General features: G+C 46.4%; 3 protein-coding genes across 6 annotated transcripts; 1 reads left to right on the top strand and 2 right to left on the bottom strand.

Annotated features, from left to right (window-relative positions):
• Positions 1-38,827: 38,827 nt before the first annotated feature.
• Pex5 (peroxisomal biogenesis factor 5) lies at positions 38,828-60,506 on the bottom strand. 4 transcript variants are annotated; one of them, XM_085839941.1, is made up of 17 exons: positions 60,418-60,506; positions 59,011-59,244; positions 57,489-57,651; positions 57,193-57,228; positions 56,756-56,888; positions 56,477-56,608; positions 48,101-48,206; positions 47,567-47,657; positions 47,069-47,179; positions 46,748-46,843; positions 46,040-46,159; positions 42,064-42,207; positions 41,833-41,903; positions 41,225-41,431; positions 40,766-40,931; positions 40,310-40,467; positions 38,828-40,168 (listed from the first exon to the last, which is right to left on the bottom strand). In XM_085839941.1, exons 3-17 carry the CDS (start codon positions 57,633-57,635, stop codon positions 39,967-39,969), a joined length of 1,920 nt encoding a protein of 639 aa, XP_085696067.1. In that variant the 5' UTR covers positions 57,636-57,651; positions 59,011-59,244; positions 60,418-60,506; the 3' UTR covers positions 38,828-39,966. The 4 variants fall into 4 exon arrangements, with proteins under 4 accessions (XP_085696067.1, XP_085696066.1, XP_085696068.1 ...); XM_085839940.1 differs by lacking the exons at positions 59,011-59,244; positions 60,418-60,506 and adding an exon at positions 58,195-58,262; XM_085839942.1 differs by lacking the exons at positions 59,011-59,244; positions 60,418-60,506 and adding an exon at positions 58,158-58,178.
• A 13,009-nt stretch (positions 60,507-73,515) lies between these two features.
• On the bottom strand, positions 73,516-107,131 carry Clstn3 (calsyntenin 3). The gene is made up of 18 exons (XM_085839939.1): positions 106,810-107,131; positions 104,447-104,569; positions 103,869-104,064; positions 102,123-102,331; positions 101,491-101,640; positions 100,877-101,062; positions 100,188-100,469; positions 99,248-99,360; positions 93,718-93,880; positions 93,103-93,159; positions 92,171-92,328; positions 91,870-92,018; positions 82,408-82,634; positions 81,919-82,089; positions 81,019-81,164; positions 80,462-80,597; positions 74,702-74,904; positions 73,516-74,473 (listed from the first exon to the last, which is right to left on the bottom strand). Exons 1-18 carry the CDS (start codon positions 106,871-106,873, stop codon positions 74,333-74,335), a joined length of 2,874 nt encoding a protein of 957 aa, XP_085696065.1. The 5' UTR covers positions 106,874-107,131; the 3' UTR covers positions 73,516-74,332.
• A 28-nt stretch (positions 107,132-107,159) lies between these two features.
• On the top strand, positions 107,160-112,342 carry Rbp5 (retinol binding protein 5). The gene is given in 3 exon segments (XM_085840861.1): positions 107,160-107,164; positions 108,946-109,105; positions 112,208-112,342. Coding segments are annotated over 3 exon segments (300 nt in total).
• The last annotated feature ends 12,004 nt before the right edge of the window (positions 112,343-124,346 follow it).

The raw sequence follows: 124,346 nt of genomic DNA, 5'->3' as shown, positions 1-124,346 counted from the left end.
AGAAGTTGACACTGGGCATCTTCCTTGATCATGTTCCACATTATTTGTTAACATAAGGCCTTTTGCTGAACCCAGAACTTGCCAAAGATAGGTAGTCTAGCTAGCCAGCTTGCCCTGGGTTCACAGTCGCTGGGATTGCAAGTGGCAGCTACGCTTGCCTAGCTTTTATGTGGGTTCCAGAGACGTGAGCTTATATCCTCACATTTGCACAGCAAGCACTTAACCCACTGAGCCACCCCACCCCACCCCAGTCCCCATAGCTTTAGTGCACACATTGGAATCTTTATTCTCATATCCAGGAAGCTTCTTTAATCTACTTACTATAGACTTCAATGTATAAGAGGCTTGAAGTTTTCTTTGAGAATGATGGTATAATCTCAGTGTATAATACTTATAAACTTGAGAAGTGAAGGCAGGAAGGTCAGAAATTCAAGGTCATGCTCGACTAGAAAGCAAGTTAGAGTGCCAGAGATGTGGGAGATATAGTTTTCTGCCTGTAGAGGCAAAAGGAGAAGGCCATTCTGGGCAATTTGGTTGGTGTGGGTTCCTTCAGAAGGCAGGGAGGAGTTGGGTAGCTGAGCAAGCCAGAGGGGATTGTCCTACCTGGAAACACAGTCAGGTGGGGTCCTGAAGAAAGATGGGCGGGGTTGGATTTCCCAGATAGTCGTTGTCTTGGTCAGGATTTCTACTCCTGAACAAACATCATAACCAAGAAGCAAGTTTGTGGGGGAAAGGGTTTATTTTTATTTAGCTTACACTTGCACATTGCTGTTCATCACCAAAGGAAGTCAGGACTGGAACTCAAGCAGGTCAGGAAGCAGGAGCTGATGTGGAGGCCATGGAGGGATGTTACTTACTGCCTTGCTTCCCCTGGCTTGCTCAGCTTGCTTTCTTATAGAACCCAGGACTACCAACCCAGGGATGGCACCACCCACAGTGGGCCCTCCCACCCTTGATCACTAATTGAGAAAATGCCTCACAGCTGGATTCTCATGGAGGCATTGCCTCAAGAGAGGCCCCTTTCTCTGTGATAACTTTCTCGTGTCAGGTTGACACTCAAAGCCAGCCAGTATAGTCATAATTCTCTGGGCTTTACTTTGACAGCTCTCTAAGCACACTGTAAGGAACGAACTATCCTGCTGGGAAAGATCTGGTTCTCTTCATGAGGCTAAAACTGAAAAGAAATGAACCCTGCCTTGTACCTGGGCTCACCCTCTTAACAGCAGCAGCACCCATCAGACAGACAATGGCAAATCATGCTGGGACAGAAAGCTAGAAACCCAATGTACAAATCCAGAATCATCATTAGAGCAGAGAAAATGACAGGGAGACTGGAGACTTACACTCTGTGGACGTTAGCCCATTCTAAAGCATCAGTCAAGAACATACAAAAAGACATGCCTCAAGCTTGTGCAAGAGACGATGGCTGCTACATGATAGGTCAGGTCTAAGAGGGGAGAGCTACCAAAAGGACCTGAGTGACGTCAGAGGGAGAGTTAATTTTGGCTTTTTATGATGACAAGATTATTTGTAAGTTCCTGAAAGTTAAAAATCTCATCAAACAGAATCCCATATTAAACAATTTCTTTCAAAGTTTGTGCAGCCTGCTTCAGATCTCCATGGTTCCCAATGAGTTTTTCTAATTCACTTAAAAGAATATTCTTCGTCATCTTCCATCTTCAGAAATTAGTTACATGGTCAGCCCACATCCTTTCTCCTCTCCTTCTGTAACTACCTAATGACCCTCATTTTGATACTAAATGTCTTAACTCCTGCAGCCTGAGAAATGCCCATGGTGGCCAGGGTTTCAGAATCTGAGTCACCCCACCAGGTGGGGTTAACCAGCAGGGGCACTCACACAGTATGAGGCAGTGCAAAATATGATGGAGCAGGCAAGGGATGAACAAAGGTTGTGAAGCCAAGAGCCAAACCAGGCTTGTGCTTGAAGCTTGTCCAGTTATAATGGGACTTTCTCAGACCTGCCAATGGTATAAATAATACAGAGGCTTTTTAATATTTTAAAGCTTATGTTTTTTAGCTAGGGCAGTCTTCCAGCTTAACCTGATTAATGATAGCACAACATCCCACCATGTGACTAGATCTAACTCTCTGCTCCACTCTGTCTATCCATGTTCACCTCTGTGCCCTCTGTTAAATCTTCCAGGTCTCATTTCTTCTCCCAGCATCCCTCTGTCTCTTGGAAGTTCTGTCCTCTACTTCCTGCCCAGCTATTGGCCAGGCAGTTCTAGCTATTGGCCCAGCTATTGGCCAGGCAATTCTAGATTCTAGGCTGGTAAGGAAGGATGGTTACAAAGCATCAGACTAGTGATGGGCCATAGAAATAAGAATACCAAGATCCTGCCAGCACAGAATTCATAGAATTAACAGTTGAATATACAGAGACACACCTTTACACAGTGTACCCCAACAGCTTCTTAACACTTCTATTGGACGTTTTTTTTTCTCTATAAGGAGCATGAAAACATCCAATAAGAATAAGTTCCCAGAGCTTAGTAGGCAATGTATACTTAAGTCACAAAACAAGCAAATCAGAGGAGACTGAAGTGAAACGGATACCCAAATGTTATAGGTAATAGTGGGTGTGTGTGCTGGGGACTATCCTTGACTGTCTTTGTAACATAGAGATAAAGGACCATTGCCTCTATAAGCACAGCCATGAAGTGCTACTCCCACTCTGGAGCTGCCTGAGGGATCAGAGGAGCCCTTGCTGTCACTGCACTTGGGTCCCTCTCATCCTCTGTCCAATCTGTCTCCCTGAGAGAGGATTCTCCTGCTCCCAAGTCCCCACCTGAAGCCTGCTCCCTGGGGAACAGCTGTCTCTGCTAGAGTAAAACATACCCAGTGACTCTACTACTTGTGACTTGAGACATTGGTTCTCACCCAGTGTTCAGTTTGTGCAGCATTGTGTGGGTGTTAGTTTCTTTCTCATCCCAGCCACCAAACACCTGACAAAGGAGCTGCTTTAGAGCAGTTTAGTGTGGCTCGCGGTTTAGAGGAACACAGTCTATCACAGTGAGGAAGGTGTCACAGAAGAAACAGCTTGGTCTATAGTGCCAACCAGAAGCCAAGATGGGAAATGGTCATACTAAGTCAGCCTTCTACCTTTTCACTTTATATTAAGTCTCATGAAATAGCACTGCCTATGTTCAGAATGACTCCATAAACCTCAATTATAGCTTTCTGAAAACACTCTCACCCTAACTATGAGCTGCTGCAGATCCAAGGCTCCTGGTACCAACTCTACGGGGAATAAAAAAAGAAAGAATTGAACACAATTCACTTAGATTATATAATTTAAGATGCTTCTAAGATTTATGTATTCATGAAAATTTATGAATGACTAAATGTGTGCCTTGTTTTTTGAACTTTCTGCCACTGTGTGTATATTTCTACTCCAGCTAGATGAGGAGGCTGAGTCTGTCTTAGGGATGAGAGCATTGGCCTGGGAGGTTTCAGTCCTGCACTACCTTCGTGGTGAGACAAACCATTAGGGAGAAGAGGGTACCAGAGTGAGGTGATCTGGTTGGTGGAGACTTTGGGGCTAAAGATTGAAGCTCTGTACGTGAGAATTACTCATTGACAGCTCAAAGATGAAACTGAATTAGGCTTAATAGCGTGCCCCAGAAAATCCTTGTCATATGGAACTACAGATTGTGGCCTCATTTGGAAATAGCATCTGAATAGATATAAAAGGTAAGGTCATAATGGGTATGGGTGGACCATACAAAGGGAGATTTAGACACAGACAGATAGAGGAACACCGTGAAAACAAATTGGGCACAAGGAAGACACCGTGTAAAGATGCAGGCAGAAACAAGATAATGTTTCCACAAGCCAAAACTAGCTCATAATTTCTGGACTGCACCAGAAGCTAGAACAGTCAGGCAGTATCCTTCTCTAGACATCAAGAGGTAATGTAGCCTAATGACGCCTCGATTCTGGACTCTGGACACTCTGTGTGTGGGGGGGGGGGGGTGGGGGGTGTGTGGGGGGGTGTGTGTGTCTGTGGGTGTGTGTGTGGTGTGGTGTCTGTATGTGTGTGTGTGGTGTGTGGGTGTGTGAGTGTGTGGTGTGTGTGTGTGTGTGGTGTGTGTGTGGTGTGTGTGGTGTGTGTGGTGTGTGTGTGTGTGTGTGTGTGTGTATGGTGTGTGTGTGTGTGTGGTGTGTGTGTGTGTGGTGTGTGTGTGTGTGTGGTGTGTGTGTGTGTGTGGTGTGTGTGTGTGTGGTGTGTGTGTGGTGTGTGTGGTGTGTGTGGTGTGTGTGTGGTGTGTGTGGTGTGTGTGTGTGTGTATGGTGTGTGTGTGTGGTGTGTGTGTGTGTGGTGTGTGTGTGTGTGTGTGTGTGGTGTGTGTGTGTGTGTGTGTGTGTGTGTGTGTGTGGTGTGTGGTGTGTGTGTGTGTGTGTGTGTGTGTGTGTGTGTTGTATGCATGGTACACATTTGTAAGTTTATAACTGCAGCTCCTTTGTGCATACGTGTGAAAGCCAGAGCAAGATGCCAGGAGTTTACCATCCTCTATCTTCTTGCCTCGAGACAGTTTCTATCACTTAACCAGAAGCCCACTATTTCAGCCAGGCTGCCTGGCCAGCAAACTTTCAGAATCTATCTGTCCTTGCCTCCCAGTGCTAGGGTCACAGGCATGAGCAGTTATGTTTATGTGGGTCCTAGGAATTAGGAATTGGGTCTTCTTCGCATTTGCGATGCAAACACGCTTACCCACTGAGCCTTCTCCTCAGCCCTTTGAGCCATTTGAACTGTGAGAGAAAACACTTCTCTGGTAGCTTTTCTGTGATTTGTTTTGGCAAACCTAATGTATGAGAGAAGTGCAAAGATGTCCCCTCAAAAATGCTTAAGTGAAGCAAACATAGTTTGACACTGGGTGAAATGGGAGCCTGACCTGCTGGGCGTGACTAAATACCTGGGATGAACAACTGAAGAGAAAAAAGTTTGCCTGGGCTCATGGACTGATTGGCTTCTGCTCATGGCCAGATGATCTCACTGTGTTTAAGCTGTGACAAGGCATAAAGAGGCATGGTGGCGGGGCGGGGCTCAAAAAGCTGCTTGTCTCATGGTTACCAAGGAAACACAGAGAGGGAGAGGGTCAGGGACCACTTCAGTCTTCCAAGGTCCAGTGACCTATTCCCTTCTGAGGAGGCTAGCAGCCTCTCACAATCTCCCATTGTGCCTGCAGCTGTGACTTCATCATCCTGAATACCCACAGGTCTCATTCGTGAAGACAAGGATTTTCCTAGTCATTCCCAGGTTCAAGATATGTTCCTTTCAGCAGTCCACTCAAACCCTGGGCCTGGGATCTTCTTTGTGGCAAGTATCCTTGGTTTCAGCCTGGGACCTTGCTTCCTCCTTTTTCTCCTTCTCCTGATGATGCATCAATGCAGAAAGAAATCAAAATGCCAAGGTAGCTTTAGAAAAACACCAGGAGCCTGGATTGCCAAAAGCTGTGGGCAGTGGGTGGGAGGTGCCACTTGTTTGGGATACAACGTCACTTGTTCCCCCAAACTCTAAGACTCTGTGACTTTGGGAAAGAAATATCAAGGAAACACGGTGTCATTTATAAGAGCAGTAAGGTCAGTGGGGACACAGAGTCAAGATCTAAAGTATATGAAGATTGAACTGAAAATAAGGCTGAGCCGAGAATCTAGGGATACCCATGGACCATTAAAGTGGGGGGGGGGGTTGATGATCTGAGAGATTCAGGGGAGGATCTATATAAAGATGTCAGAACAGTCTTCACTCAACCTTTCTCAGTCATGAGTACACGTGAATGTCACCCATGGTGGCCAGGGGAGAAGCATGAGAAAGAGCAGGCAACAGATGGAGGCCCTGCCCTCCTTGGCATGTTGGTTAAGTGTAATCATCACCTTACATGACTCTTACATACCTCTCATGACTCCTGAGTCCCACTTCAGAACCTTGGCTATTTCCACAGTCTGAACATGCCAGCTCTTTATGAGGCCCGGAGATGCTGCGTCTTTATAAGAGGAAAAATGTCAAGGCTGAGATTCTGTTCTAGCTCTCATCTCTTCTTCACTGTTCATGTCAGTGAACATTCCTTCCCTGGCAGATGGCCAAGCAGTGTAATGGCAATGTGGAGTGGGAGTCCTCCTGTGCAGCTCAGAGAGTGATTTGCCCTTGGGGACCCATGTGAGGAAAGGGCATAGCTTTGTATGGAAGATAAATTGAGAAAATGGGGCTTTGAGAAACCGTGGTCTTAGTCGTCTGAGAGAGTTCTGGCCTTGGGGGACCGAACATTCTGAAAGAAACAGAATGCTAGGTTGACTATTGTAAACTCTATGTTTTCACTCTGACACTTGCGTGACACCCTTGTGACCCCTGTCCACAACTGTTCTAACAGTTTCAGATCCATGTTAAGGTTTAGCTATTGTGACAGTATTTCTCAAACTTAAAAAAAAAATGTCAAAAAGCTGAAAGGTGGTGAACAATGTAAAACTATGATTTCTCTGAAACATTGGCATGTGCGGAGTGTTTTGTTTGGAGTAGGTAATGTAATACAATTTTGAATCTGGTACATTTAACAATTAACCTAGGATGCTTTCAAGTATAGACTCTGGGGGTGTGTTTGAAGGGACCACAGAGTTTGCACAGCCCCATAAAGTAAATAATACAGAGTTTTCTCAAGGCTTTTGGAATCCTAGGAACAACTCTAGCCCATCTCCTTGCTTCACACCTTGGACCCTTGTCTCCTCTTAGTGGATGGAAGACCAATGGCCCAGAATACATTTACAAAAATGAAGGATATTTTGTACATTTACAAATGAGGAACTGAGCCTACAGTTCTTCCATAGCTTCATGCCTGTGGAGTGGATGATCTGGGTACGCTCAAGGTTGCTGTCAAGGGAATGGAACTTCGTGGCTAAGTAGCACCCTGCTCCTGGCTCACTGCTCTGCAGTGACTGTATTGAAAATATGAATTGTGTTTGAACAAGAGGCTCTCTTTAATTTTTCCTTGGGCTTCCATATCCCAAAGGGGGGAGGGGGAAACAGGTAAATGGGAGGTCAGTCTCCAGCAGTAGCTTATTATTATTACTAATTCTTATTACTGGGAAGATAGCATTTGAGCTATCCAGTGCCAGTGCTTCCTTTGAAGACAAAATTTGAAGAGGTTCATCACTCCCTGTTTTAAGCACAATGGCCTTACCCTGTCATCTGTTATTTCTAGATTATTTGGGAGAGGATGTGAAAACATTGGAGTTTGAGGTTCCCAGTTATAACAGTCACGTGGATTATGAAAAAAAAAATATTTGGGCCTAATTCAGGATGAAAGAAAAACAAAATGAGAAATGCAGCTTAAAACCATCATTGATTTCGATCTGCTCAGAGTCTGGAACTCTACAAAGTCTTAAGAGTGCTCTGAGAAGCGTGAGGTCTCGTGAAGCAGGCCTTGGAGTGGAGGGTGCACTCCATAGCTCTTCACAGCCAAAGCAGGCCTGATTATATACTTTACAGGCCCCCAGCCAAAGGGATCCCTTGCTGCTCATTTATTGCCATTCTCAAGGGAGATCTGGAATATTCCCTGTAACGTGGGGTCCCTTTAAGCATAGTTTGTGTTTCTTGTTTCAATGTATGTTTAAAGGATAGTTTGTGTTTCTTGTTTAAATGTATGTTTAATGTTATATAGACACTGGCCTAGTTGCTTCTTTTTACCTTGCCCACATTTCTCATGGTTCCCTGAGACTATCTGGCAGCTTGGTCTTATTAAATAGAATGAGGCTCTAAAATTCCTATTTCTGGTTATTTTTTACACTGCTCAGAAGAAGAAGAAGAAGAAGATCTGGGAAATGAGAAACTTCTGCAGGTGGAAGAGAAGCCCTCTGTTCAGGTTGCTGAGTTCAGAGAGTCTAGGATCTCACTGGAGGAGAAATCCGTGTGCCTGTACTGACAAGCTCTACTACAGTCCAGGCTAGAAGTTCAGAGACTGCCATAGTGGTACTAGGATAGGACCATGACACATTGTGTTCCCCTTTTACATAAGTTCTCCAATAATAAACACTTTGGTTGGTCCTACTCACCAGGTGTCTGTCATTGAACCGCTTCGTAAGCAGCTAGAGATATGATCTCCCAGCACTGATAATACAGCCACCTTTATCCTCGATTCTCACGGGTGAAACCCTGGTGAGTGGCTTGTGCTCAGACAGAGAGAAATGTTGGGTCCAGATTAGCTCAAAGTTAAGTCAGTCAAGCATGCCCAAAACGGGCTGGGTTCTTATATGTAACTTACTGGATACTTTCCAATAACTTGTTTTGTCCTGTGGGAAAAGATGAAGATGTGATAGAACCTTGTTGATAAAAATCAAATTAATCTAAAAAGTTGGAAAAAAAAAAACCAACATCTGAGAGACATAATAGGAATAGGAAGATGGAGAAACCCTCTGGAAAGTATATGATGTATGGTTCAGAGATCTGAACATGAGACCTCACGTTTACACCGCCAGCTCCTTGCTGACAACCTCTACCCCCACCCCGGCATTCTCTACACTGTTTGTAACCGCTTTGGGGCGTGTCCAAAGTAGTGATTGGCAGTATGTTCTCAGGAACCATTTTTTAAGCCTCCCTGCCCTCCGTCTTCACTTCACTCACTTTGTCTAACACGTAGGCAGTTCACTGCTTCCTCCTTCTCCAGGGTATTTAACATTACAGCTCTCCTCTGTGGTCCTTGCTTACTAATGTTGGCCTGCGGAAGAATGTAAATAATAGCAAACCTTACGACCCCCACTGTCCCCGCCCTTCCCTCATCAGACAAGTGCTTTGTGCCCCTTCTCGTGTCACCCTGCAGCCACCACTTGGAGCACAGTCTCTATATAACAGCCTTTCCTCCTCTTTTTGCCTTTTACACCGTTTGAAAGAATGACTTTCCTGTCAGGGATACACAGAGGTGACGGGAAGTAAGCCAGTGAAGCCCTTCCTCCCCCACAGAGGCAAAGCAGAAATTTGTCCTACTCCCGATCTTATGCTTTGTCCACAGGTTAAAAAGTCAGATAAAAAAAAGATTATCCCTTCTCCAGTCACTGATTAGCCAATATTTCTCCTTGATTCTCATATCTGAGGTATCTCATGCTCCAAGCTGACCACATTCAAAACCCAGTCTGTGCATTCAGCCTGTTGGAGTCAGAGCCTGGACTTTGCTCCAGCACGCACAGCAGAGCCTTCAGCAGAACAACCCGCAGAGCTTCCGCATATAAACAGAAGGGTTTGCAGTTCAGAACAAGAACCTGTCCACAGCCAGTTTACTAATAGAATATAAGTCAAACTCTAGTAGTTAGACATTGCCTGGCCTGCTATAACACAGTAGAATCAGGGCTAACCGCCTTTTCCTGAACGCAAAGGCAGCTGCTGTAGTCTCTTTGGGTGTAGCCAGTGTTTCCTTCCTCTCACAAACCACAGCAGTTAAAGCGAACACTGGCTGTACCAAGGAGCAGGAAAGCTCACCACATCCTTGCTAGTGTCTGATAAACACATTGGAGAGGAGGCCTTGTGATCTCCACTTGTCGGGGAGAGTTTTCTGTGCAATCTTAGATTTCTCTCAAAAATGTAGTATCTACAGAATTTACTAAACTAGCCAGCTCACCACTGGCCTGTCCAGAGGTGAAAGGGCACGGGAAATAGGAAATTTCAACTGCCTGTATCAATAATGGTATTTCATGTAACAACTCAGAAATGACCACATCTGGTCGTGGTGGGGTACACCTCTGATCCTAGTGAAGGGAGGCAGAGGCAGCAAGATTTCTATGAGTTCCAAACCAACCTGGTCGACAGAATAAATTTCAGGCCAGCCAACGCTACTTAATGAGACCCTGTCTCAGAAAAGAAACACACACACACACAAATGGCTTTGTGTATTCTCAAAATATGCCTTTCTTCTAACTGGGGTAGTTTGCTTTTGAACCACGGTTCCCTATTCCCACCAAAACGGTAAACTCTCCAGAGCCAAAATCAACTGTGAAGAACTAGGAGCATGCAGGGAGCTGACTGAACCCCTGGGAGTCCGATCCTGAAGGTGACACGGGAGCCTCAATGGACCTCAGTGGATGGCAGGCACTGGGGCAGGCACTGGTGAAGGGCTTTGGCATGGCAAGAGGCTGCAGAGAGAAAAAGCAAAGGGGTGAGCAGGGCCACGTTCCTTATCTCCTCAGTTCATTCCACCATCTGGGCCAAAGCTACAAAACGAGTATCGTCAACCTAGGCTGCTTGCTCTGCTCCCACCCGAGCAAGGAGGTACAAACACTACTCAAGGATCATAGAGAACATTTTAAAAGTTGGGTGGATATCATGGAAGAACAAGTGGTTTGGAATATCAGTTTCCTGGGAAGATGAAGGGAAAGAATAAAAAAAAAAAAAAAAAGGAAGGGGGAAGGGAGGGAGAGAGAGAGAGAGAGAGAGCGCACCACATCACAGAAGAGCTGAAGGCATCCAGGTGCTTCGGTCACCTTGGGAGACCAGCAGACAGAGGGTGTCAGATGGCTGTGCTTAGCTTACTCCTTCTTCCGTTTGATTCAGTCTGGAACTCCAGCCCATGGAGTGGTTCTTCTCCAGTTCAGGGTAGATGAACACCTCCACAGACACACCCAGAATTGTGTCTCCTAGGTGAGCCCAAACCCAGTCAGGCTGACACAAACCAAGTTCATCTAGCTTCAGAGCTATCAAGTTTTTGATCTTTCAAAAAAAAACAAAGCTGTTTCTTTTTCCTTACAACTTTTCTAGTGTCTAGCTCTTTGTGCTATTACTTCTGTCTCTGAGGTAATGGGCTCTCTAATTCCTACTCACCTAAAACCTGAAATAACACTGTTGTTCTGAGTTTTTTTTTTTCCAAGGTTCTTAATGTACACATGAGTGGTCAAACTCCCTCTCGGGCCTGTTGGCACTGAGTTCCACGAGCTTTGATAGAACATCTAATTTTTTTAGGCTCCGTTGCTTCTGAGTGTGCTATTTGATTTCTACAACTCAGACCTCTGGTTCCAATTCCTAACTGTATCTCACTGGAGTTTAAAACACTTTCCCTGCTTGCACACAGGTGCTACGTGCAAAGACCCTTGAAGAGCCCTGAAACTGTGGACAGTGCTGAACTAACTCTGCAGGAACTGCCAGGCTCTGAAAGGCACCTCTGGTTGGTCCACACAGCTGTCTCGTGCTTCTCTGTGTGTGGTCAGAAGACTTTGCTTGGCACCAGTGTTGGTTCCAAAGTCCAGAAGGACTTCTTGCACCTAGTCTAGGGGTAGAAGAATGGGCCTTTGTTTGTATCTGGGAAGCTTATCTGCTTTCACTCCATCTCAGAAGCAATGAGCATGTGCCTGTGCCCAGAAGGCAAAGGCCAGTGTTCCACAGCTGGCAACTTGGGAGATGAACAAGCTCCAAATGCAAACATTCCCAAGACATTCGAGTAATCCTAACCCACACAGGGGTCACCCACACAAAAGCCAGCCCCTACGAGGACATTCTAATGAAATCCTACAGATCCCAGGTGAGTTGCCAGTTTGGAAGATCTGAGGTCTTCACACCCAGGGGACTTCATACCCACTCACAATCTCATCTTCATGGGCCTCTTCTGGGTGCTTATCAGAGACATTGAAGGTAGCACAGGAAACCACATAGAATCCTTTGTGACACAAAAAAGATCAAGAAGGGATCAGAAACTGCTTAGGGAGACACACAGAGCCCTGTCTTCTCCTCAACTTACAAGAAGAAAACACTGGAAGATGGAGGGACAATGTTCACAAAATGCCTGTAGCAAATATTCTCAGCAATATTATTTCATACAATTGAATACTACCAGAAATGGGAAGAATAACTACTGATACATACGAGAATCTACATAGGCCTCAAGATTATTGCATTTGACCAAATAAAGGTCTACGCTGAGGGTTGCATATGCCGCAGATCCGTTTACATCCCACTCTTGAGACAGCAACACTGTGGGGTGGGGAATGAGTTTTCAGTGGCAGGTGACAGAGCAGGATAGGGGCAGAGTAGAAGAATGGGTGCGAATACAGAGTAGCATTTCTTCTGTGGTGCTTATTTCTAACTCTAGATTCAGATTATTGGCTAAAAGAATCTCAATGGGCCGGGCATGGTGGTGCACGCCTTTAATCCCAGCACTCTGGAGGCAGAGGCAGGCAGATATCTGAGTCAGCCTGGTCTACAAAGTGAGTTCCAGGACAGCCAGGGCTATACAGAGAAACCCTGTCTCAAAAAACCAAAAAAATAAAAAAATAAAAAAATAAAAAATAAAAAGAATCTCAATGGAAGATCAAGCAAGCCCATGGTGATATGTGTGCATGTGTGTGCAAGCATGCAAAGACAAAGGCTGTTTAAAGGAAAGTGAGCACAGTATTAGGTCTGTGGCTTCGTTAACGGTGACAGGCCAGTGCTAACTCCCTAACTTGGGTTGTCACAGCTGTATTCAATGGAGCTCTACAGGAGAAACAGCATACCTCTCTTTGATAGTTGATTAACCTCTCTTTGTCCCATGAGCCTATAATTAAAATTAAAAGTTCTCTTACAAAGGTCACACAGACTGTCAGACCTGATAACTCAGGAGCGATTTCCATCAGTAAGACTGATGCTCTAAAGACACATATAGATTAGCAGGCACCATCCTTCCCCCAAAGAGCCAATAACACAATGGTATTATGTGAAACCCATCTTCACTAAAAGCCAGGGGCTGAACTCAGAAAGACAATGTGCAGCATAGGAACTTAGGCCAAAGCATCACTTGATGTCAGGCATTAAAGGGATACAAATAGGAAAAATCAAATCACTCCCCATTTACAGATGATATGTCATACATAAGAAACTCCAGAAAAATTCGCCAGAAAACTTCTAGAAATGACCAATAAAATTAACTTAGGAAAATCAACAGCCTTTCTAGATACCAGCAACAAGCTGAGGAAGATAACATTGAACATACTCCATTCATAATCTCAAAAAACAGAAATTAACCATGTACTATACCCAGTTACATCCCTGGTCCTGTGGTCCTAACCAGACCTTCATACCAGAAGAATCTTTGGGAGACAAAGCAGAAAGTGGACTGGAATAATCTCTTAGTGGATCCTTAGGTCCTTTGGCGCCATCTGCTGTTGATCTAGGGTTGGCGGTACCGAACAGGGCCCCCCTACTAATGCCTTTTCCTTCCTCTTACCGCAACGTACCTGTCTTCTACTCTCCTGGTGAGTAATTCTCTTAGAATGTTCAGTTACTCTCATTTACACTAAAACGTGATTCGAATTTGCTAATTAAAATGATGAGCGAGAAGCGGACAATGATAATAATTATGATTGATGACGATGTCGACGACTGATTGGCGGTTGTGGTGAGGAGGAGGAGACCACCACAGACAAATACGCTACTCTGGCTCCCAGGCCAGAGAGTGTCGGTGCTCATTTCCCTTTGAGTTCTAGAGGTTGTCTGACACCACGCTTACTTCTGACACACTTCAAACAATTTAGGACTATGACTATGCATCATCAAAAAGTATACAGGTGTTGTGGCGCATTCTTGTGATCCCAGCACTCAGGGGAGTTCAGTAGGGAGGCTTATGATTTAAAAACTAGTCTGGGAGCCGGGCGGTGGTGGCACACGCCTTTAATCCCAGCACTTGGGAGGCAGAGGCAGGTTAATTTCTGAGTTCGAGACCAGCCTGGTCTACAAAGTGAGTTCCAGGACAGCCAGGGCTACACAGAGAAACCCTGTCTCGAAAAAAAAAACAAAACAAAAAACAAAAACAAAAAAAAACACACACAAAACACACACACACACAAAACAAACTAGTCTGGGATGCCTAGTGAGCCTCAAAAACTGCAAGCATGTAAAGGAATAATGCTGGTAGTTATACTGCCTGCTAGACGTTTCCAGATGTTAGGAGCAACAAGTTTCAACCTGTAATGGAGTCCGATAACCTCTTGTGGTATATCTGAAAACAGCGACAGCGTGGTCACATGCATAAAGTAAATAAATCTTCAAAAAGGGGGGATGGGGGACCTGTGCGGTCACGATTTACAGGGAAGTACTCTTCCTCTTGAAATGACTTTATTTTCTTAAATTTTAAAAAATGTTGTCATTATTTGACAGTTAAATATAATTTGGGCAATCTTACGGATTCCAGTCCTAGTGAACCCTTCTTTCCAACAAGCTCCTCTCTTTTCATATCCTTCGTTTGTTGCTTGCTTAGGGTTTGGGGACCCAGTGAGTTCAGTTTAGGGTTGCTCTCGTGGACAGCAGCTTTGTCCTGGCACATGGGCATTGGCCAGGGGCTCCACCACTGAAAGAAATGTTTCTCCCTTCTCCTCTTCCTCTTCTTCCTCCCTCTCCCCTTCCCCTTTCCCTCCCTCTTCTTCTCCCCTTTTCCCTCCCCCAGCAAGCATTAACTGCTACTAGCTCTGTGCGGAATATAATCAGCCCCCTCCACACTTGAGTTTTTGTTATCAAGTTAAAAAGAAATATCAACTTTAAATTTTTGTTTGCAAGTTTTTCTGGCTATTCAGGAAGGACTGGGAATCCTTATTCTCAGTTTGGGAATTCAGTCCCCAGATGTCTTGGCACACTTCACCTAGAATATAGGTCAGTGTAGAACAAGTGCTATGAGCAATCCTAGCTGCTTGTTATCCCAAGACTATGCAGAAGTTGTAGGATTTTTCTCTGATTTCACTTTTACTTTTCCTGTTTTCTTTAAAGTGCAAGGCTCCCTATAGTGTCTAGTGTCCAAGGTGATTTTCAAACTAAAAATTATAAACATTACCAGAATACAAACTGTTTGGTGTGAAAATTCTTTGAAGCTTTCAAAAATATGTGCCGTGGGGCTGGAAGACAATGCACAGGCCACTCAGAGGCGATGCATAGTATCCCTGCAACCATTCCTGCGTGCTACAATACCAACCTGCTAGGCGAGATGTGGGCACTGGTACACCTGCAATTGTTGAGGTTGTTTTTTGAAGCCTATCCCACAGGAATGATTCCAGCTTTGTACTGGAAACCTGGTCAAAGCCCATGAGTCTGGCGGTCTTAGGACCTGTAAAGATCTACTATAGCTTTTCTGCCGGAACATCTGTGTTTATGCGCGCCAATCAATGCTGCCCTCTGTGCCCTGGCCCAGAGAAACTTCCCTCTGCAGAGGTCAGCAGATAAAGCAGAGACTCATAGATGATCAAAGTGCTAAAAAAAAAAAAAAAAAAAAAAAAAAAAAAAAAAAAAGTAGCTACTTGGGTGCTCAGCCCTAAATGGAGCCATCTGTATCAGTCTTAGGGTTTGGGTTAGGGTTTGTAAGAACACTTAAAACACTGTCTCGGGGACATGACATGACAGTGGCTATGGTCACCTGCACAAGAGCAAGTCGACTAGGTCACTCTGCATCCTGATGGGCAGTACTGATTGGACTCTCATGGGTTATTAACAAAGGAGGGGAGGACATGAAAGGGACAGAGAAGCATGTTAGGGGTACCTGGGGTAGTAGGAGGGATCAGTTAGGATTCCGAGCAGCAGTGGGAGGGGAGAGTTAGGATGTATATGACCAAGAGGTATTGTTTACATGAATGAAAATATCAGAATAAATAGCCTATTTTTAAAGCTGATAAGAGTATTGTTAGTATATATTTCACCTTCCAACCTAAAAATTACCCTGCAAGTTAGATCCAACAAAGGAACTCTAAACTGCTTCACAGAAAAAAGAGAGAGAGAGAGAAAAAAAAAGGGGGGGGGAGAAAAAACTTAAAACTATATGACTGGAAACTCAAACAAACACCAACCAAGCAATAGATTCTGCTAAGCCTGCCAGTCCTCCAATCCTCCAATTTTAAATAAATGACCTCCCAGGGGAAAATAATTCCGCCATCACAGCAAATTGATGACTAACAGTGAGCAGAGCTATGCTCATAAGAAAAAACCTACAGTGCTTTTAGAAAATTAGAAAAGTTGATTTTCATGCTGGAAAGCAAGCATGTTCCCTCTGTTAGGTGCTTTCCATTAAGTTTCTGTCCCTTCATCACTATAGTGTAGGCCTTTACTACAGCTGGTGAAACGTCTAAACATGGTTTAATGTCAGACTGCCCCATGGCAAAGTTACTTTCTCGTCCTTAACTGATTTATCTTTATCAGCCCATCTGAGAAAATAAAGAAGAAAAAGAAAAAAGAAGGAAAAAGAAATAAAGACTTACCTACCCCGAAGTCCCTGTTCAAAGGCGCCAACTGCTGCAGACTAACCCCTTCTGGGTCTCCTATCTGCGCGGAACAGGTTCTGGTTGTAGGTGGGCAAAGGAGTCAGCGAAAGTGGGGTGACAAACAGACTCAACACAAGGGAGTGTGGATCTGAATGTAATTTGTCAAACCGAGCATCAAACTTTTTATACAGAAGAAAATAGGGAAGTTAGGTGACACACCAGCAAGGTACAATAAGGTTAGCAGATTCTTACACAAAACAGAGGAATGAAAACATGAAGGACTGGCAGAAACCAGCTGGGATAAAATTCAATGTTAACAACTGGGAATCAAAAGCAGCCCCACCTAAGGTCCACTTAATCTTAGAAGTCAGGGGCGAGGGCTTAGGAACCTTGCCACAGTTCCTATTCTAGTCTATTGTATAGTCCACGTCCCCCTTAGGCCATTGTAAATTCCTGTGTAGCTCTGCTATCTATAGTTCTAAGTATATACTCTTGTTCCTCCTTAGATCACAAACTTCCCTTCTTCCTAGATAATGGTAAATTCCTGTGTAGGGCAGTGACTTAGCTATCCATGCCCAGGGTTGTCTCAAGGACTGCCTAGGACTGGTGAAGAATCTAATTTAGCTATATGTCAAAAATTCAATCCTTAGAGGCACTTATAATAAAGCAATATTAAGGGAAAGCACACAGATCTGTTTACCAACTAAAGCAAGGACATCAGAGCATTCGTTATACAGGATGCCACAGTTCCAGGAGACTAAGTTTCCATGAACTTTTTGTCTCAGGACAGCGCCCAGGTTTTGGGGGCCTGTCACGCGTGTCACTACTGGAGTGGATGTAGCACAAATCCCTTAAAGAAATACAGGAAAACACAATCAAACAGGTGAAGGAACTGAAAAGTGGTCCAAGACCTAAAGATGGAAGTAGACAATAAAGAAAACACAAATGGAAGCAACAGTGAAAATGGAAAACCTAGGAAAGAGATCAGGAGTTACAGATGTAAGCATCACCAACAGAATACAAGATATAGAAGAGAGAATCTCAGGTGTAGAAGATATTGACACAGTGTCAAAGAAAAATGAAAACATAAAAAACTCCTAACCCAAAACATCCAGGAAAACCAGGACACAATGAAAAGACCAAATCTAAGAATAATAGGAATAGAGGAGAGTGAAGATTTCCAGTTCAAAGGACCCAAAAACATCTTCAACAAAGTCATAGAAGAAAAATTCCCCAACCTAAAAAAAGAGATGGCCTTAAATGTACAAGAAGCTTATAAAACACCAAATAGATTGGACCAGAAAAGAAAATCCTCTCATCACAGAATAATCAAAACACTAAATGCACAGAACAAAGAAAGAATATTAAATACTGCAAGGAGAAAAAGGGCAAGTAACATATAAAAGCAGACCTAACAGAATTACACCAGACTTCTCAACAGAGATACTAAAAGCCAGAAGAGCCTGGACAGAGGTCATGCAGAATCTAAGAGAACACAAAAGTCAGCCCAAGCTACTATACCCAGAAAAACTCTCAATCAACATAGATGGATGTCTTAGTTAAGAGTTTTACTGCTGTGAACAGACACCATGACCAAGGCAAGTCTTATAAAAACAACATTTAATTGGGGCTGGCTTACAGGTTCATAGGTTTAGTCCATTATCTTCAAGGTGGGAGAATGGCAGTATCCAGGCAGGCATGACGCAGGCAGAGATGAGAGTTCTACATCTTCATCCAAAGGCTGCTAGTGGAAGACTGACTTCCAGGCAACTGGGGTGAGAATCTTAAGCCCACACCCACAGTGACACACCTACTCCAACCAGGCCACACCTCCAAATGGTGCCACTCGCTGGTCCAAGAATATACAAACCATCACAACGGAGAAACCAAAATATTCCAGGACAAAACCAAATTCAAACAATATCTATCTACCAATCAGCCCTACAGAGGATTCTAGAAGCAAAACTCCAACACAAGAAGGGTACCTACACCAAAGGGGGGGGGGGACAAGATATTAATCATCTCACAACAAAACCAAAAGGAGAGAACCACATACACATAATGCCACCTACAACAACAAACATAACAGGGACTAAGAATCATCTGTCTTTAATATCAAAGAACTCAATTCTCCATTAAACAGACATAAGCTAACAGACTGGATATGCAAACAGGATTCAGCATTATGCTGCATTCTGAAAACACACCTTGATTACAAAGACAGACACTGAAAAAAAAAAAAAAGTCTTCTAAGCAAATAGTCCCAAGACACAAGCTGGGGTTGTCATCCTAATATCCAATAAAATACAGACTTTCAACCAAAAGTTATCAAGCAAGATGGGGAATGACACTTCATACTCATCAAAGGAAAAATTCACCAAGAGAAAGTCTTAATTCTGAACACCCATGACGCAAATGTAAGGGTACACACATTCATAAAAACAAACTTTACTAAAGCTAAAAACACACACGGAACCCAACATAATAATATTGGGAGACTTCAACACCCCACTCTCACTAAAGGACAGGTCATTGAAACAGAAACTAAAGAGAGACACAGTAAAACTAATAGGAGTTATGAACCAATTGGATTTAACCAATATCTACAAAACATTTCACAATAAAACAAAAGAATATACATACCTTCTTCTCAGCACCTCATGGTACCTTCTCCCAAACTGACCATATAATGGGTCACAAAATAAGCCTCAACAGATACAAGAAGACTGGAATAATCCCATGCATCCTATTAGATTACCAGGGCCTAAGGCTGATCTTCAATAACAAGAAAAACAACAGAAAGCCCACATACACATGGAAACTGAACAACTGTTTACTCAATGATAACTTGTTCAGGGAAGAAATAAAGAAAGAAATTAAAGACTCCCTGGAATTCAATGAAAATAATGACACAACATATCCAAACTTATGGGACACAATGAAAGAGTGCTAAGAGGAAAATTCATAGCAGTAAGTGCCCTAGTAAAGAAATTGGAGTGATCAAACACCAGCAACTTAACAGCACACCTGAGAACTCTAGAACAAAAAGAATCAAACTCACCCAAGATGAGTAGAAGGCAGAAAATCAACCAAATAGAAACAAGAGAACAATACAAAGAATCAACAAAAAACAAAAGTTGGTTCTTTGAAAGAATCAACAAGATAGATAAACCCCTAGTCAAACTAACTAAAGGGCCCAGAGACAGTATCAAAATTAACAAAATCAGATATGAAAAGGGAGAGATTAACAACAGAAACTGAGGAAATTTTTAAAAAATCATCAGATCCTACAAAAGCCTATACTCAACACAACTGGAAACTCTAGATGAAATGGAGGATTTTCTAGACAGATACCACATACTAAAGTTAAATCAAGAGCAAGTAAACTATCTAAACAGACCCATATCCCCTAAGGAAATAGAAGAAGTCATTAGAAACCTCCCAACCAAAAACAAAAGCCCAGGGCCAGTTGCTTTAGTGAAGAATTCTGCCAGACCTTCAAAGAAGAGCTAATACCAATACTCCTTAAACTATTCCATAAAACAGAAACAGAAGGAACACCACCTAATTCATTCTGTGAAGCCACAATTACTCTGATACCTAAACCATACAAGGACCCAGCAAAGAAAGAGAACTTCAGACCAATTTCCTTATTAATATCCATGCAAAACTACTCAATAAAATTCTCACAAACCGAATCCAAGAACACATCAAAACAACCACTCACCATGATTATGTAGGCTTCATCCCAGGGATGAGATGCAAGATTGGTTCAATATACAAAAATCCATTAACATAATCCACTATATAAACAAACACACGGGAAAAAAAACACACAATCATCTCATTAGATACTGAAAAAGACATTTGACAAAATACAACACCCCTTCTTGTTAGAAGTATTGGAGGGTCCAGGAATTCAAGACCCATACCTAAACATAACAAAATACAGCAAATCAACAGCCAATATCAAATTAAATGGAGAGATACTTGAAGCAATCCCATTAAAACAGGGACAAGACAAGGGTGCCCACTCTTCCCATATCTATCCAATATAGTACTCAAAGTTCTAACTAGAGCAATAAGACAACAAAAAGAGATCAAGGGGATACAAATTGGCAAAAAAGAAGTCAAGATATCACTATTTGCAGATGATATGATAATATATATAAGCAGCCCAAAAAATTCCACCAGAGAACTCCTACAGCTGATAAACAACTTCGGCAAAGTGACAGGATATAAAATTATTTCTAACAAACAAGTAGCCTTCCTCTACTAAAAGGATAAATGAAATGAGAAAGAAATTAGGAAAATGACACCCTTCGCAATAGTCACAAATAATGTAAAATATCTTGGTGTGACTCTAACTAAGCAAGTGAAGGATCTGTATGAAAAGAACTTCAAGTTTGTGAAGAAGGAAATTGAAGAAGACCTCAGAAGATGGAAAGACCTCCCATGCTCATGAAGCAGCAGGATTAACATAGTAAAAATGGCCATTTTACCAAAAGCAATCTACAGATTTAATGCAATCCCCATCAAAATTCCAACTCATTTATTCATAGAGATAGAAAGAGAAATTCTGTCCTTCTGGTCTGGGTCAGAGCCCTGAGCAGACCTTGGGCCCAAACTCAGCAGCCAGTCCCACAATACCCAGAGGAAGCTCCATTCACAATGGCTCTAAAACACCCAGGATCATAGGATCAGAGGTGAGGAGGACACAACATCTGTCCCAACACCACCTGGAGTAACTGGGACCAGTGGAATCCAGGGATGCAGGAACTCCACTGGCACAGCTTCCTTCAGGTCTGGGCCGGAGCCCTGAGCAGACTCAGGATCACAGGATCACAGGGGCTTGTTCACAGCAGAATCTCAGGATCCCAGAGGCAGCTTTACTCCCAGGAGCTCTGACACACCCAGGATCTCAGGATCACAGGATCCCAGAATCACAGGATCACAAAGATAGCTGGACTCTGAGGAGTTCTGACACAACCAGGATCACAGAAAGGGCAGGCTCCAGTCAGATATAGGGAGGACAGGTAGCACTAGCGAGAACCAAATGGTAGGAGGCAAGTGTAAGAACACAAGCAACAAAAACCAAGGTTACTTGGCATCATCAGAACCCAATTTTCCCACCATAGCAAGTCCTGGATACACCATCACACCTGAAAAGCAAGATTCAGGTCTAAAATCATTTCTCATGATGACAGAGGACATTAAGAAGGACATAAACAACTCCCTTAAAGAAATACAGGAGAACACAGCCAAACAGGTAGAAGCCCTTAAAGAGGAAACACAAAAATCCCTTAAAGAATTACAAGAAAACATATTCAAACAGGCAAAGGAAATGAACAAAACCATCCAAGATCTGAAAATAGAAATAAAAACAATAAAGAAATCACAAAAGGAGACAATCCTGGAGTTAGAAAGCTAGAAAAGAGATCAAGAGTCATAGATGCAAGCATCACCAACAGAATAGAAGAGATAGAAGTGAGAATCTTAGGTGCAGATGATACCATAGAAAACATTGACACAACAGTCAAAGAACATGCAAAAAGCAAAAGCTCCTAACCCAAAACATCCAGGAAACCCAGGACACCATGAGAAGACCAAACCTTGGGTATAGAAGAGAGTGAAGATTCCCAACTTAAAGGGCAAGTAAATATCTTATACAAAATTATAGAAGAAAACTTCCCAAACCTAAAGAAAGAGGTGCCCATCAACATACAAGAAGCCTTCAGAACTACAAATACACTGGACCAGAAATGATATTCCTCCCCAATCCAATTGCGCGCGGGACCTGAGACTGCATTAGTTAGGGAAGCAGAAAACCGGCCTGAATAGGGCCACAAGCCTCTTCGGGTCTGACCAGCACCTGGGTAGCTAGAGCGCAGGGTCGGCTGACACCCTCCAGCTACCCACAACACCCGCCACAGGATTTTGAGATTTCTGGTGAGTGGAACACAGCTTCTGCTCCAGTCCAATCACGCGGGACCTGAGACTGCTTTGGTTGGGGAGGCAGAAATCCGGCCTGAGTAGGGCCACAAGCCTCTTCTGGTCTGAACAGCACCTGGGTAGCTAGAGCGCAGGGTCTGCTGACACCCACCAGCTACCCACGACACCCGCCACAAGATTTTGAGACTTCTGGTGAGTGGTACACAGCTTCTGCTCCAGTCCAATCGCGCGGGACCTGAGACTGCTTTGGTTGGGGAGGCAGAAATCCGGCCTGAGTAGGGCCACAAGCCTCTTCCGGTCAGATCAGCACTGGGGTAGCTAGGGCGCAGGGTCTGTTGACACTCGCCAGCTACCCACAACACCCGCCACAGGATCTTAAGACTTCTGGTGAGTGGAACACAGCTTCTGCTCCAATCCAATTGAGCGCGGGACCTGAGACTGCATTAGTTAGGAAAGCAGAAAACCGGCCTGAGTAGGGCCACAAGCCTCTTCCAGTCTGACCAGCACCTGGGTAGCTAGAGCGCAGGGTTGGCTGACACCCGCCAGCTACCACGACACCCGCCACAGGATTTTGAGACTTCTGGTGAGTGGTACACAGCTTCTGCTCCAGTCCAATCGCGCGGGACCTGAGACTGCTTTGGTTGGGGAGGCAGAAATCCGGCCTGAGTAGGGCCACAAGCCTCTTCCGGCCAGACCAGCACCTGGGTAGCAAGGGCGCAGGGTTGACTGACACTCGCCAGCTACCCACAACACCCGCCACAGAATCTTAAGACTTCTGGTGAGTGGAACACAGCTTCTGCTCCAATCCAATTGCGCGCGGGACCTGAGACTGCATTAGTTAGGGAAGCAGAAAACCGGCCTGAGTAGGGCCACAATCCTCTTCGGGTCTGACCAGCACCTGGGTAGGTAGAGCACAGGGTCGGCTGACACCCGCCAGCTACCCACGACACCCGCCACAGGATTTTGAGACTTCTGGTGAGTGGAACACAGCTTCTGCTCCAGTCCAATCACGCGGGACCTGAGACTGCTTTGGTTGGGGAGGCAGAAATCCGGCCTGAGTAGGGCCACAAGCCTCTTCCGGTCTGAACAGCACCTGGGTAGCTAGAGCACAGGGTCTGCTGACACCCGCCAGCTACCCACGACACCCGCCACAGGATTTTGAGACTTCTGGTGAGTGCTACACAGCTTCTGCTCCAGTCCAATCACGCGGGACCTGAGACTGCTTTGGTTAGGGAGGCAGAAATCCGGCCTGAGTAGGGCCACAAGCCTCTTCCGGTCATACCAGCACCGGAGTAGCTAGGGCGCAGGGTCTGTTGACACTCGCCAGCTACCCACAACACCCGCCACAGGATCTTAAGACTTCTGATGAGTGGAACACAGCTTCTGCTCCAATCCAATTGCGTGAGGGACCTGAGACTGCTTTGGTTGGGGAGGCAGAAAACCGGCCTGAGTAGGGCCACAAGCCTCTTCCGGCCATACCAGCACCGGGGTAGCTAGGGCGCAGGGTCTGTTGACACTCGCCAGCTACCCACAACACCCGCCACAGGATTTTGAGATTTCTGGTGAGTGGAACACAGCTTCTGCTCCAGTCCAATCACGCGGGACCTGAGACTACTTTGGTTGGGGAGGCAGAAATCCGGCCTGAGTAGGGCCACAAGCCTCTTCCGGTCTGAACAGCACCTGGGTAGCTAGAGTGCAGGGTCTGCTGACACCCGCCAGCTACCCACGACACCCGCCACAAGATTTTGAGACTTCTGGTGAGTGGTACACAGCTTCTGCTCCAGTCCAATCGCGCGGGACCTAAGACTGCTTTGGCTGGGGAGGCAGAAATCCGGCCTGAGTAGGGCCACAAGCCTCTTCCGGTCTGAACAGCACCTGGGTAGCTAGGGCACAGGGTCTGTTGACCCTCGCCAGCTACCCACAACACCCGCCACAGGATCTTAAGACTTCTGATGAGTGGAACACAGAGTCTGCTCCAATCTTTAAACAGTGACAACAATAACAACTAATCCCAGATTACCAGATGGCGAAAGGTAAACGTAAGAATCTTACTAAAGAAACCAAGACCACTCACCATCATCAGAACCCAGCACTCCAACTTCGCCCAGTCCAGGGCACCCCAACACACCGGAAAAGCTAGACCCGGTTCTAAAAGCATATCTCACGATGATGGTAGAGACATCAAGAAGGACTTTAATAACACACTTAAAGAAATACAAAAGAACACTGCTAAACAGGTAGAAGACATTAAAGAGGAAGTACAAAAATCCCTTAAAGAATTGCAGGAGAACACTGCTAAACAGGTAGAAGACATTAAAGAGGAAGCACAAAAATCCCTTAAAGAATTGCAGGAGAACACTGTTAAACAGGTAGAAGACATTAAAGAGGAAGCAGAAAAATCCCTTAAAGAATTGCAGGAAAACCAGACCAAACAGGTGATGGAATTGAATAAAACCATCCAAGACCTAAAAAGGGAAGTAGAAACAATGAAGAAAACCCAAATTGAGGCAACACTGGTGATAGAAACACTAGGAAAGAAATCTGGAACCATAGATACGAGCATCAGCAACAGAATACAAGAGATGGAAGAGAGAATATCAGGTGCAGAAGACTCCATAGAGAACATCGGCACGACAATCAAAGAAAATACAAAATCCAAAAAGATCCTAACTCAAAATATCCAGGAAATCCAGGACAAAATGAGAAGACCAAACCTACGGATAATAGGAGTAGATGAGAATGAAGATTTTCAACTCAAAGGACCAGCAAATATCTTCAACAAAATTATAGAAGAAAACTTCCCAAACCTAAAGAAAGAGATGCCCATAAACATACAAGAAGCTTACAGAACTCCAAATAGACTGGACCAGAAAAGAAATTCCTTCCTACACATAATAATCAGAACAACAAATGCACTAAATAAAGATAGAATACTAAAAGCAGTAAGGGAAAAAGGTCAAGTAACATATAAAGGCAAGCCTATCAGAATTACACCGGATTTTTCACCAGAGACTATGAAAGCCAGAAGGGCCTGGACAGATGTTATACAGAAACTAAGAGAACACAATTTCCAGCCCAGGCTACTATACCCAGCCAAACTCTCAATTACCATAGATGGAGAAACCAAAGTATTCCACTATAAAACCAAATTCACACATTATCTTTACACGAATCCAGCACTTCAAAGGATAATAACAGAAAAAAACAATATAAGGACGGAAACCACGTCATAGAAAAAGCAAGAAGGTAATCCCTCAACAAACCTAAAAGAAGACAGCCACAAAAACAGAACACCAACTCTAACAACAAAAATAAAAGGAAGCAACAATTACTTCTCCCTAATATCTCTTAATATCAATGGACTCAACTCCCCAATAAAAAGACATAGACTAACAGGCTGGCTACAGAAACAGGACCCAACATTTTGCTGCTTACAGGAAACTCATCTCAGAGAAAAAGATAGACACTACCTCAGAATGAAAGGCTGGAAAACAATTTTCCAAGCAAATGGTATGAAGAAACAAGCTGAAGTAGCCATTATAATATCTGATAAGATTGACTTCCAACCCAAAGTCATCAAAAAAGACAAGGAAGGGCACTTCATTCTCATCAAAGGTAAAATCCTCCAAGAGGAACTATCAATTCTGAATATCTATACGCCAAATACAAGGGCAGCCTCATTCATTAAAGATACTTTAGTAAAGCTCAAAGCACACATTGAACCTCACACAATAATAGTGGGAGACTTCAACACACCACTTTCACCAATGGACAGATCATGGAAACAGAAACTAAACAGGGACACAGTGAAACTAACAGAAGTTTTGAAACAAATCGATCTGACAGATATCTACAGAACATTTTATCCTAAAACAAAAGGATATACCTTCTTCTCAGCACCTCACGGTACCTTCTCCAAAATTGACCACATAATTGGTCACAAAACAAGCCTCAATATATACAAAAATATTGAAATTGTCCCATGCACCCTATCAGATCACCATGGACTAAGACTGATCTTCAATAACAAAATAAATAATAGAAAGCCAACACACACATGGAAACTAAACAACACTCTTCACAATGATACCTTGGTCAAGGAAGGAATAAAGAAAGAAATTAAGGACTTTCTGGAGTTTAATGAAAATGAAGCCACAACATACCCAAACTTATGGGACACACTGAAAGCATTTCTAAGAGGAAAACTCATAGCTCTGAGTGCCTCCAAAAAGAAACTAGAGAGAGCACACATTAGCAGCTTGACAACACACCTAAAAGCTCTAGAACGAAAGGAAGCAAATTCACCCAAGAGGAGGAGACAGCAAGAAATAATCAAAATCAGAGGTGAAATCAACCAAGTGGAAACAAGAAGAACAATTCAAAGAATCAACCAATCGAGGAGCTGGTTCTTTGAGAAAATCAACAAGATAAATAAACCCTTAGCCAGACTCACTAGAGGTCATAGGGAAAATACTCTAATTAACAAAATCAGAAATGAAAAGAGAGACATAACAACAGACCCTGAAGAAATCCAAAACACCATCAGATCCTTCTACAAAAGGCTATACTCAACAAAACTGGAGAACCTGGGTGAAATGGAGAAGTTTCTAGACAGATACCAGGTACCAAAGTTAAATCAAGATCAGGTTAATGATCTAAACAGTCCCATATCCCCTAAAGAAATAGAAGCAGTCATTAATAGTCTCCCAACCAAGAAAAGCCCAGGACCAGATGGGTTTAGTGCAGAGTTCTATCAAACCTTCAAAGAAGAACTAATCCCAGTTCTTCATAAACTATTCCACAAAATAGAATCAGAAGGTACTCTACCCAGCTCATTCTATGAAGCCACAATTACTCTGATACCTAAACCACATAAAGACCCAACAAAAATAGAGAACTTCAGACCAGTTTCCCTTATGAATATTGATGCAGAAATCCTCAATAAAGTTCTAGCTAACCGAATTCAAGAACACATCAAAACAATCATCCATCCTGACCAAGTAGGATTCATCCCAGGGATGCAAGGATGGTTCAATATACGAAAATCCATCAATGTAATCCATTATATAAACAAACTCAAAGACAAAAACCACATGATCATCTCGTTAGATGCTGAAAAAGCATTTGACAGAATCCAACACCCATTCATGATAAAAGTCTTGGAAAGATCAGGAATTCAAGGCCCATACCTAACCATGATAAAAGCAATATACAGCAAACCAGTAGCCAACATCAAATTAAATGGTGAGAAGCTGGAAGCAATCCCACTAAAATCAGGGACTAGACAAGGCTGCCCACTCTCTCCCTACCTATTCAACATTGTACTAGCCAGAGCAATTAGACAACAAAAGGAGATCAAGGGGATACAAATCGGAAAAGAATAAGTCAAAATATCGCTTTTTGCAGATGATATGATAGTACACATAAGTGACCCTAAAAATTCCACCAGAGAACTCCTAAGCCTGATAAATAGCTTCAGTGAAGTAGCTGGCAAGTCAATGGCCTTTCTGTACACACAGGATAAACAAGCAGAGAAGGAAATTAGGGAAACAACACCCTTCTCAATAGTCACAAACAATATAAAATACCTTGGTGTGACTCTAACTAAGGAAGTGAAAGATCTGTATGACAAGAACTTCAAGTCCCTGAAGAAAGAAATTAAAGAAGATCTCAGAAGATGGAAAAAACTCCCATGCTCATGGATTGGCAGGATCAACATTGTAAAAATGGCTCTCTTGCCAAAAGCAATCTACAGATTCAATGCAATTCCCATCAAAATTCCAACTCAATTCTTCAACGAATTGGAAAGGGCAATCTGCAAATTCATCTGGAACAACAAAAAACCTAGGATAGCAAAAACTCTTCTCAAGGATAAAAGAACCTCTGGAGGAATCACCATGCCTGACCTAAAGCTGTACTACAGAGCAATTGTGATAAAAACTGCATGGTACTGGTATAACGACAGACAAGTAGACCAATGGAACAGAATTGAAGACCCTGAGATCAACCCACATACCTATGTTCACTTGATCTTTGACAAGGGAGCAAAAACCATCCAGTGGAAAAAAGACAGCATTTTCAACAAATGGTGCTGGCACAACTGGCGGTTATCATGTAGAAGAATGCAAATTGATCCATTCCTATCTCCTTGTACCAAGGTCAAATCTAAGTGGATTAAGGAACTCCACATAAAACCAGAGACACTGAAACTTATAGAGGAGAAAGTAGGGAAAAGCCTCGAAGATATGGGTACAGGGGAAAAATCCCTGAATAGAACAGCAAAGGCTTGCGCTGTAAGATCGAGAATCGATAAATGGGACCTCATAAAGTTGCAAAGCTTCTGCAAGGCAAAAGACACCATCAATAAGACAAAAAGACCACCAACAGATTGGGAAAGGATCTTTACCTATCCTAAATCAGATAGGGGACTAATATCCAATATATATATAAGGAACTCAAGAAGGTGGACTCCAGAAAATCAAATAACCCCGTTAAAAAATGGGGCTCAGAACTGAACAAAGAATTCTCACCTGAGGAATACCGAATGGCAGAGAAGCACCTGAAAAAATGTTCAACATCCTTAATCATCAGGGAAATGCAAATCAAAACAACCCTGAGATTCCACCTCACACCAGTCAGAATGGCTAAGATCAAAATTTCAGGTGACAGCAGATGCTGGCGAGGATGTGGAGAAAGAGGAACACTCCTTCATTGTTGGTGGGATTGCAAGCTGGTACAACCACTCTGGAAATCAGTTTGGCGGTTCCTCAGAAAATTGGACATAATACTACCAGAGGATCCAGCAATACCTCTCCTGGGCATATATCCAGAAGATGTTCCAACCGGTAAGAAGGACACATGCTCCACTATGTTCATAGCAGCCTTATTTATAATAGCCAGAAGCTGGAAAGAACCCAGATGCCCCTCAACAGAGGAATGGATACAGAAAATGTGGTACATTTACACAATGGAGTACTACTCAGCTATTAAAAGGAATGAATTTATGAAATTCCTAGGCAAATGGATGGATCTGGAGGGCATCATTCTGAGTGAGGTAACATATTCACAAAGGAACTCACACAATATGTATTCACTGATAAGTGGATATTAGCCCCAAAACTTAGGATACCCAAGATATAAGATACAATTTGTTAAACGCATGAAACTCAAGAAGAACGAAGACCAAAGTGTGGACACTGTGCCCCTTCTTGGAATTGGGAACAAAACACCCATGGAAAGAGTTACAGAGATAAAGTTTGGAGCTGTGAAGAAAGGATGGACCATCTAAAGACTGCCATATCCAGGGATCCATCCCATAATCAGCTTCCAAACGCTGACACCATTGCATACACTAGCAAGATTTTGCTGAAAGGACCCAGATATAGCTGTCTCTTGTGAGACAATGCCGGGGCCTAGCAAACACAGAAGTGGATGCTCACAGTCAGCTATTTGATGGATCACAGGGCCCCCAATGAAGGAGCTAGAGAAAGTACCCAAGGAGCTAAAGGGAACTGCAACCCCATAGGTGGATCATTATTATGAACTAACCAGTACCCCAGAGCTCTTGTCTCTAGCTGCATTTGTACCAAAAGATGGCCTAGTAGGCCATCACTGGAAAGAGAGGCCCATTGGACTTGCCAACTTTATATGCCCCAATACAGGGGAATGCCAGGGCCAAGGGGTGGGGGTGGGTGGGTGGGGGACTGGGAGGGGTGTATATTGGGGACTTTTTGGATAGCATTGGAAATGTAATTGAGGAAATTACCTAATAAAAAAAATACAAAAAAAAAAAAAGAAAAGAAAAACTCAAATACATCCTAACAAAAAAATATATATATATATTCCTCCCATCATATAATAATCAAAACACCAAATGCACTAAACAAAGAAAGAATATTAAAAGCAGTAAGGAAAAAAGGTCAAGTAACATATAAAGGCAGACCTATCAAAACGACACCAGACTTCTCACCAGAGACAATGAAAGCCAGGATATCTTGGGCAGATGTCATACAGACCCTAAGAGAACACAAATGCCAGCCCAGGCTACTATACCCAGCAAAACTCTCAATTACCATAGACAGATAAAACAAGACATTCCATGACAAAACTAAATGTACACAATATCTTTCCACAAATCCAGCCCTACAAAAAATAATAGATGGAAAACACCAACACAAGAATCCGGGAAACTATACCATAAAAAAGGCAAGAAAGTAATCTTTCAACAAACCCAAAAGAAGATAGCCACACTAGCATAATTCCACCTCTAACAACAAAAATAACAGGGAGTTACAATCACTTTTCCTTAATATCTCTTAACCTCAATGGACTCAACTCCCCAATAAAAAGACATAGACTAACAGACTGGATACATAAATAGGACCCAGCATTTTGCTGCATACAGGAAACACACTTCAGTGACAACAACAGACACTACCTCAGAGTAAAAGGCTGGAAAACAATTTTCCAAACAAACAGTCCCAAGAAACAAGCTGGAGTAGCCATTCTTATATTGAACAAAATCTACTCAATAGAAACAGATGTATAAAAGTTGGGGTCATAGACAGGTGCACTTAGCACTTAAAACAAGCAGAATGCATAGAAGCAAACACTCATCTAGTACTAATTGGCTACTCTGGGTCTTTTGTTGTTCCATACCAAATTGAGAATTTTCTTTCTATTATGTGAAGAAAGAGATGAGGATGTTGATTGTGTTTTCATTGAATCAGTAAATTGTTTTGGTAGGAGAGTCTTTTTTCACCTTGGTAACATTAGCATTCTACCAAGCTATACACTTGAGAGGACTTCAAATTCTAGTATGTTTCTTAATCTCTTCACACATTCAAAGTTTTCATTGTAGAGGGTTTTTTCTCTTTTTTGTTATGTATATTCTAAATATTTTATTTTATTCAAGAAACTGGGAAGAGGAGTTTGTCCATGATCTCTTTCTCAGCATGTTTGTTACTCATATGTATTAAGACTGGTAAATTTTGTAAGTCAATTATGTATCATAACAGTTTGCTGTAATTATTGACAATTTCTACAATTTTTCTAGTCAAATTTTGGGAACATTGGGTATAAGAATATAATCTTCAATTGAAAATAATTTGACTTAATATTTTCCCATTTGTATCCCTTCTCTTGCCTTATTGCTCCAGCTAATGCTTCAATTACATTATGGATGAGCAGCAGGGATAGTGCACAGTTCTATCCCATTCCTGATTTTAATGGGGCTTATTAATTGTGTTATTCATTTAGGATGATATTGGCATGAGTTTGTAATACATAACCTTTATTATGTTGGAATTTGTTTCCTACAGTCCTACTTGTTATAAGGCTTTTATTAAGAATGCTACGCAGTGGTGCTTTAATCCCAGCACTTGAGAGGCAGAGGCAGGCAGATTTCTGATTTCAAGGCCAGCCTGGTCTACAAAGTGAGTTCCAGGACAGCCAGGGCTACACAGAGAAACCCTGCCTCGAAAAACCAAAAAAAAAAAAAAAAAAAAAAAAAGAAAAAAACCAAACCAGAATGCATGTTGAATCTTATCAAATACTTTTTTTTTTGCTTCCATTAAGATGATCATATGATTCTTGTATTTTTGTCCATGTATTTGGTTTATTACATTTGTTTCTTATATATATTAAAAATAAAAAATAAAATCAATGAAAAGAAAGAAAGAAAGAGCAATTCTCAAATTCATCTAGAATAACAACAACAAGATAGCAAAAACTATTCTCAACACTAAAAGATCTTCTGGGGGGTCACCATGCCTGACCTCAAGCTGTACCACAGAGCAATAGTGATGGGAGCTGCATGGTACTGCTACAGAGACAGGCAGGTTGATCAATGGAATGGAGTTAAAGACTCAGAAATAAACCCACAACCCACACACTTGCAGACACTTGATCTTTGACAAAGAAGTCAAAAATATACAGTGGAGAAAGGAAACCATCTTCAATGGGTCGTGTTGGTCTAGTTGGCAGTCTTTGTACAGAAGTGAAAATTGATCCATATTTGTCACCTTGCCCAAAGTGGATCAGGGACCTCAACATAAAACCAGACACACTGAGTTTAATAGAGGAGAAGGTGGGAAAGAGCTTTGAACTCATTGGCATGGGGGTAAATTTCCTAAGCAGAAATCCAATGGCTCCCACTCTAAGATAAAGAATAGATAAATGGGACCTCATGAAACTGAAAATCTTCTGTACGGCAAAGGACATAGTCAATAGGACAAATCAGCAACCTACAGATTGGGGAAAAAAAAATCACTAACCCCGCATCCGATAGAGAGCTAATATGAAGAACTCAAGAAACTAGCCACCAAAAGGCCAAGCAACCCAATCAAAAAATGGGGTATAGAGCTGAACAGAGATTTAAAAGAGGAACCTCAAGTGGCTGAGAAGCACTTGAGGAAATGTTCAAAATCCTTAGTGATCAGGGAAATGTAGACCAAGGCGACCCTAGGATTCCACTTTATACCAATCAGACTGACTGGGATCAAAAACTCAGGTGACAGCACATGTTGGCAAGGATATGGAGAAAGAGAGATGCTCTTCCATTGCTGGTGGGATTGCAAACTGTTGCAACCACTCTGGAAGTTGGTCTGGAGGTTCCTCAGAAAATTGGAGATGGGTCTACCTAAAAACCTAACTGTGCCACTCTTCAGCATGTACCCAGAAGATGCCCCACCATGGCACAGGGGCACATGCTTCACTATGTTCATGGCAGCTTTATCTGTTATAGCCAGAAGCTGGAAACAACCCAGATGGCCCACAGTGGAATGGATACAGAAAATATGGTTCATTTACACAATGGAATACTATTCACCTATTAAGGACAAGGACATCAAGAGTTTTGTGAGCAAATGAATGGAACTAGAAAATATCATCCTGAGTGAGGTATCTCAGGCCCAAAAGGAGGACATGCATGGTATGTACTCACTAATAAGTGGATAGTAGCCAAAAAAATACAGAATACCCAGGATACAATCCACAGAACTCAGGGTTGACAGGCCAAAGGGCCCACATGAGGATGCTTGAATCCTACTTAGGAGAGAGAAGAAAGCAATCACAGGGTGGGCAGGGCAGGGGGTGGTGAGGGACCTTTGTGGAAGAAGGGATGGAAGGGGAACATGTTCAAGTATTGGGGGGAACAAAACTGAGGGTCAGCAGAGGAAATAAAGACAGGCAGCCTGGGGGCTGGGGGGGAAGGACCCTCTAGAATGTGCCAGAGACCTGGGAGGTGGAAGACTCTCAGGACTCAAAGGGAGGAACCTTGGATGGGGTGGCCTACAGTGGGGAGAGGGAGCTTGTGGAGTCCACCTCCAGTGGAAAGACAGGACAAGGAGTAGAGGGATGAGAGCACAGTCAAGGGCTCTGACCCAGGTTTGTTCCTGTCTGGAAGAACTGTGGAGGGGCTGGCGAGATGGCTCAGTGGTTAAGAGCACCGACTGCTCTTCCGAAGGTCCCAAGTTCAAATCCCAGCAACCACATGGTGGCTCACAACCATCCATAACGAAATCTGATGCCCTCTTCTGGAGTATCTGAGGACAGCTACAGTGTACTTACATATAATAAATAAATAAATCTTTAAAAAAAAAACCTGTGGGGTCAAAGATGAGGGGTGGGGGAGCCTCAGAGAAGGTAAGTCCAGTAACAGGGCCACTTGGGATCCGGCTGCGGGGGAGGCTCCAGGGCTGACACTATTACTGATGCTGTGGTGTGCTTGCAGACAACTGGCATGGATGCCCTCCAAGAGGTCCAAGGAGCAGCTGAAAGAGTCAGGTGCAGATGCTTGCACCCAGCTAATGGGTGAAGGCCAGGGACCCCTATGGCTGAATTGGGAGGTGCTAGGGAAGGCTGAGGAGGAGGGTGGCCCCCATGGGAAGACCAGCAGTCTCCACTAGCCTGAACCCCCAGGATCTCTAGGACACTGGGCCACCTACCAGGCATCATACTCTAGGTGAGATGAGGCCCGACACATACACACCAGAGGACTGCCTGGTCTGGCCCTAGTAAGAGATGATACACATAACCCTTGAGAGACTTGAGGCCCCAGGAAGTGGAGAGGTCTGGTTGGATGGGGGTGGAGGGTGGAGACATCCTCTTGGAGACAGTCAGGGGTGGGAGTGGGGGAGGTGTGGGATGGGGATTGGTCGAAGGACAAACCGGGACAAGGATAAAAACTGGCCTTAAAAAAAGATTAAAAAATAATAAAAGTTCTTTGGTTTAAAGCAAATGCTGCACTGACAAGAAATACACACTTAGACATGAGTGTATCTAAGTCAATGCTGTCATCACAAGTAAACATCTTTAGGGTGAGGAGATGGCTCAGTGTGTAAAACTACTTGCAGCACACACCTGATAGCCTGAGTTCAGATCCCCAGAGCCCATATGAAGTGTGACTCAGTGTGAACGTGGCAATAATCCCTGCAGACCCTGGAGTCTCCAGAGGGATGGAAACAGTCCAAAAGCAACAGAAAGCTGTGTCAAACAAGGCAGAAAGCAATGGCCGACAACCAAGTGTCTCCCCCATCTCTCTCTCTCTCTCTCTCTCTCTCTCTCTCTCTCTCTCTCTCTCTCTCTCTCTCACACACACACACACACACACACACACACACACTTTCACACTTTTAAAATTAAACATCCTTATATACTAATGAAACACCTTATCTGCTTCAAAGGGTTTTAGACAAGAACAAATGAAATCTTGCTTTGGTGTCTTTCATGATCTCAGGGTCTCTGCTGTAAATAAGAAGATAATGAATATAAATACAATAAGCTAATGGTTATTAGTCATGAAAAGTCTAAAGAGAAATAATAAGTACAAAAGGCTCTAGATCAAAATCAGTTTCAAATACATTGTTACTAATGGAAAGTTATTTATCTTAAAACCTTTGCCCTCATTAAACCTCAAAATAGAGATAAGGTAAGCGGTTAGTAACTTTGCCATACATGTGTGTATGTGCTAACAAAGTATGTCTAAATAATTGGACTTGAAATTTAAAGTTCAAATAACTAATGTCATTCTAAAATGTTTTAATCATTAATAAAAATATAAACTAATTTACCTAATCACAATTTGAGTAAAACTTCAAGAATCCTTGTCTCTGATAAACCTGGGTTATTAGCAATAATTTGTTTATTTGTATTCAATATTATTTAAAACCTCAAGATAACTTTAGATTTAATACTAAAATAATTAGTTAATTGTATCAATTTATCTGAAGATTTATGAAGAAAAAATCCACACCTATTCATTTTTTTAATGTAACAGCCATGATTTTTTTTTTCAAAAGCAAGCTCTTTCAGAATGAGGAAACGGCTGCTCCTGGATGTTAATATAAAGGGCTATACAAAAAATGCAGCAACGGCCACTTATACTTAGGAAGAATTACAAGTGCTGTTCCAGGCAAGCAAGGACAGACTCCGATGTTTGACTTTGTGCTGGAGTTCAAATGAAAGTGATGGATGCAGGATTCGGCAGGACGAAATGTAAATGCTTTTGTTTCTGTGTGGCATGATTGTCTGTGATTGTGGAAAAATTAAGAACAGAAAAACAAAAAACAAGTCTCAAGGCTGTTTAATTTTGCACGTTCCTCCGTGTTGAGGACGTCAAGCATTTTTCAGTATGCCGTTGAACTTCTTTTGAGAGCTGTCCATTCAGTACCTTGGTGTGTTCAGTGATTGGATGCCTTGTTTTGGTTTAATTACTGTAGTTTCTTGCGTATTCTTTGTTTTGTTTTAGTTCAAATATAATAACATCATTTCACCCTTTCCTCTCTTCAGTACATCTTATAACCCCTCCTCCCTCTCAAACCCATGGCCTCTTTTATTGGGAAGTGGGTGTGTGTGCACATAAATATAAAGCAACCTGCTGGGTCTGTTTGGGATGGTTTGTATGTACACGATTTCAAGGCTGACTACTTTGGTACTGTATAACCAATTAGGGCCTCATGCCTGGGAAAGACAAACTCTCTCGGGACTCCTTAGTTGCCTGTAGTTCTTCGTCTAGGAGTGGGAGCCTCTTGAGATTTCCCTTTTCCATGTTAGCCCGTGCATTGGTCTTAGCCATTGTTTGGGTCTTGTTTAGGCAGCCATACTGTGCTATCACTAGGAGGCACTACCTTACAGCAGACTTCACATCTTCTTCCTCCTCAGGTTCCCAGAGCCTTAGGTGCCAGGAAAAAAAAAATGTTTTAGATTTATCCACTGGGGCTGACACTCATGATCAGTTGTTCTCTGTGTTGACCGGTTTTCTATAATGGTCTCCATCTGCTACACTTACCCATGTATCAGGATGAACATTTGGAGTGTAGATAGGAATCGTGCTGGTCTGGGAAAGGTGGTCAGATGTTCTCCTCTAAACTCCATGACCTCACTAGCCCTGGGTAGTTGGGTAAATCTCCAGTAGTAGGCATGATTTCCATCCTGTTAAGCAGACCTTTAGTCCAATTAGACAGTTGTCGGTTATCACCCAGACATAAGTGCCACTACTGCCCCTTTAGAGCTAACTTGCCATACTGATCATTGTTGTGGTTCAAAAGTGTCATGGGTAGACACCTGCTTTCCCTTCCTTGGTGGCTTCTATAGCCCTTCTGGTACTGCAAAAGCTGCTCCTTATAGAAGAGGTATAGGTCAGATCCAGCTTGGATCATACAAGGCCTGTGTCTCAAGGTCAGCCTCTGGGAGGCAACCAAGGGCAATGCCAATAGCCTGTCCTGTTTGGGAACTCTCTTCAGCTTTCCTGACCAACAACCCAAAAACAGGCTTCTCATGCCTGGTGCTGGGCTTTTGTTAGATATTTTATGTATTCGGGATATGAATCCTCTGATACATAGAGGACAAAGGTAGGCTTTCTCTTCAGGTGGTGCTCTCCTTTGTTGGGCAGAAGTTGTATTAGAATTACTTCCTGTGCTACATACATCGTTTGAAGAAAGCTCTTGCCTGTGCCTACATTTTGTAGGGTTTTGTATGTTTTCCTCTCGCAGCTTCAAAGTTTCAGATTCTCCCCTTCATACATGTTTACTTCATTGTTGTGCAGAGTAAACGACACAGATCTGGTCTTGGTGTTCCCTGTGTGGAAATTGTTTTCCTAGAATCTCTTGCTGAAGAGGCTTTTTTTTTTTTTTTTTGGTTTTTGAGACAGGATTTCTGTCTGTCCTGGAACTCACTCTGTAGATCAGGCTGGCCTCGAACTCAGAAATCTGCCTGCCTCTGCCTCCGAGTGCTGAGATTAAAGGCATGTGCCACCATTCCGGGCTCAAGGCTTTTTCTCAATGTATGTTTTTGACACCTCTGTCAAAAAAATTAAATGGCCATGGCTATGTGATTCCTGTCTGTGTTCTTCATTCAGTTCCATTTTAAAGGTCTTTTGCATCCCCAGTTAGATGAATTCCTTGGCTTTGCTCTCTAGGTACTGTGAATTTCTTTCACTCTGTTTCTTGCGGGGTTTATCAGGTGTTTTCCAGTGGGGTCTTGAGGGTCTTAAGTACAGGATCATGTCATATACAAAAAGGGATAATTTGGGCTTCTCCTTTCCTATCTGTGTCTTTTGTTTTGTCACCCAGCTAAGTAAAATTCAAGCACTATACTGAATAAGGACAGAGGCCAGCATGTTTATCTCCTTCCTGCATTTAGAGGAAATATTTTCAGATGTCCCCATTTCTTTCTTTTTCTTTTTTTTTTCTTTGTTTTTTGGTTTTTCAAGACAGGGTTTCTCTGTATAGCCCTGGCTGTCCTGGAACTCATTTTGTAAACCAGGCTGGCCTCGAACTCAGAAATCTGCTTGCCTCTGCCTCCCGAGTGCTGAGATCAAAGGTGTGCGCCACCACGCCCAGTTGTAGATGTCCCCATTTCATACACTGGCTATGATACACCTTTTGCTGAAGTAACTCCTTCTATTGCTACTGTCTCCCAGGCTTTGTCCATGAAGGGATGCTGAACTTGTCAAAGGCCTTTTCTGCCTCTACTGAGATGATTTTGTGATTTCTGTCTTTGAGTCTACTGATGTGCTGGTCTATAAGGTTGACCTGCATATGAAGATACCTCCTGCTCTAGTTTGCTTTCTATTGCTGTGATAAAATGCTGACCAAAAGCAGCCTGGAGAGGGAAACCAAGACAGGAAGAGTGCTGCTTGCTTACCAGTTACAGCTCTGCCTCGTAGAGCTAAGGCAATCTGCCAATTAGCAGGCAGGCAGACAGACACATGAAGGAGAAGCAGGCAGAGACCTGGAAGTAGAAGTGGCTGCCATGCAGGTCCACTGGCTACAGCCATACAGAATCCACAATGCATACTGCATTGACACTCACATAGGCTATGCTAATGGCACCCCCACACCCCTACTCCAGAACCATGTGGACCTGTACAACCAGGCGAGGTACAGCCTAGGTCAAGAGCAGAAGTAAATCCATGGCACTAAAGAGTCAAGATTATACAGCACACGCAATTCCCTTTGTAACAGTAACAGGAATGTTTTAAGAAGAGAAAGGGAGAGAGGGAGGAGGGAGAAAAAAGTGAGTGTCAGAACATAACTGCAGCAGGTCGCTGGCACCAGTCATCCTGGAGAGAGGGCTAAGTAACCCTACGCCAGTGAGAAGCTAGAAGACAGAGAAGGGGAAATCTGAACATCAGTCTGCCTCCCTCCACCCCAACTTCAGCAGCGGAACCTACTCATGTCAGTCCAGTTTATTCATACAAATATTTTACAGTTTTATTTTTAAATCATTTACACATATGCATACAAAGAAAAATAAATTTCAGGATGGAATTTTGGGACCATGGCAGTTTAAAAAAAAAAAATCTGATCATTAGACAAGGTAAGAGGCTTAGCAGTCATTTATGGGGGTCTGTGCATCTCCCCACACAGAAACAGTGGAGAAGTCTCCAGCTGCTCCGTCAGAATCCCTTCATCTTCACCTTGTGGAGGTAATCGAGGGGAAGGGATTTTCAATGATATCCCCTATAACGGTTTCAAGAAGGCTTATGGTAACACTGAACCCTCCCTTGGTTGGGAATTTGGCAAGAATGCAATTTGTGAACCAGGTTGCTACAAGAGGTTGTTTAGTTCCTACTTCCAAGTCTCCCAAGAGGAGAGGACTGCAGTGCTGACCCTATCACTACTGTCCCATCTCTGGGCTCATTCCACAAATGAACCTCCCTCCCTCATAGGCCATGCCACCTGCAGTGACAAGCCCTGGCCCTGAGGACAGTACAGTAACCACATGAGCATCTGCTGCTTCAGTGTGCACCCACAAGATCCAAGCTCGCTCCCAGGAGTGACAGAGCTGTGAGCACTTGTCCCAAGTTCGGCTCTAGGGAGCCACATCACCATTTCAGTGAGCAGGGCAGCTCCTAACATCCATCCCAGCTGGCATCGCACAGATGCTCAGGGGAGCCTCTTACACACAACTGCCCAAGGAAGCCGGACTGTTACCAATTCCCAGGAAGAGTGGGGCAAGGAGAGACTTACAAATGTGGCAGACCCTATCAGAAATGGCAGCTGATGACAATTCCCCTATGTCATTGGGTCCTACCCAAAAAGCAGCACCAAGAACGGGCATGATGAACAGAAAGAGATCTGTAGCTGGGTATACAGCCCTTGAATTACCAAGGGGCAGAGACAGCTCATCCCTACAATTAAGTAGGACCTAAGACACAGCTATGCACCCCTACTCTGAGGCAGCTCCTGAGAGGTCGTACCGCTTGTGGTCATCAGCCCACCCCCTTGGTAGGCCCGTTTGAGGAGAGGGAGTCACACCCAGAGCGCGGACCCCTCCAAGCAGACACTCACAGGGCAGCCCATCCCACTGTCACTGGGGCAGGCCAAACATAGCTAGGAGGGCAGACAGATCCCGAGCATCGGCCGCCCCATAGGCATCACTCTGGCCTAACATGGATAACGCCAACCGCAGGGTACTCCAGATGTTCTCAGACATGGCGCCCCCCTCACCCCGAGGGCCCCGGCTCTTCCTCTGCATGTTCAGAGCCTCCAGAAAGTGTTCCACAGCCTCACTGTAGGGAAGAGGAATGAGAGCTAGTGAGCAGAACAACAGTAGGAAGGGCAGAAGGGCACGGGGAGGGAGGGAGGGTCAGAACATCAGAAACTGAGGCCGAGAAACAGGTTCAGCTGCTTACAGCAGGACCCACACTCACCGGTGAGCTCCCAGGTTGATGCAGCTGATGCCTAGGTTATACCGGGACCGAATATACCCAGGCTGTAGTTCAAGGGCCCTGCGGTATGCAGCCACTGCTTCTTCACTCTGGTTCCCATTGGCCAGGGTGGCCCCAAGCTTGTTCCACAGCAAATAGTCCTAGACAGGGAGGGACAGGGAGGTCTGGGAACATGAGCTAAACTTGGGCCAATGTCTGCCCATTCCTCCACCTGCTTCGCTACTGTTTGGTTAACATAGTTACTAGCCCACCCTCTTCCCCTCGGCAGCTCCCAGTGTGGTCACTGGGGTACCCAAGCAGACTCCCGCGTCCACATGCTCCTGCTCTCCCCAGCAACCCTGCCTTGTCCCAGTCTTCCCAAGGCTTTCCTGGCATGCACGCTGGGACGCAATCTCCCATGTGCTAATGACTCTTCCACCTTCTTTCCCCAAGGCTCACATTGGGGCGAACACTGAGGGCAGCTGTGAAACAGTCCACAGCCTTGTCGTACTCCCCGCTCAGGTTGAAGAGGACTCCCAGGCCACACTGCACATCAGGGTCAATGGATGTAGGGTCCAGACGCACAGCCGCCAGGAAGAGTTCTTTTACTTCAAGAAACAGGGAGCTAAGTAAGGAGAAGAAAAAGCACAGAGGTAGGTAAATAAATGGGTCACCCGTGCTCCTAGCCACCAATCTCTTAAGTCAACCATATCCCCAAGATTGAGGGTGTTTCAGTCAGCTCCTTTCCCCACATCCACTTTACAGCCTGCTTCACTCATCAGCACTGCCTGGCAGAATGCTGACCCTGAGTAACCCATCACACTCGTGAATCACAGCACACCCTACTTGACAAACCAAGGTCATATTCTTACTAGGACTGGCATTACAGGCCTCACCCCAGGAATGCCCCACACTCACTCAGACAGCAGAGATCCCAAGATGCGCTTGCTGGGGCCTGCCCCAGTCGCCCCTTCTTCCCCAGGAGCCACCAGATGAGCGTAGGCCGGTGAGTAGCGCAGCCAGTCCCTCAACGTCTCACAGGCCTGTCGTTGCAGGGACTCATTGGTGAAGCTCACAGCCAGCGCCATCAGTGCTGTCCGGTTATCCGGCTTTAGTTCCAGACACCTGATGGGACACAGAGCAGACTGAGTATCTGTAATGACACCTGCAACCCTGAGCACCAGGGGCGCGCGGCCAAGCTTTGAAGCACAGTCATGGAGGCCATTCCTCTGCCCTGTCAGCACTACATAGAGAAGAACCTCGGGTCTTAATATTAAAAATTCTACTCTGAGATGGGCAAAGTTTCAGCAGCCAAAGACCAACCAGGACCCCACAGATAAACCCCAAGCTGATGATGGGTGGGAATCAAGCCTCTCACGCTCACTCTGAGCCACGAGGACTTGGAACATCCTCACAGGTTCATCTGTGTGCTAGTGGCCAGAGACAAGGACAAAGACCTGGTTCTATTAGGCTAAAGGTTACTTGCAAAGGGCTACGTCTGCCTGCCCTCACAGCAGCACACTCACCTCCGCAGGGCACTGATAGCCAAGAGCTCTTGCTCATTCTCGGCCTGGGTGGTGCCCAGGTACTGCCAAGCCTGAAGGGAAGTTGACAATCCATCACTGAGTTCGCATCTGCCCCTCCCCTCCACTGTCTTCCCTTACTCACCACCCACCCCGAGGAGACCACACCCACATACATACCTCTCTGGGCCCTCCCACAAAAGGAAGAAGCCATCAGAACAAGGCCCCACTCACTTCCATGTGCTTAGGATCCTGCTGCACAGCAGCCTCAAAGAGCAACACAGCATTGGGCAGGTCTCCCTCCTCCAGTCGATGCAGCCCTTCTTCAAAAGGCTGAGGGTGATCACGCAAGGGATTCTCCTCCTCAAACTGGTAACCCTACAAGGAAGAAAAGTGAGGGGGAACTCCAAGGGAATCCCGGCAGCCAGGGCAGCAGGGCGGGAGAACAGCAACCAAGGCAGGTGGAGGTGGTGAGGGCATCCTTCCACACAGATGTAGCAAATCCTCCATATGGTAAAGCTCCTCCAGGACAAGGCAAAGCTGAGTGCCAACGGCCGAGAAGCTGGGTGAGTCTACACAGAGGCTTGTGAGCATCTGTGCTGGATTATAAAGTCATTGTAGGAAGTCCTCGCAAGCCCGCACTGCCATATCCTCAGATTCTCCCCGTGGACAGCACATGCCTCTCAGCAGCCCGCTGAGCACAGTGAGTGCTCTCCTCCACATCCTAACTCCTGACTTAGCTCTTGTCCTCTAACCGTGTGATGATGTATGAGGAAGTGGGACCCCAGGCAGAGGCCCTGCCTTGAGGCAAGGCTTCCCACCTCAGGCTGCGTGAACTGATGGGTAATGTCAGAAATGCTAAATTTGCCCCAGTTACCAAGTCTGTTTCTTTTGACTTTTAGGCAGGATCTTGCCATGGAGCCTCTTGGCTATCAGCACCCTGTGGAGGTGAGTGGGAATTCTCAGCTGAAAAAGTTACAATGTCACCTAAAAAGCTTTAGGGCGATAACAAGGCAAGGCCAAAGTCACTGGTAAGCCTCATGGCCTTGGACAAATAAAAGATTCCTTTGGGGGAAGTAAACAGTTACCATCACAAAAAAGAATAGAAGCCATATGCAGGACATCGACAGTTTGATGAAAATGGCTTCAAACCTAGCACAGACATGGAGAACTTAACATTAAACTGCACAGAATAAAGACAAGATGTCCTGATACTACTGTGAAACAAGGGAAAGTCAGAAGAGCTTTTAAATCACAAGCCAGCAGCAGCAAAGAAAAGTTAATGATGTCACTGGAGGTTCAAGGCATGAGACACAGGACTGGAGAGGGATGAGGGAAGTGTGTCACAAGCAGAGTCGAGAAATATTAAAAATTCAGAAAGCAGCTGGGCTGTGGTGATACACACCTTTGATCCCAGCTCTTGGGAGGCAGAGGAAGGCAGATCTCTGAGTTGAGGCCAGCCTGGTCTCAGCCAGGACAACCAGAGCTACACAGAGAAAGCCTGTCTCAAAAGAGCAAAAACTAAAACAAAAACAAAATAAACAAAAAAATCAGAAGGCAGAAAACAAAGCTACTACAGGGGAGAGCTTGTTTTCTCAGGGAATGACCAGACAATAAATATTCTACATCTTGCAGGTCCCACTGCAACTGCTCAGTTCTACCACTGGAGGACAGGGTCGATGGGTGTGGCTATGTCACCATCATATTTTATTTATGGACACTGAAATTTAGATTTTAACTTCTAGGTATTACTAATTAGATTACTCTTTTGATTTCTCTCAGCCACTTAAAAATGCTAAAATCATTATCAGTCACTGAAGCACTTATAAACAAGTGGCAAGTTCACTCATTCCACAGGCCGCTCCTGCCCGCCCTACATAATCTGAATTCAAAAAAATTAATATTTTTACACTCAACCTCAACTGCTGTCCATCATCAATCCATCCTTTGAGCCACTCAGTGGGAATCAGAGAACGTTATTAGATATAATGTAATTTCCTAACAGATGTAATTTATGCCTCAAAGCTACTGAGATTCAGTGTTCACTAATGGAGACTGCAGCTACTTCCTTAAGGCACACTGCTGTGTAGAACAGTCAGCAGAGACTGTTCTTCACATGTCATCACATGTCATCAGCAGACAATGTAACAAACGACTGTCACCGTCCTTCAAACACGTTTCCTCTAGAGGCCGTTACCTATGGTCTTTAAGGTTTCATCAATTCCTGCTCAAAGAATTATTAAATATTATTCCACTATACAAAGACAAAATACTTGCACAGATGGAAAGGTAATACTCTGAAGGGACTGTTCCCTGGCTACATAGAGCAGACTGAGCTGAGCACTGCTTCCCACCCTCAAAGCACTAACCCTGGCGTCATCTTGTCTCATCCACTGCCTTGAGCTATTTCAAAATCTTATAGATCACACTGTAGAGAGAGCACTACATCAAACTCTCCCATCACAGAAACACTTTTGATAGTGGTTTACAATGTCTGAAAAATATGAAAGTTATCAATAATATAAATTTAATTTTTAAAAAAAAAGGGAAGAGGGAGGAGGAGATGGCTCAGTGAATGAAGCACTTGCCAGGCAAGCATGAGGACCAGAGGTTAGATCCCCAACACCCAAAATAAATCCCAGGCAGGCATGGCAGTCCAGCTAGAAAGGGGGCCCCAGGGCAGGCTGTGTGTCAGTGAGCTCTGGGTTCAGTGAGAGAATCTGCCCCTGTAGCAAAGTGGAAAGGAATTAAGGAAGGACCCATGTCATTCTCTGACTTCAGTGCACACATGCACACCACAGACAAATGCAACAATAAACAGCACAAAAGGCCATCACTTCCTCCTGCCTCCCAAGTGATAGGGCTATGGGTGTGCGCCATCATGCCTAGCTTCCTCATATTTCTAAGTTTTTAATTTAAAGGTGTATTTGGTCTAACATGTCATAAATATGAAAATAATATGTGCTAAATTAAGCTTCTAACATAAAAAGTTATTCTGCATAGCATATCATAAATACAGGAATAAAAAACACTAACAAAATACTGCCCTATGAAAATAGTACTTATGTCTCCATTTATCAAATGTATGGAAATGCCAATTATAAATTAACAGTTAATGTAGAATAACAAAACTGCTATTCTACACTTGATCTTAGCCAAAAAGCTGAGAAGCGATCAAAAGTGTTATTCTATAAGGAACTTAGACTGGGGCAAAATACAAGGCAAGGTCCCAAGAAGTTAGCATCCCGGCAATGTCCCACACAAGCCCATTCTCAGACAAGCCAGATCTGATGGAATCAACAACCACATTTTCTCTTGTCCTAGGTTCTTCTTGAGGCTCTCAAGCCCTAACCTCTTTACAGTCCCCTGAACTTCACTCTCCTGTCTCCACACCACTGCCTGTGTCTACATCCACCTCCTCCACCCAGCTTCGCATCTCAGGGGCTGGTTCTGCCTCCCCAACATCTGAACCATGAAGGGTTACTATTCTGTTTTCCTGGGAAGCAAGCAAATCTTTTCCTTCCCTCTCATGCTTCAACTCAAAAGCTTAATCACCAGCCACCGCCTCAGCGATCCTGAAGTCCTGAGCAGATTTACTCAGTGACAGACACTACTGAAGAGTCACAGCACCTAAGTCAAAGCACACAGTACATGCAAACCAACCACCTTTCACCACAGAGCACTGGGAAGTTTTCCTATTGTTTAAGTTACTTGGTGTAATTCTTTAAAATCCTGAATCGGGACAAGAGCCTGATTCCTACAAGAAGATTATCAGAACTCATGTGAGCTGGGGTGCAGCTCCGTGGGATAGTCAGACCTTCCTTAGCACACACGCCCACACTGGTTTGACCCCCAAGATAAAGCAAGGGGTTTGAACTCATGAGCTAAAAAAAAAAAAAAAATACATGGCACAGTGAGGACAGAGGATGATTCACCACCAGCTACCACTGTCCAGCAGGAGTCAGCAACAGATAAGCTGCCCCAGTGCAACCTCCAACGAGGAGCGACTCATCTGCTCTTAGTGCATCCTGTGTAAGCTTCCCCCGTGGGCATTTATGTCACTGTGTGACCTGAAAAGATATTTAATCTCAAGAACATACTATACCAGTTACTGGACAACAGGTATCAACCAGACTTATTTTCAGTTTAAGAGGCTCAAGAACAGTAATAGTTTCAACGTGGAAACTTCAAATTCTCCAGGGCCTCCTACCTTGTCATAGGAAGCGGATGTGAGGTCATCATAGTCAGAAAGCCAGGGGTGCGCCTCGGCATCCCGCTTGGCCATCTCCTCCAACTCTGCCTGTAACTTGTCCCAGAAATCGACATCAGACTGTGAGGAAGGGAAAGCAGGTAAGAGAAAGGAGATACTCCATCCCCAGCCCAGCCCAGCCCCGCCCAGCCCCGCCCAGCCCAGCCCCGCCCAGCCTTCCCCAGCCTCACCCCACAGGGATATAATTGTTAGAACAATGAGCTGCAAACTTCATCAGAGAAGCTTTTGCAAAACGCAAATGCCCTGATCCTACCCCAGATTCTGATGTGGGAATCTGGAAGAATGTCCAAGGGTTTTCTTTTTTCTTTTTAAAGATGTATTTATTTTATGTATGAGTACACTGTAGCTGTCTTCAGACACCAGGAGAGGGTACCAGATCCCATTACAGATGGTTGTGAGCCACCATGTGGTTGCTGGGAATTGAACTCAGGACCTCTGGAAGAGCAGTCAGTGCTCTTAACCACTGAGCCATCTCTCCATCCCCCAAGAGCTTTCATTTTTATAAAAGCATTCATCCCATGCCTCTACAATGTCTATGGATGATGAACACACTCTGCAGCAATGCCCATCACCCCCAACACTAATAAAGCCATACTCCCCACAGTAGGACATGGTCCTGGAGCACCCACCCGTGCCAGCTCTTCTCACCTCTATAGCTGACTTGGCTCGTTCAAATTCCACCTGAAGGGCAGCTATTTTGTTTCCGGGTCTTGTAAACTCATCAACCCAGGCCTCTGACGTGCCCTGTGACAAACAATGATAAGTGCCACTTCCACCGCCTTTCTTCCCATTAACACAGACTGATGAAGCCCCGTTAAACACCACCAGCCTAGGTGCTCTCAGACTCTTGCCCACCCACTCAGGGTCTAGGTGCTACAAGGCAAACTGTCAACGGAATCCCTTCCCACTGAACACTGATCCGGCCTCTGGCAGCAGTCTGGAGTGGGCTGGGGAATGGCAATATCCTACCTGCTGCTGTATAAACTCTGCTGCCCACTGTTCTGCCTGAGCTCCGCCCGACCCTGCAGCCGACTCCAGGGACACCTGCCCCTCGCCAATCTGCCGCACGAATTTCAGGAACTGGGGCACAGAGACACACATAGGCACCTTGGGACAGGACTTCCAGGTGTGCACTCTCAACTATGCCCAAGGAGACCCTGCACTCTCCCCTCCCTATGAACATCTCTAGCTGCACCAAGATAATGCTAAAGGCCCTGAAAAGAAAAGGCAGAGATCAAACACGAGGATTTCTGCCTCTACAGAGCTGAGAAGGCACAGGAAAGACAAAGGGCTCGTACCTAAAGAAACAGGGAACACAGGGAAGATGCAGCCGGATCCAGTCTCCACTCTCCAGAGGGAGACAGTTCTAGAATCACATCCCCTCTTTACAGCACAGTATCGTGAGGGAAGGAGAGCTTCCACCCTCAATCCCAGTTCTGGTGAGTGCAGCAGCAGGAGGTGACTCACCTCAGAGTTAGCCAATTTGGGGTCGTCCACCTTGGACACAAAGTCACTGGCTGTGTGCTGCAGGTCCTCCTCAGGATGATATTCATCGTACCTGTGGCAAGAAAGAAAGACCAAATCACCCACCCACTGCCCGTGCTCATCCCCAGTGCTGTCCATGGCAAACAGAATTCCTACAGGGTGGGGCAATAATGCTGCCTCAAGACCTTGAGGAGCTATGAGCTCAAAGTTACATTAAAGAAGGCTATCTTTGTGACAGTGGGACAGTCTTTTTACTTTTCCTTCCCCAAACATAGCTCTGCAGAGAGGGAGAAGAAAAAACATCTCAAGGAAATAGGGCTCCCTCTGGGGAATCTCTAAGGGAATGGTTAACATTACTACTCATAGGTGAAATACATAGTAACAATAGTGGAAATGTTAATAAATGAAGTAGAACAAAGACGACCTGCAAGGTAGTGAGGACACAGATGGAAGGGGAAGGGAAGTGCCCACAACTGTACTCTCTCCATGGCAACCCACGGAAGACACTGGACTCACCATCGATCAGCAGTAGAGGCTCCTTCCTGATCTCCCAACCACAGCTTCTCCTCAGACTGCTCCAGATACTCCTCAGCCCATCGGGCAGGGGACACAGACAGTGGGTCTGCAGAGAGCAGTTGTGGAACTCATCAAAGCTTCAATGTAAGGTCAGAGAAAGTAATACAGACCCATTGACCCACTTAACCAAACCAAAGCAAACAGAACCCTACAGAGTCCCCCCTTGAAAGAGAATTCTAATAAATTCCCAATATCCTCTTCTGTGAGCTCTTCCCAAAGGGGCTGGGACAGAAGTTTATGGAGAGCTGAGAACAGGAGCCCTACCAAGGAGGCTCAGGGAAGAACTTAGGCTGAAACAGAAGGCTTGAAAGTTGAAGGCTGTAGAAAGAGCCTATCTTTAAAAGACAGTAGGGTCGGGAGATAGCTTTGTAGTTAAGAGCAGTGCCTGTTCTTCCAGAGGACCGGGGTCCAATTGACTGTAATTTTAATTCCAGGAGACCCAATGTCCTCTTCAAACCTTAAAGGTACCAAGCCCACAGTAGTGCACAGACACACATAGGGGGAAAATATACACATAAATTAAGTTTTATTTTTAATTTTTATTAGGGTATATTTGTTTTACAAAGTAAGAGGCTTCCACACATCATTTCCACACATCCACATAATGAGTTTTAACCATATTAATTCCCTCTTCCTTTTCTGGCAGGAGGTGGGGGTGTTGAGATGTCTCACTATGTAGTACTAGCTGTCCTGGAACTCATATAAACCAGGCTGGCCTCAAATTCACAGAGATCCTCCTGCTTCTAGCTGGGATAAAAGGCATGAGTCACCAAGCCTTTGTTTGCCTACTTTCCCTCTTCTCTCATCCTTACCCCTGTTCCAGCCTTCATTCTCCTAGACCCTTTTGTCTTAAGTCTACAATCCTCAGTAAGAAGCCAAGAACTACGCATGAAGTATAAAATGTGCGCCAAACCTAGGCACAGAGCTCACATCCCCACCCGGGCAAAGTCATGGGTGCCAGCATCCTCCTCACAGGTGCCCTCGGGCCCCTGGCTTTCAACACTATGTTGTTGGTATCCGGGTTTTTTAAGCCAGGGTCTCAGTACACAGCCCAAGCTGGCCTTGAACCCAGGCTCTTCCTTCTTCCATAGCTTCCCAAGCGCCGAGCGACTGAGCAGGAGCCACAGCTCCTGACTCCTCACCACTTGAATCGAGTTTTTCAGTCAAATTCTAAGCATATCTTCAAAACTGCCGTGATAAAGGGCACAGGATCAAACTCCAGGCAAGGGCGCTGAACTGTTTCTCAACATCGGGGACTTTGTCCACCAAGCAGTGATCAGATTAGTGCTGCCAAGGTAGCAGAGAAGGCACAAGCCCAGGTCTCTTCTCCTCTGTGTCCCCATTGCTACATCCCAAAGGTCGACAGTCATCCATCCCCAAGTGGAAGGTCCTACTGTCACTGAGAAGACATTGCTACCCCTTACTAGTAACGTACACCCCACTGCACCCAAGACTTGACCTGAATAATTTCAATGAAGCAATCTCAAAATCTGAGAAAATAATGTCAAAACCTAAAAAAATAAAAATTAAACAAGAACCAAGGGTCTCAGAAAATGCACACCTGATTATGAATAAGTAATGTATAGTTAGCATAATAAAAAATACAGTTGGCAATTGTTTGGGTTTACAAATCCTGTGTTTAATTCAGGGACACTCAACTACAGGTTCTGCCCTCCAGGTCCTCTAGCTAACATTTTTCTCCCCTTATCCTAACCAGACTGTGGCTTACATGTGAAGATTGAAAAACAAATGTTTGCCGGGCGTGGTGGCGCATGCCTTTAATCCCAGCACTCGGGAAGCAGAGGCAGGCGGATTTCTGAGTTCGAGGCCAGCCTGGTCTACAAAGTGAGTTCCAGGACAGCCAGGGCTATACAGAGAAACCCTGTCTCGAAAAACCAAAAAAAAAAAAAAGAAAAGAAAAACAAATGTTTAATATCAAAATTGATTTAAATAACATCTCTTGGCTCCTTAGTCCAGATCTGTTGAAGAATAACCAGTCCTTCCTATTTCCCCTCTACTTCCTCCTTATTCTCACTCTGCCATGATGAGCCCAAGGCCACAAAGACACAATGTCTACAGAATGTTCTCATCAACAACAAAAAACAATAGAAAACAAAAACAAAAACAAAGTTTCTTCACTTTACCACATACACACCATTACCACATATACCTACACACCACTATTATCATTACCACATATACACATAACCACACACACTATTACCACATATATACCATTACCACACATATACCATTACCATATATACACCATTACCACACACACACCATTACCACACACATACCATTACCATATACACACCATTACCATATATACACCATTACCATATATACACCATTACCATACATACACTATTACCATATTTACACCATTACCATATATACACTATTACCATATATACACCATTACCATATATACACCATTACCACACACACACCATTACCATATATACTCCATTACCACACATACCCCAATACCATATATACACCATTACCACACACACACCATTAGCACACATACCCCAATACCACATATACAGCATTACCACACATACACACCATTAGCACACATACCCCAATACCACAAATACACCATTATCACACCATTACCATATACACACCATGACCACACACACACTATTACCATATATACATTTTTACCATATACATATCATTTACCTTATATACACCATTACCACACATACATGCCACACATCAGGGGGTAAAGACACACAGGTGAAAAACATTATCCTCAAATTGCTATAATTCAGGGCTAGAAATGAGCATCAGTGTTACATTTCTGCTCACAAAGACAAGGGCATGAATTCAGTGCCCAGCAATAACAGCAACAACAACCTAACACAGTCTGGCTCAGGTTCTCGAGGCCCGACATTTTCTGGCTCTGGGAACCTGCCTCCACAAGGGAACTGATGAACGAACCCAATAAACATATGGCTTCATGCATTTTTTGAGAAATCTCTACAGAAAACCAGATCCATTTAGACATGCCTAAAGCTGAAGCAATAAAAGCCAGAGGAAGTCTTAGGTCACATACAAGAAGCAGAGTTAGAGCCAGTGACAGATAGCCCGTTCATGTGTACATCACACGACTTCACACTGTGTGCCTTGTCTGTGCCGTGTGAGCACATCCACTACAAGCGGAAATGTCGAACACTCAGAACTCCCGACCCTAAGCATGAGTTCTGTGGGATGGAATGAAGAAGGTTCTAGGATGCGCCTAGGCTGAGCCTAACCTGAGCCTAGTGTCACCCACATCCAAACCCCAACTCCACCTATCATTCACTGTATATTTCAGAGTAGTATTTTAACTTGTAATTTTCCACTTCTTTACCTATAAAACAGACCATAGCAGACAGTTCATGGAGTTTCTGCAAAAATAAGACATAGCAACAAAAGGAAGCAGCTGCCATCCCCATCTGCAGAGGGCCAACCTTCCAGGACATCATAGGAGACTGGTACTCTCTGTATTCATTCACACCTCTTCTTCCTCTGTTCATGGAAACGTCAGCACCAACCACTTTCCGCTACAGCTGCTTCCTACAACTTTAACACTCCAAGTTTGTATTCCATAGCTGTTTATGAACCTCACACGATGATGCAGTTCCTGGTTATCAACTTTACTACATTTGGAATTAACTAAAACCCAAGCAGCTGGCTACACCGGTAAGAGATTATTTTCTTAATTAAGTCATCTGAAGTGGGAAGACCCACTTTTAATCTGGATCTTTTGAGATCGGCCACACCTTCTGCTGGCAGCCTATATGTTATGGCTAGCAGTCAGTCTATTCCAGACATGGAAGAAGGAAGCTTGCTCTTTGTCCATTCGCTCTCTATCTCACTTCCTACACAGGCATCAGACTGTACTTCTTTAGGATCGTCATATACTGAATACCAACTGAGACATCGACCCTCATGAACTAAACAACCATGGATTCTCGGATCTCCTGTTGGTAGACAGCCAATGGTGGAGTAGCTGGACCACAGCCAGTAAGCCACTCTCAAAAAAATCCTCTCCCTCTCCCCCTCCCCCTCCCTGCCCCCTGACACGCACACACATACACTCTCTCTCTCACACACACACAGACACACATTCTGTCTCTTGTCAACTGAGACTGTCTAAATTCAGGCTACCTGAATCTGAGTAAACACAAGATGCAGACTGGCCAGAAAACATAACAGATGATTCTATCAGAAGTACAACAGACCAAAATGGGGGGCTGGGTCTTGTATGGTGATGGACTAATTCTTGGGATGGTGCTTTCTACACATCAAAGTTACGTATAACTCTCCACATACAGATGGCACATAAACCTGGAGAAACCCAGTGAGCTCTGTGACTGTGCCGAAGTGAATCTCCTCCTCACCACTGGGAGAATCCGGGAGACAGCAGCACACAACTTTCCTCTCTGCTTTCCTTTTATTGATTTTTTTCACACTTACCAGTAAGACTGTAAATGTTTCCATAGTAAAAACAACTAAAATAAAAAGATGAGCTTCAAGGCTCCTCTTGAATAATTCTAGAATATTAAACATGGGAATTTAAAATAGAAGAAGAATCTTCAAAGCATGCCTATAATCCCAGCACTTGGGATACAGAGACAGGACTGTGAGTTCAAAGCCAGCCCAGGCTACATGGTAAGACCTTTTCAAAACAAACAACAAACAAACCAACAAACCAGGCATAAAGATTCATACCAGTAATCCCAACATTCAGCAGGAACAGCCACAGATTCAAGCCAGCCTGCATTAATTAAGTAATGAGACCTTGAAAAGTATATTTTGTAGTGAGATATCACAAACACCAAAACTTAATTAATTAGACCTTAAAAGGTATATTTTGTCAAATCTACTTATCAATTAAAAAACAGTTGCCAGTCAGTGGTGGCTCATGCCTTTAATCCCAGCACTTGGGAAGCAGAGGCAGGCAGATTTCTGAGTTCAAGGACAGCCTGGTCTACAGAGTGAGTTCCAGGACAGCCAGAGCTACACAGAGAAACCCTGTCTCAAAAAACAAACAAACAAAACAAATACTAAAACAGCCACAAACACTAAGAGAAAGCTATTTCTAAAACATGAATTCTGGGGTTGCAAAGATGGTTCAGTGGTTAGGGGCACTGGCTTATTTAAGGGTTCTTCCAGGTGCCATGGGTTCAATTCCAAGACCCCAACTGGCAGCTAACAACAGTCTTAACCTTGACACCCTTTTCTTCTGCAAGTAATGCATACATAATGATACACAGACACACACATGCAGGCAAAAGATCAATATACATAAAAATAGATAGATAAAACACAAATTCCTAGGAAATCTAATTCCATAGCTCTGTTCCCCAAATCTCAATGCATTCTCTTATTCACTACCAGAGGAACAACTTTACAGAGCCCAGTTTCACACAACTCAGCCCCAGGCACCCACATCCGGGACTCTGTGAAGCAGGCATAGTTGCAAAAGAATGTGCTCGCCAAAGACAACCAAACAGGTGAGGCAGGTCCAACATGTTTTTTTCTAAGGCTACATTATTCATTTGTAAGTTAGAGAAGATTTAACCAGCAGGAAACAATTAATTATAATAAAATCAGGGATTAGCTTAGCACACTGCTTAGCTGCATAAAGGACTTGGGTTTTTGTCTATTAGCTTTAAATTATGGAGAATGAACTAAAGCCCACCCATTCCAACAGAAGTCTCTCTGGACTAAGACGAATCACTTAAGCTTAGGGTTTGCGTGGAAACCTGAAGGGTTCTGTCCAGCAGAGGGTCTTTGGAAGCTCAGATTTGGGCACAAGGCATTCCACTGGGAGAACTTGAGAGTTTAGAATAATAGTTTGAAAAGCACCTGAATACAAACAGGCATGACTTCTGGATGTCACGTCTCCTATGGACACTCTCTGTAGAAGGCTTATAGCCCTGTACAAAGCGCAGCCCAGCAGAAAGCGCTTAGCACTAATAGCAAACCCTAGAAACACTGTCCACCCATCTTACTTAAGGAAAGGGTATTTGTGAAATCACCTATAAGGGCTTATACTAAGTTACTGGGTGCTAGGAGTTCCTCCTTCAGGAGAAGAAATGCTGAGAGGAGAAACTATCTTAAGTCCATTATCTCAGACCTTGGCTAGTCAGACCGTGTGACAGCCTGGCCTAGAACTTTTGTAACTTTCTCCACGTGTGTCTCTTCTCACACTTGGAAAGGGGCAAACAATGCTTCGCTCTGTAAGCATCAGGAAGAGGGAGGCTGACTTGGCCCTCCCCTCTTGCCCTAATCAGATAGGCTTGGGGAAGAAAAATCAATGCACAGGGAGGCAGTAGCCAAAGACACACATTGGGCTAGGACCCTTAAGCGTGTGGCCTGACTGGACAGAGTAACAGCTCCGTCCACAGAGTTATTCCCAGTGACACCTAAGGAGAAACCTAGATAATAGACTGTCTAACTGTCCACTGTGCTCCTATCTGTAGATCAGCGCTGCCCCCAACCCGGGCCAGACGCGCTTCTCTGCAGTGTCGGAGTGCTGAGACTAAGGGACCATTGCACACTCACCCCACCTTGCCAAAGGGGACGTCTCAGAAGAGTGAGTGGAAAGAATGCGGGAACCAGAGGCTGGAATGGGGTGCTGTCAGACTTACTGTTAACATGTATAAAATGCCTAAGAAAAATAAAAAGATATTCTACTTTAAAAAAAAAAAAAAGATTCAGGCAGTGGTGGCGCTCACCTTTATCCCAGCACTTGGAAGGCAGAGGCAGGCGGATTTCTGAGTTCAAGGCCAGCCTGGTCTACAGCCAGGGCTATACAGAAAAACCCTGTCTAGAAAAACCAGAAAAAAAAAAAAAATTGGGCTGGAGAGATCACTCAGTGGTTCAGAGCAGTGACTGCTCTTCCAGAGATCCTGAGTTCAATTCCCAGCAACCACATGGTGGCTCACAACCATCTGTAATGGGATCTGATGCCCTCTTCTGGTGTGTCTGAAGACAGCTACAGTGTAATCAGAAATAAAATAGATAAATCTTTAAAAAGAAAAAACATTAAAACCAAAAACCAAGTCACTCACAATGCTGCTTTATCTTAAGCAAGTCATAAACTCAGTATTCTTATCTATAAAATGGTCCTAAAAACAAAAGCTAGAACTTGGGATCTTACAGAGATAAGTAAACAACACATTCAATGCACTTAACCCAGAGAAGCTGATATTATTTCTATTGTTACGGATGATCTTTACCCTCAAAGACCAGTCATTCCTTAATATCCATAAAAAAATTCGTTTCTAAAACTCATACAGATACAAAGTTCTGAAGACTGAAGTCTCTTACATGAAATGATATATTTGCATATAACCCACAAACATCCTCCCATTATTCTGACACCTCTAGATGACTTATAATACCCTATATAATGTAAATGTTACATATATAGCAATTATATCAATTAGGAAATAATGAATACACACACATATATATAGAGAGAGAGAGAGATGCACACACACACACACACACACACATATATATATATATATATATATATATATACAGACACATACACACACACATATATATACACACACATATACACACACACATATATAATATACACACACGCACGCACGCACGCACGCACGGCCAGGCACAGTGGTTCATACTTGTAGTCCCAGCATTCAGGAGGCGAGGGCAGGAAGATCTCAGTTACACAGGAATTTGGAGGACAGCCTGGACTACAGAGATCCTGTCTAAAACCTCAAAAAGCATGTATACTTTTAGTGCAGACATAAATTTTCCATTTTCTATCCACAGTTTGTTCAATCTACAAATGAGAAGCCAACATATACACAGGCGGCCTAGCCAGACTTCAGGGTTCTGAACTCCACAATCAATTTTCTCAGACCCAGTCCTACTCAAGATGGCTGTATGCCAGAGTCCTAGGTGCCGAGATGAATACTGCTCTCTTCCTGGGCTACCCATCCAATCTCTAGCTCCTCTCCACTAGACTTGAGCAGTCAAGTTACTTACTGATAAAGAGGCAGATCTAATCTCTCATTCATATTCTCTCTCTCCCTCTCCACCCCCTCTCTTTTTTTTCCACGCAAACCCACTTTTCTCTTTATTATGTTTTGATTACCTACAATTGTTATAAGAAGTCACATTTAACATCCTACAGAAATGAATCAAGAAACTAGAAAAGTCATTAGTAGCGAAAATCACCTTCCATCCCAAGAGGAATCAGCACGTCCACCGACACAGGACGTTTAAATGCTCCCTAACAACTACAACAGATTTCCCCACAGGCCTCACCTGTAACTTCGGCGATGAATTCTTGGGACCAGTCGGTCTCATTATAATCTTGAGCTACATCCACAGCATCTCCAGCTGCAAGAAACTCCTGGGCCCAATTCTCAGACAAGGCCAAGTCCGCCACACCAGGGGCTTAAAAGAGACAAGAGAAGACTAAGAAGAAAGGAAAACAGGTTCCTTCACACTCACTCATGGGTGACACCTCCTTTGTCTCCTCGGCATCTCAATCCCCCGATGCCAGCAAAACCCAAGATGGAAGCCCTCTGGCCCTGAACCCACCTCTCTGAGGAGCCTGGCGAAAGTTTGATTGTTCAATCTCCTGCATCTCCGCCAGGAGGTCATCCATCTTGAAGGTCTGAGGGGCTCGGGATACAAGGGTTGCATTCTGGTCCTGCAGGAATTCTGCCACCAACTATTACAGAGAGATGGTCGGATGGACATTAGGATCAGAGGGCCTCAGCCAGAGGCAGGGCCCACTGATGTTGGACAGAGAAACGAAAACTGGAGATAAATAAAGAAAAAAAATTCTATCTGTAAATTTGGAAACCAGAAAAATACCCCCAAAAGTAGACGAAAACATTGGCAGACAATCTCATTTGGTAAAGAGAGTTCAAAGACTGAAGTATGAGTGGACTGATTAAAAAAAAAAAAAAAAATCACCATGAACCCCCCCACCCCCCAAAAAAAAAGACAGAAAAGAAACTTGCTCTGTTTACCTCATCTTCAGTTCCTACTCCCAAAGGCTTGGAAACCTAAGATAAGAAGGAAAGAGACAATATACAAAGTGAGGAAGGCCGCAGGCTACAACCCAACACTAACTCTACTGCTTAGGTGGCCTGAGGCAAGTCAAGAGCCTTCACAACGCCTCAGCTTCTTTGTCTATAAAATAGTAGTCCTGGTCTGTGTAAAGACGCACAAGGGTCACTCCAGTGTTACTGAATGGTGACTGCTATTACTTTAACAACAGAGAAAGCAGCTGTCAGGTGGGCTCTCCTTGTTCTAGAACACTCACAGTCTCTGCTGCTGAGGCTCCTGGAGGCCAGGGGCCAGGCCTCAGTCCCTCCTGCCGAAGGGCCTTGTCCTGGGTGAAATGGGTGGCCAGCTTCATCAGCGGGTTGGCACCCCCACATTCGCCCTCCACCAGCTCCCGCATTGCCATGGTGACCAGCAGCACCCTGATGGACAGAAGATTAGAAGTGTGGTCGGGAAGCCAGACTTTCCCAAAGCACGCCTCAGGCCCTATCTAGAGCAGATGGGCTCACGACGGCTCCACAAGGGCCAGGTGTGTCTGGAGTCCAAGAGGAGGCTGTGTCCTCCTCCTGCCTTCCCACTCGAGACACGGCTTTCGGCTCGGGCTTCCCCTCCAGCGGACGGCAGCTCAGACACCACCCGCCAACAGCAGCTCTACAAAAGGGCCTGGACCCCTGGGGAGCACGGGGAGCGCATCATAAACACGGCAAGACCCGGACTCTAAGCTGACGAGGGACAGCGGGAACGCCTTCCACCGTACACCCGGACCCACACCCCCGGTCAGGCGCCAGCTGCGGGTCCCGATCCCAGCTCGTGTCACCTGAGCCCCCTCCCCCGCCGCGCCCGTCCCCGCCCAGCGCCCCGCGCCCCCAGCCCCGTCGCCCCAGCCTCGACCCCGTCCCACGAGGCCACCGCAGCGGTGGGGGCTTACGGGCCTCGACCCCGCGCCCCCAGGCTCCAATGCTCACCGTCGCGGGCCGCACCGTCCGACCGGCCGAGGAACCCGGAGTGGGCTGGGGGAAGGGAGGGGGCGGGAGCAAGGGGGCGGGACTCGGCCTTAAAGGGGCCGGGACTGCGGCGCTGCGGCCCAGCTCAACGGAAACGGGTAAAGGGGCGGGGCCTCAAGCCTGCGCAGCGTGATGGGCGGAGCCGAGATCCTTAAAGGAGACAGTTCCCGACAGTTGGGTTGGGGAGACCTGCAGTAGTCCCTAGAACGCCAGGATTTATTAGTGGAAAACTCAGAGGACTGAAGCTAGAAGAAGCTTTGGAATAAAACCAAGGTTTCAGGTTCCACGGTTCAGCTCTCTTTCCTGGTTCTCCTGCTCCTCTAAATCGCCCAAACCGAGCCCGGGAGATTTCGGAGGTCAAATCTATGACCTGCTTAGACCTCCTAGGCCTGACCCCCTTCCAACAGACGCTCCTTCAGGACAGCGTCACAGCCTCCAAGGAGACAGGGGCCTGCCTCTACCATCTCTGCGTAATGAAGAAAATAGCTCCGGATGATGACAAATACTGGTGACTAAAATAGGGTCCAACGCATTTTGAGACCTCAATCCTGTAATGGATGGGGAGAGTGCTGTGAGTCACTCACTCCTCTCTCCCCTTTCCTACTGGTCAAGGTCATGATGGCCTGATTCCCTGCAGCTCCAAGTTGGGAAAACGTGGCAAGGAATACCTTTGATCAGGGAATATGAACCTAAGCCTCAGGCTCCACCATCTGCCAGAGAAATGGCTCGGGTGCCAGACCTCAAGGTCACACTGGAAAGCAAACCTTGATAGCTCACCTAGGTCCAAGACCAACGGACTCCTCGACGTCCTGAGAAGGGGAGGGGTTCAGAGTGCTGGTAGGTGGGCTAGGAGGAAACTGGTTCTAGAAAGGCCTGACGTACGTCCCAGCCCGGGGTGCGGGAGAAGCAGGTAGTCTGTAGGTGGCGCCCTGGGGCAGGCTTGGTTCTTTGCTGCCCTGATGATTTCAAAGGTAGCCTTCCTCAGGGAACACAGGCAGTGTAAATTCGTCCCTGGGAAAATAGAAATTGCCCTTATAACTGCAGTGGTTGAACAAGGCAGAATATTGTGCAATGTTTGTCTTTAGTACACTGTCAGTATTTTTCAGAGGCCCTAACACACACACCCATTCTCCTTGACCACAAATTTCATCCCTGTCCACTCTTTCCAGGCTGCCATTGTAAAGAAAAGAACACCTAGCAACGAATAAACCACACCAAGGAGGAAAGGATGCCATCTTGAAAGATGAATATGTTAAAACAGGAGAATCTCTGGAGAAAGCAGTGTTTAAGGAAAGCATATGATGGTTTGAATTTCTGGACATGGAGAAACAGGAGAGCATTTCCCAGAAGCACTCAAAACCCATCATACACATAACCTCCTACTCTGCTAGGAGGTTAGTAACTGATTAGCAGAAATTTACCATACCAAGATCTTGGGAGAATACTTGAGATAATAACCGATGCTTATGAAATGCATGTTAACCCCCAGGTGTTGCCTTAAGCACTTGGTGAGCATTAGCACTTTTAATCATCATAATCTTCATAATACTCCTATGAGAAAGATATTACTAACCTCCTTTTACAAATAAGACTTACACAAAAATCAAATAGCTAGGAAGTCAGAATCGATGCAAGCAGTTGGCAGCGTGGCTCAGTGGTAGAGGTGTTTATACACAGGCCTAAGGGCCTGAATTTAATCCCTTGGGCCCACAAAGTAGCAGAAAAGTTATTTCCCCTGAGAGTTGTGTACACACACACACCACACATACATCGTATACCGCACACAAATTTAAACAGTGCAAGCACCAGACAACTACAGCCCTGCCTCCCAGACTTGGAGAAGTCTTCCTTGTAGACCTTAAAGACCTTTGATATAAGTCAAAGACTTCTTCACAATGCCTGGCCCACAGTCCCAGGTGTACCGGGGAAAGGCTAAATTAAGTTATGTGGGTGCTTAATATTTATAATTAGCTCATTAAAGTTTTAAATATGAAACCATATCTTCTTCTTCTAAGTTCAAAGTTAAAATCATATTTTACCCATAAAATAAGAAATTATAAAATAAAGGTAAACATTCCTTAATATTTAGCCAATTCAAGAGGAATAGGCTGAAATCCTCTAATTTTCAGACCCAAGTTACATCACCACAGGCTTGATTTAAACATTTTTCAAATACTGACTTACATGACCCACTTCATAACTATTAGTGTCGAGGCATCCCTGTTTAACGGGCGAGGGAACCGAGACAAAACCTGTTGGATCTTGCCCGGGACTGTGATACGGGTTTAAAAGCTGGGACTTGCGCCTAGGCCATTAGCATCAAGCTTTGTAAAGAGCCAATCAATGAACACATTTGGATCTACACTGTCCCTGCTTCTCTGTCATTTCACAATAGGGCCATAGACCAAGCATGGCGGTATTCCAGTCAAAGTTCTTGTGAGCAATGAAGATACTGTTTCATTTAACTTCCACGATAAACCATTCTTTTGACTTTATTTCAATTGCTTTAAGGGGGGGGGGGGGTACTCCACATGCCTAGCTTTTAGACTGTACAAAAACAGGGCACAGGCTCCATCATGCTTTGCTGGCCTCTGACCTAGATAGCCCAGTTCCTCAATCTTATTTTTCACTGTGTAGCCAGGCTCAAGCTTGCTGCAATTCCCAAGCCTCAGCATCCTGTATGCTAGGATCATGGTCATGAGCTGCTGTGTCTGGCTTCAATGGAGAGGGGCATTATGGTGGTTCTCATGTAGCCCAGGCGGGCCTTGAATTCCCGGTCCTATTTCTCCCTTCTGAGTGCTGTTATTACACACGTGTGACACCACACCCCTTGCCGAGAAGAGCTCTGTCCCTGCCAGGATCCCTAGGCTGATTTCCTGACCAATAATGAAATCCACCTCTAGCTTATAACTTAACCAATTTTGTCAATTCTGTGTTCTTTAAGTGCAATTTCACTTGAACAGACAAATTTCTTTGTACGTTTTCAAGTCCACATTCTTTCGGAGGGGGATGCTTTAGTTTGTTGTTGTTGTTGTTGTTGTTGTTGTTACTGTTGTTCTTGTTTTTAAGACCAGAATCCATCAAGACATATTAGTGCACAACTTTAATCCCAGTACTTGGGATGCAGAGGCAGGCAAATCTCTGAGTTCAAAGCCAGCCTGGTCTATACAGTGAGTACCAGGACATCCAGGGCTAGGTAGAGAGGCCCTGTGGAAAAAAGAAAAAAAAAAAGAAAAAAAAAGAAAAAAACCATAAGGATCCAACCCCCTCCCTAGGGTTGCTCTACAAGAAATTGGGAACCAAGGTGTTCACACAGGCACATTTGGAAGGGTATCTTCTTTTAATTCAGTTGAGGTAAAAGTCTTACATAATACTCAGAATCTCATATCACACTGCAAAAAATGTTCAGGTATCAATCAAAATTCCCTCACTTACCAAGACCCCTGAACATCTCAGGCTGGACCATATCAACATAAACGCCCAGTTCTGAGATGACAGAGGCATTAGCGTTATTTTAGGGTACTTATCATTTAAGAAAAAGCTTCATTACCACAAAGGGGAGTTAATTGAGTGAGGAAAAGAAATCAGCAGAAAGGGCAGAGTGGAAGTGGGGGACACTGGGGCCAAATAAGAACAAAATATAGTGATATTTGTACAGAAAAAAATATAACAATGACACCTATTTCTTTAAATGCTAATCAAATAGTTCTAAAATGTTTCATTGAGCAATTATAAACCCTTCTGAATAGACAAAACACACAGAGCCAGGCTGGGAATACATCTCAGTGGTAGGGCACTTGCCGAGTATGTGCCAGGAGCAGCGAGAAGTCCCCATGCTCAAGGCTCAAAGTTCATTTCAAACATTAAATATTACAGATCCCCAGCAAAGACACAGAAGATATATTTTTAAAATACTGCTGCCAAACCATATCTGTTACCTTACCACTTGAAACAGCCAATGACTCAAATACAGGTTGTGGGGCCAAGGAAAAAGATTTACCTGAAAGCCATCAAAACTAAAGATGAGCCATATGACCGACAAAGACTCTCTGGAAAACTAAGGTGTCTTACCGTGTTTTAACAGGGGCAGGGGATGGGGAAGGAATTGGCACAATAGTGGAGAAAGAGCCGGTGGCCAGAGGCTTTTAGGCAAAGCTCACTGGCCTGAAATAGGATAGTCTTAATTACCGATATCTTGGTGTCATCAGCCCTGGAGGGGGGGCAGAGAACTTAGGGAGGTTTAGGTCAAATTAATCTTATAGTTCCAGAGAAGACGTTTCTGATGTGGTTAATAGGATGTGAGCAGAGTTGAACAGAGATCTCACCCAAAGGTTAAGGTAGTCAAGGGGAACATTGATACAATACTGAGGCAGCAACGCCCAGCTTGATTCATCCTGTCTTTGTCATCCTCGAGCCATCCATATTCCCATAGGAAAAGCCAGTGCTTTCAGCTGAAGCACTTCAGGCCCTCGAAGAGTAACCTAGGCAACTGCTATCATTATACCCCTATGTCTCAGGGGTTGTATGCCACAAAGCCAGTGAGAGGATAATAATATATCAGTCAGGTGTATAACCTTCAAAATTAGCTACTAACTAAAAACAAGCAAGCTAAAGAGTCAACCACTTAGGTTTTCCCATGGTTATAAACCAAATAGAAAATCTAGGACTGAAATATGCAATAATCAACTTTAAAAGGTTCACCAATAGAATGAACATGACAGAGGAAAGAATCAGTCGCCCGGCCGGGTGATGGGACAGTAGAAATTATTCAGGCTGAATGACAGAGGAGAAATAGACCAGAGGGAAAAAATCAATTAAACGGACCCAGGGCCTGCAGAACCCATAACAAAAGATCCAGCACGTGCATCTTCAGAGTGCTGAGGGAGGGGATGGCTGAGAGGGTACCCTAAGTTGCAACCAAAACTGCCCTGAATTTGGCAAGAGCTCTAGATTACAGATGAAAGAAGTTGAGCAAAATCCAAACAGAATAAACCTAAAGAAACACATACCAAGGCACATATTATCCAAGTTTCAAAAACTAGAAACAAGAGAGAGATTGAAAGCAGCTAGAGCAATAAGAGAGAACGTGAGGACATTGTCAATGAAAGAAAATAAAGATAATTTGTGCCTAGCAGATTTGTGAAGAGGAAGAGCTAAATAAAGCTCTATAAACAGGATGGAAACAAAGAGGGGACCTCGGAATAGAATGAGAAAAGAAAGACTGATGTAAGCAAAATTTCAAAATCATGTCATTGGTGGGTTGGGTTTTGTTGTTTTTTTTTTTTTTTTTTTTTTTTGGACTGAGCTTTAGTGAAAAGAATTTGATTCACAATCCTCCAAAACGTTAGTTATATTCACCACACATGAGTTGCAGTAGCTATTCTGACTCTCATCTAATTTTCTCGTCTACAGCACAGGAGTGGGAACCTCACCTGATATGCAAGGGACAAACACAGGAATCTAAAGATGTTCATCACCATATGCTTAGGTAATTGTAAGTGAAAACAATGACAAGAGGTCATTATACACCTATTAGGATGTCCAGCATCCTAAATCTGACTCTATCAAATGCTGGTGAAGATGTGGGTCAAGAGGGACTATCAGTCAGTTCTGACAAGAATGCAAGATGGCTGTAGTGGCTATTCCTGGTTGCCAACTTGACTATATCTGGAATGAACTACAATCCAGAATTGGAGGCTCACAAGTGATCCTAATCTGGAGGCTGAGAGATAGAAGTTTCTGACCTGGATCTTGGCATGGAGATCTTGAGGCATAGTGGCTATGAATTCCAGAAGATTAAGACAGGGAGACTCTGAGTTCAAGGTCATCTGAGATTAAAGGCATAGTGGCACACACCTTTAATCTGAGCTACACTTTCTGTTGGAGACCTACATAAGGACATTGGAAGAAGGAAGACTCTCTCTCTCTCTCTTTCTCTCTCTCTCTCTCTCTCTCTCTCTCTCTCTCTCTCTCTCTCTCTCTCTCTCTCTCTCTCTCCTTCACCTGCTTGCCTTATGGGACTGAACAACTGCTAGATCCTTGGACTTCCATTCACAGCTGCTGCTGACCATTGTTGGGAGTTGGACTACAGACTGTAAGTCATCAACAAATTCCTTTACTATATAGAGACTACCCGTAAGTTCTGTGACTCTAGAGAACCCTGACTAATACAATGGCATAGCCACTTTTGAAGAGTTTGGCCACTCCATAAAAAGCTAAATATATTCTTACTATACATATGTATGATCCTTTGTAGTTAGCCAGATGCATTGACAAGTTAAATACATGCAAAACACTACATATATCTATTCATAATTACCAAAGTTCAAAAGCAGCCATGAGGCCCAAGATGAATAGACAGGATCTATTCATCATCCATACAATAGAAAAGTATTCTACATGAGAAAGAAATGAGTTATCAACAATGTAGACTCAGCACTAATCTACGCGGTTCTAAATCTATGACATTCTTTAAAAAAAAAAAAAAAAACTGGATACTGTAAAAGACCAGTAGTTGTCTGGGGTGGAGTCAAAAAGGAGGGATGAATAAGTGAAGCACCAAAGACCAAGGTAGCTCAACTACACAGCACTGTAATTGAAGTGCATGGCACTGTCTGTTCCTCAAGTCCCATAGAGTGGAGAGAACGAAGAGAAAGGCCTAGGGAGTCGTGGGCTGTGGGTGATACTGATAGCAATGTGGTTCCATCGGGGTTTTTTTGGTTTTTGTTTGTTTGTTTTTGTTTGTTTTGGGGGGTTTTTTTTTGGTTTTTGGTTTTGTTTTTTGGGTTTTTTTTTTTTTTTTTTTTGAGACAGGGTTTCTCTATTTAGCCCAGGCTGGCCTCAAACTCGGAAATCCTCCTGCCTCTGCCTTCCAAGTGCTGAAATTAAAGGCATTCGTCACCACTGCCTGGCCTAATACTCTGGTTTTGGTGGAGTTTTGTTGTTGTTGTTGTTGTTGTTTTGTTGTTGTTGTTGTTTTCTTCTGAGACAGGATTTCTCCGTGTAGCCCTGGCTGTCCTGGAACTTACTCTGTACACCAGGCTGGCCTCAAACTCAGAAATTCACCTGCCTCTGCCTCCCAAGTGCTAAGATTAAAGGCATGCTCCACCACTGCCTGGTAGTTCCATCATTTTTAACAAATGTGCTACTCTAATAAGGGAATGAAAAGCCCCCTCGACTGGGGTTGGGGCAGAAGACCTAACTGAACTCTCTGCTTTAGCTCAATTTTTCTGGGACCCTAAAATTTTTCTAAAAATCATCTATGTTCAGAAAGATTATCAGACACCACCACCATCCCCCAAAAAGTGATTTCCTATTGTTTGATACTACAGGCTTGGCCAGCTCAGTCAGTACCCTTCTGCCGAAGCTATCTTCCTCCAGTTATAAAAGAAGGCACAACATTCCTAGAAATATACAGACTCTAGCTTATGAAAATAATGGGAAAAATATGTTATGTGTCTCAGGAACAGCAACTTTTGACCTATAATACTAAAATATCAGAGTCTTGAACTCGAGTCCCATGTTGGGTGCCATTTATAGGCTTAGATTTTTTTTTTCCAAAACCTACTTTTAATAAAGGTTTGTTCCTAAATGCTTTAATGTCCCTTCTAACCCATCACCCACCAGAGATAGTGAAAAGGAAAGGTTGATAGAGCAAAGTAGGTTGTACACCTGTTTAAATATCTCTTTGGAGCACATCTAATCTGTGTTGTCAGGATATTAGCAGTTGAGTTCACATGAACGGTGGCAGCAGCTCAATCCACTCACAAACACCATTCACAAATCAACAACAGCAAGGGCTCACAAACACAATTCTCAAATCAACAACAGCAGGACTAGCAAACACTGTTCATGGATTAACAACAATAAGTTGATCCAGAAAAAAATGCAAGGCTCTGCTAGTCAGCCTGAGTCTATGGAAACAGCAAGAAGCTGCCGGAGCACCACCAGAAGTTTTTTGGTGTGTTTCTATTAAGTCACAACAAATGATGACCAACAAAGAGTGGTAACCCATACCAATACCACCCAGCATCAGCAAACCCCAATGAAAACCAGCAATGAATGGCAAGGCCTACCAATACCATCCAGCACTGTCACCATCCATTGGGGTATATGTATATCCTTTACAAACATCACATGTTCTCTCAAGCATCCACTCTAGAAAAAAACATCACATGCCCCTTTTTCAGGCTGCCTCCAGAAAAACATTGTGGGTCTGTTTTTAGCAAAACATCCTCCCACATGTCTGCTTCAGCAAAAACATCCTCTCATACAACAGTTTCCAGAAAAACATCACATAAGACATCTGAGTCTCCAAAGAAACCAGAAATTTCCAATTCACCTATAATACTAAAAAAAAGAAAACCCTACAAAGATTACAGGAGGAACACATTAGTAAAGGTAGATCACAATGTATCTATATAACATTGTAGTTTATGCTTTATTCATAAAAGTCAGAGCTGTAGGAAGAGGGAGTCCCTCTATCACACAGGTACACACACACACACACACACACACACACACAGCTGAGGGGCTAGGAAACGTGTCTGTAATATTAGAACTCAGAAGAGTGAGGCAAGAGGATTTTGAACCTCAAGACAGCTTGGACTACATAGCAAGATCTTGTTTTGTTTTGTTTTGTTTTGTTTTGTTTTTTAAAAACAAAACCAAAAAAGGTTAAGTGTGCTTGGTTTTGACATTGGTGTCTAGAGAAATGTCATAGATGTATCAAAAGCATGTCCTTTGAAAAACTAAGAAAATAATAAGCCATTAAAAAACTTAGAGCAAGGAAAGAACTGTAGAAAAAAAAAGAGGAAGAAATGACCACAGAAAAATTTTAAAGCCTTTTGTCTTAAATGTGAGACTATATCCTTAGCTCAACTTTATCGTCCCAGGTCGAGTAGCCTAGGAAATGCACTCTGACACTACTGGCAAGTGTGTCCGGACCAACATCTGCCAGGCAAACAAGAGAAGAGTTGGGCAAAGAGAAGCTCAGCTACAAGGAAATAACAGCAAAGGTTACGGGGAATGGCAGCGTCTGGATAACCTGTCCTTAGGCCATAGGTCACCAAGCCATGCAGAGACATAAGCAGAACACTGCGCACAGAAATGCTGAAGAGTGAGCTAGGCGCCATGCCTGCTTGAGGACTGTGACTATCTCTACAGCATGCAGACAGGAATGGATACGTGCTGACTAAAGGGACTGGCTGTTATCAAGACAGCTGGCTGATTGCTAAACAGCCCTCTCCTCCTCACCATGGTCAAGCAGCTGAGCTACAGTTCCCAGCTTCCTTTGCAGTTAAAATGTCCATGGTATTAGTATTAGCTAGTGGACTGTAAAAAAACAAAAAACAAAAACAAACAACCAAACAAAAAAAACGGTAAGTGCTATTCCCAGGCCTTCCTTTTGAAAGCCTCCCAGGTACCAACCTCTAACTCTGGTCCTTCCTAATTTGGTGTGACCATTCTTGGACAGCTGGGCATGTCACTGGTCACCTGTAGCCCCAGCACCTGGCAGGCAGAAACAGGGAGATTCCTTGGACTTACTGGTCAGCCAGAAGCCAAACTGGTGAGCTCTGAGTTCAGTGTGAGATCCAGTATCAAAAAGCCTCTGGAGGTCTTGTGTTGAGAACAACAGAGGCACCAGATGGAGATAACCTGGGTCTCTAATTCAAAAATGATCACCCCAAACCCAATGGTGTTACCAGAAGCTTGCCACTACCTAAACCTTCATTTCCTCACATCCACAATCCCTTCTCTGAAACTCTTGGGGCCAAATATAATTTACTATTCAGAAATTCGGGGACTTCCATACAGCAATACAGTAGATGTAACTTATTTCTGTGCATATTAGTTACATACCACCCCTAGAGGGGTTTGGAGCAGCACCCCAAAATCAAACATGCTAATATTCCTTCTAGAGTAATATTACTCTAGAGTCTCACCACTACAAACAGCCTCAACAGCGGGTCAGGGGAGGCATTACCACAGATGAATTTTGAAATCAAAATCAATTGACTTAAAATATACATAGCTTTGGTGTTCAGAGCAGTGTTGGGACATGCTGGTCACTATACCAAGAGCATTCTCAGAGGTTGGTGTGGTTGAATGTTCACAGCCCACTACCTTATGAGTGGCTAACTAAACATTCACAACACTAGATTATGAATGGCTGGCTGAATGTTCGCAGCCTGCTAGCTTATGAATGGCAGCAGAAGTAAGGAGAAGTCGCTCAACTCTGTGCCAATGTACACTGGCAGTCTCTCCAGCAGTCCACCCTTCTGGTTCCGAGTCAGGTTCTACCAGTGCAGTAGCATTTCCTCTTCAGTAGAAACGTTCCCTCCTGAAAGGAGGAAAGAAGCCAGGGCATCTCACCAGCATCTGCAAGCTCAGCTTCGATATTCACAAGTCCAGTCCCCCAAGTCATGTAAGCAGTACAACTGAGGGGAAGCAGAGACTCTCCTGCTGGCTGAAATGCCTCCAACTTTGCAGGGAGTTTCAGGGGCACAGTCTTTATGCTGGGGTGGGCTTTTGGTAACAAAGCTGCCTTTGAATCACCCATCGTAATCGGCACTCCTACTGGAGCTCCTAAAAGTAACTCCAGTAAACTCACTGGTTCAAAGGTAGACTCCAGTGGAGTTGTTTCTTCTGTCTGTGGCCAGTGCTCTATCTGGGGTGAGTGGACATTTGTTCACTCCTCCCCAGGAAAAAAACCCATGATAGTGACTATAGAATTAAACTCTAATGAAAGGATTATCCCACCAAGAGCTCCGTGTAGCTTTCCAATCTTCTTCCACTTTCTAAATTGCTGTTTCTGGAGAGACTTAAAAGAAATGTCTATTCACTCCAAATAAGGAGAAAGTGAACATGTCAAAGTAATACCCCCCCACCCCACCCCCCACCCCACCCCCCCACCCCCCCCCGCTGACGACTAAGTGACTTCCAGGGATATGAGTAACATGGTCAGCTGAACTACTAAGAAGGTCCATCCAGTCGATTTTGTACCTCTTAACACAATTTAGATTATTAGAGATGGAAATGGTGATGGGGCTCTTTGGGAGTGCCTTCCGATGCTTTCTCCTTTCCAACCAAAACCAGCTAGGTAGGCAGTGCATGCCTGCAGTCCCAGAGATTAGGAGGTAGAAGCAAAAGGCTCAAGAATTCACAGTTGTCCAAGTGAGTTTAAAAACTACATGAGAACCTAGCTCAAGGGAAAAGCGAACTCCCTCCACATAATAGGCTCTGCATGCCCTTGGCATTTCTCTTGTCTACATTAGAGTCTATTGACCTGTCAACAGCCACTTTGTCAACTCTCTATTGCCTTAGCAAAGGTCTGAGATAATCTACTGAAGGAGAAAGGCCAGGGGCAAGGAAGCTTAGTCACTTAGTCGGTAAGTGTCACTAGGACAGGAGCTTATGCAGGCCCCAGGTCCATGGGAACAGATGGCCCGCACAGCACAGCCCAGGTCTACCTCGGGCCTGGCACTCTGGCATGTAGTCCTGCTGTGGTCTGAAAGTTGTCACTGCTGTGTCTTCTTTTGCACTTACTTCCCCTCCCCACAGTGGTATGGATGGAGAGAAAATGCTTCAAGGTGACCCACCAACAAAGGAAAGGCATCCTCTGAGTGGCTATTGTCCCTGTGAACAGCCTCTTCCTCCAGAGCCAGTCACATTACAACCCACCAAAAAAGGAGAAAAATACCAACTGCTGAGGGAGGTGGAAGAAGGGGTTGGAAGAACTGGGGTCATGTCTTAGACCATGAAAATTAAAACAGAGGCTTCCTCATCCTTATGGACTAGAAGCCACAGCCAGGAGGCACGGGCTCGCTCTCTCTCTCTCTCTCCTCTCTGACAGAGCCAGCTCCAGTATATCCCAGAGTCTCCATTCCCCCTCCTTCTATCCACCGTCTCTAAATTTAGAACTTCATCTGTCCTTTTCTTGTAGGTTGAGAGTATTTTAAGTACTCTCAGAATGTTGTGAGAGAGGAAACAGCACTGAAAAACTCCAGCACTAAAGAGATAGATAAAACAGCTCCCTCCCCTGCTGATGCCAGGGGCTTACCCATCAGTCAAATGCCTACCTCCTTTCCCATGCCTTCTTCCCTCCTAGGAAGCAGCTGGAGAGAGAGCACTGCTGCTGAGGGGAGTGAATTCAGGAAATTGGTAGCCACGTTGGGCGCTAGTCCATCCTCAACGGTATATTTTCAGACACCCCCAGGAAACACCCAGGGGTTTGAAGGATCTCAGGAATTCTCACACAGCCTAGAAGAACCCCACAATGTGACTGGTCTTGGGAGTTTTAGTGAATCCACTTAGGAGAGTCCTTGAAAAGCTGAAATCTGAAAAGAGCCTGACATCTTCCACAGCTCCTCAAAGAATGGAAGCAGACATGTTCTTGACCCTTCCCAAAAAAGCCCCTGAGGGGAGGGATGATGGGTGGATAATTCTAAGAGAGCCCAAAAGCTGCACACCTCCACTGAGCAACTTGCAGCCAACCTCCCTGGCAACACTGAGACAGGGTTCCAGGGTTCTGGTTTGGTAACATGAAGAAAGACACAGTGACACTTGAGCCGGCAGTTGACACGCTTGCCTCCACAGTGTGGCTTCCCAGTAGTTCGGCACTTGCTTCATCATGGATTAAGCTAATTAATTTTCCTGGCCAAGAGTGGACTTAAGAGGGACAGAGCCTCCCACTGCAGGAGGGGAAAATGAGTGAGGCCGAGGGAAATCTGTTTGCTACGTCTAATTAAATTGAGACTGGTTGAGCTTGAAATCCAGCCAATCCTGAGGTCCTAGGGCTTTGCCCGGTTCTGCAAGGGAGGTTAAAGAATGTTCTAGGAGATCTTGAGCAAGAAAAGAAAGACTCATTTGGAGTCTTGCCTGCTGCCCTTTCCCTAGATCATTGAAGTTGGCACCTTGCCTAATTCTATTCTCTCTCATTCTCTCTTTCTCTTTCTCTGTGTGTGTGTGTTTGTGTGTTTGTGTGTTTGTGTGTGTGTGTGTGTGTGTGTGTGTGTGCGTGCGTGCGTGCGTGCTAAGGCAGAGACAGACAGGATATAGAAACAGAAACAAGGAGACTGAGAGAGGCCAGGTAAGAGAGCAACCAAGAGGTCAGGAGCAGGAATTGAAGACATTTGATGGTGCAGAAATTACAAAGGATGAATGAAGATTCCAAGGGAGTCACAGCATAATAAAAGCAAATAAAAATAATGGCAGGGCATGGCTTCTGCTCTTATGAATAGGAAGACTCAGTCTCTGAGATCCAGGATGAGTGAGGACCAGAAGGTTGAAAAGAGGGAGGAGAGGAAGGTTGTTTGCACTGGAAGCCAGATCCACAAATTTCAAAAACTCCTCTACTCTCTTGGGAGTTAAAGCTTCCCATTGTCTCAAGCCTCTGAGCTCCACCTTGGGATTCTGGGGACTACAGGAACAGGTGGAAGGCTGTCTCCTATGGTGTTGTCACAGATAGGCAACAGCAGGACATCCAAGCCAACGGCTATAGGAAGACACACTGCTGGGCACCTTCTGGGACACCTTCCACCCCTGGCCTCCCAGGCCAATGGGTCACCAAGGCAGCGCTCCTGTATCCTCACCAGTAAGTCTTCTTGGAGTCTCAAGATTACCCACAACTTTATGCATCTGAGCCCCTGGGGTGTGCCTGGCCCTACACAAGTTGCAGGGTATACAGAGAATCTATTTGATAGAGATAGGTGTGCTATAGCCTCATGGGACATGCTGTCATGGAGGTGTGGCCATGGGGTATGTGAACACTGAAGACCTCTTAGAATGGTCTTCAATAATGAGTCGGGCTATTAGGCAGCTAAGAGGAGGAAAACATGACTGACAGAACAATTCACACAAGGACACAGAAGCAAGAAAGAGCAGTGTGACTCCAGAAAGTGCCGGTGGCTTTTGTTCCCTGCATTCAGGTGTGCAGAGATAGTGATGGCAAAGAAGCCATCAAGGAAGAGGAGCTAAGAGGCTGCCAGAGCATCTGCTATTGACCAAACCAGTGACAGGAAGGAGAATGGCATAGGTGGAATTGTGCATTAGAAAGGCCACTAAGACTCAGAGTTAACGATGGACTGAAATGGGCCAAGACAGAGGAGCTGGAGACAGGTAGGGGGCTCTCAGTGAAGAATGCAAATCCGAGTGGCATCAGCTGCAGCGGCAGCCTGGCACGTCTAAGAAAACTGAAGAAGCAATGACAAGGTGTGGTCACCATTTGAACATGGGCATGGGTGAGAGGAGTCTAGACCAACTGCCTGCTTTCTGGATGAGGACACTGCACAGGAAGCATAAGCAGAGGTAACCATGACAACAGAGTTTGAGCAAAAGCTAAGTCTGAGGCATAGGTTGCCCAGGTCTTCATACCAACAGATAGGGGGGAAGGACCAGAAAGGAAGTGCCTGGGTGAAAGACATACATGTGGCGCCATCAGCAGACAGCTGAGAGTTGGAACTGTGAGCTGGGTCCAGGGCATCTGATGGAAGCTGGAGAGGTGAACGGAGCATCAGCGGACTAGGCAGTCCCAGCTCCACCCCATGGTGCTATAAAGGACCACAGAGAACTAGGAAACGCTAATGTTCTAAATCACTTGCCCTTCAGAAAGGAACTGAGGTGTGTGTGGTTCGCTGTATGGCCTAGAGCAGGGACAGTACAGGAAGGACAGTGTCTACAGCAGCAGTCCCCTCTCTGCTAGCTCTGTCTCCTTCTGTCCTTTATCACCTAAGGCCTAGAGACACAAAGGACAGTGAATAAATGGCCCAAAGGTTGTGGACAGACCAGAACCTGCCATACTACGGTGTCAGCATGAAGAGAGCTAAGGCTACTCAGCAGCCATGTTGGGGGCGTGGCAAAGCAGAGCCCTTGAGCCTGAGCTACAGATTTCCTCCGCAAAAAGAGCTCTTGATCTCGTAGTTGCAAAGAACAGAATCGCCAGTGTCCTCCCTTATGCTTTCTGACTAGGAGCCCCAGGAGCCAATGTGCTCTGGTTGGGATTTTGAAAATGGGGGAGGGGCTCACAATGTCCCCAGAGAGCAGTGGGCATCTGCGCATGCGTCTATGTCATCCCTTTCCAGGATGCAGGGGAAAGGACACAGTGTGAGTCCTCCGACCCCATCTTACATTCCCAGTGATAACCTGGGGATTTACACAGCTAGTACCAACCCTGCCCTGTCACCTCAACCTGCTCAGAGGCCTAAATGGCCCCTAAGATCAGAAAGCCCACAGTCACACAGAATCAGCCAGGTAAACAGCAAGCAAGAACTTCTTTCTGGTTGTTTTATTTGAAAACCCTAGGGTGTGGCCCTCCTTTACCACACCCATCCCCTACCCTCACCCCAGGACATGACGATGCCACGCACACGCACACATACAAGGCTGTGAGCTGCACACAGAAACACAGGAGCTGCGCTCACGACAACATTGAAAAAATATACACTATATATAATACACCCCGAGGGTCCCCCTCCTCCTCCTTCCCCACAACCTAGGCAAAGCAGGCCATGGAGAAAGGAATAGAGACAGTAAGACCTTGGTACTGCTCAGGCAGGAGAGGAAAAGAGGACAAAAGAGGGAGGAGGCTGAGAAGAGGGAGGAGCAGGGATCCCCAGAGTGAAATGGAAATAGAGGCGAGGGGATCCTAGGGGAAGCGGGAGGGGGAGGGGCAACAGAAGGAAGGCCCTCACGGACAGAACAGAGTAGAGAAGGACACAGCAGCAGGCGCCCATCAATTGCATTCCCACCTCAACCAAAGCAGTTGACATCCCCCTCCCTAATACAGTGCATGGCTGGCACGGTGTGCTGCCACAGGTAGGCTACAGGGCCAAAGCCATCCAGCCACTCTCCCAGGGCAGCCAGCTGGGGCAGACGCCTCAGGAGCACGCCAGGGGAAGGGCAGCCCAAGGCAGGGGCAGGCTGAAGGAGGAGGGCAACCCCTGTGGGGCCTCCTGGGATTCTGAGATTGAAGGACTGCTCCAAATAAAGAACTCTTTCTCCCCCCTCGGTCTCTCTTCTCTCAAAATGCCGCCGTTCTCCCTTTTTTCCTGAGTGCCTGTCTCCCCAGGGCAGGCCTCTCTCTCTTGGCAGGGTTGGAGCCTCAGTAGCGGTGTGGGGGGCTCTCAATGATGCGTCTCTCATCACTGCTGGGGGAGTCGGCTGCTTCGGAGTCACTACTGTCCTCTTCCTCTTGCTGGCCACCAGCCACCCCTGCCACACAGGTCTGCTGGTTCTGGTAGGACTGGAGAAGACAAAAGCAGAGAGCGAGAGCTCAACAGCCTAGCCACAGGCAGAACCTCTCCTTGAGGACACGCACAAGCATGCACGCATGCGCCATTGCAGAGTCCCTCCCCAGTCTCATCCTTCCCCCCCCCCTCCATGAGCTCAGCAGCTGCACCAGCACCAAAAGCGTTTGCCTCGGGCGTGGTCCTCATCAGGAATATTTGCTTCATCCCTCCAGGCCACTCACCTCCATGGGATTGACGATAATGGTGAGAGCAGAGTCATCCCAGAAGAGGTCAGGGTCCTTCGGGTCAGTGGAAGCCCCTGAAGGTCCGCCAGTTCCTGAGACGCGGCGATGAAGGGAGTGGATCCGAACGAGGCCGAGGATAACCATAAGCACCAGAAAGCCCACGCATACCACAATGATGAGAGTCGCAGCACTGGGGACCACTGCAGGGAGAGCAAGGGGTCAGCAGAACGCAGCATACCTGGGCAATTCGGGCTCGGGGGTTGTAGGGTGCCGATGGAAGGAACTACTCAGTGGGAAAAGTCCAAGAGTCAATAAACCACAGCCACCAAAGTGATCTTGAGGAGGCAAACAACCTGAGAAACAAAGAGCAACAGACCCCACCAGGAAGTGTAAACTGGAACGGAAGAAGAGAGAGGCTGCTCCAGGGGGCAAAGGCACACAGACAAGGGAGGCAAATGTACAAAGGCAGGTGGTGTGGAGAAGGCCCCCAGCCTACTGCTGCCTTGAACAGCTATATTGTCTTTGGATAAATGGCAAAAACTAGAAGCTTCCTGTGTCTTTCTGCCTGGATCTTCCCCAGGTACCACCACCTCCCCAGAGGGAAAGAGAAGGTCAGCCGCAGAGGACTGCCTGGGATGAGAAGCAAAGCAGCTCTGAGCCTGGCCTGCTGACCAGAGAGAGGAATCGCGGTCCCCAAGGACAAGGACAGGTCCCTTCACTTACCCACCTCGTCTGGGCTCACTCCTGTTCCGTGACACCTCCCTTCTCCTTGTGGGCCTGAGGTTCCTGGTCCTGCAAGGCTGCTGTTCCTGCGGAGTCTCCCCCTGAGGTCTCCCTACTTCCACCGTTGCACTCCCGGGTCTCCCACCCTGAAGCCTCATTCTGATGCTCAGGTTCAGGGGTACATGGACTCTCACAGGCAGTGAGAGACAGAAGGGCATATGCACTCTCACATGGACCTTGGAGCTGATGGTGGAAAAGCAGATGTGCAGACACAGGCACATGCCAATGAAGAACGAGTGGGCACACAGCTGGACAAACATCGCCATGCCCCATACCCGAGCCAGGCCTCTAGTTGCCCACACAACTGCCTGTACCAGCCACCTAGCAGCCTGCTCGCACAGTAGGATTAATGGGATATGTGTCAGAGTCTCTAGCATGCCGCCAAAGAGCCGTATGAGCAAGGTCACCCAACTCCCTACCAGCTGGGCAAACCAAGCACCCCCCTGAAGGAAGACATAAACGCTACAGACCTGGACCCTGAGGGCCACAGAACGAGCAGCCATAAACACAACCTGGGCCCCATTCTGTGCAGCCAGAGAGAGCACTCGGAGAAGCACAAGGAAGCAAAGCAGAGGAACCCCAAATCCCAGAGACAGCAAATGGAGGAAGAGACCCCACAGATACACTCCCAAGCCCAGAGCCCTCCTGGGCAGCTGGATCGCTACCTGCCACATGGGTTCTTGATGCCCTTCACACCCCAGGCAGTCCTATTCCTGAGAAATAGCCCGTGCTTGCGTGTGTGTCTCGGACACCCACTAGCAGTCACACACAAGCAAGCCCTACATAAAGGTCACATTGCAACCCGCTTCAAATTTACCTCCATCCTAAAAGTCACATGTTACGAAACAGAACCTGAGTGTGGAGGAGATGACATCAAAGGTCCCAAACACCCAGCTGCAGACCCCTCTTGCCAGCTGCCAAGCACACACACTGCCACCACTCCAGGACCAAGCAGGTAAGTGAGAATGCCTGCCGGGGCTGTCCCAGCAGCCACACAGCACCCCAAAGCCACCCTGATGGTTCTCTGTCAAGCTAGTTCACATCCCAACATGACCGATGGCCCATTTTGTACTACTTGCCAAACAGATCTAACTCCACAGGGGTGGGGCCGGCAGCCTCACTCACTAGGCTCTGGCTCCAAGGCAAAGATCAGCCTGGTTGGATCAGCATTTCTCAACTGCCTGGGTATGGGGGAGGAAGGGGAATGGGAGCAGAGCATCTCTTTCTATGCAACGGTCCAAAACAGCCCCTCTCAGGTCCCCAAGTCAATGGACAAGTCCAAGGAGTAACGACCCTGCCAGAAGATGACCCCGTGGCTAAGCCCAGGCAATCCCACCTTCAGAGTGCAAGCCACAGCAGATGTGACTTCAAAAAAGGACAAAATGCAACCACTCCAGCTGTAGGCCAACAACTCTGATTCATTAGCATAAACCAGAAGGTTGGGAGAATTTTTAAATTAGCTACAGACAAAAATCAAGACCTCGAAAGCCCATTAGATCTTGTTAAACACAGCGAACTCTGGACTTGGGTGACCACTGCAGCCAACATCAAGTGATGTTTTAGCAAATGGTTCATGTGATCATAGGGACACTGTTGAAAGCACTGTCCACAGCTCAGCATAACCCTTCCCTGATGAAGGAAGGGTCTGAGACTTCCATCGGCGCCCACTTCCTACCCTGTGATTCCACAGTTGTTAGGGATTCTCTTTGTTCAGCTATCAGCTAGCAAGGCTTTGCAGCAGCACAGCAGCTCACAGTATGTGCTTTATGTGAGCTGACATCAGTCCCTGGCTTCATCTCATTTGCCTCCAACCGCAGCCCCTCCCTCCCTCCCTCCCTCCCCCCCTCCCTCCCTCCCTCATTCCTAATTTTTTTTCCCTTTTAAGTGTTTTAAGTTGAATTCATTTGTCTTGCTTTATTTTGATTTTATTAGACAGCATATCACTTTGTTGCCCAGGATGGACTTGAACTCCTGGACTCCAGTAATCCTCCTGCCTCAACCTCCCAAGTAACTAGAAATGAAGTGCCAGGCTTCCTTTCTTCCTCCTCTTCTTTCTTTCAATCATGGGCCGTGACAGAATCAGTCATCCTTTTAGAAGGAATACTCCTTTTTTTTCTTTTTCTTTTTGTTATTTCATTACATAAGGTCACACAAGGCTATTTTCATGTAAGTACATAATATATTTTGCGAGTAGTCACCCAATATTCTCCCCACTAGAATGAGCCCTTCTGTTTCCCAGACAACTTCAATTCTCCTTCCTGGTCATCACCATTGTTTAATACTGCTTCTTTGCACATCTTTCTAAGGTGCTTCAGGTACTTGAAAAAAAATCAGTGTACAGAATGGTTTCCAAACTCCGCTATGCAATGGAGTTACATGAAGATCTTTAAAGTTAAACACTGATAGGGCTGACCGATGGCTCAGCAGTTAAAGGCGCTTGCCTTGCAAGCCTAATGGCCTGAGTTCATTCCCTGGAAAGGACTTGCTGACTCCACAAAGTTGTCCTCTAACCTCTGACCTCTGGCCTCTGACACGTGTGCCCACATACACACTTCACACATACACAAACACAGAATAATATTAATTAATATTATTAATTAATTAATTAAGTAAGTAAGTACTTAATTAAGTAATTAAGTAATTAATAATATTAATTAATTAAAGTAAAAAAGCATTGATCCCTGTCTCTCATCACTTTGGGGTCCCAACCATCAAGAGAGTTTAAAGTTCCCCATGTGACAGATGTGAATCAAAGTTTGGGGTAACAACGTCATAATGTCCTCATCACTTGTCTCTCTCCTTAACTACCCTCTCAGACCCTCATGTTCGCCAGGATCCAGTGCAAACTCCGCGTATGTCACAGAACCTTCCTTGGCCATTCTTATTCACCAGGCTCTCCTTTGCCTGGTGCTTAAGAAGCCACACTGAATTCAGCCTCTATCACTGGAGGAGACAGTAGTGCTTGCTTCTTCTGCAGCTTTTGAGGAGTTTAGCTTCACAAAACCCCAATTCTGCAAAGCAGTGTGCATGAACTTGGGAAGTGAAGAAGAGGGAACACTTTGGAGTCCAAAGCAATGCATGGAACAGGTTTGATGGGCATGGTTGAAGTGTGTCATCTTCTAAGCTCAAGCCCTATCACTTGTAAGTGGTCTCAGAGAGACGTGAACTACACTTACTAGGGCCAACATAAGGGATGAGGGGAAGAGAGGTGGCTGTTCTCCACTGACTATCAGCTGGTTGGCCAGGATGTAAGTCACAAGGGGTTCCACTGTAGGGAGGATCAAGGAGATGGAATGACAAACCCTGCCAGGACAAGGCATCAGGACACTCAGGGAGGAAGCTCTGAGCTCCTGGGAGCTCTAACCAAAGACAAAGAACTGAAAACAGAAACATGACACCCAGATCTAGCTTGAGCCTGCTCCTGGGAGCTGAGCTTACTCACGGGAGCAGAGTTCAGCATCCAGCCCAAAAATGAAGTATGAGGTGACTCGGTGACCGTGAGCTCCTCGGGGAGTCCCCTAAAGAGCCTGTGACCTTTTGCTGCTTTTCAAAAGCAGCAGTCTGTGGCCTTGGGAGTGGGCTTAGTGCTTGAAACATGTACATGGTCTCCAGAGCCAACTCTGACAAAATCGGATAGTGAAGTTGAGTAACTTCACCAGGCCAAAGGCTAGGTGTGTCTCAAAAGTGAGGAGAATGACTGCACCTCTAGAGGGGCTCTGGAAACAATGCTAAAAAGGTCCAAAGTCACCTCCAGCAATGTAGCACCACTGGGCAGATTTTAATAATTCAAGAAAAGACTTATTTTAGTTCTACAAGATGGTTTGATGTCAACTTTATAAAAGAAGGAAGGAAGGAAGGAAGGATGAAGGATGAAGGATGATAGATTCATGAGCCACAGTGGAAACACAGCATGCCCCATCAGGACAGCACAGCAGCTCAATCGGCCAGAAGCAGAGTTGATGATTTTTCTTCTTTGTGCTCACATTTGCTCCCTTTTGTGTGTGTGTGTGTGTGTGTGTGTGTGTGTGTGTGTGTGTGTGTGTAATTAAGCAAGTCTTAGTGTTAGAAGCAATGAGCCACCAGTACAGGACCATAACTGGGAAGACTGCCCCATCCTGATACAACATTTGGCATCTGTTGATTTAGAAATTTTCCACAGAAAACATAGGATTACATGTTTAATAGCATCTACTCTGTCCACAGGGAGAGGAGGATGGCTATTCTGTAATTCTTTCTTTTTATTTATTTATTCGTTTATTTATTTATTTACTTACTTATTTATTTTAGGGTGTGTGTGTGTGTGTGTGTGTGTGTGTGTGTGTGTTAATGCATATTCCATGGTACATGTGTGGAAGTCCAACTTGTGGGAATCGGTCTCTCTTCCTCAGTCTGCGATGAAGGTCCCAGGGCTCAAACTCAAATTCAGGTCGTCAGGCTTGACAGCCGAGCTATTTTGCCACCTACCTCCTTGTTCTTCTTTTCTTTTCTTTCCTCTTTTTTTTAACTGACAGATCTCACCATGTGGCCCAGTCAGGTTTCCCCTCCCCACCTCCACCCCGTCTGTCTCTGCCTCCTGAGTGCTGACGTCATAGTCATGCGCCACCGTACCCAACTCCTAAAAGCCCTTTATCCCCAATACATCTTCAGGCAGTGCTGGTATGCTATAGGCACTAAATAAACAACTTCACTACAGAAACTGCTAGAACCCAGCTAACTCTGCAGGGACAGGGACAGCAGCAAGAATAATAAAGATGCCCACAGCCCACGTTACTTGTGGCTCTAGGCTTGAGCACCCTGCACTGGCCCGGGATTCACCTTCCCAGTGAAGTTGAGGTCCAGAAGGATGAAGCGATTGTCCCACTGCTGTCACTAAGGCTGGTACCACAGAAAGCAGAGTCCACTGCCTCGCCCCCCCTCCCCTCCCCAGGATATAGGGATGAGTGTTAATGTCACACTTCCCCTCAGCTTACGCACTGGAGTTCCGGTGGGAGCTGGCCAGGCTGTGTCCAGCCATCTCAGGAGGAGGCTGGTGACCCCGGTGCAGGAACTGCTGTGAACTGAGCACATGGCTGGGATGGGCCACCCGGTTCATGCTATGCAGGACGTTGACCTGAGGAAAGGCAGGGCCCTGTAAGTATAACTGCTTCTCCCCAAGGCCCTCCCCACCCCACCCCATTCCAAGCTCCCTCATTACAGCCCTTTCTCACTTGGGGTAGGACTCATAACACAATGTGGGGGGCAGAGCAAGGGGTAGAGTCAGAAGACACTTTGCAGGAGACACTTCTCTCTGTCTGCATGCAATTTCTGAGGATCAAATCCAAACGCAGGACATTGGGCTTAGCTGTGAGCCATCTCTCCCATGCCCATCTCCGTAACTATCAGCCCGCATCTCCTCCTCTGCCATCTGTCATGGGCCTAGAAATCTCCAATGCAACAAAGTCCCTGTCCATCAACCATCTATCTGAGGTCAGTATATCCCGGCTCCTTGCCCAGAGCAGGTGGCCAAGAAAGGAAAGGGATTCTCCAGGTACCTCCACGATGAATTCGTTGCTGGAGTATCGGCCATTCATCTCCGAGCAAGAAAGCCGGAATTTCCTGGCATAAAGGGCAGCTCCGTGCCGAAGCTGATAACGAGCCTGCCTCAGGATCTCTTCATACACAGTGATGGTCTCCACCCCTGGAGAGTAAGGAGAAAAGCTTGGTGTGTCTCAGGCTCCAACCAGCAGACAACACAGTGGGAGGGATGCTTAGCCCCATCCCTCAACAGAGTTGTAAGCTGACAGCTCAGAGGAGCAGGCTCCCACGCACTCCGATCTACAGGAGTATAGTAAGCAAAGCCATATTTGCTTCTCTGCCCTTCTCACCTAGCCCCGTGGCTTCTTGGACTCCCCAGGGATGGAAGAATCTAGATAGTTATGGAAAGGACGCTAAAGGCATCTTTCAAGGGAAGGTAATGGTGGAGACACAGCTTTGGTGAGGGAATGGAATGGAAAGGACCAGTCATTGTCATCTCCTCCCATTCTCCTGGGGGCAGCTTCCCCTGGAAACCATCACTTCCCACCGTTCACTAAGATGAGCTCTTACAGCTGTGCTGCATACAGGAAAAGATAGAGAGGGGTAACCTCATCAAAGAGCTAGAAGACTTGAAAGCTTGTTGGGGAAGACAGAAGCAGGAGAGAGATGGCAGAGACCAGAGAGGACATGGAAGTAGAACAAGGAGAGATGGTGATCCAGGCTATGGAGAGCAGAGGGAAACAAAATATTCAGAGCCTCTGCCCAGGCACACTGCCTTCAGTCTGAGAGCCAGAGGCTCTTCCAGCTAAGTAGGAACAAAATGGCACCTGACCAACATCCCAAGGAAGTAGGAGCCATGTGATTATTCATGAAAAAGTCACACACAACAAAGAAGTCAGATGCTTGGCCTCACTGACCAGCAATGGTGAGGTAGGCAGATGTGTTGGTGAGTTCCAGGCCTCGCTGCTGCAGGGAAGCCATGTCCAAGAGCAGGCTCTCTCGTTCAGGGTCTAGGTCATCCCCCACCAGAGAAATCTCACAGCCGTCCAAGTTGTGTACAATCTCATCTGACATGCGTGTGTCTGTCACTGTGGGGGGAGAGTCGGGGTCAAGGTGAGAGTTGTACCCACTGAGGTTCTGAGACTCAAACATTGTCATCACATATAGTCAGTCCCCCTTCCCACGCAGGGCCATTCCTTAAGGAAGATAAACATCAATGTGTTATCAGCATGCAACATGCCCTTATACTTGCAGGTTTCTTTCCCACAGGCTCTGGTTTTTAAGGGTAAGTTGTTCTCAGTCACACAGACACAAGAGAAAGCCCTTCCAGCCCTGTAGTCACTCCCTCAGTTGTGTTACAGACATCACCCTTCTCTGGACCAGGTCACTCTTAGGGTTGTCCTTACCTGTGCCCTGCCAACTCTCATCTGCTTTGGCCTCCACCTGGTGAGAAATGGAGCAGGTGATCTGAAGATCGGGGAACAAGGGGACTCCCTCGGGTCCCTCAAAGTCCACAGCTGGGCGGGCAAAATGAGCTGTGCCACTCAGAAGGATCTGGGGGGCGTCGGGCTGAAGAACCACCACATAGCCCTCCACTTCAGGGATGGAGACACAGGACTCCTCACTAAAACACCTGTGTGAGAAAAGAGGCAGCGTGTCACTCAACACACCTCCTTTAAAAACCGAGAGTCTGCCCAAGCATGATGGCACGTGCCTTTAGTCCCAGCCCTTGGGAGACAGAGCCAGGTCCATCTCTGTGAGTTCAAGGCCGACCTGACCTACACACAAATTCCAGGCCAGCCAGAGAGACACCCTGTCTCAAAAAACAGAAATCTAGTGTCTGGTTCATACTTCTGAGCCCCCACCAGAGGACCATCCCAGAGAGAATGAGGGCAGGAGAGATGGCAACAGCAGCTTCTCTAGGCCCCACCCCCACAACAAATCTTCTGAATATGTCACTACTGAAGGAAAAGCAGAAGATAGGACAGGCTCAGCCTGTGAGTAATCACATCATGGAGGCTGGAAACCATGGAATGTCCATCACATTCTATTTTAATGAAACAACAAAGAAATTGAGACCAGCGAAAATGTCCATACATTGAGATAGTCTTGCTATTTCTCATCAACTTTCTGCCCTTCCACCAAACATCCTAAGACATGCCTGTAATCCCAGCATTCAGTGGGCTGAGACAGGAGGATTGCAAGTTCCAGGCAAGCCTGAACTAAGATTCTCTCAAAAAAAACAAAAAAACAAAAAAACAATTAAAGTATACACATAGTTCTTGACCCAGTGAACGTTACATGGGTCCAGTAAAATATCAGCCAAATATAGGCCCTAAAATATCCAACAGTAAAAGTGAGCTAGAGTTAGGTGTCTATCAATAATGTCCTCTTTTTTGGTGTGTCTTCTATCCCATTTACCAAACATCAGCCCAGAAGACACAATTAGTTATGTCCCCACTCTCCCAGCCCAGCCCCTGCGGATCACCCTGACCTCTCCCAGTCTCAAGCTCTTGTTAGCCTAGGGAACATTTTGTCATTGCCTTAGAGCAGTGTTTCTGTGCTACAGAATAAGGATAAGAGACCAAAGCTTTTAGCCATGCATGGTAGTGCACATCTCTAATTCCAGAGCTCAGGAGGCTGAGGCAGGAGGATCACTGAAAGTTCAAGGGTATCTTAAACTACACATCGGAGTACCTCAACACCCTTGGCTAGATAGCAAGACTCTGCATCTAAGAGAAAATAAACCGAATATGGCACATACAGTTTAATTGTCCTAGACTCTAATTACCAAAGAAAAGGTTGCTATGGTGACATGGTGCTGTGCGTTACATGTTTAGAACAACTCTATTCACCAGGAACTTACCAATAGGAGTGTAAGCTACTTAAGATAGCTTAATATCAATAATCAACACTTTGGTATCACTGTAATGGGTTATGGATTAATTACAACAAGTGTGATCACAGTATGTTTATTCACTACTTCAAACATGATTCAATCTGTTTAAATAAAATAATAAAATAATAATAATAAATGCTTGGCTCTTGCAGGGTATTGTAGTTCAGTTCCCAGCACATCATGTTGGTATGCTCACAACTGCCTTTAACTCCAGCTCCAGGGAAGCTGACACCTTCCTCTGGTCTCCAATGGAACTTGCACACAGTAGGCACACATGCACACAAACACTCATCCACAGAACTAAAATGTTTTAAAAAGTAAAATTTGAAGCCTGGCAGTGGTGGCGCACTCCTTTAGTCCCAGCACTTGGGAGGCTGAGGAAGGCGGATTTCTGAGTTCGAGGCCAACCTGGTCTACAGAGTGAGTTCCAGGACAGCCAGGGCTACACAGAGAAACCCTGCCTCGAAAACAAACAAACAAACAAAAGTAGATTTCTAGAAACTTTTTAGTCCCTCAATAAGAGAATAAAATTCTAAGCCTGGCATAATGGTATACACTTTAATCCAAGCATTAGGAGACAGAGGCAAGTAGGTCCCTGTGATTTCTGGACCAACCTAGTCTACAAACCAGTATCCAAGCTGAGACTCTATATAAATGCCAAAATAAAATAAACAAATTTCAGGAACGACAAAAGAAGGAGAGAAAAGGAAGCAAAAGAAGCCCCCAGATGGAGCATCTGAGCCTCGCAAGCCATATTTGCCACAGAGTCCAACCACAGCCCATGTTTGAAGCCCAGACCTGTACCAGTAAAATGTGCCACACACACACACACACACACACACACACACACACACCTTCCTGCACTGTTCACAGTGAGACAACAGAACAAGACAGCCCTCACCAGGGCCCAGTGCCTCAGTCTTGGCATCCCACTCTCCGGAACCATGAGAATCAAACCTCTATTTTTATGAATCCCTAGTCTCAGCTATTCCATTATACAACAAAGTCAGGAAAGGGTGACCATAGATGCAGGTGTCGTGGTAACAAATGCCAAAACCATGAAAGCAACTCTGGGACCAGGTGATGAGTTAGAAGCTGGACCAGTTTTGAAGGAGATGCAGGGATGGGAGCTGTGTTGCTATAAATGGAGGATTAAGAAGACTCTGTTGAGGGCTCAGAGAGAAGAAACCTTTGTTTCTTGTTTGTTTGTTTGTTTGTTTGTTTGTTTTGAGGAGGAGCCTCTCCCCCAGCCCAGAGCTCATCAATTGGTTATAGGAAGCCAGAGCGCTCCGAGGACTCACTGTCTCCCCACCCATCTCAACACTAGAGTCACAGATGCACACCACCTCCCGTCTTTCTCCTGTGAGTGTTGGGGATCAGAAATCGGGTTCCGATGGTTGAGTGGTAGGCACTTTACCTACTAAGCCATCTCCCCAGCAGGAACTTCTCAGAGATGATTGAAGATGTCACAAGATTTTGCTAGAAATACATATGCTCACTAAAGGCCATTCTGCTGAGGTCTGATGAGGGGCTGGAAGAGCAACTGGAGTAAGAACCATTCTTGTGTATACTGGCAAAGGATTGTGTTACAGTCTGTCCAAGTCTGAGCATTTTTGGAAGCAAAACTTAAAGTCAATGAACAAGAACAGCTGATAGGGGCTGGAGAGATGGCTTAGCAATGAAGAATGCTCTCTGCTCTTCCAAAGGACCCTAATTCAGTTCCCAGCACCCACTTCAGCAGTTCATAACTGCCTGTAAGCCCAACTCAGTTCATAAATAACTCCCTGTAAGGCCCGTTCAGTTCATAACTGTCTATAATCCCAGCTCAGTTGCCTGTGAGCCCAACTCAGTTCATAATTGCTTGTGAGCCCAGCTCAGTTCTCAGCTCCTAGGGGGTCAAATGCCCTCTTCTGGATTCCACGGGCACTCGTAAAACAATCACATGCACAAACACATGCAGTATGTACATGTAGCTACAATTTTTTGTAAAAGATAATCAGTGTAAAAAACTCTAAGAAAAATATTGAAGACGCTGTAGGAGTACCTTTAGTCATAGAACTAAAATGAAAAGTAATTTAAAGATGAAGTTCATAACTCAAAAGCAGACAGCTTATGTATTTGAAGGGTCCACAGCCTCCCAAGCAAAGAATGAACAAGCAGACATGATTTTTTTGATAGATCAAAGGGGGCAGAAGGAAGGTATTTATCAAGACAATAGAAAAATGAAGGCATTTCAGAGATTTTCAGGGCAGCCCCAGGGTGTGGAAAGAGATCAACATTCCAAGCCTGGGTCACTTCAGGTCTCTGCTCTCTACATTCTGACACAGAGTCCCGCCTCCACCCATCTTGGATCACCTTCAAGAGCATGGGTAGGCTCTGTGTAGCAGCCATATGTCACTGGTACTAGAGAAGAGGCCATGGTTCATTTCACCTTGATTTCAAACTCTGTCACAGAGAGCCCCAAGAGTCATGAGGGCAGAGACAATATAGAGAGTATTAGGGCAAACCCAAGTGGAACCGTCAGCCCTCTAGATCAATGGAGGCAATGTCACCATGGAAACCCCAGAACTGCAGAGCTCCCAGCAGTGTAGGACACCAACCAAGAGTGCTATGGGAAGAGCTGCTACATAGCTGAGGCCAGCAAGTCATGGGAGTGGAGCTGTCTGATGCCTTCTGGCTGACCTCCACCCCAATATGTCTGGAAGCAGCACATGGAGTCAGGGGTTCTTTGAAAGCTTTTGCTTTGGTTTGGTTTGGTGTGGTTTGGTTTGGTTTGGTTTGGTTTGGTTTGGTTTGGTTTGGGTTGGGTTGGGTTGTGGTGGGGTCTCCTGATCTATCTTTACCTTCTGAATGCTAGGATTATACGTCTCACACATACCATCACACCTAATTTATGGTGCACTGGGACTCAAATCCAGGGTAAGCAATTCTACCAACTGTGCTTCATCTCTGATTATCCTGAAATCTCAAGATCTGAAATTGCATGGCTAGAGAGACAGTTCAGTCACTAAAGTACTTACCATGCAAGCATGGAGGCCTGAGATCAGATCTCCAGGACTCGCATGAAAGCCAGGCATGGCACACACTAGTACTCAAAGTACTGGGGACGCAGAGACAGATTGATCCTTGAACTTCCTAGCTAGCCAGGCAAGACAAACCAACACACTTCAGTGAGAGGACCTGTCCCAAAGGATAAGGTGGAAAGTTATGGAGAAAGATGCCTGGTGCTGATCTCCAGTCTCTGCTCATATGCACACACTTGTTCACACACAAACATGTGTATGTGTACAGATACAAAGAAAGAAAAAAAGAAATAATATTAGATGGGTGTGTTGAGGCACACTTATAACCCCAGCACTCAGGAGGTTGAAGCAGGAGGGTCATGAGTTTAAGGCCAGCTTGGGCTGCATTGTGAGATGCTGTCAGTCCTGATTGCTCAGGGATGTGCTTGGAGGCAGCTTTCTCTTTTTCCTCTGGTCCACTCCCTTCCAGAGGGGTATGTCTAGCCTAAGCCTGCTCCTTTAATTGTATTTGAGAAACAGCTAATTTGTCCCATTGCAGAGATGGAGAGGAATTTGCCTCAAGGTACTCCAGCCCCTACATTTCACCCGGATCTAACCTGATGATGCTTAAGACTTTGGGGTTTTTTTTGTAGATGCCAGAATGAGGAACGAGACAAGACAGTCAGGATGGAATAAATGTAGTTTGTATGTAAGATGAGCATAAATGTAGTGGGCCAAGGACAGAATTCTAGGATTTAGATGTGTCCCCAAAAAGTATGTTAGAAATTTAATCCACAGTGAAGCTGTGTTAGGAGGTAGGACCTAATGGGAACCACTTAGCTCATGTCTGATGCATCTTCATGGACTATCACTGGTTAGAAGAGAGGACTGAGACTGACAGCTCTCCCTTCTCCGTTTTCTTCCTTTTGAGCCTTTCTCTCCTCCTTCCCTCCCTCCTCTTCTCTCCCCTCCTTCCCTCCTCCTCTCCCTTCTCTCCCTTGTGTTCCTTCTTCTCTCCCTCCTCCCCCTCCTATTCCCCCTCTTCTTTTCCCTCCCTCTTCTCCCATCTTTCTACCCCCCTCTCACCCTCTCAACTGGTCCATTAGATGATACATTAAGAGTCCCTAGCCAGATGTTGACCACCAATCACCAGCCTCCAGAACTATTAAAAAAAAATTAAACCTCTGTTCTTTCTAAATTACCACGCCTCAAGTATTCTATTATAGTAACACAAAACAGACTAAAGCCAGGCATGGTGGCTGGTGCCTGTGATCCCAGCACCTGGGAAACCGAGTTTAAGGACAGCTCCAGCTACAAAGTAAGACTCTGTCTCAAAACAGCAACAACAACAAAAGGCTGACTCAGCCAGTCTCGGCAAAAGGGTTGTAGTTCTGAAAAACTGGGAACTCTGTTGTTCCCAGTATGATTGTGCTGACTGAAATGATTTGGGTGAGAGGCCTAGAATCATGAGTGTCACCAAGCACAGCCAGGCTGACTGATGGAGCACCTCTGCAGGTGTGAGGGCCCGGAGCCCTAAAAGACCCAAACGTGACCTACAAATGACCCAGCAGCCTGGGAGTGGAGTAGAGGCAGCCACACACCCGGGCCACAATAGTGCTCTAGCAGATTTAAACAGGAAGAGAAGGCTGTTCCCGAGTCAAAAGCCAAACAAATGATTCTGCATGGCACACAAACCTCACACTGTGGGCAAATACGGTCACCCCAGAGTGAGCAGGGACAAAACATGGAAAAAGAAAGTGAGGAGTCAGAAGAAGGAGGGATTATTTCTGGACAGGATAGGAGTAGAGTGTTTGTTTGTTTGTTTGTGGAAGTTGAGAAGGGGTAGCTTTGAGAGGGTGGAGGACTTTATGCAGGCAGCAGTTAGAGCGAAGATAAAGCGTACACTCTACAGAGTGAAGGCCAATAAAGCTCGCAGGTAAGGTTGGCAGGGACCTTGAGTTAGTCGCTAGAGTTCAGTTTGCAGATTTATGGCACAGACCTTACACTATCTCTTTTCATTAGAAAATGGTCTGAAATGGTGAAAACACCTCTGATTACAGTGCACTGGGAGCTGAAACAGGAGGCTCTCAAGTGCAAGAAGCTCAAGGCCAGCCTGTACAACCTGGCAAAACCATTAAAAAATAAATAAAAAAAAAAGCAAAACCAAAAAAAAATTTCTGATCGGACATCACTGGGCCAGTCTTGGGTAGAGGTGAAGTAGACCTAATTTAACTGTTTAGGAAGGTAAGACAATAGGGCAGGGTAGAGTCATGGGGGATTGAGTTAAAGAGTTATGCCCAAGCTCAGGGACAAGCCCGGTGTGGCCGATGCATACATCATGAAGGACAAAGACAGAAAGGAGCCCAAGATGACTCAGGCCTGAGTGACTTCAAGGTCGGAGATGCCATTAGAGAAGTTCAGAGCACTGGCCCATTTGGGTATGGGTTATTTAAAGTCAGTTATTTCAGCATTGACTCATCTGGGTTTCGGTCCTAAAAGAATGAGGTAGAGCGTACAGCACATAGGTATAAAGTCGAGAAGCATGGTCCGGGGCAAAGCTAGAGAAAAGGATGGCTTTCCGTCTCTCCAAGGGTTCATGTTGATTAAGCAGGCTTTCTTAAAAATACATGTTTTTAAAGTTTAAATTATTTAATTTTGCCAACAGTGGTGGTACAGACCTATATTTCCAGCTACCAGAGAGGCTGGGGCAGGAGTATCACAAGTTCAAAGCTTGTCTGAGATACAGAAGTCCACAGACATCTTTGTCAACTTACTAAGACCCTACGTCTCAAAAATAAAATGTGAAAATGGAGCCAGGGATGCAGCTCAGTGATAGAATGCTTGCCCTAGTGCACAAGGTCCAGTACCAAGAAAAGGGGTGGGGGCCAACATGCATTTAAGCATTGACCTGATAGGTACATAAATCTGGCTTTAAATGATCAGAAATCCAAACACTGGAAACAGGAAGCCGTGAAAGCCACCCAGACAAAAAGAAGAACAGGCATTGATAGGAATCTCTGTTTCTTCTGTCAGTCTCACACACACACACACACACACACACACTCACATCTAATTTCTTTCCATGACCTTGAGAAACCAAGGTGAACCAACCACATAGCAATCCATAGAAACATAAGGGTGGGGCCTTGCTTATTAGCTTAAGTTTGACCCCCAACACCACACAAACTGGTGTGTGTATCTGTGCCTGGAACCCCAGCACTCAGAAAGTATAAGCAGGAGGATTGACAACCCAAGGCTCTCCTCAGTTAGAGAGTGAATTTGAGGCGAGCGTGGACTACGTGAGACCCTGAAAAGAGAGAAGAGAGAAGAGACCTCATAAAAAAAATGTCAAGGCCCCTTCCCTCTTCTGACAATCCCAAAGTCAGTTTCCAGGTTGTATTAATAAGCCTCTAGCCTAGGCCTGGATGAGGTAAGAGGGAATCAGATGAACCATGAGCGAAGACGTTGACACACATTTACAGGATGCCCCTGCCAGAGTTCCACCCTTGGCTAGAACAGTTCTCTCCTCTAATGTTGCTCCTAAGGACATGGAAGGGGTGAGGCAGATCTTGGTTCCTGAGGGATGGAAGTGCCTTAAGAATTCAGACTAGGGGACTAGAGAGATAGCTCAGTGGTTACGAGCATTGGCATTGGCTGCTCTTCCAGAGGCCCCAGGTTCAATTCACAGCACCCACATGACACCTCAGTACAAGGTGTCACTCCAACTCTAGAGATCGAAGGCCTTTGCCGGCACTGCACAAATATGTTATGTAGACATATACATAGAACACCCATATACATCAAAATAAATGTTTTGCAAAGGAAATGTTGGCTAGTACACAGTGGGGCGCATACAGCTCCGATCTGTGTCCACATGATACCCAATAGTCTGTGACCTTTAACTCCACAGTGTGGAGTTAAACTCCGCATGACAGCCCAGCAGCAACCTTCCACAGGGCTGACAGGAGCCTAGAAATTGTGCCGAGTTACTACAGGTCACAGAGCCCTCTTCCAATATATCTGAAGCACATGCTTCAGGGAATTTATGCAGAAGTTGAGGCAGGGAGGGGAGAACACAGGAACTCTGGCTCCTAAATTGCGTGATCCAGCCACTAGATGGCAGTATGTCTAAAAACTGCCCTCCAGACCATAACTGCGAGGGGGGAGGGGGGTGGTGGGGGGGAAGAATTGCTTTCCCAGAGGACCCAGCAGCACCTACAGAACAGGCACTGTGGCAAGCATTATCCCTGGGTGATAGCGTTTAGTTCATAACAATTCCATCGGTCAGGTCCTGTTATCCCTCTAATATCTAATAATCTAGACTAATAAATATCTACTAGATGCTAATCTATATCTAATAAACACTTACACCTTGACCTTGCCCACAATTTTCGGCTGAAGAATGCAAAAGTCATCCCATTACAATACAAAGCTCAGCAAAGTTGTCCTTTAAAAGACCAGCTGGGAATAATCTCTCTCTTTTGGAAATAAGCAATCTCTGTCTCAGCTTTTCTCCTGCCTGAACCTGTAAAAGCAGCCATGAACATCAGGGAAAACAGCAAGCCAGATTTGGCCTGATGGCTTAGGTTCGTCATATTTATTTTGCAAGAACTTGGTGAAGTAAGATAAATAGGCCAAATGAACAGATCTCACCATTTGTCCAAGGTCATCCAAATAATTAGAATTGAGTCCGAATGTCAGCCCCACCTTATATATTAGCATAAACAAGATCAAAACCCCCAAACCCTGGAAACTCATCTTCACAGCGTGTAACAGAACAGGAAACCTGACTCTGGTCCAAGGTCTTCTACCAACATGACCTTCAACAGGTCAGCTGTCCTCTCTTGGGACTCCGAGAGGGAGAGAGGGACGTGAAATGAGAACGGTGTGGCTAGCTCTAGTGATGTCTTAAGATAAAGAACGACACCGACTCTGTTCAATGATCAGCCCGCCTACCCAACACTCACTTGACAGCGGTGGTGAGGCGCAGGGGCCTGACGCCGGGTGTGGCAAAGCGCAGAGTGTTCATGTAAGCCACATGCTGCAGGGCATGGTTGAAGGTCTCCACATCATCCCCCTCCAGGGTGAGCAGGGACTGCGAGGGGTTCACGTGGACCTGGGTCCCAGACACAGACATAGCTGAGAGCAAGACCAGGAGGCAGGAGAGGAAAGGTGCAGAACTGTAAAGGAGTCGGGGGGGGGGGGGCGGGGGGGGGGGTTCGGGGCCAGGGGCATGCCGGGAAAGAGAGGGAATGGAAAGGGCTATACCTTCATGCCTTTGCCCAGGCTCTCGAAATCCCTATAGTCCAGCCCCTCCCGACATGCATAGAGGCACTCGATGACCTCACGGCTCTCCAGGCGACCTGAGCGCACGCTGAAACCAGCCAGGTAGCCATGGAAGTAGTGGTGGATCAGCAAGGGGTCTCCTAGGGCAGGAACACAGGAGCAGGGCAGGTAGTGAGAGGAGAAAAGAGGAGCAGAGGAAAGGTGGGCCGAGGATGGGGCTGAGAGAAAAGAGAAAGGAAGACGTAGCAGGAGGTTAGAGAAAGAAAATGAAAATACAGAAATAAGAGATAAGAGGTGAGGGAGAAGTAGGAATGAGGGGTGGGATGGAGGAGACAGAAGAGACCGAATTGTTGCTTAGGATGTGTAAGGCTCTGGGTTCCATCCCGTAGCACACAGGAAGAAGAAAAGTGAGAAGGGGGCGGGGAAAAAACCATGAGGAGGAAGAGGAGGAGAGAAGGAAGAGAAGAAGAGCAGACATGTAAAAAGCTTCCGAGAGGAGAGAGAGGAGGAGGAAAACACGGGAGGGGGAACATTAGGAACTGACAGGAAATGCGGGACTGTAAGTGAGGGCGTCTTTCCAGGGACATGCGGGGAGACCAGGATGAATGTGTGTGAGCTCCATAGATGCCTAGACTGGCCCCTCCGGCTCCCTGCTTTTTGCTATTGGAAAGTCAGCAAGAGAAATGGTACTACATTCTCTGGGCGGGGGCGGCGGTGGGGGAACACGCAGAATCCAGCCAAGCTATATACCCAGCCTTCTTGCTCCAAGGAGACCCTGCCTTGGCTTGGAGACTGTATACCATGGTGGCGTGTGAAGGAGAAACTAGAAAGGCTGGGTTGGGGGGCAGAAAGAGAAGCACACATAAGCCAGTTGAGATTAGAACTCTGGTCTCCAATTCTCACCCACGGTGTACCTGAGGTTGTGTCTGTACTGTTCTCTCCCCCCTTCTCCTTCTCTTTGTTCTTCTCTTCTGCAAACGAAGGGAAAAGAAAAAAAGCGCAGCAGTGAGCTGGGAGCTGTGACAAGATGTTTTGTAATTCTCCTAAGTCCTCTCTTGCCATGTAGGGTTTGCAGGCTCTCAGCAGAGTCCCAACCCCTCGAGTGATATCCCCCAATTTTGCAGGCCTATGTTATAGATTACTCTTTTGAACAGGAAACGGGAGGACTCTGATACGCAAATGGAAGACTAGCAGTCCCCCAGAGGATTCCTGTCCTCCTGCAAGGGAGAGGCTGTGGAAATCATCATCTCCTTGAGGGAACCAAGTGAGAACTGGCTAGAGTTAACGCTCTTGATCTGCGGATGGAAATGCCACCAAGTTTAAGGTGCTGACCCACACAGTGGGGACTTGGGTATCAGAATCAGAGGTCTCCAGCACAGATCATTCAGAGAAGAGTCACCCTGCCTAGCTGTACAGAGGGGCAGGAGGCCGCCTCTGCAGACGGGCAGGCCACCGTTGCTCCTCACCTGACCTCCTCCCCTCCCAGCCCTAAGCCACCAAGCCTTTACTGAGAAACTCAGGGGACCCACCAGTCCAGCAGGCCCCAATCATGAGTGCAGGTTCCCTCCTGGGTGGGTGGATGAGACCATTGTCGTGGATGAGAGCCGGGTCGAAGGAGATGCCGTCAGTATACAGTGTGACCGTGGGGAACTCCAGGTTCAGGGCATAGTGATGCCACTCATCGTCACACACCTGGGGGTGCAAAGCAAGGGCAAGAGCCTCCCAGTTACTTGTTCTCGAAGGAACTAGCCCCAACCCTCCTCCACGTCCTAGAAACAGCACAGTCCTACACATCCCCAGGCCTAGCAGCAGGGCTGCCTACAGGGCAGGCAACCTAGTATAGAAAACTCCATGAGTTAGAGAAACATGCAAAACTATAAACAGAGCTAGCCATGGGAGTACATCCCTAAAGTCCAGCAACTTGGGAACGTGAGACAGGGGGATCACCTGAATGGAGGGGTTTGAAGGTCAGTTTGGGCAACGCAACAAACTCTTGTCTCAGAAAATAAAATAATAATAACAACAAAAAATATGTGGTAAGTGAATATTTAGGAATAAATAGATGGGTGACATCGTGATCTCCAGGGCAGTTTCCAACCCAACAGGCACCTCTGGGACACCAACTGTTTCCCTCTGCTGCTTCTCCTGGAGTCCCCCAAATGAGGGAAGAATGGGCAGAGGAAGGCGTGGAGCTCTCCACCGTACCAACTTCCCAGTGGTAGGAGCCCTCAAGGCTCAGCACGGGCCCTCTCCCTTCTCTCCTCTACACCCTCTTCCTAGGACTGTCCTGGTCTGTTCATAGGGCTCAGCCTCCACAGTCACACTGGTAACACCACCATGGCCATGGCCAGCCCAGAGTTCTTCCCAGATTCTGTGCTTCCCAGCTCCCCCCCCCCCACATCCCCACCCTCCACACCCAAACCAACAGGGCTTTTATCTCAGGGCCAAACAAAACTAACAGCTGTGGGTCTCATTTAGGACTCTCTAGCTCCCTGGTGGCATAGCAGTGAGTCCCCAGTTACTTATGTGTGAACAGTCATCACAATTCCATCCACTGACTTACACTCCTCTTTTCTTCTTCTTCTTTATACTGGAGACGCTTCTGGAAAGCTCATGCATGCCTCTAAGCTCATCCCAGTCCTGTCTTACCTGACTTTTTATTTCTGCTTTGGTTGGGGTTGGGTTGTTTGTTTGAGGCTGTTCTAGAACTTGCTTCATAGACCTGGATATCCTCAAACACACGGAGATCCACCTGCCTTTGCCTCTCTGCCTCCTCTCTGCCTCTGCCTCTCTCCCTCCTCTCTGCCTCCTCTCTGTCTCTCTCCCTCCTCTCTGCCTCCTCTCTGCCTCTGCCTCTCTCCCTCCTCTCTGCCTCTGCCTCTCTCCCTCCTCTCTGCCTCCCTGCTTCCCTGCCTCTCTGCCTCTCTCCCTCCTCTCTGCCTCTCTGCCTCCCTGCCTCTCTGCCTCTCTGCCTCTGATTAAAGGCATGTGCCATGAGCTATCTTGCCTGATGGTTTGGATTTTTTGAGTCTCAGCTTGCCTGGGCTAGCCTCAATCTCACCATGACCTTGAACTTCTGATCCTCCTGCTTCCTGCATGAACTGTGACACCTGGTTTTATGTGATGCTGGACACTGAACCTAGAACTTTTCCCCAGCACCCCCTCCCAGCCCCATCCTCCACACCCAAACCGCCAACAGGTGCTTTCTTCTCAGGGTTTCTATGTGAAACTCTCCATCTCTGGACTGCCATCAGTGGACAGGCACTCTGCCAACTGAGCTATATCCCCAGACAAATGATGGTGATGATGATGATGACGATGATGATGATGCTTTTGCAGTTGCTGTTTAAAAAACAAAAATAAGCCAGTGGTGGTGCACACCTTTAATCCTAGCACTCAGGAGGCAGAAGCAGGTGGATCTTTGTGAGTTTGAAGCCGACCTGGTCTACAGAGTTAGTTCCAGGACAGGCTGGGGTTACACAGAGAATCCCTGTCTCAAAAAACAAAAACAAAACAAAAAAACAACAAACAACAACCACCACAACAAAAAACAAAGTCTCACTAAACTGCCAGGCTAGTCTTGAACTTTCAATACTTCTGTCTCAGCCCCCGGGGTGGTTGGAATCACTGGCCTGTAGCACGAGGCCTGGCTTACTTCCACTCTTGTACTCTACATTGAGACCTCTCACAACTGCCCACGTGATGGTCTTTAACATAACTCTGACCAAGTCATATTCCTGCCTTTAGGCCTTCAGACAAAGGCTTCCCAGAGCCACTGTCTGTCTCTCGTCTCTCGGAGCACTCCGTAAACCCCTCCCAGAGCTCCATAAGCCCCACCCAGCACTCCCTAAGGCCCTCCCCCTCATCTGCTGGCCCTGGATCCACTGAACTCTTCCTTGCCTCTGAGATTTTTCATCTGCTGCTCCCATTTAGATATTTAGATTTTTTTTTTAAACTCCACCTTCACTAGAGGCTGGCTCAAGGTTCAAGGATTGACTTGGCACATACAAGGTCCTGGGATAAAACCCCGACTACGCCAAAAAGAGGAAGTGGGGAGAGGAACAGAAGGCATGGGAGGAGAAAAGAAAGAAATAAAGTAGCTTATCTATCCAACTAAAATAAAAGCTAAATGAAATTGAATGTTTTGTTTCATATTACTAAACTCCATTGTACCCATAGAATCTATCTGTAAAAAGGCAGGCACTTCATTGGTGTCTAATAGATGTTTTAAATAAAAGAAGATAAAGAAATTTTTTAAAGAGACTAGGGATGTAGCTCAGTGATAAAGCACTTACCTAGCATACATAAGGCACTGCAGTCAATCCCTAGCACTGCATACTTCACAGACATGTATACACACACACACACACACACACACACACACACACACACACACACACACTCACACACACAAAGCCTGAACAGCTTGTAATTTTCTCTCTTTTTTTTTAGGGTTCTTTTTTTTTCAATTAAGGATTTTTGGGGGTTTTGTTGTTTTTTGGGGTTGTTTGGGTTTTTTGGTTTTTGGGGTTTTTTGTTTGTTTGTTTGTTTGTTGTTGTTTTGTTTTGTTTTGTTTTTTGAGACAGGGTTTCTCTGTGTAGCCCTGGCTGTCCTGGAACTCACTCTGTAGACCAGGCTGGCCTCGAACTCAGAAATCCACCTGCCTCAGCCTCCCGAGTGCTGGGATTAAAGGCGTGAACCACCACGCCCGGCTACAACGTGTAATTCTTAAGAGGCTGAGACAAGAGGATCACAAGTTCAAGGACAGCCTTGGCTATAGAGTGGGTTAAAGGCCATCCTGGGCAACTTAGTGAAACCTTGTCTCAAAATAAAAAGTAAAAAGTAGGCTGGTCAGATATTAGGCAGGGTTTGGGGCTTGGAGAGTCCTGTGGAGGAAGGGGAAGAAGGATTGGAGGAGCCAGAGGGATCAAGAACATGGCCCACAGAATCAACTGACTGGAACTCAAGTTGGCTCACAGAGATCGGGGAGCCTGTATAGTCTGAGCTAGGTCCTCTGCACATAATGTTATAGTTGTGTAGCCCCATGTTCTTGTGGGGTTCCTAACAGTGAGAGCCAGGGCTGTCTCTAAGTCATGCCTGCCTTGGGGACCCATTTCCTCCTTCTGGGTTGCCATCCAGTCCAGATGTGAGAATATGTACCTTGTCGTACTGTAGCTTGTTTTGTTGTGCTTGGTTAATGTCCTTAGAAGGCCTGCTCTTTTCTGAGGGGAGGGGTATGGGTGGGGAGTGGATGGGGGGGGGGAAAAGGGGGTTAGGGGAGGGGAGGGAAGGGAAACTGCAGTCAGAATGTAATATATGAAAGAAGAAGAAAGAAAACCAACAACAACAACAACAACAACAACAACAAAAGTGGGCTGGGGACATAGTTCAGTGGCAGAGCCAGGCACTAAACTAAATCCTCAGTATCTCAGGGAACAGGAAAGGAAGAGGTGAAGAGAGGGAAGAACAGGGAGGGAAAGGGAGTGGAGTTGGGGGAGGGGGAGGAAGCCAACCCAACAGGAAAGGACCTAGAGGCAGCAAATGCCAAATCTTCTCTCTTTAAATGTGCTACCAACAGCAAAGCTTTCGTGAACAGGCCTCACTCCTATAGACTGTACGTTTCTCCAGGCCCTCCTCTCCCCTGCTTCCTTCACCGTCCTGCGTCCTCCACTTATCAATCACTACTATCAGGATTTATACAAAAGGTAGAAGATGGAAACTCAAGTTGGCCCTCGCTGGTCTTTGTAGTCAACTTGAAGAATGAACATGCGCTGGCCATGGTGACACACACCTACAGTCCCAGCACCCAGGAATCAGAGGCAGGGGAGGGGGACGGCAAATGCAGGGCCAGCCTGGACTGCAGAGTAAAGACCAATTCAATAAACAGACTACAACTTGGAAGTGTGGGCTTAAGAGAGGATCTTAATTCCTTTGTCCATCTTCACATATCTTTCATAAGTAGACAAAATAATGACAATTAACATGTGTAGAGTGGTTTTAAGTCTATAAAGCCCTATTATATAATTTCATCATTTGGGATATAGAATTTTTTTTATCCTTCTTAAAAGTTTAGCTAGGCACGGTGACACACGCCTGTGATCCAGGTCCTTGAGAAGTGGAGGCAGAAGGATCCAGAGTTCAAGGGCATCCTCTGCTATTTAGCAAACTCAAGGTCAGCCTGGGCTACCAAGAGACCCTGTCTCAAAAATTAATAATAATAAGATACTACAAAGTGAAAAAGCACAAAGTTCAAAAATACTAGTGGGGTAGTGTTGAGCACGCCTTTAATCCCAGCACGGGGGAGACAGAGACAGGTAGTTCCAGGACAGCCAGGGCTATGTAGAGAAACCTTGTCTCAAAACAATAAACAAACAAAAAACCAAAACTGACCAGTATGGCTTCCCAATCAATACTGACCCTTAAGCTGTGAATTTCTCCCCAGCATCACCTGCTTCCCTGGTTAAAACTAAGAATCAAGGACACACACAGTTATATGGGTTACATAAAAGAAGATGGGGGCTGGTGAGATGGCTCAGTGGGTAAGAGCACCCGACTGCTCTTCTGAAGGTCCAGAGTTCAAATCCCAGCAACCACATGGTGGCTCACAACCATCCGTAACGAAATCTGACTCCCTCTTCTGGTGTGTCTGAAGACAGCTACAGTGTACTTACATATAATAAATAAATAAATAAATTAAAAAAAAAAAAGAAGATGGACTAAAAGAAGGGCCAAGATGGTGGCCAGGCTTAGTAGAGGACACCCTTATGACCCTTGAATCCATGAATACTTCTCTAGGCAGCAAGCCCTGCGAACAAGACAACCTGGGGTAGACTAATCAGGGACTGAGTTTAGAGAAAGGGCCATCAAAGCAACAACAACCACAACCCTAAAACTTAGTTCCATCCATCTCAGAGGCCCCGCCCCCTCCCTCCCCTCGTCCACTTCAGAGGCCACGCCTCCATTCAACCTCACCCCCACCCCGTCCATCTCAGAGGCCACGCCCCCGTCCATCGCAGAGGCCACGCCCCCATTCATCTACCCCCCCCTCCCTGTCTCACCTGCTCCAGCTTCCAGAGGAACTTGACTGGACGAGCACTCTCAAGCAACGGCCAGTAGAGAAAGGCGATTCTGCAGCCGTGGACAGTCAGTGAGTAGTGAGAGTAGCCGTCCTCTAAGGGACAGGGAGGGGATAGGAGTCAAACACAGGCCTGAGGCAAGAAAGGGTTCAAAGGCTCGTGTTCTCATTCTCTCAGGCCATTGAGAGGGATCGTGAAGGGAGAGAAAGGATGGATAAGCCATCACCCTGCGCAATGGTGGGGCTTGTGTGGAAGAAGAGATATGACAGGGATGCAGGAAGACTAATTTGGCAACTGCCAATAAAGACAATGTCCTGCTGCATCCAGAGCAGGAACCTCTCAAAATATCATCTCAACAAGTCACAGAATTAGAGGAGTGGAGAAACCAGCCAGTGAACTGGGCATGATGGTGTCTGCCAAAGTCGCAGCAACTAGTCAAAGTGAGGTATTAGGACTTCGTGAGCCCTGGAGTTCAGGGTCAGCCTGTAAAACATGGCAAGACTCCATCTCTTTTTTGTTAAGGTGTTGGGGGAGTACAATGGGGCATTCCTGTAATCTCAGCATTCAGAATACTGATGCAGGAGGACTGATCAAGTTAAAGGTCAATGTGGGCCAACCTGAGCCAATCTGGGCCAACCTGGGCAACACAGCAAGATTGTCTTGAAAAAGAAGAGAAAGAAAGAAAGAAAGAAAGAAAGAAAGAAAGAAAGAAAGAAAGAAAGAAAGAAAGAAAGAAAAAGAAAGGAAGAAAGAAAGAAAGAAAGAGAAAGGAAGGAAGAAAGAAAGAAAGGAAGGAAGAAAAACTTACAAATTAAAATTTAAAAAGGGGAGGGGACAAGACCTGCCAACAGTCCTTATTGGGTAATGGCAAGTGGCAAATGTAGCACAAGAAGCCAGTGTCCCACCTCAGGTTAGGGCTCACCATTCTGGACTGTGTTACACACAATGGTCTCCTCCTCCTTCTTCCCCTTGCTCGGAGTCACACTATGCTTCATCCAGAAGGACAGGGTAAAGTGGTCACTGAAGCCATCCTGCGGCCCAGAGCCCAGCCCTGCTGGACCACCCAGGGGAACTTGCACAGCTTGTGTGCCATTGAACCAGTAGATGAGGCTGCTGTCCTGGCTGTAGTGCACCGACAGCCCCGCTGTCCAGTTGGCATTGGGGCCGGGCATGGGCAACAGGTCCACCTCCCCAGTAGCAGCACCTGCAGATGCCCCAAAGGGGACAAGTGTCAGCGCTGAGAAGCAGCAGATGAGGAGATGGAAAGGAAAAACCATTCATCTCCTCTTGTAGGCTTTCTAAGACAAGAGAGGGAGCGTGCTCTCTTCTACAAATGACTCTCAGTACCCGAACCCATCCACCAACTCCTTGTTCTGTGATACATTTAGGGTGGCTCCAACAAGGATACCTCTTTACCAGAGCCTTATCTACCTACCCTTCAGAGCACAAAAGCTACCCACACACCTCATCATCCAGGGAGATAGCAATACCTGTGATAGCCAGGGGAGTCAAATTTCATAAAAGGGAGGGACAGAGAAGGTGAGGGATGGTTGGGAAGGGATGGTTGGGGGACGGGGGGGGGCGATGAGGGGGAAACTGAGACACACGCACCACAGAGCTTCCGCAGAGCCCTCTCTGAGTAGTTGTCTCGGTCGCAGCCCTTGGCCACATGGCTGGTCTGCAGCTCTATGGTGGCCTGAATGTTCCACAGTGGCTCATCACAGGTCTCCAGACGGATGCCAGGGAACAAAGCCAAGCTGCCAGCTCCTGGGGCATATTCAATCCTTTTGTTCCAGCCTGCACAGGTGAGACAGAGAGAAAGGCAGATGGCCAGGCAGTCCCTCCCACCATTTGTGCTGATTGTCTGTGGCTCCTAGAAAAAATGGCCAGGGTAGAAGCCTGTCTGGAAATGTGCTTCTGACATCTGATCTACCTTCCATGCTCATCAGACATGACAAGAGAAAAATTAAATTAAAATAAAATAAATAAAAATAGGGCTGGAGAGTTAGCTCAGTGATTAAGAGCACTGACTGCTCTTCCAAAGGTCCCGAGTTCAATTCCCAGCAACCACATGGTGGCTCACAACCATGGGATCCGATGCCCTCTTCTGGTGTGTCTGAAGACAGCTACAGTGTACTCATATAAACAAAATAAATAAGTAAATAATAAAATAAAATTAAAAAACCAATGTGGCAGATGTTTTGCCTGCAGGTCCCCTCCCTCACCTTGCCAGCTGGGTTTGCAGGTGGGCTTCACCTGGATCTCCACCTCAGCATCATCTGCCGCTCGCTTCTTCCCACAGTCATACGCTGTCACTGTGAACTTGTAGAGTTTCTCGCCACTGTACTGTAGCTTCTCTGTGTTCTCAATGTTGCCTGGGGTGGAAAATGGGAGGACAGACAGGTCAGGTGCACTAGAGCAGTGGGTCTCAACCTGCCTGACCCTGCAAACCTTTAATACAGGTCCTCGAGTTGTGGTGATCCTCCCACCAAAACCGTAAGATGATTTTGTTGCTACTTCATAACTGTAATTTGCTACTGTTGTAAATAAATATCTGATATTCAGGATTCTGATATGTGACCCTGTGAAACGGTTATTCGAGCCCCCACAGATTGAGAACCACTGCACTAGAGGAAGCTCAGGAAGGCGTGAGAATACTAGGCAAGCCAAGTATTGGCACATACAGATAGCAGCCTAAAGTGGAAGGGAAGTATCTGGGGGGAAGGGAGCCTCACATAGGGACAAAGAGGGGAATAAGAATCTGGAGCGAGGGGCAGGAATAGGGAGGTTGATGCCCTGGGTCAGTCATCGGGAGAGCAGAGGGTCCTGAGCAGCTAGGGACCAAGAAAAGACTCACCATCATTGTCAATGAGGAAAGGGGTGTTGGGTGTAAGGATCTCATAGTAGCAGATCTGGCTGTACTGCGGGGAGCAGTCGCCATCAATGGCTTCCACACGTAAGATCCGATCATACAGCTTCCCCTCCGTCACTGCAGCACGGTACAGACGCTCCACAAAGACCGGGGCAAACTCATTCACATCATTGACCCGAACATGCACGGTTGCCCTGCACGCATGGGAGCAGAATCGATATGGAAGCCTTAGCCAGCTTCGAGCACTAAGGAAACTGCAATCAGGAATTCTGATTGGGAATGAGGGCAGGAGGGGGCCAGTCTGCCCCTGAGACTGCTCATCCCCACTCCACAGGACACTGGGCTGTACATAACATATAGAAAACCATACAAGGGAGAGGGGTCAAGGAAAGGAACAATGGTATGGGGGAGAGGGAACAAGCCCCGGAGAATATCAGAAGCCACGTTGGTGATTTTTGTCCAGAAGGCAACATAGGATGAGGAGGAGGAGGATCATCGCCCTCCAATCCCTTTCAACTGCCCTCTCTGTCTATCCACGTGCCCCACAACATAGCTCTGAGTGTATCTGCAAGCCCTCACTAGGATGCCAAGGTGAGGGGAAAGGCAACAAACTAAAATATATTTCAAAATAAAATTCAAAAGGTCCCTGACTTAGCAAGTCTAATCTTACAGAAGAAATGAAAAAGATACAGACAAAAAAAAAAAGTTAAAACCAGCCATCAAGGAAACGGTGTTTGACTAGAATTCCTTTGTCTGAACTGAGTAGTTCACCGGCCTAAATTGCACATGTCAGTCGGGGCCCTTCCCAGGCCAACAGAGCCAGGTCTAGGAACATCATTCTATACCTTGCCTCTAGCCAAGAGCCAGGCTCTGAGGCTCAGAGACAAAGGTCTTCTCTCTAAATGGGAAACTAAGTCACAAAGACCCTTCTGATCTCCGCTGCCTCTCAGTGATCCAGGATTCCTTACTGCTGAGCTTTCCCCCATTCTCAAGTGAGAAGTTAGCTAGTAACAGATGCTGGTGTCTGAGGCCCAGTCTTCCTCAATGGTGAAACCATCCCCCACCCTCCCTGGCCCCTCCAAGCCGTGTGTTGCAAGTGGACCAGAGGAGATACTTGGAATGGGTCTGGCTGCATGTAGAATTTGCTTGTCCATCACAATGCCCCTGTGCTCTGCAGCAGGTGCAAAGGTGCAGGCTTTTTATACAAACCACCTCCTATAATATACCCAGTAACATCTCTACCTCATAGACAAGGAGAAGCAAGTTCAGAAAGGCTAAGTACATTGCCCTAGGTTGCAAAAGGCAAAGTGGGGTGAGATGTCATGGAACTCTTGTGTCTGCCTGTGACCTTGACTAGAGATCCCTACACTCTATGAATAGCAGGGGTGGGGTGGCATTCAGTTAGTATGGTCAAGGACTAAGAGCACTATTTTTATGTTAGAACAAACAGTAATCAGTCGACAAGGGAGAAAGAAGAAAATAGATGCTATTACTCATGATTATCAGTAACTTTGCAATAGTAAATTTAGGGCTGGAGATATAGCCCATTGGTAGAGTGTTTCCTGGGTGTAGGTGAGGTCATAGGTTCCATCCCTAGGTTTGGGTTGGTCTATCCTGCAATGACTGAACTTGCTCAACTGAGCATCACAGTATCAGCTAGCGAAGGAGAGCCCTGTCTCTGGGAGAGCATTGTTGAAGGAGGGAGAGGGGTCCCATAACAGCCTTCCTCACTTGTGAGACTTCTTGGTATTGGTGCCATCCGGTCCCTCGCCACAGTCATAAGCCTGAATGGTAAAGGTGTGTTCCTTCTGGGCCTCACAGTCCACGGGCTCCTTAGCCCGGATCAGCCCTTCACCCGTTGCCTTGTCCAGGATCACAGCCTCGAAGGGTACCCCAGATCCATGGAGCCGGAAGCCGCAGATCTCACCTGGCAAGGCAGGAAGAGATGTGAGGTCCCGATGACCAGCCTGCAGACTCTTTGGCTGGGTTGTGCCCAGTAACAAATCTCCTCCCAAACTCCAGACCCACTCTTGATGACATGAAATATCAATGACGTCCAGTTTCCCTGAGCAACAAGCAGGTCTAAGGTCTGTAAAATCTAATAATGTGTTTAATCCCTGGCTGCTCAACTCTGACATGCTCCATTGCATCTTAGGGTCTTCAGCGCAGCCCATTCTCCTCCTCATACCCCCTTCCTCTGATGCTTTCCCTGGGCTTGTGCCCACCTTCCCACTGCTCCAGCTCCCATGACCTCTCACCCCTCCCTTCTCTTCTGCCTTCCCACCCACTCTCTCAATCCTGCCCGTTACCTGCATAGCGCAGTGGAGCATCTTTATCCAAGGCAAAGAGTGGTGGGTTCAACAGGACCGTGTTGTCATTCTCCATGACAATGCCCTGGTACTCTGCCTCGATCCATGGCTTGTGCTTGTTGGCTGGCCCCACCCCAGGAAGAAGAGAGAAAGTGACCTGACCATCCACGCCCAGGATGCTGCCCTTGTTAACCCTGCACCCAACAGCGACCCCTTTTCCATGTCTTGCCACCTTGCCAGAGGGAGAAGGATGAGCTACAGAAGGAAGGAACCAGCAACTCTCGTAGGAGGTCACAGCCTTCTATAACTGGAGAGACAGTTTCATGGCAACTACCCTCCTGTGGGGAAGGGACTACTATCTCTCCCTGAGAATCATGGTTAGGGGTAGAGAATCTCCTATAAGGTTTTTTTTTGTTTGTTTGTTTGTTTGTTTTTTTTTTGCCTTAGCAAACAGTGATGGGGAAGTCAGGAAACAATGGTGAGCCCTCGGAAGGTCTTGAGAAAGGATGGGAAGAATGAACTGAGAGTTAAGACTTGGGGCAAGAGTAGAGCCCAGTTTCCTGAAATCTCAGTCGTATACCCCCTTTCTACCCCCTCTCCCACCTGCTGGATTTCAACCCTTCACCCTATACTTCTCCAGGTCGGGCCCAGACTTCAGGCCACTCTCCCAGAAAAGGAGAAAGGAAAGAAGGCAATTATATAGGACAGCAGGAGGGGGCAGAGGGGAGGGGATAGAAGATAGAAATCAGCGCTGTGCCTGGACCCATCCTAAGGGATTATGGAACTGGCCTAGAAACACAGCAAATCCCTCACTTCCCATCCCCACACCCAAGAGAATACAGTCATAACCAGTACATTCTAGGTCCTCTCAGGACCTCCACACCCCACGCTTCCTCACAGACCTGTCTGAATCCTAATTTTGCCTATTCCACATCACACTGTCTCCTACCAGACTCCTCTCAAGGAGGGTCTCTTCCCCAGGATCAACTTCCTTCAAGCTCTTGAGATGTCATAGGGAAAACATACATGCCTCTTCTCTCTCATCCCTAGAACCAACCTCCACCACTTGCTCCACCTAACTCCACTATGCCCATCCATGCTCCCAAAGCCAGACATGGAGAGGGGAGGATAGATCATCAGAGAGAAACTGAGTCACCAGAGGGCTCTCACCCCAGTGTCTCATGATGAGCAAGAAATTCTGATTTCTATCCATTCCCATAACCACAGCCCAACCAACATCCTGGTATCTGCAGGCCTCTCCATTTCATGGGGATGACCACCATAACCCTGTCCCCTAATGGCCTAAGAGAAAGCCTCAAGATGGTGTACGGGAGGCCGAGCAGGAAGTGAAAAGAGGCTTGAGAGCCAGGAGGACCACCCTGAGGTAGGAGCTCCAGCCAGACATGGGAGACAGCAGACAGAAGAGCAGAGGGTACCAAGGGCTGAGCCAGGCACCCTACAACCCTGTCTTTATGCCCTTAGCAAATGAGCCCTCCTTCCTGCCCCTGTCTTATGTCTAACTGCCGCCCTATATCCATTCTTCATCCCTTCTTTGCTTCCTGGCTCTTCCTTGATTCCCTCCTCCCCCACTTCTCTCCTTTCCTCCTTCTGCCTCTACCTTTCTCCTTTCTGATTCACTTCTTATTCCCACTCCTCACCTCCCCTTCCCTCCTCAGATTCCCTTCTCACCTCCTTCCTGGAGCACCCCTCCACACACACCCTTTTCTTCCCTTTTCAGACTTTCTCTGTCCCCTCTACCTACCTGAACCCTCTGCCCCTGGCCCCACCCTCCCCTTCCCTCTGACAGTCTCACCCAGTTGAATTTATCTGCTGTCTGCCAGAGAGGGCAGCTGTGGTAACCCACAACCCAGCGGATGCAGGCAGAAGGGTATGGATGCAGAGAGACACGAAAATACATACGTGCTCGGAATTACTGAGCTGCGGTATACAGTTTCTCCCCAGGAAGGGATGAAGACAGCCAGCTGGATCTGCCACACACCCTTAGTATGCATGAACACCCAGTGAAACGGAACCTGAGGGAATGTCACCCTCGGGGAGCAAGTCCCTTTGAGACAGGAGATATCTACCAGCATGGAAGGGTTGGGGGAGGGGGCAAAGAGACCCCAGGTGGGAACAGATATGCAAGCAGGATGTTAGGCAAGCACATGTAGAGATGGACCAGAGAGGAGGAGCTGGCCCTTGGAAGTGAGAGCCAGTCTGAAAAAAGGTTGGAAAGGGGGAGTGAGAAAGGAAAGGACACCTGTCTCGGACACCAGAGAGCCTGAACATCCCCTTCCCTCCGCACCCCCATATTGCTCAGTCTGACGCCCCAGTTCAGAGGCCCCCATCCCCGTCTATCTCACCTTTGTTGCCAGAGCTGATCTGAAGCAGAGAGGCCAGCAAAAGGGACACCAGCAGGAGGGTCATGGTGCGGTGCTAAGCACGCCAGGCCAGGCGTTCCTATCCCCTGGGAGCCTCAAGCCTGCTAATGCCACTTTGGGGGAGAAATGCAGAGACTACGAGGGAAGGGCAGGGGGACAAGATCAGAAAGGGGCCTGCCGACCACTCTAGTCCATATAGCAGATGTGTTCAGACCCGCTGGGTGGCTGAGATGGGGGACTTGCAGTAGCTTCTCTTCAGTCTCCAGCCCAGCGTCCTCACTCTCGCTTGCTCTCTCTCTCTCTCACTCCCACCCCATCCCCGCTACTGCAGGATGACGTCAGCACAGCCAGGCAAGGATTGATGGGGCCGCTGGCCAATTAGAAGACTGAGGGCGCCAGGTGCTGCAAGGGGGGGGTAGGGAACCAATGCGACTGGGGAGCAGGGGCGGGAGAATGTGTTAGGGCTTTTTCCCCTGGCTGCAGTTTGGGGGAGCAGAGGAACTGCGGGGGCTAGAGAGGAAGCAGGAAAGCCATGGAGTGGGTAGAAGATACGAAGGATATCAGAAGACCTAGCCGAAAGGCAGGAGGTAGGGTGAGACAGAGACGTCAAGAGCCTTGGGGGTGGCCAAGAGAGGCAGTATCCACGTCACCCACCCCCAATTCTGCATTAACCTCTTTCCACAGCCCATTCCATTAGCTAGTCCCTGCTGCGTGCTTTCTGGAAACCTGGAGGCAAAACCTCGAGTAGGAAATTCTAGCATTTCAGTTCCAACTCAGGGCCTTGTGGGCGACAGCGGAGGGCCAGAAAAACCAAACGGACAGACAGACAGACAGACAAAAAAGCCTATGACAAGGGCCCTGGGTGAGGAAGAGGAAGGACTCCCGGCAGCCCCTTTCCACACACGCTCCTGGAAGGGCAGTTCACCTGCATCAGAGATCGCCTTTTCTTACTGCTTACAGTCCCTAATTTCCCCACCTTAAACTGTGATCGAGCTGCCCCACGTCATTGGTCAGTTTGGGAGGCAAGTGGGCAGCTGCAGACAGGGTACACAATGATTTCAATATCCCCCAAGCCGTTAGAATGTGCCTTGGTAGGGGCTGAGGGCTGATGGTATCCAGGACTCGGAACTGAGAGGAAAATCCTGGGTCCCAAATCAAAGAGTATAAAATCCTCAGCCTTCCCTTGCCTTCTCTTGAACTCATTCCTCACTGGTCGTCATTTCCTCTGCCTCCCTCCCCAAACATGCCCCAAAAGACCGAGAACACCCGTTTAAGAACCATATTCAGCCAATGGTAAGGGGGGCAGGGGAAGAGCTGTGAAGGCCTAGAGTCCAGGCCTTTAGTAAATGTGGCTCCTGTCTCCGGGGCGGGCGGTCCTCACCTCCCGATTCACACCTCTGAATGCCCCCTCCCTCCCCTTCCTCTCAGTCTAAGAATAAAGCCAAAACTCACAGCTGCTCCACACACTGCCTGCCACAGCAGCCTCCAGTGGAAGCCCGCCCCTCGGGGTTCCCAAACCTGACCGAAATGACACGGAGGCCAAGACTGACACTCAAAAAGCTCAAGTTTTGAATGACAGACAGCTCTAAGGTCATTCCACAGAAAAAGCTGAAGCCAGGAATGACTTTGTTAAGTCTTGGTCGCTCCAGGGCTACACACAGCAGACCAGAGCCCATCACTGCAGCGGGGCAGAGTGAGGCTGCATCTCTTACTGCAGCAAGGACCCAGCCCTACTAAAGCCCTGGTCAGCTGGGTCTTCCCACACTGTGTGTGGGGACTGACTTGAAGTCTGTGAGCCTCGTTTTCCAGACAGCCCCCCTGACTCCCCAGTCTACTCCTGTCTACACTGGGAACAATGTCTCCCTCCCAACCTGTCCCAAAAGAACTTGGAACACTACCTAGATGCCCTAAGTAATAATTTCACCCTTCCAGACCCTTCCTCCCACTCTCTTCCTCTTCCAGGTCCCACTGAGAAGCCATGTTGGAGTGGGACAACATTGGAACCTGATGGCTTAGCATGCATTTCCCTGCCTCTCACTCACAGTCTTGACAGAGCTATGGCAGGCAGGAAGCAACTGGCTGGACATGAGAGCCCTTACTAAGTCTCGGGCCCCACAGACACCAATGGTCCAAGAAAGGCAGTGTTGCTAGGGGGCAGGGGGGAGACAAGGAGATCAGCCACCAGTAGAACCACATAGTGAGGAAGATTCCCAGCACCTTCTGGAACTACTTTATGGAACCCGAGGTGGGAGCAGAGTTTGAGGAGGGTCTAAGTTTTGTGGATGGGTGACAATGCCGGGTTCCTTTCCCCTGCATTGACAGGGCACAGGGCAGATGAGCCAGAACAGTGACTCCTCCAGCCCAAGCCAGGGACAATGACCACCAAAGCAGGACATACATGGTGGCCCCAAATAACAAACCATAATAAGTTTCTGGGACCAACAAACTCTTATGCTCCCCAACTCCTTCCTACTTCTTCCTTACCCATTCTATGTCTTTTTTTTTTTTTTAAGATTTATTTATTTATTATATGTAAGTACACTGTAGCTGTCTTCAGACAGTCCAGAAGAGGGCGCCAGATCTCGTTACGGATGGTTGTGAGCCACCATGTGGTTGCTGGGAGTTGAACTCTGGACCTTTGGAAGAGCAGTCGGGTGCTCTTACCCACTGAGCCATCTCACCAGCCCCCCATTCTATGTCTTTAATAGAATAATTTATTTAGTTTGTCTTCTCTTAAATATTTTTATGTGGATGAATGTTTTCCCTGCATGGATCTATGCCCCACTGGGTCCCCTGGAACTGGAGTTGCAGACAGTCATGGGCTACCACGTAGGTGCTGGGGATTGAACGCATGTCCTTTGGAAGAGCAGAAAGTGCACTTAACTGCTGAGCCATCTCCCCAGTCTCTTCCTTGCCCCTTTGCATCATCAGTCACAGGAATACGAAGTACAGGCCAATGAGCCCACATCCGTTCATCCTGAAGCCTGTGGCACTGGGTTTGCCTGAGTCTCTCTCACTTTGTCTCCTCAGTCACATCTCCCACACTTTCCCTGCTTCTTCCATGGTCCTGCTCAGCGTCCTTTGCAGGCAGAGTCCCCTGCTAATTAACCCTGACACCAGGGCCCCCACAGGACTTTATTCCTGGCTTTCTTTCTCTTGCCTGTACAGTGTGGGCTAAGTCAACTGCTCCCATTCCTTCTGCTGCCACCTGTAAACTGTCCGTGACATTTGTTCTCCAGCCACAGCCACAGCCACAGCCACAGCCACAGCCACAGCCACAGCCACAGCCACAGCTCCAGAGTGATGTTCTCTCAACTGTCTAGAAGACATTTCTATTTGTGTGCTCAAGGTCAAAGTTGAGTTCATTATTTCCTGGGGCCCAGAGCACCCTCACTTTTGTATTTACTGTGTCTGTGGATGGCAATCACCAGCCAGACCTTAGGTCACACTGATTGATGTCCCTGTCTTTTTACTCATGGCCCCCGCACACACAAGCACGCACGCGCGCACACACACACACACACACACACCACATCCAGAATAACTTTCTGCACTAGCCAAAATAGTAGCTATTTGGCATGTAATTAGTCCCAATAGAAATGTGCTAAGTTTAAAATACATACCGCATTGTAAAATAGCATCAAAAACATGTCTGATTTTCTTATTGATCACATGCTGAAATGACAATATTTTGAATAGTTTACATTAAACAAAATTATATTCCTAAAATTAAATTTACATGTTTTCCCTTAGTCTTCTAGTAGGTCTTCTAGAATGTTTTGCATATGTGGCTGGAATTTATGATTTATTACTATTTTATGGCTCTCTGCTAAGTGTCTGCCTGCTGTTTCTTCCTAACTAAGGTCTTTGTTTCTCACCTGCCCCCAATTGGTCCCCAGTCTTAATCCTCCTCTAACCCAGGCTGCACAACCTTACCTGTAGCCACAGGAACCATCAAAAAAGTAAAAATGACCATGTCACTCCCTAGCTTAAATCACTCCGTGATGGTTCATTACGCTCCAGACCAAGGCCCCTTAGAGGACGTGCCAGCTCCTCACTGTCCCCCTACAGCCTCTCAGGAACATCAACACTCTTTCTGACTTCTGTGACTTTCCTTCCTTGAAATTCTCAATTATGAACCATGCCTAGTGACACGAGCCTGTAATATCTATAGGCTGAGGCAGGAAGATTGCAAGTTCAAAGCCCGACTAGACCACAGAGTTCAGGGTCAGTCTGAACAACTTAGGCAGCTTCACAATAAGAGCGCTGCAAGGCTTGGAAAAATGTCTTACTTACAAAGAACTTATTTTGCTAGCACAGGTCCTGAGTTTGATTCCCAGAGCCCACATAAAAATGCCCAGATGGTGGTGGGTGCCTGCAATCCCAGCTCCAGAGAAGCAGAGACAGGAGGATTCTTAAAGATCACTAGCCAACCAGACTGTTTGTTAGACTTGGTAAGATCCAGGCCAATGACAGACGCTGTCTTGAAGGAGGTGAACATCAACCATACACACGTCTGCACAGACATGAGCATGCTCACATTTTAAAGAAGGGAAGGGAATGTGGGTGCAGCTCAGTGGTAGAGCACTTACACAGTGCCCTAAGTTCAAACGAAAGAAAGAAGGAGAAAAGGAGAGAGAGAGAGAGAGAGAGAGAGAGAGAGAGAGAGAGAGAGAGAGAGAGGAAAGAAGGAAAGAAAGAAAGAAAGAAAGAAAGAAAGAAAGAAAGAAAGAAAGAAAGAAAGAAAGAAAGAAAAGAAAGAAAGGTAGGTGGAAAGGAAGATAAAAGGAAAGGAGAGGAAGAAGGGGAGGGGAAGGAAGGGGAGAAGAGAGGAGGGGAAGGGAGAAGAGGAACATTCCCAACTTCTCATGTCTCTACCTTAACCCAACTTCCTTGACCTGGTTCCTCCCTCCCTGCTTCCATTCCCAACACTCTTGCCTGATGTCAGATGCCTAAACACTGATGGCCTACCCAGTCCAGGGCTGAGTAAGCCTGACCTCTGGGCATCCATTAAAGTCTGCTGGAATTCCAAACTGGGAGGTGTGTGGGGGGGATTGCTCTGTCGTTTCCAAGGGGCCTCCCAACTGGCATTGACGCTCAGAAGGAAAGGAAAACCCAACCAACCTCTCCAAACAACCTGTTGTGTGTGGACGGTGCTATTACGTCATCACCTGGCTCCTCAATTCTGCTTCTCCTCTGCCCTCCCCACCAGTCACCAGAGATAACTCAGCCCCCAAACCTCGGGCCTTTAGGAAGAGGGGAGGGGAGTCCTGCATCGTAGAATCCCTCAGAAGAGAAGAGGATGCTGAGACAGAGTCAGCTGGGCATCACTTGGAGTGTCCCGCCTCCAATCTCTCCTTCATCCTGCTTTCCCCAATAGACCATAGTAACCTGGGAGGAGGAGTAACTGGTGTGTGTGCAGACAGGGGCAGTCCCCAGCTGGGGACACTGGTTAGGGGTTAGAGCTGGGAAAGGAGACCCAAGCACGCATGTCTGGGAAGGGACCTGCCGCTGAGGCTGCGTTCCTTGTCCACACCAAGGAAGCTCACTTCTCCACCCCACCCTAGCCCATCCAAGAAAGTGGCTAAGGAAGAAAACCAGAAGCACTTAACGTAGAGAGGAAGAAATAGAGAGAGGTAGGGGACCCTGGCTACACTTCAGATGACCACCCATAAATCACAACCGGAGAGCTAGAGACAGCCACTCCACTTCCCTGACCCAGAAACCTTCATTTTTCCAGGAAAAGATGAGGATTTGCAACAATAATACAATCCTTACACACTTCCTGGAGGATTACATATGAGTCAAGGGCTTTGAATAGGGGGTGAACTCCCACTGACTAGAACCCTTCTCTGTCTTTATTCTCCTCATCATCTATCCCCAGGAACTATGAGGGTACAAGCAGGTCTTCAAGAAGGTCCAGTAGCCAAAGAGGAGACAAGGGCCCCTCAGTCCAGACCTCAACTCAGCCCATGAGGTTGGAGGGCAACTCTTCCCGCCATGTGAGTCTCAGCGGGATCCAACCCGGCCATCCTGCTCATCCACTGAGAAATCTCCTTGGGGGAGTCTCGTTTGTCTTCATTGTTCAGAAAATGCATTTCCCAGAGTGAGATCCAAGGCCATACCCACAGAGGATCACAGACTCCACCTCACCCACAGTTGAGGACATGCCTTTCCCATATGCTAGAACAAAGGATCAGTCTGAGCAAGACTCACACAGCCCTGGAGGAAGCTATCAGCTTCCAAATAACGGCCAGCCCACCATGGCTACACTGGAAACCATGGGCAGCTAAAGGGCTGGGGAGCGAGGGAGGAGACAGCAGACAGGACCAGGAGATGGGAGAATAAGTTACATTTGGGTACGGAAAGGACCAGCAGGGACAACTGTAAAGACCCTCTGCTTACAAGCCAGCAAGGCTGGGGATAAAGGACAAGAGGAACAGCTGGGTACAATGAAGCTTAGAGTCCCAGGGTCACTGTCCTGGAAAGCAGCCAGAAGGGCAAAGCTGGTTCAGGACCAGCCTCAGCCTCTTCCCTCTAGAGAACTTAGTTCCTTCCGAATAAAAGCCTGTGGACCAAGTGTCAAGAAGAAAAGGGTTCAGTGTAGAAGTAACACAAAGTGAGGTGGGAAGGTCGAGGAGTGGGTATCAGAAAGTCCTTGGAAGCCAGGTATGGCGGTACACATCTGATACAAGAATTTTCTCCCTGAAGGTAGGGGGAAGAGGCAGCTTCTACCCTCTTCCTTCTAAAGTCACAACAACAAATCAAAATATTTTCCACCAGAGTCCTCCTGAGGGAAGTGATGTGTTTTTTGGCCTTGCTTGCAGGGTATGGATGATCCCAACCACCCCCACTGGAAAGTCCACATCCAGCATGAGTGATGGATGGCTTTCTCGGAGCTCTATAGATGGAGCTTTCTCCCACTCCTCCCTCCCAGCCTGAGACCTAGAAGGCCATGTGCAATTGGGATAAAATCACAGTACAGCTACTTAGAAGGAGTCTCTGGACACTCAGGCGAGGGTCCAGTGATTCTCTCTACCCCTCCTTCTAGGAGAGAATGTCCACAGTCAACAAACTCGACTGTGGCAATCTGGTTTGAGCACACACAACTGATTATAAAGATGAGGGCTCTCCATGGCTCAGAGCAGAGTGCTGAGTGACAATATCCAAAACGTCAGCTCTGGGGGAACCTGGAGGAGGGGGAAGACATGCCTGAGGCTTCAGTCAGGGCTATCTAGTGAGATCTGGTCTTTGAAAAGGGACGGGGTAGAAAGTCCTTGTTACCGAGTCAACGCTCCTGCCTTCTCTTCCTGCAATCGCTAGGGCCCTCACCCACAAGAGAGAGTAACCAAGAACTAGGCTTGACCTTAGGTTGATCCCAGAGTGAGTGATACTTTATCATCTGCCCAGTCTTTCTAAACGTCCTCCGAGCACTGGGAAGACGAGAATCCTCTTCTCAGAAAAGCCTCCATGGACTGCTAGATCCTACCGTGTCTCTCCTCACAGCACAGGAAGATGTTCCCCGTAGAGCCAGCCATTACCCAGGGAGCTGGAAGGCTCTATGGTGGGTGTCAGATAAGCTAAAGTGTTGGATGTAATCCTTTAGAACTCACTATGACTCAGGGGTACACCACCCACACCACAAGTCCCCACCTTCTGCCCCAGCAAGATCGAGAATCCGCTAGATCAGGCAAAGCAACACAAACACTGGACTGAGCAACTCCAGAAGCCTAAAGTCACTCAGACCCCAGGAAGATAGAGTGCTGTTCCCAATGTGGCCAGCAGATAGCGCTACTCTGCAACGGCTGCCCAGTTCAACTCTTGTTTTATACAACACTTCAGCTATACCACAGCCCACTCATACACACACACTCCCCCTTCCCAAGCCCACATTAACAGCCTCACAAGACTGTGTCCTTCATTCAAACGGACCTCCATTAATCCTTACAAGGAAGAGATGATTGTCAAGGGGACCAAGATGTGAGTAAAGAAAACGGCAAGAAAAAGGTCTAGGATCACAGATAGGGTGAGTCCCACCGCTAATGCTTCCTGCAGCATGTGAAACTTCCTGTAGCAGTTGGCTTTGGTCACTAAAGACGTAGATCCCAGAAATATGACCAGGAATTCTGAATGCTTATTTCCATAATCTATGGAGTGGCTACATTGACAAGCTAAGCCTCTTCTCCCCACACCCTGAGACCAAGAGCCAAATCAAGCAGCCCCTTGGCTTCCCCACGCTTGGGTCTCAGCCACCAAGCTCGCCAAGACCAGCTATGTGGGCATCTGTGCTCCTCAACGAATACCGTCTCCCTCATCAGGGACTACCTAGATCCCAAGGGGACAAAGTGGGCTAACTTTCCACACCGATTCTACAGTCAGAGCAAGGGGGCCTTGGGCAGATAATTGTGTATGCCAGTCATCAGGGGAAATACCAAGAATACCTCCTTCTCCTAGAATTCTATGAACTTTCCACGTAGCGCCATTCAGCAGTGTACCGGGAACAGAATGCACACAGGAAAACACTGGCTATTACTATTTGAATTCGTAATAAGTAGAGCTCTCCTAAATGGAAGCAGAGCATCGTATTGTATGGATACGGACAAAGCCAATGCCGATGAGATATCACTAAGGAGGTAGTCATGCCAGAGTATAAATGACTGATCTCCAGAGAAGTACAGTTAGTCAGCAGAGCTCCCTACCTGGGCTTTCCAGACAGGAAACTTATCTAAAATGATCTGGATGAAGGAGAATTGTAGCGCCCCAGCCTGAGTCCCAAGACCATGATCCCCAATATAGCCCACCCCGTCATGCCCAAGAAAGATTCTATTCCATCATGGAGTGGGGCGTGCATACCTCTGAGTGTGTTTGCCACCCTCTCTTGCCTTCATGACAACCAAGGGGACCTTTAAAGGCAGGCAGAGGGACGGTCCTGTCACATACAGACTCACCAGCCTTCAGGCCATACTGCACAATACACGTGGAACATATGACGCACCAGAAGAGGGCGTCAGATCTCATTATGGGTGGTTGTGAGCCACCATGTGGTTGCTGGGATTTGAACTGAGGACCTTTGGAAATAGTAGTCAGTGCTCTTACCCGCTGAGCCATCTCGCCAGCCCCAGATTGGTTTTTAATATTATGATTTTGCCCTGAAGATGGATCACCTACAGCAGTGGTTCTCAACCTTCTTAATGCTGCAACCCTTTAATACAGTTAAAAACGATAAGATTATTTTTGTTGCTACTTCTTAACTGTAATTTTGCTACTGTTATAATTGCAATATAAATACCCAATATGTAGATATGATATGCAATCCCTGTGAAAGGGTCACTTAACCCCCAAACGGTTGGCGACCCACAGGCTGAGGACCGCTTCCCTACTCACCTGTGTAAAACAGCACAGTGAGCTTCCTGATGCTGACTGAGGCTTCTCTATCAGAGAGGCCAGTTCCCCCAGCCCCAGCTTTCCGATTGTCCATGTGTCTGTTTGTGGTGTGTGTGGACATGTCTCTGTGCGAGAGTGCCCTAAAGCCTCACTGATAGCCAACCCCCACCCCTTCCTTTGTGTTCATAACAATAACTATGACATCTTCACTGGCCTAGGCCAGTAGCCCACGCCAGAGCTAAAAGCATCTCTGGACAGGTCCCTGTTGAGATCGCCGGATGAACCCAGGTAAGTCCCTCTGCCTCTGAGCTTTGTCCTCTTCTGTTCCGCTGCTGCGCACGCACAGCAGGTCTGCTCTCTATCCCCACACCCGCCCCAGTCGGGGTCCTCTCTCTTTTCCTGGTTATTTCAGGAAAGTGCTTGTTCCATCCCCTAGATACAGCTGCGAGGAAACTATTGTCATCTTCACTGTAATTTTAAAAAAAATGTCCTCTGGGTCTCCGGTGCCACGAGAACACATGGGGAGAGGCAGCTAGACGGCAGTGCCCCCTCTCTGTGAAGTTGTTCCCACGCTCATTCTGTGGTAGCCATTGTACAGCACAGATGGGACAGGGTGGCCTGTTGGCAGATGAATTTACCAAAGTCAACAAGAGGGGTGGGGAGCGGAAGAGAGAAGTATGCGGCTCAATGGCTGAGACACACAGCTTCACCCGGGAACTCAGGGGTCGTTGGGCGAAAGGGATGGTGCAGGGTGTAATCGAACCCCCTCCAGTTGACAAGCCATCCACGTAGGCAGTGGATAGAGGAACCTTTCCTGAAGATGTTCACTGCAAGATGAAGGTCCACACACAGCTGTTCGGATGTGAGCGGTTAAGTTTAGACTTTTTTTTAAAAAGACAATCTTTTCATGGAAGACGCACACTGTGAGTGGCCTTCAGGAGGCTAGAAGGGCATTCATTCTTCCTGAGCTTTCTCTAGGCTGCTCTGCTTGTGCCTCTTCCATCAGCTCCTTGGGTCTTTTCAATCTTTTTCTAAGCCCCACCTCCTCCTGTGTTTGATTTCTCTATGGGTCCTATTGATCTGTCCAATCCTGTAACTATGGAGAGCGAGTGCCTTCAGACTCTAGAAACGATTCCTGAAATGTTGTCCTTGAAGGTCCCTTCACAGGCCATCTCTTCCCACAATGCATCCGCTGGGGAGTGGCCAGAGTGACCGAGAAAACAGAAAAGAAGTGAAACTGTCATTGCCAAGGCTCTTGTACTCTGCAAGGTTTCCCCACCAGCTCTCATTTCCAGTGCTCGCTCCCCAGCGGGTGACCTGTTTTGAAGGCTGTAGTGCACTGGTTCTCAGTCTGGGGGTCTCGACCCCTCTGGGGGTCAAATGACCCCTTCCCAGGGGTTGCCTAAGACCTTCAGAAAACACAGATGTTTATATTACGTTTCGTAACAGTAGCAGAATTACAGTAGAATGCAGTAGCATTGAAAATAATTTTATGGTTGGGGGTCACCACAACACAAGGAACTGTATTAAAGGGTCACAGCACTAGGAAGGTTGAGAACCACTGCTCTTTAGGAGGTGATGTGGCTGGTGGGAGCTTTGGAGTGGTACGCCCACTGCTCTCCTCAGGCCTGCTTTCTCTGCCCACCCCACGTCTGCTGCAGGGTGAGCAGGCGCGGCCCTGTGCTTCCACCACCACAGGCCAAACCACACCTCTACACTTTCCCACCATAGCAGGCCCAATCCTTCTGAAACTAAAGCCAATGGAAAGTTTTCCTGGGCTAAGTTGTTCCGGCTTGGTGTTTTATCTCCATGGTGATAAGAGTAACAAACGTGGATGAAGAACAACTCTGGCGACTTGGAGACTTTGCTTATTTTCCTATCTTGCGTAACTTCTGACTCCCAAGTGTCTTATGGAGAGGGCCATGTGGCAAGGAACAGGGACCACATCTTAGAAACAGACCTCCTGCCCAGTCAGGCTTGCAAGTGCCTCAAGCCCGGAGCAGTTGAAGCCTATTAGGGACCCTGAGGCTAGACCGCCCTTCTAACTGCTCCTGATCCCAGCAACTGTGTAAAATGATACATGACCTTCATCTTAATCTGAGGGAAGGGACAATCGGTTACACAACAGATAACATTTGAATTCCATCACATGTGGCTCACTGCCAGCCTCAGGAGTTACCAAACCAGCAAGGGTGGAGATGACTTGGGGTGATAATCACGCGGAAACCACCAAAGGCTGCAGCCTTCTCTCTCCCTCACTGGAACCCCAGACACCAGTCTCTTTATGAGTTCACGGAGACTTTACCCTCTCGAGCGAGGCTTTTGAGAAAAGTCGCTTCCCCCTTCCTTCGGCAAGCTCCGTCTGCCCCAGTGATGTTAGAGGTCCCAGGTCCTCCCGTAGTGGCAAAAGGAGCGTCCAGCGTTTCAGATGGCTCCCGATCCCTCATGCATGTGTGCTCCTGCTCTATGGCATCAGCAGGACTCAGCGAACATCGGGGTCATCAGAGAGGGTGGGCAGAGATGCAACCTCAGATGGCAACCAGTCAGAAATTCCACAAGGGGTGGAACAGCGAATAAGAAATGGTGGTGCCCTAACAAAGCCTTGTGATGCCAGAGGGGGTGAGGAAAATGTTATAAGCACTTGACTTATAGCACGCACCTCAGTGCCATGAGCAGTGTCTTCAGCCTGGCAACAGGGACTTGCGCTGTCAGCTAACAGGTGCATAGCACCCACCAGAGCCATATCTGCCATCTTCCAGGGCCCTGTTACCAAATGATAGACCCTCAGTGAGGACCAGCTGGGCTGGCTACTCATCCACTCTCAGGGCTGCTCCTTCCAACAAAAGGTTCCTATCAAGGAGTGATGGGTGTGTCTGGTCAGAAGGACATAGTACCTGAGAAGTAGGGAGAATTTATTTTGGCTTGTGGTTCCAGGGATATCAGTCCTTTAATAGTAAGGTAGGTATGAAAACTAGAATGGCTTGATCTGTGGCAGTGTGAGCGCATGGCACGGCTTGTTCACATGTAGGGAGATCACAAATTAGATATAATCTTCAAGCCTCCAGCCTTACCTGTCCCACTTATGCTGGCTAGTCTACATCCCACATCCCAAAGGTTTCCCAGCCTCCCCAAACTATCATCATGGGGGACCATGTTCTCAAACACATGGTTCTGTGGGGAACAGTTACACCCTAACTATAATAGCACCCAGCAATGGGCAGACATGTATTGCTGGTTAGAACCCACACTATAGAATAACACATGGGGGCCGGGCGTGGTGGCGCACGCCTTTAATCCCAGCACTCGGGAGGCAAAGGCAGGCGGATTTCTGAGTTCGAGGCCAGCCTGGTCTACAAAGTGAGTGCCAGGACAGCCAGGGCTACACAGAGAAACCCTGCCTCGAAAAACGAAAAAAAAAAAAAAAAAAAAGAATAACACATGGGAGCATGGCTGCATCACTGGCCTCAGATCCTAGGCCCACCCATCTACCACCTTAATGAGATCAATGCTACTTCCCCGATCTGGACCACACCCACATAAGGACCTAAGTTGGAGCTGATATGCCAGGCCCTGCAGTCAGTCCTGAGCATGTCAAAATTTACAGGATAAAGTACTTCCCTCAAGGATCTAGTCCTGTGGGAAAGACAAACAAGTAGACAGGTATTCAGATATGCTCGAGTGCCTAATAAACACAGGTAAAGTAAGGTCGCCCTGAGCCAGGCCTCCCAGGGGAGTAAACAAGGAGAGAATAATGACAGTGGCTGGCTGACCACGAACGCTATTTGCCAGGTGCCACCACTCACACATAAGTAAAAATTATTTTATTTTTAAAAGAGCCTTGTCACAGCTGGGCCCAGTGGTACACCTGAGAGGGAGGGGGGCCACAAGTCTTGATCATTCTCTGCTGCATAATAAGCTTGGGCCACCCCAAATATGTTAGACCTGTATGGGGTTAGGGAGAGACAGGGTGTGTGTGTGTAAAGAGTTGCCTTTCTGTGCCGGGTGTGGTGGTGCATGCCTTTAATCCCAGCACTCGGGAGGCAGAGGCGGGCGGATTTCTGAGTTCGAGGCCAGCCTGGTCTACAGAGTGAGTTCCAGGACAGCCAGAGCTACACAGAGAAACTCTGCCTCGAAAAAACAACAAAACCAAAAACAACAAAAGAAGAATTGCCTTTCTTTGTCTCCATTTTACAGTTAAAGAAACCAGGGAGCAAGTTGCAGTCATTTACTAAGGTTATATATGAAATGAAAAGGAACGGACTATCCAATGCCTCCGATTTCTGAACTATTACCAGACACAAATGTAGAGCGCATGGCTGACCTCTACCACTAGGTGGCAGTAGTATCTCCACGACCCACCTACCCCCAACCCCCCACCCCCCTTTTTTTTTAATCCTTAGAGACTGTCAGATATCCTTATGGTGCAGTACTGCTCTGATTGGGAACGACTGGACTAACCATTTTTCTCTCTTATCTCCATAAACTCGTAATGAAGTTTATTGTTCACCAAGGACCAGGTATCCTCCTAAATAATTTAGGTTATTAACTCATTTAATCCTCACAACAGCTCTTAAGTTCGAGCATCATTGCTCTGTGTTCCACGGAGGAGGACATCAGTAGCACGAAGATGTTACACACATTGGAGACAGTCCCAAAGCCTCTGGGTAGTGGCGCCTTGGTCTGAGCCTGTTGAATGTGGCCTGGAGCCACTGCCTTTGCAGCAGTAGTGGGCTGAAGGACGTGGAGATGGGGGGTGGGGGTGGGGGTCCGAACAAGTGTGAGAAATTAGGACAGCATGAGATTGGTAGTGAGAGTGTAACGCAGAGCACAGCCAAACAGAGCAGAAAGAAACTGAAGAAAGAAACTGAGAAGACACAGTTACTGAGGAGGAGCCTGCCAGGACAGACAGACAAACCGCTCACTGGGCTCAGGCAGTGAAAAGATGTCAGATGGGAAGGGTATGATTAGCTTGTAGGCAATGACAGCAGTAGGGAGGATGGGCTGGAGCGCTAAGATTCATGGCTGGATTTTTGCGGGGTCGATTTGGACAAAGCTCTGAGTGTCCATGACTTAAGCCAATGATAGGAGACAGCATTTGGAACAAGTCATCAGAGCCACCCTGTCCCACAAGCCCTGGCCTGCCCACACCCCTAATGCCCATTAAGAGCAGATGCTCAGGCTCACAGCCCGCCTGACTCAGGCCACCTCATCCCCTGATGCTGTCCTGGATCTCCCTTCAATCCTGGTCCTGGCTCCAGAAGCCCCAGAGGGTCCTGGCCCCCGGGGCAAGGCTCGGAAAGTAAAGCCAGACTGAGCTGGTTCGATGGCTCAGCAGAGTTAAGGCCTTTCGCCGCCAAACCTGATGGCTTGCGTGTGATGTCAGGACCCACATGGTAGAAGGAAAGAAGCTACTGCCTCAAGTTGTCTTCCGACTTCCACACATGCTGAGGGTGGGCGAGGACACACACACATGTTTCCCCCCAAAAATCAAAAGTAGAGGTGGCGTGGAGCAGCCAGTACTGTCCCAGGCCCCTCCACCAGGTCCTTAGTTTGACACTTTGCACTGGGCAGAGCTAGTAACTCCTCTCCCAATGAAAGCTACAGGAAACCCCAGGCCCTTTCTCCAGGGGCCATCCCCCAACAGAACAGCAGGTGGCAGCACCATGATTTTTCAAAGTAAAATCGAGGCTGAAACTAAAACGTGTTTCCGTCCTTCTTGGACTTTCATCAACGCATCCTCTCTGCTTTTGCTCCGCCCCCACCCCCACCCCCCTCACCCTGCTCCTGCCCTTTGCCCTTCTTAGTTAATGAGAAACAAAAGCCAATGGACCCACAAACAAAGTTAGAAGGAGAGAGGAAACATCGGAGGTAGAGGGGGATCAGTTTGTTTTCAGACATATCCCTGGTCTCTAGAGCCCACTGTCCCAACTCTCTCAGTTCCCCAAGGTTATATCTAAGGTGGAAAAGTTCCTCGTGACTGGTGATATAGCTCAGCGCTTGCTAAGCCATTTATGTTTTGCAGAGGGCCGGGTTTGATTCCTAACACCTACACGGTAATCTATAACTCCAGCTCCATAGTCTCCGGACACCCTCTTTGACCTCCCTAGGTATCAGGCACATAACGTACACGTATAGACAAAATATTCATGCAAATAAAGTAATTTATTAAAATGTTAAGTCCCTCATTAGTGGTCTCAACACCTGAGTGCTGAGGCAAGAGGATTACCATGAATTTGAAGCTAGCCTGGGCTACCAAATGAGGGAAAAATAAATTTCTGACTTCTTTTGCCTCGTCTCGTTAGACAGGACCATTATTCAGTCACAATGATGTATGTCTTTCTGTTTTGATCCTGTGGGATTTTAAGTATAGTAATATATTTGGGGTTGAGGTGCACACATGCTGCAGCATGGGCATGGACCCATAGTGGGTCCTCACCCTCCACCTTGTCGAAGCAGGGCCCCCTTGTTGCTTTTGCTGCTGCTGTGAGCGAGCTCTAGGCTAGCCTGTCCTCAAGACCCACCTGTCCTGTCACTATAAAAACACTGTGATTACAGACATGTGCCACGTGGGTTCTGGGGGATGAACTCGGGTCGCTTCTGTGGCTAGCTCGTGCTTTTACTTGCTTAGCCATCTTCTCACCCCACCCCACCCCCTTTTTTTTTGGCTCTTTGAGCTAGAGTCTCCCTGTGTAGTCCAGGCTAGCCACAAACTCACAAACCTGCTGCCATGGCCTCCCATGTCCTAAGGTCACAGATGTTTAATCCCAAACCTTGTTTACATTTATAACTTTAAATATTTAAAAAGTGTATGTGTGTGTTCACTTTAAAATTTCACTTTAAAGGCTTCCTCGGTGCATAAATTCTACCATGACACACATGCTTTAGTTTGATTCGTGAGTGTTCCCTATATCTGTGAACATAATGCATTTACAATTTTACACTTCACAGGCATGACACCCTACCCCAACCCCGAGCACCCCAGTTCCATGCCTGCCCTGCTTCCTCTTTGCCAAGAATCTGTGTGAGCCCAGGTCAAGAGCATCTTGTGCTCTTTAGTGGCTGGCATTTGGATAAGGGAAACACATCAGAATCATTACACGGGATTGATATCTAACACGTCAGGTGTTGTGTTAGAATGAAATGGTCCCTCCCAGCTTTCCTGAGGCCAGCCCCATTGGAAGGCTTCTGTCCCAGGAGCCCTGTTGGTTTCCAGCAAGTCAGGGTGGTCCAGCGACATCCCTGTGGACCTTACGGATTTAGAATCATGAAAAAGAATGTCTCCATTGTCTTCCTGCTGCTGTGACAAACCTTCCAACAGAAGCAACCTATTCTGGCTCACAGTTCAAGGGTGCCATGCATCAAAGCAGAGAGGTGGAGGTAGCAGGGGCAGGGTTCACATCACATCCAGAGTCAGGAAGCAGGAGGACAAAGTTCCCCTGCTCCTCACAAGCTGGTCTCCTTGTTATACAGCCCAGAACCCTTACCCAGGGAACAGTCCTGCCCACAGTGAGGATGAGCAACACACGCCTTTAATCCCAGCACTCAAATGCAGAGGCAGGTGAATCTCTGTGATTTCAAAGACAACCTGGTCTACACAGTGAGTTCTAGGAGATTTGGGGATTAGCAGTGAGACCCTGTCTCTAAGTAAATGAATAAATCTTAAAGATGGGTCTTCCCACATCAACTAATGTAATCAAGAAAACCCCTCATAAGAGTTCCTTTCACCCAAAAGAACTCAGACTTTATGTTGTATATAATTTACAAAGCTGGAGAGACAGCCAAAATTAAAAATTCATTGAGCATGCTAAACAGCTCAAAGGAAAACAGCCTAATAGGTTAACCATGCATTCACCGGCTTGAACTGTTATAACAAAGTATCATAGGCTGGAGAGATGGCTCAGCAGTTAAGAGTACTGACTGCTCTTCCAGAGGTCCTGATTCCCAGCAACCACATGGTGACCATCTGTAATGGGATCTGATGCCTTCTTCTGGTCTCTCTAAAGACAGCTACAGCATACTCATCATATAGTAAATAAATAAGTAAATAAATAAATAAATAAATAAATAAATAAATAAAATCTTTTAAAAACAAACAAAAACAAAGTATCACAGAGTTAACAGAAACTCACTTTTCC

This window comes from Mus caroli, unplaced genomic scaffold (genome assembly GCF_978045245.1).
Source record: "Mus caroli unplaced genomic scaffold, Mus_caroli_1 scaffold_7, whole genome shotgun sequence".
In the NCBI taxonomy this organism is placed as follows: Eukaryota; Metazoa; Chordata; class Mammalia; order Rodentia; family Muridae; genus Mus; species Mus caroli.
The sequence above is the reverse complement of the archived record's forward strand: the minus strand, read 5'-3'. Positions and strand labels throughout refer to the sequence as shown.

What these genes read in the sequence shown, in the direction of transcription:
- Pex5 (XM_085839941.1), bottom strand. Translation starts at nt 57,635, where the DNA reads ATGGCAATGCGGGAGCTGGTGGAGGGCGAATGTGGGGGTGCCAACCCG. An exon ending in ATTCATCGCCGAAGTTACAG is followed by an intron (nt 48,207 to 56,476) that starts GTGAGGCCTGTG and finishes TGCTCTCTGCAG; the next exon opens with ACCCACTGTCTGTGTCCCCT. An exon ending in CCCTCAGTGTTCGCCCCAAT is followed by an intron (nt 40,468 to 40,765) that starts GTGAGCCTTGGG and finishes CTCCCTGTCTAG; the next exon opens with GACTATTTGCTGTGGAACAA.
- Clstn3 (XM_085839939.1), bottom strand. Translation starts at nt 106,873, where the DNA reads ATGACCCTCCTGCTGGTGTCCCTTTTGCTGGCCTCTCTGCTTCAGATC. An exon ending in TGCTCCACTGCGCTATGCAG is followed by an intron (nt 104,065 to 104,446) that starts GTAACGGGCAGG and finishes CTGCCTTGCCAG; the next exon opens with GTGAGATCTGCGGCTTCCGG. An exon ending in GTGTAACACAGTCCAGAATG is followed by an intron (nt 99,361 to 100,187) that starts GTGAGCCCTAAC and finishes CCTGTCCCTTAG; the next exon opens with AGGACGGCTACTCTCACTAC.